Below are 144179 nucleotides of genomic sequence, written 5' to 3'. Positions count from 1 at the left end.
TGATTGCAATTGAGATATAATATTAAAATATATACCAAATGTTTGGGTTAATATTTGGGTTATAAATTGAATTTATAAAATAGTTATACGCCCAGAAGTCAAATTAGAATCCCACTTCGAGTGACGTGTTTTAATGCAATTAATTCTCTTTACAGATTGATTCTAATTAAAATGAATCGATTTATTATAATTGTGAAATCAAAATTTTATCGTTTAATTTAATTAATATTTTAAACTGAATTTGTGTCAATAAGTAAATAAATTGCATTATAACGAAAAGAAAAAAATGCATAGTTAATATGAGGGATGTGTAAAAAATTTATTATGTTGAAAAAAAAACATGTAGGTTAATATTTATTATATAAATTTACGCATTAATCATAAGAAGGAAATACGCAGGAAACACAAATGAAATTATATGGCTCAAATAACAATTAAATAATGCGCACATTTTTATGTTTACTGTAATGTTTTTTTAATAAATATTATTTATAGCAATTGGCGAGCTGCTTCAGGAAATTTAATTTTAACTATTTGCGATTGGTTAATACTACAATCTGGACGTAGCTTTTTATTGAGCAGGTTTGGGCGAGCATTTAAGCCTTTTATTGGCTGGTTGGCAAATGGTTTCCAACTCGTGCATAAATTATACGCACCAAAGTAAAAAAAAAAGGACAAAGCGCAAAAGCAACTGTCAAGGCAAAAGCAAAGGAAAATCAAACAAGAAAGAAGGGCTATCTTTGGCACGCCGAAGACTCAAAACTCTTGTAGACCTTTTCATAATACTCATAATGATTTACCCGTATCTAAGAAGCACAGGGAAAATAGGTAATGCCGAGTATAGGTAAGTCTTGAAAAGTTTTACATACAGGAACCTTTTTTGCGACAGATCGTTCCTATGGAAGCTATAAGATATAGTGGTCCGATGTTGGTAGGATTTTGCATATATATGTGACGCTTTTAATTATTATTTTTTTGCCAAGCGAATAAATAAGGGAAGGACGTATAGTTATAAGTATGTAACTTTTGTGAAAACAAAATTGTTCACACAAGGACCTAATATGTATTGAGTGCAACAGGAAGAGGCACTTTAGGAAAGTTTCCTGACGATAGCTTTAAAACTGAGAGGAATATAGACATCAGACAGACCGACAGATAGACAGACAGACGGGCAGACGGACTTAATGGGGCCGAAGATGTCTCCTTCTACGCGTTACACATTTCGTAATAAAATTATAAAACCCTCGGCAAGGATATAAAAACAACTTTCTGTTAAAATATGAAAATGTTGTACAATTATCTCAATTCGTCCTTACGCACGCATGCCTTTAGGTCCCTGCGTTTTTTTTTTTTGCTGCTGTTGTAGTAGTTGGCATCGTATTGGTGCGCCCCTAAAAAGTGTTTACACGTCTTTCTTTGCCTGTGTAAGTATTTGTACAGTTTTGTGTTCAGCTTCAGTTGTTTATTGCCAACAAGAAAGGAATGAAATAAGCACAAAACAGCCAAAAAATAACAAATATGAAAATGTATGAAAACAAAAATGTGAATGCAAACAAAGCACACACACTCAAAGACACACGCATACCACAACATCAGGTGGTGCTGTGCGTTCCTATTTAACTTTCTAAATTTCAGCAGTTAATTTATTTGTGCCATATGCTTACTTTTGTTTCACTCATAAGTTTTTATTAAAAGTGGAATAAGAGTGGACTTACAATTAAAAGCTTATTGAAATGGGTCTTGCAATGCTTTCAGCTCTAATTAAGCAGCTTGGGCATTTTCCTGTACAGCTGCGGCTTTTGCAAAACAAATGATTTACACTTATAATCATTTTAGAAAATATATTTAATTCTGTCAGAAGTATCGCCTATTTATCGTCCATTGTAAACAGCTGATGTATATATATGTATTTATATATACATGTATATATATATATATATATATGTGTATATGTAAATGTAAATAAGTTATAAGCACTCCAATAAGCACAAAAATATTTGAACTCTCCCAATTCGTAAGTTTAATTGAGTACATTTTTAATAAAAGTACGAATTCTATTCAGCTGCTCGAATTAAATAAATATTACCTGAATTTTGTTTGTGAAATCGCAATAAAATATTAAAGCAAGTTTGAAGGTTGTTCATATGGCTCAAGGATCAACTCAAGCTATTGGTTCTTAATATTATTTCAATGTGATTTATGATGCTTATCAAAATGGAAAATTGTTGCAAGTTGAGCAGATGTCGTTACTTGAAATTTTGAATATACGCCACGGGCATTCGTTCCAGCACTACAAGGCGAGTTATTATTATTATTATAGCTAGGCATTCAATAAAAAAAAAAAGAACGAAAATTTGTATTAAGCTTGTGGGCAACACGGTGCGGGCATGCCATGGTGCAGGACTCGTGCAGCCCCAAGGAATGCTCGACTGTGCAAAGGCAAGGCGTGGAAATTGCGAGCAAATGGAAATTCTGTGCGACTGATGGCTCGCAACAATTCGTATTGAATGGAATTTGGAGCTGAATGAATGGGGAGCTACTGAATGCTTGCAAATGAAATGGGGAAGCAAGGCAAACGGCGGTAGCAAAGTCAACAGGAGCAGCACGAATAGCAGCAATTGTCGGCAGGGAAGGGGCTGCAGAGTAGAGTTGATTATAAATAACGTTAAGTAAGCGTACATGAATGCATTTTGATTGTCTGCTGTAGTTTACGGCACGTTTCCTTTCCTTGGCTGCGCATGGAAATGAAGGACGACAAGTGCGGCACTAGCCGGTCCTGACTTCGGTTGTCGTTTGGCGACTCGCTGGCAGCCGCTCTGCCACTTCCTTTAATGCAGCGCTAATGTCGAAAGAAACGTATATTTTTATTATTTTTATTTATTCGCTTGCTACTTTGTATGAGAATTCCAACAGCAGTCAGGACATCGCAGTCTCAGTCGCAGCCGCAGTCACAGTCAGCGACATCAGCGACAACGACGACGTCGCATTTCCTTGCTGCAATTTTCCAACGCGCGCTCCGCTTTTCTTCATTTTTTTTATGTGTCGGTTGCGCGCCGTTCTTTTTTGAGGCCATGCAAAATAATGTTTTATATGTTGCAATAAATGTACGATTCCCCACATTCCAGCCCACCCACTCACTTCCCCTACAGTCGGATGACATCCCCTTTCCCTTTCCCATTCCCATTCCCCCACCCACCCCTTCCCATTTCCATTCGCATTCGCATTTGCAGTGGCAACGCGCATACGCAATGTTGTACGCAGTTATCCTTGCGCCCATTTTGTCTGGCTCCCAGCGAGCGTATTTGCATCTGTGTGCGTGTGTGTGCGTGTGTGTGCGTGAGTGGCGTGTCTTTGTGTGTGCCAACTGACAACCTACCAAAATTTGTGCTCTGCTCGCATACGAGTATATTCTCCGAAGTAAATACTCTTCAATTCCCACAAACGACTTGTAAATATTGCAATTTATTACATTTTGGGTGAACAACAAAATATTTTCTGGAAATACCCTAACGAGGAGTATTATAATTTGATCAGCAAACATGATTCAGTATCTTGTTTGTGATTCTGTATCTGTATCTCACATCACTCTATTATATAGCTGACTATAGAAACAAATCAGACTTCGTTGCTTTCTATACTATACCTATAAGCATTTGATACTAAGAGGAAAAGTAAGTTTTGGTATACAAATTTTTGTATTTTTAAAAATATTTAAATTTGAATCTGCATTTAATTTCTGGTATTTGAATATTTTTGCTGTAAGGAAACTAAGACAAAACAAATAATAATCTTTTTTTAAAGTTTTATTTCAAAACACACATTAATTTATAGGATCTGCAAGGGTATTTAACCTTAGACATAACAACAGGCTTTCTGGATGTTTACTAGACTAGGTTATAAAATATTTGTGTTAGCATGTGTTATTCGATGCAGCACTCAAAACAAAATGAAAATTGGGACTGTTGAATGTTTTTCTTTAATATTAAAGTAATTTTTTTTATATTAAATTATCTGAGAGTTACATTTCTTAAGCTGACAAAATTGGGCATAATTTGCAAAAAGGTATTTAGATGTGGATGAGTATGAGATGAGTGTAATTCAAGGCATATTAGCTCAACTCGATTTATTTGTACTCTGTTGTTTTGTAGAACCCTAATGCATTACTTTGTGATTCCTTTTGTGCCTTGCTTAACAATGAAATGTATCGTATGGCAATTAAATCAAAGATCAAACATTGGGCCCTTCAGTTGCCGTCAGTGGCATAAATGTTTAACAAACCGTCGGACATTTTCGATTTTGCAGCCGTTTGTTGTTTGTTGGCAACTCGTTGTTGTTGTTGTTGTTAACCCAATCGGCGCTCATTTGGGTCCTTTGGCGTGTCATTAATTGTTGTAGTTGTTGTTGTATTAACAATTCGTGCGTTGCGCCTGTGTCACGTTTCGCATGACGAGAAATTCGCTGCGTGTTCTCCTTGTTTCTGTCGTCCTTATTGACATTGTCAATTTTGCATAATTTCTGATAAGGCAAAATGTTAAAGATTGTTGGCCTTAAAAATGGCACAAGGAATAGAGCAAAAGACAGAGGAAGAGATCGAGAGAAAGACAGAGAGGCAGATAGCGGCCGGATAAGATATCCTCGTAAAAGTTCGTAGAGTGAAATGTTTTCATTTTGTGCCCAAGCAGCAGACCATGAAAATCAACATACGAATTCATGCCTCCCATCACTCGTCCATGGCCTTACTCCCTCTTCCACTTCCCTGCACAACATGCTGCATGCTTTTCGCCTGTTTGTATGCTCTACAAAATGCACACCCACAGACGCCATATGAAGTATGTGCAAATGAAAAAATGGTGAATTCCACAAAACAAATATAAATAAAAAATAAAAAAATGAAGAACAGAAACTATTTCAAATGGCAAGTCTTGCAAATAGACAAGCACAAAAAAATACGAATTTTCTTCCTCTGAATGCCGTAGAAAACTGCAAATCATTTAGACAACATGTTTACAGTTAGAACTGCCATCACAATTGGACTAATGAGCTGAATGAAAATTGCATTTTCCGAAGACAAGTTCCCATTTGCTGTATAAAATAACAATTGTCACAAAGCGAACTGCATGCTCATTTGGAATGATACGTGATTGTTTTTAATTGGAAATATATCGATGGCAAGCATTTTTAAACATAAAATCAATTATGGACATGTATCAAAAAGAATTTTGTTTGATTTATAGTTAAACTCTGGTCGAATGCATCTATAAATCTATGTTGTCTTCTGTTATTCAGTTAAGCAAATATATCAGTGCTAGCATGTTAACATATAAATGTATGTTTATTTTATTTAAAAGCAAGTTGTGTAAAAAGCTCGTGAATGAAAGCAAAAAATTGTATCTCTCTGATGCTTACAATCGGTTTGATGTTTGAATATAAACCCTGAGCTTTATAGAACTTTAAAAATTGTATAAATATAAATGTATAATCATAAATAAATGTTTTCATAATATATTTCTCAAATTTTTGTACATTTAGTTTTCAAGCTGTTCAAACGTCTTTGTAAAGTATATAGTAGTGTATATTATAAATAATATCAAATAAATAAACCAAAACATGTTCTCTAAATTATAGTTTTTAATGGGGATCTATTAAAAAAACAATATTTTTTCATTTCAGAAATCTTTTTCAAGTTTTTTTTTCAGACAACTATTAACTTTTCCGACAATTTTGATACTATTTAGAAGAACAAATTTCTAGAATTTCTCAATTTTATGTTGATCTTATTTGCGAAATATTTATTCAAAAGTTAACTACGTTTATTAGACAACTAAACTTTTCTGTCCCTACTAACACATTATTATACACCCTTATCGGTTCTATTTTGTACAACTAACTATGCCTTGCATGAACAAGGAGTCTTCTCTTCCTCGTATAAAGTCGTCTATTCTTAACTATTTAGCAAGTAGAAAATAGATAGTCGATAGTAGATAGATAGCCTATAGTCCAAGTTTTATTCACTTTTGTACTTCGCAATTCGGGGCGTGTGTTACACGAATGCGCAATTCGGTCGGTTGGGCGGGAGGTGGGATGTGGAATGTGCTGCACATTGGAATGGGCAACGCGCGAATAATACTATTTTAAAAAAAATGATTAAAATTATTGCACTAATTAAATCTTAATATAATAAGCCAGATGATTTATGATGATGGGAGAGCTTTGTTTGGTCAGTACTGTGAATATTTTTGCTAGGTTCTTAAGTTTATATAATAAGACATATGTGATATACGATATAGAGTATCTTTGGGTAATTGAATCAATTAATGAATTAGGCATTATAATATTAAAACCATATAAATATATTTTTAATTGCTTAAAAAATAATTTGCATACAAAGTTATGATAAATAAAATATTGTATAACCAAATGGTATGTTATAAAACTCAGGCCATAAAAATAGCTTTTGAGTTTTACATTGATTAATTATATTAATAATTATGGCTTTATAATATAACTTGAAATTAATCATTCCGATTGGGAAACAAACGTAAAACTATAAAAATATGCATAAAATAGGCTAAATTCTATTTCTATTCTATTTTACTTGATGACGTTGGTATATTAAAAATAAAATAAATAATAAGCATTAGCTGCCTGAAAAGCTGCCCTTAAGTGTAATACTTGTTCTATGTTGGTTCTCGACAGATTCTTCAAAGAAATTCACTCTCAAAATCAGTTTTCGTCAACTTGCCGCACATAAACATTATTATCTACGCAATACTTAAGTTGGCATTTTATTATCTTGCCATCTTGTTTTATATGAAGCAGACTTATGCATTAAAAACTATTAGAGAAGTTTAGTATAGTTGAGTTGAGTTTTGCTGTTGGCCCAAAACTTTAATTTGAGTTTCGTAAAGAAAATTGTGAAAACGAAATGCCGCAAACGAAGAAAAATAAAAAATAAATCTCAGTGTTAGTGAGAGGTGGAGAGTGGGCACTGGGTTAGTGCCTGCCGGTCAATACCCTCGGCATCTGTCGGCAACTGTGGCTTTCTCATATGCTGCTCGCAGCGCCCAACTCAAAGCTGGCTTCAATTTCCTTTCAACATATACTGCTTTGCTACCCGCCCACCTGCAGTTCAGGAAAAACTTTATGTCATCCCACTAGAGTCGTGAAAAAGAGCAGCCCCCTTTTGCCGCACACGCCCAAATATTTGGCAAGAATTTACGCTGTCTCACTCTAGCACTCACGGTTGGTGTCGCTTTGGAAACTTTTGCCCCACTGTGGAAACTATTTAAATTTGGTGTTGGCCTTTTTTATTTTTATTATATATTTTTTTTTTTTTTGATCCGCTCGCAAAAAGTTTGCTATAAATAATTTTTGCATTTTTATTGTGCATTTTTATGCATTTGGTGCGCGGGCTCGATATCGAAGTTGGCTCGGAAATAAATATGAAAAGTTTTATTTATGTTTGCGGCCAGGACTAAGTCGTGGCTAGAGCCGAGAACCAAAGAGTCCGCGGGCGTTATATTTATGGCATTTGTTTGCCAACAAGTTTCAATAGCTCAATCACGCCATCGGCGCAGCTAAACAAATAGTAATCACATGCAATATTCTTGCTGTAAGCGTGCTCCACACCGGATTTCTATTTCTACTTCAACTTTATGTATATTTTTATTTTGTTTTCGCCCACAGTTCGAGTGACAAACATCATCAATGTGAGTGCTGCGTGGCTTTTGCTGTGCTGCTAGCTGCTCCTGGGGGCAATGAAATCAAGGAAGCTGCCCAAGGTTTGTGGCCTCAACTGTTTGACCCTTGTCTATTTACCGCTGATGCTGCCCATCCTAAGATGCACGGCTATTGGCACAGGCAGTGGGAGCAACAGCGGCAGCGGCAGCGGCAGCGGCGACGCGGACTTCGACTATCGCATGCAGCGTGTGCGGAACGTGCTGAAGGAGGTGCCGCTGATCGACGGCCACAACGACTTGCCCTGGAATATTCGCAAGTTCCTCAAGAATCAGCTGAAGGACTTTCACTTTGGCAGCGATTTGCGCGAACTGGCGCCCTGGTCTTCGAGCGCCTGGAGCCATACGGATCTGCGTCGTCTCAAAGAGGGCATGGTCTCTGCACAGTTCTGGTCCGCCTACGCGCCCTGCTCCTCACAACATCTGGATGCAGTGCAGCTAACGCTGGAACAGATCGATTTGATACGGCGCCTGGTACTGCTCTATCCGCATCACATGGCACTGGTCACCAGCGCTGCGGGCATCGAGCAAACCCATCGCACGGGCAAAATAGCCAGCCTGATTGGCGTCGAGGGTGGCCATGCGATCGGCACCAGTCTGAGCGTTCTGCGCATGTTTTATCAACTGGGCGCCCGATATCTTACACTCACTCACACCTGCAACACACCTTGGTAAGTCAAGCGTCTACAGCCATTAGTTTGGCAGATTATTAATTGACCAACGTTTACAGGGCGGACTGCTGCAAAGTTGACGAGCCAGGCAAATATCCACACATAGGTGGCCTCTCCCAGTTTGGCAAGGTAATTATCATATGTATGACCTAATAGATAAGAAAATAGAGAGAGAGAGACAGAGAAAGAGGGAGAGAGAGGGAGAAAGAAAGAGAGAGAGAGAGAGGGAAGCGAGAGGTGGAGTGAAGGAGAGAAAGAAAGATGTATAGTAATGTAAATTAGAGCAAGAGTATGACAACATACATTTTAAAATCTATATTACTTAAATTTATGAGACTCACATAGAGGGGCAATATTTTAAAATACATACATATGCAGCGCATTCGAATATAAGAATCGACAGACATAAATACAAATTAACATTCACACATACATATTTAGAAAGAGCGGGAATAACTCGACGTTGCGCAGGTCAAATTATTCTTAATATTTAATACTCTTAACCTTAAAGGGTGGAATGCTTAATTCGTAATAATGAAATATTCTTATTGATTTTTCAACTATATCGAATTCCTTTGACAGCTTGTGGTGAAGGAAATGAATCGCTTGGGCATGATTGTTGATCTGTCGCACGTGTCGGTGCCAACAATGTTGGATGCATTGGCCACATCCCGAGCGCCGCTCATATTCTCGCACTCCTCGGCGCATGCCATATGTAATAGTTCCCGCAATGTACCGGATCATGTATTGCAGCGCATTGTACGTAATAAACAGGCTGCAAGTGAAAGCCAATTAAATACTGGACCCTAATCTAATGGGGCTCTCTTACTTTACAGGCCATTAACGGCGGCTTGGTTATGGTTGCATTCTATCCGCACTTTGTCAGCTGCTCGGGGCAGGCGACACTGCACGATGTTGTTGGTAGGTTTGCCGACTTAGAAGAAAATTAACTATGGATTTAACCTATTTTGTACTGTCCACTTCGCAGCGCATATAAACCACATACGCGAGGTGGCTGGTATAGACCATGTGGGCATTGGGGCTGGCTACGATGGCGTCAATCTGTAAGTTAACAAAGGAATTTTGTTGGTTGTTGTTATGTTTTGCTATATTCCGCGTATGATTTTGGTATTTCCTTGCTATTTATACGGTATTTTTTGTTTGTATGATATTTTGACAGCGTGCCCAAAGGCTTGGAGGATGTTTCCAAATATCCGCATCTCTTTGCAACCCTGCTCGAGTCGGATAAATGGTCGGAGGGGGATATAGCGAAGCTGGCTGGACGAAATCTCATACGCGTTTTCAAGGAAGTGGAAGCGGTGAGTGGAGAAGCCAAAAAAAAAAAAAATATGCTAGAAAAAAACATGTTTGGCCATTCGCATTCCATTGTTCACTGTGTACTGCATTTTCTGGATGGCTTCGACTAGTTGTGTATTACCTTGCGGATTAAGGCTTAGTCAGAGCTCTAGACAAAAGCACAATTCTCGGCCAACAAAAAACGTGTCCCAAGTTGAGCCACTGTTGAGCAGCTTCACAAAAAAAACAGTAAGAAGCTGAAGTTGTAGCTGTAGCTGCTGCCGTCTGCATTCTCTAGCTTGCTTGTTATTGCACATGGAAAATTCCTTTCAAAGGATAAAGAGAATAATGTGGCTTTGCAATGGAATTTGCACATTCTTGGTGCGTATAGCAAACGGGCCAAGAACGGAGCGGAACTATGATTGGGGCGACTCTGGCGTCGAAAAGACGCAAGTTGTGAAATAATTTTAAAAGGATTTTCAAATGGTTATTCCGATATTTATACATGAGCATGACCAGCAGTCAGCAGACAGCAGTCAGCAGGCAGCAGTCAGCAGCCAGCAGTAAAAGCTGCTGCAGTTTGTTTGCGGATGTGGTCAGCATGTTTGCTGTATGCTTAGCTGGCTAGGATCGGCTTGCTTGCAGCTTCTATTTGTTCCTTTGGCAGCTCTGTTGCTGTTACTTCAATTCAATTTAATTCAATACGCCTTGCTTAAATGTTGGATTGTCAGTCACTGTGTGCGAGTCCTTTGAGCAGGTCACTCCATCGACTACGAATGCCACTCAATGCTTAGCACCATTCAGCCAAGTATTCGAAGAGAGTTTGCTTTGCAGTTGAATGACTGCCTGAGCAAACATTTAGGCTCAAACTGTTTGGTAACTGTGGCAAAGGAATTTTGTTCATCCACAAACGGCTTACACAGTATTTTTATTTTTTTTTTTTTGTTTTTTGAAAGGGGGAACTGCTTGATTTTGCCATCCTTAATTGTTACATATTCATCTGGCAAAAGTTTTTGCTCTGTATTGTTAATTTTTTGAGCAACAGCAGAAGGTTTTTGGATCGTTATTAACAGATAAGTCTGCCAAATTTAAAGCCACATGCGTTGACAAATTTTGTCCATAGTTTTATTAAATCGCAACTAAAATTTAAAATATGAAATCTAAAACGAATATATTTACATGTTGAATTGATTATTTAACGTTCTCATAAAATGAAATTTGAAACTAATATTTTATTTGGGACCTCTCTTCTCAAAGACACTGCATTTTCTAAGCTTGGAAAATTGCTATTGTTTGAAAACTAATTTAAAATGTCCGAGTCGAGTTGGTAGCTGGATGAGTCTGGTCATTTAAAGATTTAATACCAAATAATAATAAATCATACGTCCCGCCCCCACTTTGAACTTTGCTCGTGAGGCGCTCATTTTATTGCTATTGCTCATTATAAAAACCCCCATAAGCTGCGCCTCACGAAAAAGAGATGCCGCAGCATTTTTTTAATTTTGCGCTTATCTCTGCGTCTGCAAACTTTAATCATATTCCTATTCTCTGGTTCTCTGACGCTGACGCTGACGCTGACTCTGACTCAGTCCCCGACTTTGACTCTTACTCTTACTCTGAGTGGCGAGGCTGACGCCTTATCTGCCTGCAACATTGTAATTAGTTTTGGTTCTGCGCTTCTTTTCTATGTGCACTGAGCAAAAAATAAACTACATTACGACAATGGCTCCTCTATGTGATTACAATGAGCACTGCCATGTACATACTTACTTAGTAATGTGTATGCGAAGGGAGCCGCATGGGCACGGCAAAAAGTGTTGCCGACTCTTGCAAAGCTGGTGATTAAAATCGTTGCGCTTTTATTGCATTTTGCACTCAGGAGCAATAAAAAATGAATATAGATATTTATATGTATATGTTCGCATGAAAGGCAGTTTATAGTAAATATAAATATATATTACAGCCTTTAGTGTTTATTATATGGCATAATGCTCATTAAGAATTGTGCTCGCATTGTTATACTTTGCTGTTTGTTGCCATTTTTGTTCACTCTGCCACAAAGTAATTAAAAAATTTTGCCCAGTGCTCTTTTTTATTTGAGTACTATTTTATACTTTTGGTTCCAACGCCGCGTGAAAGCTTGATAAAAAAAATCAGCGCACAACTCTTATGCAAGGCCCATTTATCGCGTTTGGTGACCCGAATTTGCAATAAAATGTATATTATGGCAGTCACCGTCTCCTGTAATGCAATTAAATGAACACAAGAACCTGTTCAAATGTTCAATTATTAGACGCTTAATGCTCTTTCCCTGGAGAGGGCGCAAAACCCAAGCCTTGGCCCAGTAGGTCAACAGGGACCCTTGTCGTGTCTCTCGTCTGTGTCTGTGCTTCTATTTGTGTTTGTATTCGTATATGTTTATGTGTATATGTGTGGGCATGGGTGTTGGTGTTTGGAGTGGGCGTTGGCATCGTTGTGATAATTAAGCAAGTCCTAGAAATTAGGCAAAAGGCCATTTTAATGATTGTCATCTCTTATGCAAACACTCACACGCATACTGATGCCTATTTTATACCCTTTCATGCCAGACACGCACGAGGACTTATTATGCTTGCGACTTGAAGTCCTTGTTATGTGTTCCAATTAAATAAATCAGCTTAAATTCTACGGGTTTCATATATTTTTTGGGGTTTTAATATAAATATATTATTATAATAAATATTATTATTACAATTAATCATTTGATGCTTGTAATTATTACTGTTATATTAGTTATTTTATTAATTTAAAGCAAACTTTGCTTGAAGTACTTTAAATTTTATATAACGCCCACTAGCTACCATTAACCCATAAGTGTGTCGAAGTGATAAAAATAAGCGAAATTAGGGCAATAGAGATTTGAGGCAGTTCGTGGGAATGCTTCAGTTCAGTTCATGCTGTGGCGCCTTTTCAATGCGACCCAACAACAACCACAAATGAATGGCTGGGTATGCGGATGAAGGGGTGTGGCGTGTGGGGTGCATGGGTGAGGTCTGGGTGGCCTTTTGATGGTGCTACAGGCCCAGCAGCCATAGCCATGAACATGATAATTTTCTTGACGCCAGTTTTTATCTAGACAAAAGCAGAGGCAGTCAAGGCAGCTGAGGCTCTGCTGAGGTCGTTGCTTGTGTTTGTGCAAATGTATCTTTTATTTTAGCCTTTTATGAGAGTATCTAATGCGAGCATGGAAAGGCATTTGGCACGACACATAGCCCAAGTGGCGGCATTGGGCAAAAGTCCTCGGCAAATGGCAGCAATTTGTGCGAGACAAATTCATTTAAATATCCTTTAGCCGGCCTGTGTCTGTACTCAGCCTCTATCGATGTATGTGTATGTGTGTGAGTGTGTGTGTGTATGGGTGGGTGTGTGTGTGCGCGAACTGACCTTCTTACAATTGATTTGGTTAGCATTAAAATGGCGCAGCGGCTCTTTAACAGCCATTTTCGCTTTGAACTTTTTACTCAAATGTAACAGTGAAATGTGCTTTTCATTTATGCAACTCAAAGCGGCCGGAAAAGCGTAGCCAAAGGCAAATCCCACAAAGAACTTATGGGGTAATGGGCGGAGTGGGCGTGGCCAAAGTGCAATGACTGCGGCTCACAGTCTGAGCCAAAGCTGACGTTTTATTGTTGTTTGTATATGGCAAGCAGCGCGCACATAAAGCCTCATAAAAAGTCGTAAATTCGATTGTTATACGGCAAACAAAGCACCGGAAATGGGCTGAGCGGGCTGCCTCTGCCTGTCCCTCCCATCCTATCCTTGCTGGCTGCTGCCCTTCTTTAACTGCGTCTGCCTTTTCTTCGCCCTCTGTTCTGTCCCCGCTCTGACGCAGCTGTGCGGCCTCAAAAGGTGTTTGGTGTTGAAAACAAAACATTTTTTGTTATGTTTTATTTTATTTTATTTTTATTTTTGCCTTTTTTCTGTTTTTGTTTTTGCATATATTTTGTTTTATTGTGGCTCCCGTTTCGTCTGTTTTTTGCGCGGCATAAAATGGGCCTCAAACTTTCTGCAAAGCACACACTAAGTTGGCCAAACAATACGCAAAAGGCTAGAACGAGCTTCTCTGTGGGCTTAGAAGTCCTTTAAGGACTCGTTGTAATGCGTTGCCAATACGGCCTGTAAATGGCTTTGTAAGACTAAATAATTTAATGGGAATATGATTACTTTATAAGTGGCTGGAATCTGTATAACGATGAGAATTTTTCTTACTAAACAGATTTCTGTAGGCCGCTTGTCCAAGTAGCCCAGCTTAAGTTACCAAACAAATTAAATTCCTTTATTTTCTTTACGAATTTTTTGACATCATTTGCAAAGTTGTTACTATAGCCTAAAGTAACAGTTATTTTTACGCCATTCGAAAATGTTTAAAAACATTTTTAGGTAAAAAAAAAATTGTTAACTTCTTTAAAGAGTAATCAAAACAATTAAAGCTTATTTAGAGCTATTAAAACTATTAAAAGACAGGCACGGAAAACAGCAAAGTTTGCTGAAATTTTAAAGAAATATATTTCCTGTGATGGAAGGTCGATTTGGCACTTTTAAAATATCTGTTTAAAAAATAAATTAAGAAATACTACTGTAGCTACCTTATGTGATGGAGGCGCACGCTAATACCTTCTCTTCAAAGATCTTTGCTCGAATTAATTTAAGGTCTGTTTAACGGAAATAGCAGTAAAAGAGTTGATGGGTGGAGTTTCGAGTTGAAATTCATTGCCAAAGATCTTTATGAAAAACCATTTGAGGTCGAAGTTTTATGTTTTGTTCGACTGGCTTCAAACTTATTTTTAAGGCACATGCCTCTGAGATTATGAAAATTCCACCCGCAACATTGGTAAGGTTGAGAAAAGTTATTTAATCACGAACCGTTCGGGTTGAAAATCATTTTTAAATATGTTTGTAAAAAATAAACTGAGACGTGTTTCATGCCTTTCGAATAAGCCGCCCTTCATGGGTGGAAAATGCGTTGATCGAAAGCTTATTTGTCGGTTTCAAGATTGACACCAATAGACTAACATGGGCGGGAAAAAATAATTCCATATTTTTAGTTTTTATTAGATGACGCTAACAGATATTTTTAAATAAAAGTTCAAGATATCCCAGGAAAATTTTAATTTTCCACGAACAGGAACTGGCTGAAAAAGTTTATATCTGAAATTTTAAGCAGAAAATAATTTACGGATAACCCTGTCTTATCTGAAATTTTAAGCAGAAAATATTTTGCGGATAACTCGGTCTTATCCGAAATTTTAAGCAGAAAATATTTTACGGATACCTTGTCTTATCCGTAAAATATTTTCTGCTTAAAATTTAAGATATAACTTTCAGTACATTTTCGAATAAGTATGGTATTGCTTTAAAATAAGTATTACAGTTTTATGAACACTGATTACATTCTTTATCAATAATAACTCTCTCATACGAATTAATTGAGCAATACAATTGTATATAAAAGGATTGTGATGACAAGCAACATTACCAAATCAAGCAATTTAAAGTTTGAGCTCAATTCATATATTTTATATATTTTTTTTAGACAATATATTTCAATTAGTTTTAAGTCCATTTTCAGTATGCGGCACATTCAATTCAATATCTATTATGCCAGTAATATACTCAACATTTAAGTAATTAATAACGCAAAATGCTTCTAAGAGTCAACAGAAATTGAACTTCAATTTGAATAGTAAGCAAAAACTTTCGCCATTTGCTTTGCACAGCTGAAAACTTAAGATGTGCCAATTGAATACACAAAAGTTGTTGGCATATGCCATACACTTTTATTAGTTTTTGGGCGCAGCTGTTGGCAAACCTAATCAAACTACATTTATATTGCGCATACGCCGCATGGCACCGAAGTTTTAGTTGAGATGTATTTAAGATTTGTTTTTATTTGGTTTTCATTTTAGGTGCGTGATCAAATGGAATTATTGCGAGTGCAACCGATTGATCAGTCAATTCCAGCTGAGGACATTATGGGCAGATCCTACTGTCGGTATCAAGGACCAAGAACGTGATAATTTCTTTATATGTAAAGTTTTTGCATGCACAAATACACACACACACACAAACACACACACATATACCCACATCAATGCCAGGAGCCAGAGAAGAGAGAGAAGAAATTATGTCAAGCGTACGTGTTGTAAAGTGAAACTTGTTTTAGGTTAATTGACAAAGTTTTTTCGTCGTTACATGCGAGCATTTGTTTTTATAGTGCATGTGTGTTGAAGTATGTGTATCACACATACACACACACACACACACACACACAAACACACAAACACACACACACACATACGCACACTTGTTTACTTACACCCACACACATATACTTTCAATCGCTCAGACTCCAAGCGGCAGCTGCTGCCTGGCAACATTGTGCGCAGCTGGCCGTGCACATAAACAAATACAAAGTGGCATAGCGGCGGCCATACTTCACATACACACACTAACGCACACATATGCCCACCCACTATATCCTTTCCGCCCTTCTCGTCCTGGCAACCACTTCAACACTAAGGTTACCATAGCTTAGCCAACATTGTATAAATATCATTGTCATGTTTATTTTCATCTTTAGCACTTAGTAAGGCAAGGATCCGCAAAGAGTAAGCAACAAAAAAAGTAGATAAGACCCAGACAAAAGCGAGAAAACAAGCGTAAGGCAAACGCACAAAAACACAAAAAAAAAAAAAAAACAATAAAAGGGAAGACAAAAGCTGGCTAAATAAGCAAAGAATAGGAAAAGTGAAAACACTTTAATAAAAATAAAAACAAATAAAAAGATCGTCTTAAAATGTCCTGTTTCAGGCGAAGAGCATAAACTAATTTTCATTGTGTATTTTTTCTATGAAAAAGTTATTATATAAAAATTAAATAACAATTTAAATACGCCTATGGAAGCTGTATACATATACATATGTGGCAAATTACAAAGAACATTGAACTTTTTTGTTATAAAGAAACTGAAAACAATGCATAAACATTTTTTTTTAGTTTTTTTTTTTTATTTCAAATGATTTCATCGTATTACATATTTCGCCGAAATTTCGCTACAGCTTGGTAATGTAATGACTGCAGTTGTTAAGCACAAATGAAAAGCTGCGTCCATCAGTGGCCATTAGTCTATTAAATAACAATTCAAATTAATACAAAGCGTTATTTGATTACATTTTAATTTGGTTATGAACTTAAGCGAAGTGGTAAAAATTGTACTTTTAATGAGTTAATTAAAATTAAAAAATTAATTAGTCAGGTGCATCCCCGCGCACACTAACACACATAACTATGCGAACGAATTCCATACACGCCCGTTTCGCAGCGTTTAATAATTTTGAGTGGTTCAACCATAATATTTAATCGTTATTCAAATAATGGGAACTAAGTATTGTGTAATTATGAAATCCAAATAAAAGTCAACCCGCCAAAAACATTGCAAATAAGTTCATAAATCCATTGAAAAATATACAAAATAAATAGATGATGAATCAAATACCAAGAGATGACATTGAACAAAAGCAGATTAAATAAAAGAATTGCAAAACAATACATGTTTATCAGAACCATAAAAAGAACGAAGCATATTTCACAAATAATAAAATATATACAAAAAAAAAAAATGGTACATATTTTTTTTAAATGATTGATTACAACAAATATAATTTTACAAACAATTTTCAACTGAAATGAGAACAAAGCTGCAGTTGTTTGTTTGGCTAAGGTTGGGGTTGTACCGTGCTGGCCACCCAATAAACCATAAACTAAAACAAACAATAGCATTTCTTTTGTAAAACAAAAATACCAAAACATATTTAAAGTTTAAACGGGGTGAAACAAAGTAAAGTTAGAACAAAACAAAAAACACATGTGATCGAAAATTTAATTATATATATTATAATAACTATGATTATTTAATAGCTAAAAAAAGATTTACAGGATAACACAACACAACTACGGAGAGCAAACATTTACCTACTTATAAACAAATATTTAAACAATTTCTACTGACTAGCAGCAGAGGCTGAAGACAGTTGTAAAATTTGCCACATAAACAAAATACATTTATTGATTAATTTATAAAAATAATGATAATGATAACATTAATTAACCTTACTGTACTCCTATAGTAAATTCCAATAAACCAAATTTATATATATATATATATATATATATATATATATATATGTATGTAGCTGAGCTCAACAGACGCCAAAATGGTTTTGCCTGAGTGAACAGCATATTACCCTTGTAAATATTTGTATGAATAAATTGCAAAAACATTATATGATTATGTGTAAGACATAAAATAAAATTAACATAAAATGTTGTGGATAATAACCAAATTGAAAATTCTTAAGTGTGAACTATGAATAAATGTCATAAGTGGACAGAAGAAAATGGAAACTGAATAAAAAGATATAAATATTAATACATAAATGGAAATTTCTGCGAGTATTAGAGAAATGTAAGTAAACATCATTTACGAACCCAAAAATAGCTTTCAATTTGTCTAATCCAAAATGCCTGTGGGCAATCTTTTGGCTTAAAAATACCTTGAGAGATTCCTGGCAATGCGAATGCTTGTGTTTAGACACCTTCTGATAACTAACAGCTTATCTGCATACCCTGACTGCCGCCAATAACTCTTCTAACATGGATTTCACTTTTGGAAGTGCACTTGCTGTTGTCTGCCGGAGGAAGACTTTTCAACAGCCATCAACGCTGAAACACTTCCTGGAACTTCAAGTCCTTGGCCATAGTGTTGTTTTTTCTCTTGTTATTGCTGATGTATATATATAGTTGTTGCTGTTGTTGTTGTTGTTGTTATTGTGCTGATTGCACTCGAAACACACACTCAACAAACACTTCAGTCACACATCCACATCCTGCAGCTGGCGCTCTTACTTTCCGTCGGTCTGTCGGGCTGTCTCATCCTGTTAGCTGAGATATATGCACGGAGTTTGTCTGTCAATTTGTTAAAAACAATGCAAAAATAACAGCTTGCATGATTGTTTGGCTAACGGATACCCTGTTCGTAACTTAAAAATTATTTCGTATAACAGATTTTTCTTTTTCATTTTACAGCCTGCTCATGCAGCCATTCAGTGCGTATACCCTTCCAGCTTTGAAATGAAGGGTATAAACACATATCGATCCAGCAACAACGTTGTGCTTATCTGCGTGCATTTTGGTAAAAACCCAACATTTTATTTCATTTCATTTTATTCGCCCAGCTAAAGATAAAAGTCCGGTAGAGTTTCGGTTGCAATAAAAAAGCGTCTGCTATCGCCCGCAGCCCCCTGGCCTTGTAATTTATGTGTGTATGCAATGTGGCCAAAAGTTCAAACATTGAAAAATCATGAGATTTATCTCATTTTGGCAAAGGTTAAGTTGTGCTACCATTGCTTCCCAGTTAGCCCCATCGGCATATAATTCAAATGCTTATACAAATTTGCAATATATTATTCATTTTACATTTCTCTATGCTGTCGCGAGCTATATTAAAATAAAAACTCAAAACCAAAATACAAAAAACTGCATCTAACAAAATGCATGTTTTACATAAAATTTCAATTAAATGAAATAAAGTTTCAACAGCGGCAATGTCCTTGGCAACAGCAGTTGGCTACCCGAAACGTGCGTCTTTCCTAAATCATTTTGCTGGCAGTCGAAATTAAACGGGCTTTGGCAACAAATGTTTAACAAAAGTTGTTGCCAGCACTCTGCGCAGGCCATCAGTTAGCCCAAAGAGCAATAAAAAGCACAACAAAATCGAAGCAAAACTAACGCAAAATACGCCATGAAATATGCGCAAAGCTTACCAAAATAAAGGAAACTATAAATGTTGGACATGGGTACCTATTGTCAAACGTGAACAAGCGTTGAAGTTATATATAAATATAAATAAAAATCATATAAGTATTAAATATTAAAAAAATAATTACGCATATACTTTTTCAATAAGTAACAAGTAAGAGGTTCTAGTCGGGAGCTCCCATTTAGGGGATACCTTGAATCCTCTTCTTCTAACATCAAATGCATATATGTATTCTATTTTCGAAGCCATATGTCAAGTTTGGTGACTCTAGCTCCTATTATTTACCACAATGGCCCAAAAAAACAGGATATCGATATCGATTTTTATCCATTGCTTGGAAACGGAGTAAGTTATCGATTATCGGAAACAAACTCGATCTGCGCGGGCACTAGGAGCACCTTCATCTAAAATTTCATGTCTCTAGCTCTTATAGGTTCTGAGATCCTTGCGTTCATACATACGGACGGACGGTCGGACGGTCGGATAGACGGACATACAGACAGACGGACATGGCTAGATCGACTCGGCTATTGATGCTGATCAAGAATATATATACCTTATGTGGTCGGAGATGCTTCCTTCTGCCTGTTACATACATTTGGATTTTGCACAAATACAATATACCCTTATACCCATTTTTAATGGCTTCAGGGTATAAAAAATACATGAGTATTAATAAAAATTTATCATTGTGAATATTTCAATTAAATATATTTAATTTCAATTGCAGCTTGCCTAAATAAATTTTGCAACATTTTGTTTACATTTTTTCTTTCATTTTTTGCTTGATTGACCCTATATTTGAATTATTTTATACTACTATTAACTAAGCATTATTTTCATAAATCAATCCAAAAAAATGTATGTGTTATGTATGAATTTATTGCCCAGTGTATCTAGTTTATTAAAAGCGATATGTTCAAATCTCGATTATTTAATAGAGCTCATATATCATTTTAATATTTTACAAAAGCATTGTGCGTTCTTCAGTTTTAATTCAATATCGTTGCTGAAGTCGCTTTCCAACGCTGACAAACACATAAATAAATAGAGCGTGCGAAAGGCAGTAAAACCTTGGCAATAATAAATAAAAATAAAAAACGCTCCGGATAAAGCAAAAACAAAAAAAAATCACGGAAAATACAAAGAATAAAATAAATAAAAGCACAAATACTAAACATTTTCGTTTAGTTTCCAATGACGATTTGCTGGCTATGCTGCCACGCCCACTTGCCGCAAACAATGTTACCGCCTTATCCGGCATGTCCATTGGTCCGTCTCTCTCACTCTCTTTCTCTCTTTCTCACTGTCCCTCTCTCTTACTCATTTTGCCTCTGTATGCGACTTTTGGTGCACAAGTCCGTCCGTTGCCCCTTGACTGTTCGCAGTCCGCCGTAAAGTGCCACCAAAAAGGATTGCTGTACGCCATAAATTGTTGTATTTTATTGTCCAATTTCTTTTTATTATATTTTTCGGTTATTTTTTGCGTTGCGTTCTGTTGCTTATGCTTCATCTACTGTTTCGCTTTTCTTCTGATTTTTCTGTTTTTTGTTGGGTACTTTGTGGCACATGCTGAGTCCGTGTTCTAGTCGAACTGCCACTGGGAGAGGGAAACGATAGCCTCGCCTCGAACTGCGGCCTGGACCAACTTGGCCGTCATTCGCATTGTCGTTTGTTGGAAAATTGTTTTTTAAAAATAAAATACACACAAACACACATACTACATACAGACAGTCGGCAAACGTTTTCTTACAAAAACAACAGCAACAAACTTGAATTATTAAATGACGACCCACAAGAATGGCAACAGTAGCGAAAACAAAAACAACAATAACTGACCCTGGTCTGTGTCCGTGTGTGTGTGTGTGCGTGCTCGCTTGTTTTAACAATTAAGAAATTCTTGAAATATTCAGTATGTCTCTGGACAATAACAACTCAACTCTTTCTCCATGTCCAAGCCATGCTTAATGGTGTTCTTGGCCCTGGCTGCAAAATGCCAGAGGCGACCTATGCCATTTACACATAGACGTGCATATAACATACAAAGGTGTTCATATATTCATAACAGGCACTACAGCTTTTGAAATGAAATGTCATACTACGACTGTACGTGGGCAAGTAAACAAAGTGGAATGAAATGAAAGCATTTTCTGGATACTTATATGCATGTGTTCCAGTAACCAATTCCAAATCTGTCTAAATATGAGCTGGTAGCTTTAATATATACAATTCTAGCTTTGGCTTGGAATGAGACATAAATAAAATACAGAGCGAGAAAACTCAAAAATTCGGTTAAGATAGCTAGATATTTAAGTTCCCAAATCAATTACTAATTCAAAAGAAATAAGAGGCTCTAGTCGGGAGCTCCCTACTAGGGAATACTCTGAACCCTCTTCAGTAGTAATAAAAATAAATTTAAAAAAAAAAAAGTTTCCTCGGTAGGGTTCGAACTTGCAGCAGACCACATTACCAGCCGTCACCTCTACTAAACAGACACACCAATAACTGAAAATCTACGAAAAAAACAAATTTAAATAGCAGCACAAAAAACAATACAATCTCAATATGGTGGTTGATAGAATTCAAAGAAGACGTGCATGAATGTATATGTGTACATGTATATAGAAATTCTGGCAATTTGCGCTTGCTGCCAGCCAAAGCACGTTTTCTTTTATAACTTCTGTGTGTTAATTGATCTTGATGATATTTTATACAGTAGATCTTGTGCTATAGATTATTTTTACATTCTCAAAAGGTCAATTGCATTTAAATTGTGGCTTATATTAAAGGGCAGTATAAATTGGGTTATTTATTTTATTTATATCTATGAGGTAGTAGAGTGGAGGTGTTGATAGCTATAAAATGAAAGATACTTCATATATATATATATATATATATATATATATATATATAATATAAGAGCTAGAGTTACCAAACTTAATATATATATATATATATATATAGATATATATATATATTCTATTCTAGAAGCTACATATTAAGTTTGGTAACTCTAGCTCTTATTATTTTATCGATTACTTGGAAACGGGGCAAGCTATTGAATGTCGGAAACAAACTCATTCTGCGCGGGCACTAGGAGGACCTACAGCTAAAATTTCTCCAGTTTTTTTAGGTTCTGAGACCCTTGCGTTCATACATTCGGACGAACGGACGGACGCCAGACAGACTGACATGGCTAGATCGACTCGGCTGTTCATGCTGATCAAGAATATATGTACTTTATGGGGTCGAAGATGCTTGCTTCTGCCTTTTACATACATTTGCACAAATACATAATACTTACTTATTACCCATTTTTAATGGGTTCAGGGTATACAAATTATCAACAGCTATTAACGCTATTAAGTAAAAATCACATAGAGGGGTGACAGAATAAATACGCGCTAGAGAGTATGAGAGTTCATTGAGACACAACATTTTTTTGGTATCTATATATATCTACTTAGAATGTTGCATCGGAATTCTCACCAATATTGGGAAACTATATAAGTAAATTTCCTTAAAAAGAAAATATCTTTTAAATAACTTTTAAGCATTTGCTAATTTGCTATGGCCCAAACTTTCGTTACATATTGCATATTAAAAAACCCAACTGAATCCAAAAATACCCGTGGAAACCGATTTAGGTAAGCGACAGTTAAATGGCGTCAAATGCCAGGTTACGCAACGCGTTATAAAAATAGATTAACTCACTCTGCATTTAAACAATGCCCAAAAATGTGTCAAAAAAAAAACAAATAAAATAGTTTAACTGTCAACTAAAATCGTCCCATTATAACTAAATCATAATAATAGTAAATCATGTAACAACAAAATAAAAAAAAAATGTTACAAAAATACCTTGTAATTCAAAATATAACAATGTAGAATTCGCATCTCTTGTGACAGCAAGAACAATGTAATATGACAAGCCAAACATGGGCCGTACAATGGCGCCCACTTGGAGACGATAAAGTCAAATCCCACAGCGGATTTGGGGCAGCAGGGGCGTGCCTCTCAGTGAAGCTGCCCGGCCGTTAAACGGCTTTCGTTTGGCTTTGGCTGACGTGGCCAACTATGCGTATGCGTAACGCGGCAAACATTTTAATGAGCGTTCACATAACAAACGCGGTTTTAGGCAGCATACTTTCCCACTCCTTCAACCTCCCATCTACCGTCCCGTGTAACCGCATGCCGTTCGACTGGCAGCAGCTTTTAACGCGCTGTGTAACTGTAACATGCAATTATATTTAATGATGATGTTTATTGTATAATGTACTCACACACAAATATATAGTTAATACACATATATACACAACACATCTACACAGTCGAAAAGCAAGCTCAGTTTATTATGATAATATGATGATTTTTTATCTGTGGTATATGGGCAGTGAGCGCGCTCATTCGAATTTACAGAAATTGATTTTGTATTAACTAAATTGAATTATTTATGATGCATTCAGACAGCATTATAAAATAAGTCAACCTACTCGCATTTATTATAGCTGATTATCTACAGAGACAGCTTCTGAATGACGCTTCATATTTTACCCAATCAGTTATTTATTTAAGCCTTACAAATCCATACAGCTGCCACAGGCCATTAGCAGCTGAACCGCCTAAAAATCAAGACTGAGATGTGTGATGGAAACCATTGGGTAAGGAGCATGGTTGACCACATAATGCACGACACATAGCACATATTCAGAGCGAAAGAGAGAGGGAGAGTACCATAAATTAGAAAGAATATAAAGAGGCGACCACTTGAGATTAGGACTTAAGTCGATTGTAGTCTGACAAAGTGATAAAGTTTCAGTTTATAGAAAAATATGATGCCTTTACAATTAGATCCAAATATGCCTATATAATAAAAAAAACAATCTTTTTTATACATCGACAAAATGGATTTATCGATCAATTGAGAAAGCAAACGTAATCTGTTCGAATAATCGATTGCTTTCCATTCCTTGCATAAAGATTATTTGTTGATTGATCTTTTTTTTTTTTAAGTCAGCAAAATATAATAAAGATAAAAATACTTTTATATGGCTGATTTTTTTTGATGCAGCCTTAGTCTGCAACTCGCAACTATTTTTAGAGTTAGTTAAATACATAATTAGGAATTTAGACATCAGATTTGAGAAGACATCAAGTTATTTCTTTAGAGTATTCCACTCACGTTCTACCTTTCCGTATCTTTATTTTCTTGGGCAGTTCAGCTGTTGACAACCGCAAGGCAATTAACGCTAAGCACCACAAATCCTTGCGGCAGCTTTTAAAAGATTCTCAAATAGCAAAGTTTTCGAGCTGCTTGCTGCCAGAACCCGAACCAGAACCCTAAACCACGGCAGAAGCTCTACATGTGTTGATGCTGCTTGTAAGCGGCTCTCCGCTGGAATGAATCCAATTATCTGCTTAATCACTGGGAGCGAGAACGATAGAGAGAGAGACAGAGAGAGAGAGAGAGAGAGAGAGCGCAAGGCTCAAAAAGGGTCTCGCTGACAATGCTGCCCACACACATACACACACACGAGCACACCTTCTAGCTGAGAGGCGCTCATCCATTTCATGAATGTCTTTGAGTCACATGTGCGTAACTGCCGTGCTCTCGCCAAGCGTGTGCCATGTGGCATGTGGCAGGGCTTAAGGCACACGGCTGGTCGCTCAGTTGAGCCTTTAAGCATTAAATACTTTAACACACAAGCGCTGTTAAAATTTATTCATGGTCGTTTTTAATGCACGCGGGCGACGGACACGGACAGCGTCTGACGACTTGACATGCAAATGTCTGAGTGTGTGTCGTGTGTTAAAGTGTGTGTCGTGTGTGTGTATGATGGGTGCTCGAGCTTTTTTTTGCCGCCTGCTCTTTGCCGTCGTTGTTGTTGTTGCTGTTTGTTAAGCATGCTTTTGAAAAGCTATTGAATATGTTACCCCGGCCACCCTATAAGAGAGGTACGGGTTTTAATGGCGATTTTTCACACTCATTTGCCAATACTTTGCCCTAACTGAGAAGTATATAACTTGATTATCATACGGTTTGCATGCTGAAATTTGACTTTCGTAAACAAAACTTATCTTCAACTAGTAAAATTCACGTAATCCAATCAATTGACCCTAAATAATATTGATTCACTGAATAAGGTATATACAAAATGGAATTTACGTCTCTTGGAAGTTATATCAGCTGTTGTAAAAATATCTATTATTTAAGAAATAATTTTATTGTATTGCCTACTGTGTACATCTTCAGTTTCTAAAAACAGCCTAAATTTGCATTGAGTTCCAGAATTTAAAAAAAAAAAAAAAAAAAAATATATATATATATATATATATATATATATATATATATAAATATACAGACATAACCCACTTTCACAAACGTTTTGCCTTCTATTTAAAAAAATTTGTAGAGTAAACGCGTTTCGATAGTTACATTTTCCTCTTTCATTTGGATTTTTTCTGCCCTTTCGCTACCCATTGGGTGCTCCATATTGTGCCTTTTGGGGCCAGCAATCGAGGGCCCGCTGTGATCCAATCATCGGTTAAATGGCGAGTAAAGTGGATAAAATGCTACTGCCGCAGCTCTGCTCTGTTCTGCCCTTGGCTTTCATTAGTAGCGGCCACGGTTGGCGTTTGTGCCAATTGATGTTTTCGCTGAAAGCGGCAATTTAACACATCGCCACAGCCGTTGCCGCATTGATAAGGTGCTGAAAGTGAACTCCGACTGCTAGATAGTTATTTAAATATTAAATTTGCAACTTCTGTTGCTATTCAACCAGAAAACATGTAACTGAACGCCAGAGGCTCGATACATGCGGAATGTATTTGTCAGCCGAAATGGGTCAACTTGCAGTTTGTTCCTTACAAGCTCCTTCCCCAAGCTCCTGCATGGGTGGTGGGTAAAATACCTATAAATCTATATTTTTTTATATGCACATAAAATTGTAAGTCCTGACTGAATGAGTGGCTGTCTGATTGCTGACAGAAGTGGACGCTAAAAAGGGTTTTTGGAAATTCCATCCGCAAGTGCGGAAAAATCACGTTAACCGTTTGTGTGTTAATCTTCTTTCGAATTGCAAAGATGTTTGTTCATATTTATTCCATAGGTGCTTCACATTTTTCGCAAGATCCACATCACAGTTAAATTTTTGGATGCGAGCATAATTTGATGGACTTTTCCTTTTTAAATGACTATTATGTAAAATGATATATGGACTGCAAGATAGTAGAAGTAATTTTAAATTATCCGCGGACGGGAGATGTATGGAAACTTGATGGCCAAATGTTGGAACGGGTTGTAAATATATATAAAAATTTCCAACCATATCTTAAAGGTTAAGTGACAGACATGAGAAAAAGAAAGAAAGCAAAGGTCAATGCGCACAGTTTCAAGTGCAGAACGCTGCGTTTACATAATGTCAAGTGAGTTCAGACTGGGTGTTGTAAATTGTTTACCCCAAGGCAGCACGCAAGGTGGTCGGCCTTCCATACGTTGCAAACAATGTCTTTGAACGCGATCTTTGCTTTACAAAGGTCGGAGATCAGATTAATTTCTTTAGCAGCTGCAACGCTTTAGCTGCTGTGGCATCCGAACCCGGAAGCTGGGATCATTACTGACCCCATTACAGAGAGACACCAACTATTTCAAACCCTTGTCCACAACTCCTTCATTGTAAACATCCCATTGTTAATACCCCTTCAATTTAAATAACCTTGACATTTGGTAAATAATAAGGCAGCACATAGTTTACATTTGAAAATATTCCTCTCTCTCTCTCTCTGTCTCTCTCTCTCTCGCTCTCTCCCTCTCTCTCTCTCTCTCTCTCGCTCTCTCTGTCTCTCTCTCTCTCTCCCTCTTACTCTCCCTGTGTTTGTGCTTGACAAACAGAAAATTTCGTGGCGCAAATTTTGATGGCAATTCGTGTAAATTTTCAATTGGCTTTTAGCATTTGTAATTTGCAAATAACATTTTCCATTTGGCAACAGGCAATTAGCTGTGTTTCTTCAATTTTACTTACACTTCTTACTGAATCAATAGCAGCAGCAACCGGAGCGGCAGCCAATTCAAGATTTTCTCGCAGCAGTCGGTATTTCCGCGTTCCGGTTTGCTTTGTTATCCCGCTTCCGGTCGCAGTTGTGTGCGTTTGCAAGTGTGTCTGTCCGTGTGCGCGATTTTAGTTTCATTGCACCCATTTTCTCTATTCCTGCCTTTGTCGTCGGTGCGCGCCAACTGCACTTAAAATGTTTATAAAGTTTCTTTTATTTGTTTTATTTCTTTTTTTTTTGCGCTTTGCTGCGGCATCTTCAACTCTATTTTTGCCAGCATCTTATTGTCATCTTATTATTATTATCATTACTTTTATTATTATTTATTAATGGCCGAACTAACGAAACTTAACTATTTAATACATAAGAATAGAAAAATCGAAAGCTAAAAGCATAATCTAGAGTGTGACAACAAGTAGGGTGTTAGCAGAATAAAATATCCTTAATTTAAAGCTAAAAATAATCTTAATCTCTCTATAAAAAACTGTTTGTGCTGACTGTCTGACTGACTTATTGGTGATCAATGCAGAACATTTCAGGAAATTCCACCCGCACTTGTGGAAAAATCGCGAAAAACGTGTGTATGAAACTTTGCTTACCTTCCGATAGATCTCAATACCTTTTGAGGACTTTTTCACTTTTCGCATGCAAAATGGTATAAATGGTATAAATGGGGTTCAAGGATTTGGTGGGTGACGTTTCGCGCTTAAATTTAGTTCCAAAAATCTAGATAAAAACAAGTATCCTGTTTTTTGGACAATTTTGGTAAATAATAAGAGCTAGAGTCACCAACTTGACATATAGCTTCTAAAATAGAATATATGTATGTATATATGCATTTGTTGTTGGAAGAAGAGGGTTCATGGTATCCCCTAGTCGGGAGCTCCCGACTAGAACCTCTTACTTGTTTTTATTTTTACTTATCTATCCTTCTAACCTTTCCTTTTACTCTTTCTATCCTTGACGAACGGATTCTTGGTAACGATCCTTGGTAACGAACAGATTTGTGGGATGCTGCATTTTCCATTATAGCACTACAACCTTGTTTGCAGCTGCTCTTTGCGATTGCAGCTCTGCTTTAAATTTCGTTCAAATTTGCGTATCCGGCCTGGCGTGAAACCAAGTAGAGCATTTAGTAGAGCATTTTGCTTGCTGATATAGTGTTTGATGTAGACAGACAAATCTGCAGGGAAAATTAAATATGCCAGTTTCCCACCGAAGCGGCAAAGCTGATTTTACGCATGACGCACATTTTGCAAAATAATGGCTAAATTTTGTTGCGCGATAGATAGATAATTGAAATATTTTCAAAAAATGATAAATGTTTTTTTTAATATTCCATGAAACTATACATATGTAATTCATTTTGTTAAATCATGGCTCAATGGCTTATATCTCGAATATTCGAGTAAGTATTTCGCAAGAATTAATCAAGTAATTGATAAATATTACGTAAGTGCAAAATCTCTCAATTATAAATTGTTCGAAATTTTTCTCATATTTTCCAGTAACTTCAATAGATATTGCTTTTATTGTCTACGTTGTCTATAATTTATTTTACAAATAGAACATTTTTCACAAATATTCTTAAAACGTATATACAATTTGTAATCACAGTCGTATAAGCACACGACTCCGCGCACATGTAGAGTTTATGCATATAGCATTTTTGTTTGCTGTAGGGAAATTATTTAATGATATTAAGCATTAAATTGATGGGCATGTCCATTGCTGATTGTCCAATTTGTGCATTATTTGAGCTTAGTTTTTGGGTTTGGTCAACTTATACATGGGACATTAGATCGTGTCCTTTCTGGTGACTGGAAATGAGCAGAAAGCAAAGTTTTAATTAATTCCATAAAAACATGCAAAAGCCGCAGGCAAACAAAGCACAACAAACAGCAAACAGTCGAACTAACGAGTGAGAGCAGAAAAGAGTATATGTGAGGGAGCGGGATAGAGAGTGCAAACAGCAAAATGTGGGCACAAAGAACATAAAAACCAACTGAGTTATTGGCAGTTACGGGAAAGTCCTTTGAACTGCGCAAACCAGCGATTGCCTGACGAATGCAAGGAGTGGGGTCCTGTACGGCGCTCGGGTCCTGGGTCCACAACGTTCTTGTTGTCGTTGTCAAAGTCGTTGTCATGCTAAATACTGCGGCATATTTAAACAGCAAAAACAACAGCGGGCAACAAGCAATGTAAACAGAAAGTTCCAAAACATACTCGTACGCCGGGCAAGGCAAAAGCAAAAGGCAAATGAAACGAGAATACGGCAAATGAATTGGCAAAGAACAAAAGGAGTCCCGGCCTGCCCTCAAGGAGCCACCAGCCTGCGGTGGGCGGCATTAAAATGTAAATGCCAGCAAATGCCAATAACAAGTAGATACTTAGTGCAACATTTTTCGGGCTTCTACGTTTTGAAATTGGCATGGGTTCAGGTTGGGTTGGGTTGGTATTGGGGCTGCGTCTGGGTTCGGTTGAAATTGCTTACAGCAAGATCAAAAATTATGGGTAAATGTAAAGTGCTTAGATGTGTAGCAGCAAATGCTTCCATAAGACCTGCTTAGACCTTCAATATTAATCTTTTAAAAGCAAAATGTAAAGTTTTTGCCAGACATTGGGCAGTTAATTAATTTTTGGTAGATCAAGTCTATGGTTTCCAGCATTAATTACAACTTACACATATAAAGCCCAATTGAATCTAAGTATTAGAATTTGTGGCACACCAGGCAATTTCGGCTACATTCCTATCGTATGCATATCTACTTTTCGATTTACGTACACCTCTTTATAATAAGCAAAGTATAGTTGATAATAAAATAATATTAAACAAGTAAGAGGTTCTAGTCGGGAGCTCCCGACTAGGGGATACCCTGAACCCTCTTCTTCCAACATCAAATACATATATATATTCTATTTTAGAAGCTATATGTCAAGTTTGGTGACTCTAGTTATTACTATTTACCAAAATTGTCCAAAAAAAACAGGATATCGATATCGATTTTTATCGATTGCTTGGAATCGGAGTAAGTTATCGATTATCGGAAACAAACTCGATCTGCGCGGGAACTAGGAGCATCTACATCTACATCTTTCAAGTCTCTAGCTCTTATAGGTTCTGAGATCCTGAGATCCTCATACATACATAGATTTTTATGTTTTTTTTTTTATATAAATAATTACCACCGTTGTCCCCGTTCTTGTGCTTACCTTCGACCCAAAAGAAAGTGCAGTAAACACTTAAACTTCGTAGCTGTTAAGGTTTCGGATGTGCGTGAGATCAAACTATTTTTTAAAAATATATATTGCCTATATCAAGTAAATTTTTGCAAAACACAGCTTGTCATAATGAGCACACTTCCTCTACAATATGCTTTGCTTGTAATTTCCTTTTCCTATCAACGCTTTGACCAATTTGTTGCACACTTATCTATGCAGCCATATATGTTTTACAGCAATTTTCTGCCAGCTTACATCCGCTTAATGACAAATTCCAGACGAACTGTAAAGCTTTGTCGCCACCAAATAAAAACCAAAAAAAAAAAAAAAACTTCAACTTGAACCAAACAACAATATAGGGCGCCCTCAGGCCCGCGTGGCATTTCATGTGTCTGGGCTCGTGTTTGGGCCAACAAGCGATGCCGTCGTTGCCGTCAGTACTCTGATTTTATGCATTTTATTATCTGCCTTAGTCACGTTTCAATTTACGGCCCATTGGCGGTTACAATTTGCAATCACGTTTCACGTTTCGCCCTCGCACAGACCCAAAACAGCCAAACGGGTACCCTCGACCAGTCGTGGCCCACCTCATTGTTGCAAATTTCTCTGGCATGACACCTTTATTAGGAATGAAACTCATCTACCCGACTGCCTTTTTACCCCAATTCCACAATTCCACAATGCCAGCTACGACTGTGTTTATCATATGCCCGTTGCCTGCGCCACTTATACGCTTGACTGGGCCAGAGAACCACTTGGCTGGTGGTGTCTTTTCCTCTGGGTTTGTTTCTGTGTTCGTCTCCTGGTTTGAGCCTTGTTTTAGTTTTGAATTTATTGCCATTTTGTATTTTTTTCCTTTTCTTTTCGGTTTTAGCTTTGCTTTGTTTTCTTTCTTTTGCCACTTGCCTTTGTCTTAGTATTATAACTTATTTTACCGGGCAGGTGCAAATGTTCGTGGCGTCCTGTCTTTTCCTTCACCTCCGACCCAAGCAGCCAACCAACTTGGCGCGCACGTCTGCTCTGGCTTCATTGTTATGTCCTTTATCTATGACGGTTCATTGTACGTTGGCACCCAGCAAGTCGCCGCTTCGTCCTTACCCCTCGACTTGCACCTGTAGCTACTGTGGCTACGCCTTTGTGCGTCTGGGTCACGTGTCTGCCCACCTACAACAGCTGCAGCTGCAGTAGTAGAACCGCCAACAGCAGCGATCGTAAATTGTAACTTTTTATTACATAATTTCTGTCATTACCCCGCTGGTTAGTTGGCCAGAAGGACTGGCTGGTTGGCGCTGCCGTTAACTCTCGTCCTACGGCCATATTCGCAACGACTTCAATACATTTCGACTCTCGCCGCCAGACTGACATCCGTTCGAGGCTGCCGTTGTCACTGTCATTGCTTGCTGCGTGTCCTGAATGCATGCGATTGAACAGAAACTCCCCTTTTATTATATGCCCCACAGCCCAACTTCTTATTGTCTGTCTTTATGTGGTTTTTTACTACCTTTGCCGCTGTCTAACTGCCCTGGCCGGGTAATGTTAATTTTAAATGTAATTAGTTTAAGTAATGAACACAGTTTTGGGACGACATTGCACTTAGCGCACCTTTCCTTTCCTATTTGCAAGTTGCTTCCAGGGTACTCTGTTCCCGAATTCATTATCGCTAGAAATTCACCTAGTTTTGGTCATATTCAGTTTATATTTTAGATTTATTTTAATATATGTACTTGGGTTCTATCTCAGTTTAACAGGTACGTTTACATTTAACGCATGATAAATACGATTCTGACTACATCGAATCTTAAACCTGACGTGAAATCGTTTTTTCTTAAAGCTAGTTATATTGAATTGGAAAAATTGCTATTTTCATAAGAACAGTCGGTTGGAGTATCTTATTATTATTCTCAATAAGTGGATCAATTCAATTACAATTTACTTTTTTGATCAATTTAATTAATTTCACCTACAACAATATTTAATTATTTTAGATTTGGTTGGCCATAAATTCTTATTTTTGTCCCCCTAAGTACGCGATAGTTAGGCTTAATACGTTTTTAAGCACAGTCACTTAATTATATAATCTTTTGACTGCATTTTAAATTAGTTTTTTAGTTTCTTAGTTTGCTATGCATAATTTTCACATTCACGTAAAAGTTTTTCTACTTTCTCTTGCTTGCACCCCCAAGCAGCGCAGCACTTGTCTGCTAATTTTTGTGCTTGCCATCATAAATCAGTCAGCCTTTTGATCATCAGCGTCCACAGCCGGACAAGCTAAGGAGGCAGCACCGATGGCGGGCAGCAGCCTCAATCTGGACAGCACTCTAATTAGCTGCCTGCCTCGGCCATCCTACGGCTTGTTAGCTTTGTCAGCCCGCTTTATATATTTGTGCTTCATTAAACCAATTTCCGTGTCGCTGTCAAAACAACAATTGATTTCCGCGCCAATTGCCGGCGTCGCCTTTTGAGCGTTAGTTTTCACCTCTTCCTCTCATTTTTTTCCTACTTAACTTTCTCTCTCTCTCTCTCTTTCTCTCCCTCTGTCTTCATCCTTCTCTGCTGCGCTTTTCACAGCTCTCTGGCCGTCGGTTTCTTTCAGAGCTATTTACTGGGCTTGCTTTCCTTTTGCGGCTGGCCACTTGTGTTTACACTGGCAGCTACTGACAGTAACGAGTTGCTCAACACACGTCCACATATCCCCGCCCGAACATGTCCCTGTCCATGTTCATGCCCATGTCGATATCTGAGTCGGTGTCCAGAGCGAACATCCTTTGTCAGCACGTTCCCTGTTTGTCTATCACTCTGTACGACAGAATACTCCTCATACATACTTGCAAATATTACAAAAACCCTACAAAAAGAATCAGTCATCGCCAGTGGGTTACGTGCGTGCAACTATGTTGCTGCTTCTCCAAAAATGGTCTAAGTAATCGATGCTGTTATCGATGATGTTTGCAATAACGCTTCAGGCTATAAACTTTTATTTCAATCTCAGCTAGAACAGAGAGGTTCTCACTTCACTTCAATGTATAATATGTTATTTTATTTAGTTTCGTATTTCCTTAGATGAAGATATTTTTAATTAAACTTGCAGTTCCTTATGTACAACTTTTAGGCATTATGTAGCTAAAAATGGTACAGCAGAGCTGCCGAACAGTTCCTATTCTGCTTTTGCCCTGATGTCGGATAAAAAGGATGAAAATTTCTGAGAAACTGGTTTTATAATCTACTTTTATTTTAAAATTGTAAGAATTCCCAAAAATGCACATAAGGAGTAGAGAGGAACTTATGACATTTCTGTTAGAATATATTTTCCAATTTCTAGCTTTGACTTTTTTCAGCTGTTTGAATTCAACTCAAGTTCTGTTCAAACAAAAACATTTTCATTCAATTTTTTATACTGTTACTCATTTATTTTGAGTATAAAGGAATGTATGTATTTATGGTTTTGAAAGTGTACGTATTTATTCCGTAGTGAGTCAAGAGTTTTTCCTATGTTTTCCAACTTGACTTCAAGGAATGCATCAGAAATTATTTGCATTCTACTTGGCAGCCATAGCTATTTTTTCTTTCGATTCATATATTTTATTTTTTTTTTTTCGTGCTGTGAATGGCAAGTGGCAACTGGTTGTTTTGGTGGCACGTTACCCGGGCAATATGATTAAGCGCTCGGGCGTACACGTGCAGCCAGCATGTGTCAGCCATGGCATGTGGAAATTGCAGGGCATTTGCGAAACGGGATGCGAGCACTTTCTCAATACTGGATGCTCGGTGCTATTTAAATAAATACATTTCTGCATTTGTGTATTTGCCCAGATGCAAAGAAAATATCGGCAGCCGCTGAAGGCATCGAGGCAAACAAATATTCAAATGGCAGCGCTGGCAGCAGTAGAAAGAGCAACTGCTGCAGCCAAAAGGCTACGCACAATTTACCAATGGGCACGGCGATGCGAATGAGGAACATGCCATACACATACTCGCACATACATAGAGCATATGTGCAGCTGGAGTTGAACTGCAAAAATTATTCGTGTGCTTTTACGGATTGCAATGAGATAGCAACCCACATTGCGTATACGATACGTTGCCACCACCAATTCAGTGAAGCGCATACGAGTATACAAATGTAACTCGATACAGTTACACATACATAAATACCTAGATATGTGTATATTTTGCAAAATGGATTCCTTTGCTGCACGTTTTTGAGCGTCATATTGTACCGTTATGCATGTGTATGCAATGTTAGCAAGATTTGACACTCATTGAGCTGCCTGATAGCAGTTGGCAGCCAATGCATGTGGAACTGATGCCATTGGGATGCATTCGCATTCGCTGGATACTGCAGCAATGACATGACATTTTCATGTTAAACACAAGCTCTGAACTGAATTGGATTTGTCAAGCGGGTAAAAATGCGCATTGAACTGCTGTAACAATGCGAGAATCAAGCAGTTACATATGTTAAATGTTGCTTTGAATGATTCTTAGTAGGTTTTGACGCTTTCAAATAAAAGAATACAGGAAGTAAACAATACGTTGTTAGTATATTTCTTTTTAAACGCGGAGTTCAATTTCTTTACATGAAATTTCTTATCCTTGAGGACATTGGATAAATATATCTAGATTTCTGACGAGAGCTCGGACGCATTGCCTGTGGGATAGAAGATTAAACAAATTGTTTTTATTTATCTTTAGTATAACATTCCTATATACCCTGATGCTTGCTTAATTAAGCAGAATGCTTGTATCATTATGCTGTGAAATTAAATGCATGGAAATTCAACATTATTGTGTGATAATCGCAATGCTGGGATACGCATTCCATTGAGCTTCGACCAACCAAAACCGAATGGAAAATTCAACATATTGCACTCGCAAAATTTACTAGTTGGCTGCATAATGAGCACAATTATGCACATTAATGATATCAAAATGTTCAAATAACCAAATGAATTATGGCCAGGCACACGGCCCAAAGCTAACTGTGTGTACGTGCGGGTGTGAACTTCATTTTATTAATTCATTAAAATTCAAAGCTCACACACATACTACACACATATGCATCATGGAAACTAATAATAACTTAAGCTATATAATTAGGTGGCAGTCTCTGGACCGCAAAGGCGACCCGTCCTCATGTCAGTGTGCCAGGGTGTGCGGCTCATTTGCCATATATATCTAATTTATTTTACTAATTTAGCACATTCGCACCTCTTCAGGTTGATTGCGCTTGCCATGAGCTATGCAAAGTGGACACGCTTACGACAGCCGACGAGGTCAAGCCATCAACTGGCACTCGCCGCCCAGAGCCATCAGCACCACACACACGCATACCCAGTACACACACATAGATATCACTCAAGGGAGCTGCACATTAATAGACATCCAAATAATCAAAAACTAAATTTTCGTGAGCAGTAACTGGCAAGTCCCTCGGGCTAATATCGGCCACTGACCGCACTTCTACGTGCACAAGATTAAATGAGCCGACGTTTTCGATTTACAAGAGGACGAGTTTTATGTAAGACAAGCTAAAGGGAGCTACTCAGAGATTGCATAGCAAGGGGGTGGGTTATTAGCTGGCTGGTAGGAATCAGCTTCGACATTCATGAACTCATTCATAAATTATTGGTCCCAGTGCAGTCATAAAGGAACCGAGGCAGCCACCAAATATCGCACGATTGCATATGGCCAGTGTCAGCGAGGGGCACACAAGGCTAACCCCACTGTGGGTGGATGGGCGTGGTTGCGGCTATTGCAGGTAGCGATTATTTATAGCTGCTTAAAATAATTGCTTTGATTTCTCACTGTTTCCAGGGCAATATAAATTGTCACAGTTGCTTAAATCAGATAAATTACACTAAACTACGTAGCTCGGAAGAGAAGAGAGACTCTCGAAATTTGAGAGGCAGAAAATATTTTGCATTTTGTGTTTTTATTTTTCAACTGTATTCCAAGGAAAACTAAACTAAACTATTCTTAAGATTATGTCAGATATATGAGTTTATGTCCTTCTACCTTGGCTAGTGTAAATTCCGCAATTCCGACTCTTGTAGCTCCATATCAACCTTACCTTATAAGCATAACAGAAAACCTTCATAGCTCCCCCGACAAGACTTTCGGTAGGGCCCCTGTCTATGACAAATGAATTGGTAAACAAAACCGAGTAATCTCTAGTTGGCTGTTGCAGTCATTGGTAAAAAGAATTTTCTGCAGTTGGCAATAGTGGGCCGTCGGGGAGTAATATGCATCTAAGCAGCGACGGGCAATGTGACCAGTGCAGCAATAACAGGAGCACCAAAAATTGAACGCAGATACGTGTTTTAGTTCATGTGTGCTTGTGTGTGTGGGTGGCTGGTTTTGATTGTGCTTGCTTGTGTGTGTGTGTGTTTCCCCTTGCAGTTTTTGATCCAAATACAAAAGTGTAAGAGCTGCATGGGGCAATGAATGCATTTTGATTGCATGCACAGTGGTATAAAACTTATTTGCCAGCCAAAGTGTCAATTTAAAATATTATGATCAATTGATATGACAAACAAAGAAATATTCGATACATTCCACATTTTTAAAGCCTTTTTGAGTCAGAGATCTGGATCTCCTAGGATTGGTGGAGAAAGCGTATTAATAATAATTTTTCAAAATTGATCTAATTTGGTATAAAATATTTTATTTATGCTTAAAAGTAATTTGAGCTGCGATATTCTTTTAGGTTCCGTGTCGCATTCTAGTATCATTTTAACCTATTAAAAGTATATGCCATTTTAAAATTGGATGGTTTCAATGTGCTTGGTATCGCACATGATTGCGCGCTTGTGTTTTGTTTTGTTTTAACGCAAGAGGCAAACAAGAGTACAAAAAATCCCTGCATAAATTATGAAGCAACAGTAACAAAAACCTCGACATGCAACAAATATGCATAAGTTCAGAAGCAATATTGTCTCTTTCCCTGTCTATCTCTATCACATTTCCCTTCTCATTCTTTCCCTGTTACACATTCTCTGCCTGTGCCTGCGTGCATATAAGGATATGGCCAGGTACACAGTTGCTGCTAAATTGCAATTGCATCATCAAACCGTAGTTGTCGTTGTTGTTGTTTTGTCGTGGAGCCATCGCTCATCTGGCTTCTTGACTGCCAATTAAAGTGACACGTTGTCGGTTTGCCCTGTCGTTGGTTGTCAACAGACCTGCTGAACCAAATCGAAGCGTCGATGTCGATGGCCCATGCCTCATTGCCGCATACCCCGTCACATGGCCTCCTTTCCCCAATGACTTTGACACTTGCTCATTTATTGTCATTTCTAATTTATTTCGCTTGACATTCATTGTCCATTTAGGATTTATATGCAATACATAGTACACATACAAATAGAGAAAATAACATAGCTCATTCCATAACATCCTGTTTGTGTTTCTGTGCATGTGTTATGCCTTGCGGTTAGTTGACCAACACCCAATTTCCCAGTCCACATACCTCATAGACTGCCCCACTGCCCCTTTGTCTATCCGTCTGTCTGTCTGTCTATGTGTTGCCTGTTGTGGTTTATTGGCTAACTGCTGTAAAATTGATAAAGTTGACTTTCAACATAATCAAAAGTAATAAATATTGTAGCTGCTGTGCTTGAGTGCAGTCTGCCAGCATGGCGTCACTTTCTGCTCTACCTCTCTTTGCCTTTCTCTATCTATTTAACTCTGCCTTGCTCGCTCTTTTGCTGTCAGTAAGCGCATTTATTTATTTGATTTGATTCGATTTGATTTGGCTAACTTAAGCACAGCATTGTATTAGCTTTGACTTCGCCTTCAGCTTCTACGTGCTCAACGCATCGCAAATTGGGTCGGCCCAGTCACCACCTCAGTTGACCTCTCTCCAAAAAAACTCTTGACCATTTCATTTCACTTCCTTCTTTGGCTGCGACTGTTTGCCTTTTGATTTCCGTTTCATATCTGCCTGGCCTATATTATATTTTTATTATTATAATAACTTAACTTAAAGGCTACATGGACAGGGCCGGAAATCTTAGATATTTTTTAAGCTTATTAACATTTTAAAATATAAGAATATAGTGTAATTTTTGTTGATATACTAAAATAAATCCATGCCAAGGTCCGAGATGCTTAACATATATTCTAATCTTTAAATATAAAACTGTTTTTTTCCTGACTGACTGACTGACTGATTGTTGATCAAGGCACAGCCCAAACCGTAGGAAATAGAATGCAGAAGTGTTCACTGTAGTTATACGTTTGTATGAAACTTTTTTGCTTATCATCCGATCGACCTCAAACTTATTTTCAATAAAAAACGTTCAAATTCTTTTGAGGGGAGTTTCGCAGTTTATGGAAAAGTCATCCCTCCTTGGTGGAAATAGGAGTCAAAGATTTGGTGGGCAACGTTTCGGCCTTAAATTAATTTCCAAGGATCTACAAAAAAATTTCGTTTGAGACGTGTTTCAATTTTTTCGCAAAATTTAAAAGTGCATTTTAATGATTTTTTTGTGAAATTTAAGCTGTGTCCGATTTGCATCAAACTTATTTTCAAATTTCTACATAAGAATATAACGAATACGTGTTTCAGCGAGTTTGTTTCCGATAATCGATAACTTACTCCGTTTCCAAGCAATCGAAAAAAATCGATATCGATATCCTGTTTTTTGGGCAATTTTGGTAAATAATACGAGCTAGAGTCACCAAACTTGACATATAGCTTCTAAAACAGAATATATATATGCATTTGATGTTAGAAGAAGAGGGTTCAGGGTATCCCCTAGTCGGGAGCTCCCGACTAATGATTTTTATTGAAGACCATGCATACATAATTATGCATTTACAAAGTTTTTATATACACATTTTGAAGAAAGATTGGAGCTAGGGCCCCGATTTTCTACTGAATGCGAAACAAGTCTTCAATTAATTTTAACTATTATCCTTGATACCTTAAATTCAAAGCTGATTGGATGCTAGGGAAATTTGAATTTTATAACCGTTTTCCTGTACTTTTCTATAATTCCGCAAGGAGCTTTTTTAGGGATTGGGATGTCAGTCAGTTCAACTAAAGCAAGCATTGAAAAATACTGGCATAAAATTTCAAATGTTATGAATATAAAAAACCGTTTTTAACTTAAAAATATATTTGTATGTCTCAAGCCCTATTTCAATAATGCGTTTACATTTTTCCGGCACTTGTTTTGACTTTTTTTGCACATTTTCCATTTTTGCATACATTTTGTGTTAGACAAAAGACAATTGGTAAATGTGTACCAAGTGCCCTTCAGGCCACTGACATTGTCTTTACTTGCTATCGTCTGGCTCATGCCCGCTGCCCGCCCCGCACCCCGTTATCATGTTTCCTAAGTTGATTGTTTCAGTGTCCATCCTGCCTCTTACTCGTCTTGGCTCAGCTCATGTTTGCTTGATTTGCAGTGCTCGTATCACGGAAAATATCAAATTTCAATAAATCAAATTCAATTTGGCTACACACACATACGCAAATACACACGCACACACATTGGTAGCTTGTGATAGTAATATGTCTTTGTTTCTGTCGCTGGCAAAATATTTGCACAGTCTTGTTCCGGCTCTCCGGCTCACTATTTGCTATGCTTATTTGTATGACTTGCTGGGCGTGAGAGCTTGTGTATGTCCACATTTGTAATTGTGTTTGTGTATTTGATTGTCGTCTGTTTGATACACACACAACACTCGCTCACACACAATGAAAGACACTATGCGTTGTGCTGGCCAAAGCAGAACCGCTTCTCAAGGGCAGCATTTGTGTCATCTGTGTGCCTGAATTTTATTGCTTATTTTGTTTGATATGATGAGGGGACAAATATGTTGCCATACGTATGCGTATGTGTTATGTATTCAAAGTATGCACACATCTTGCTAAATATTCAATATAAGCCATATGAGACAGGCCTCGTATATTATGATAATTATTATAATTATGATTCGAATGTCTTCCACTTAAGATGGGCTTCATTTTAATGCTTTACTGATTATGGTCTCACTCTAAGCCTGGGTCTTTTTTTCTTTCCGTTTTCCGGAACCTTGCAAAATGCGCCAAATTGAAAGCTTGCATAACCAATTAAGGAAAATACGTATACCTTACTTATATGCCTAATATGAAAAGCTTCTTGTCTTGAAGTTGCATTTCTTAATTCAATATGCACGTGTGCCACAATCTGTGGTCGTCTCATTGCCTTGAGAACATCGGAAATTATGTGAAGAACTTATGCTCATTCACTTTTATTTTGCTCACAGCATTTGGCATGCGTTGATGCCAACATCAACGTTTGATAAATTCAATTTATTTTTTTGGGGTATTTATTCTACTTACGTACGTATGTATGTGGCAATTTGTTTGGTTGGATGTGTGCAGGAAACGCCGGTTGCCGTCGCGTATTTTCTTTCCATTTATATGAAAAAATTAGCTAACTGTTTGTGTGGCCTTAGCGCACGGTTGCGCGCTCGTACATGCACATAAAAGACTGTATTCAAATTAAATGTAGCATACATTTATGGGCCAGCGATGAAGGAATCCCAGATTTGCTTCAGCTTAACATTAGTTTTGTGGAATTTCGCAAAATTGGTTAAGAAAGTGGATTCTGTTGGTATTAAATACTTACGTAAACGTAGTAAAAAAAATATGGTGAAATCATGTAATTGCATGCCGCATGCTCAATATCCGAAGATGGGGCTTGCAATAATACATATTTAAATTTAAAACTATCCTCATACTGCGTTATAGGGTTCGGGTTTAAATAAAATTTCCTTTCCATGTTGCTAAAGTACTAAATTATGATTGTACAGATTCTACACTTAATAATAATAAAAAAAAAGTAAGAGGTTCTAGTCGGGAGCTCCCGACTAGGGGATACCCTGAACCCTCTTCTTCCAAGATCAAATGCATATACATATTCTATTTTAGAAGCTATATGTCAAGTTTGGTGACTCTAGCTCTTATTATTTACCAAAATTGCACAAAAACAGGATATCGATATAGATTTTTATCGATTGCTTGGAAACGGAGTAAGTTATCGATTATAGCAAACAAAATCGATCTGCGCGGGAGCTAGGAGCATCTACATCTACAATTTCAAGTCTCTATCTCTTATAGGTTCTGAGATCCTTATGTTAATACATACGGACGGACGGACAGACAGACGGACGGACGGACGGACGGACAGACAGACAGACGGACATGGCTAGATCGACTCGGCTATTGATGCTGATCAAGAATATATATACTTTATGAGATCGGAGAAGCTTCCTTCTACCTGTTACATACATTTGGATTTTGCACAAATACAATATTAAAAAAAAAACACAAAAAGAAAATAAATAAATAAACTATCCATACAATAGTATTTTATATATTCCCGATTTTAATCTTATAAAAGGACCTGAATATCAAAGAAATAAAAAAATATTTTATACGTTCTAATTTGAAGATTATTATATAATTATAGCGCATGCTAAAAATAGGGCTTTCAAATATTTCTACTTGAAACTTTTATTTACAATTAAACAAAGTTTTAAGGATCCTTGATTAAAGCTATTGAGACATGCTTTCCACTCTTTTCAAAATCTACCGTCTTGGTGTAAATTAGTCGAAGGTTGAGGAATGCAAGTCTCGTTCGGTCAGCTTCAAACTTTTCTGTAGCTATACATAAAAACTAATTGATTCGAATATATATGTGTACTATATGTATATACAGACATATTGTTGTATTTATGCCCTGCTTTGCGATTCTTAGATCTCTGCTTCTGATGTTCTTTTATTAATCTGCTTTCTCTAATAGATGGCAACAAAATAATATCTGCAGGGAAAGAGATAAATAAAACTAAACCAAGGTATAAATAAATATGGTAATGCAATTCAGACTAGCTGATTTACATCTGTAAGTCTACAGGTTAACTTATCATTCTCATCATTATGTTTTCAACTTTTCGTTTTGTTAACTCTTTTTACATCTTAGCATTATTTGTCTTCTAGATATGTTTGCTTAGCAAAAAAAAAAATGAATCGAAATCAATTTCTTGCTTAATACATAGATATATTAAAAAAAAAACGAAGCTATTTCAATGGAATATCTTATGAGTAAATATAATACAAAATGGGGCTCTCCAGCCAGGCACACCAGCCAAACGAACATCACAGATGATTCATTACGCACTTCCGTACACACACTGTGCACTTTAATATTTTCATGTGTGAGCTGTGTGTGTGATAAAATCTATTACCATGCGTTCCGTATACCACATTTATTTATATTCGTTCTATTTTTGAATTTATCGGAAAATTAGAATATTTATGTGCCTGGAGGCTGGACTATTTCTTTAGTAAACCAAAAGCCTTCATTTATGTAGCATTCTATGTCAGACGGCAAGTCAAATGCACTTGGGCGTAGCTATTTCCGTTTGTGCCTCAAAACTAAATACATTTCCGTTGCGACACATTTACGATGCTCAGTCGCATTGTTGGGTTTTGGTAGGGAGTTCGGTGGGGCTGACTGTAGTTGCATGGGAGCATATACGGCATATTTCCCTTTCTTTTAATGGTGTTGAAGGTAGCTAAATAAAATGGCTTCGTTGCGCGCGCTGTCTTCGTCCTTGTCACTTGATGCGTCATTTTTCAAGCTCTTTACTTGTCGCCGTGTAGTTGTTGCACATTTATAAAAGCAACCCGGCAAGGTACAGGCTAAAATGATTGCATTTAGAAGCTGCGAAACAACAACAACAACAGCTACAGAAAGCACCAGGACAACAGTGTAGCATAGCGCAAGGAGGGCCATGTGACTATTTTAGTTAAATTAATGACACTCTATTTGCCGTAAGAGTGCCAGCCCAAGGCTCTGATAAGTGCAGCCAGCGTGAGTAATAAACGGGTCTGAGCAAAGGTGCCACATGTGCAGCCATATGCCATATACAGAGCTATTTGTAAATAAATAGGTTTCCAGATAATAATATTACACGAGTTTCTCCTCATGTGTATGTTCGGGCTGGCTACTTTAAGAGGTTTCATCATAATTTTAAAAGAAATCTTAAAGCTTCTATCAAATAAATTAATTGAAATACTGCTTTTTGAAATTCGATTGTTTGCTGACTTGTTTTCTTTTTCATTTTGTTTTTATCTGCTTATTCTTTGCATCTTGACACTATGCAGCTTTCTTTTATTCGCATTTTTTTCCTTTTCGTATGTTTTTCGTTTCGTTACTCGTTTTTCTCGTTACTCTTTTTTCTTTAATTGCAAGAGCTTTACGGAAATATTTAATATTTATTTATTTCTTTATACTTAGCCAAGTACATATACTATATTCCAACTGATTGTCGTAGTTTAGAATTGACAGTTGGCTTTAAGCTGACCACAGCAGTAAAAACTTTGCTCATGGTCAAAAACTTTAAATATTTAAACAATAAAGTTTAGAATTGTTTGCGTCTCTGGAGGCTGTAGTACAAACATAGTTTGAAAAAACAAATTGAAAATAAAATCTCACAACAGATTTTCTGCAATCCGTAAAATATATATTAGTTGGACAGGTAAGAATATTTTAAGTCAAAAGTTAAAGTACTTGCATATGAAATTCGACATTGAAATGTTTTATAATAACTGTCCTATGCGTCGGCAAATAAATATGGGCATGCCAGATTTTAGCTGCTGACAGAAACTGCTGCTCAACTCAGCATAAAATTGCAGAACAAATTGTATTATTGAAATTGAAAATCGACAAATGCTCTGCAGCAGAAGCAGGGGCCTTGAAGCCTTGATGCAACTCCAAGTGGATCCAACTGAAATGGCTGGAAAATGTTGCATAAGTAGCTTTTGAGGGTAATTTAATAAAAAATATAAGCCAAGCTAGTGCATAATTAATGAATACCTTATATGTGCCGTCTTCTTTAATAATATAGAAGATTATCTAAAGAAAATCTTTAATAAAACTCCAATCAACTAATAATTGTATGCGCCGCCTGACAACACTTATATTTGCGAATATTACATTTTTATATCTTTAAAATGGATGATAAAATGGGTTGTATTTAAAACTGATATGAAATAGAGTTTGAATAACAGTTACGATTAATTTAACAATTATAGTTACGTCTTCATTTTATTATTTTATGCTGTGAATTTGAATTAAGCAATCGACTGACCAACATACATGTAATTTTTTAAAAAATGTTGGTGGATCAAAATGTATCAACAGCAGTAGCCCACCTCTTAGAGTCTCAGTTTGCCATGGCTCTAGCTGGACCCAAATATGATAGAGAATAAAGGCATTTTAATCGAGTGGGCCGCCGCAAGATGAACAGCACTTACACAATTTGCCTGTGGTTGGACAGCCTTTACATGCAGAGAAAATTTAAATTATTTTATTAGCCACATGGCAAAGGGCTTCTCCTTGCACAAAAGGGATGAAGCTCAGGTAAAAGTGTGTCAGACATTGTTTACGGGACTGTTTTATAACCGGCAGCGATTACTATAAAATATGCAGCAAAGTTACCTGGCTAAGAGGGAGGCTGGAGGAGCTAAGGCTGCCCTGTACGTGGGCATAAATCTTTCATGTATGTATATGAAAGCATATTTGCTAATAACCCAATATCCTTTTCGGGCTACCAAGGACCTTACAGCATAGAACTAGCATAGCGCTTCAAAAAAGGATATATTAAGATGGGTTGCTTTAAGCATAGGTTCCATAGATGCCGGTGTGTACCCTGCACATAAGCAAATAATTAGAGGGTATATTATCTCTTATGTTTTTGACAAAAGTTAAATGTATAGCTTAATGTATATATTGACTATATGCAGTTTCAACAGATGTGAATTCAAAAATACTGTTGGCGCTCGATATTGGGATTACATAACAATGTATGAGTTTATTATATATGCCTGGGCGTAGGGTGTCTCCCAGTCGACAACCTCAGGCTAAGATCATCCTAAGTTGTTTCGTTGAGTGCTTTGGGGCAAGTTTTAGCTAAAAAGGATAGTAGAACAATGAGAATTTGCCCTTGCCTACACATATTTTTAATTAAAGCACAAAAGCACAAAAACAAAGCGCGCTCTCTGGTAATGGAGGACACGAGCTGGCACTGGATATGGGCCTAAAAATAAATGAAATATTTATTAACAAACCGTCGACATTCTTGGCAGCTTTGTGCGCGTAAGTGAAATGCCGCCGTCAAAAAAAAAAAAGAAACTACAAACAAAACCATAAATGAATTCAATTACATTAAGTTTTTTCTGCTGTTCTGTCTGACTCGCTCGCATTCTCTGCCTCACTCTAAGGTCACAGAACGCGAATAAGAGGTGGACATGTTATGCTTTATACTATACTGCCCAGCACATAAGGCAATAAAAAGTGAAAAGGCAAAAAAAGACGCCGTACGAGCGAAACAAGCAGCCAAAATAAAGCGCAAAATAAATAAGAGAAGAAAATTCAACGTACGCAAACCGCAGCAATTTAAACAATGTCCAATGCAGTCCAAGTGGTTTTTACGCGCCACAGTTAACTGGCTACCAAAAAGCAATGGGTGGTGCTGCCGCCACCAAGGGATGTGGTGGCTGCATAGTAAAAGAAACGCCTTACGCCCAAAGGGCCATCATGAAATACTGATGGATGTTGCGGCAATGTTCATTGTTAAAATTGAGCTGCTTTAAGGTAAGCGAACAATAACTGTGGCTTAAATCAAAAGTGTTGATCCTTTCGCTCTTCAAACTTTTAATATTCATAATCTTTTAGCTGCCTTATGACTAGTCGTCTAATTTCAGCAGGAAAAAGTAAGTAAGCTCCTTGATCAAACAATTCACAAAATCAGACAATTTTTAGCAAGTGGGCACCTAAAGTGCGTTACTTAGTTTACTTTAAGGTCAATGTGCGGGAATTATTGCTGTAAAGCGTACGGTTTAGAGTTGAGTGTTTTCTACGCTGTCACCGCTTATATTGATAAGTTGGTAGATGCACTTCTGAAGCTCTCAACAGCGATCGATTTTATCGTTTGTGCCAGCTGCTTGCAGTTTTCCAACACTGGTGTGCCCTGTGCCCATTTGCAATTTATTTCCTTTGAGTGTATGTCATGTAAAGGTAAATATGTTATGGTGGCCTTCCTTAAAGCCATTAAACTGTATTTATTTATAGACACTTAAATATAAATTTGCCACACTTCTCTGTCAAGGATATGCAGATGCTGGCAGTGGTGTTCTGTGGCCCTAAGGTGTGGAACCGCTTTACCACGGCTCTGTGTCAATATCCTTAAACGCCTGTATAGTTGTGTGCGTTGTCTTGCGACGGCTGCTGGTGCGCGGGTGCTTTGACCGAAAATCGATGGCTGTGCAAATGGAACGGATGATGTATGCGGTCATTCAAGTCTGCCAAGTGGAAAAGTTGTGTACTGTATCGCATTTGACTTGGTCAGAGGAAGTGGCATGCAGGAGAGTTGCAGCTGTAGATGTAATTGGCAGTTGTGGTCTGGGCGCCTTTGCAGATAGTGGTCAACCATTGTTTACACTGTCTCGCTATCGTCCACAATGATTAACTGCACTACGCTGACCAGTGGCACCTGCACACGGGATGCACATAGCGACAGGTAACCGGGTCGTCGTCCACTTAACTGGCTCCGGCCGTAATGCGAGTCGTCAATCAGCTACGCTTGCGTCACAGGCGTAAGTGTTGGCACCACTCAAACCGGCAGATGCGTGTGGATGCGTGCGGGGGTCCATGCTAATGGGCGCCCGTTAAACACTCACTGACAAAGTGCCCATAAGACTGACTGCAGACTAGTAGACTCTCCAAGCTGTTGACGCTCAGGTAAATGCAGCAATTGAGTGTGGCATGCCGCAGCTGCTTAGCGCTTGAACAAGCCCTGTAACCAAATGGTTTAATGTTAACTAGTGAACCACTGAAAGCGATTCCGAGTCAGAGAAAAAAGTTACCTAAACTGTTAGAACAATATTCAGCTAGATACCAGGAACTAAATTTGAATTTGAAGAACTTTGTTTCTTAAGAGAAACCAACCAATAAGTGGCTTTATTATTACTTCTTTATTGTCTTTTATCATGCACCCTAAAAGTTTTTATACCCTAAGCCCATTAAAAATGGGTAAAAAGGGTGGATTGTATTTGTGCAAAGTCAAAATGTATGTAACAAGCAGAAGTAAACTTCTCCGACCCCATAAAGTATGTATATTCTTGATCAGCATCAGTAGCCGAGTCGCTCTAGCCATGTCCGTCTGTCTGTCCGTCCGTCCGTCCGTATGTATGAACGCAAGGATCTCAGAACCTATAAGAGCTGCAGATGTTTTAGATGAAGGTGCTCCTAGTGCCTGCGCAGATCGAGTTTGTTTCTTACTTACTTAACTTACTCCGTTTCCAAGCAATCGATAAAAATTGATATCGACATTCTGTTTATTTTTTTTTTAGCAATTTTGGTAAATATTAAGAGAATCTAGAATATTATATATATATATCAAGTATCTTTCATTTTATACCTATCGCCATCTCTCCCGCCAACACCCGTGAGCAATAAATGAAGTTAATAGCCCAACTTATATTGCCAACCAATCTAAGCCACAATTTTTTGCAATTGACTTTTTGAGAAAATATTCTAAGGTACAATAAGTTATACTGTAGAAAATTTCATTAATATCGGTTAAGAAAAAACCAAAGTTATATGTAACTGTGCAATTGGATGCCACAGCTAGCGAAAACATCAAGAATTTGTGTATACATGTATACACATACATTCATGCACGTCTGCTAAGTATTCTAACAGTATGGTAATTGCGACTTTTTTCTGTAATGCTATTTTAGTTTGTTTTTTTCTCATAAGTGCTTAATTATTGGTGTGGCTGCTTAGTAGATCATAGCAGGTGGTGCGGTCCGTCGCGAGTTCGGGCCCTACCGGGGAAAGTATTTTTTTTTATTTTGCTGGTGTGGCTGTTGAGTAGTGTCGACAGCAAGTAATGTGGTCTTTTGCCAGTTCGAACCCTGCCAAGGGAACTTCTTTTTTTAAATTTATATTTATTACTTCAAACGAGCGCGTTGCGCGAACTGCATTTGGTGTTGGAATAAGAGGGTTCAGGGTATTCCCTAGTCGGGAGCTCCCGACTAGAACCTCTTACTTGTTTTTAACTGTAGTATTTGGTATATTGTATTGCAGAAACATTTTCTTCAATAGCATTCTTGTGGTTTGTGGGTCCTATTAGTCCCAATTTTGCAGTTCTTGGCTCGCCGCACATTTTCCATTTTCCACCACGGAAAAGCACTGAAAGCTATTTGGAACTATAATAACTTTTACGAACTGGAACTCGGATTTTACGCTTGTTTTACGATCTGGTTGCATTGCGTAACAAGCAGGTGTCAAATGAGCTGTCAGCTGTTTGCGTTGCGTCTTAATATTTAAAAACCTCAAAAAGACAAAACCATCTAATTGGAAGTTGTTTAGCCAAGTGAACTAGTTTCCGTAATGATAACGAAGTATGAGTCCTCAGCTAAGTGAGCCCATTCTGTTAATAATAGCACAACCATTTTATAAACTTATGGGTTGAGGCTTAAGCTGAGTGAACTAAGTAGTTCCGCTATAAATTTAGCTACAACTTTCGAACACATTGTTATAAACACACTCAAGCTCTTGCTGGAGTCGATTGAAAATTTATCCTAGCGCTTGGCATTTTCAAATAACACTTTACGACTCACACACTCTCAAGGACTCGCACAACTTGGACTATAAACTCTCTGGGATTGGCAGACCTCAACAAATTCGCTGTAGCTGTCAAGTGCAACAAATTTCAATGACATTTTATTAGCCGCATGTGCATTGTGTCATAAAATGATTTACAATCGCAGCTGAAAGCGCTTGATGTGAACGACTTTGCGTATTCGAGTGACAGCAAAGATGATGAGCCGTGACTTCAATATCTATGGTTTGTTAGATATTTAAAATAATATAAATTTTAATATAAATTAAAAGATTTAAAGCTATGTATTCAAATAATATTGGCGTGCCAGTTATTTAATTTAAAGCCATTAACTAGTTAATATTCGATAGTGATTATCACTTGCAGATTAGGTCGTTTTCTCTCCCACTCTCCCGAGCTGACGCTCGCATACGTCATTCTTTTCTTATCGCCCTGTCTCGCTTTCCTAAACGTTCTACAGGCTGCTCATCTTATGTGTTTGTCGTACGCGAGTATTAAAACAATTTGAACATAATTTGGACAATACTGTTTTCGACAGGACGCTGGAAACACAAAGTTTAATTTATATTTATTTTGTATTAATTAATTTTTTTATGTTTGCATATTAAGTAACTAAATTTAAAGGCTGTTCGGTAATAATTACTGCTAGTTTATTATAGTTAGCTCACACCTTCCGCCTACGTGGGATTCTTAGATCTTTCAAGCATGTGCTTCATCTTTAGACCTCATTTAACTTTGGCTGGCCTTTTATTTGGCCGACGTCCCATGTTGGCGCCCTCACTTACCACTAATTTCGTTTGGCCGGGCTGCAAAGCAAACAGTATCATCGACATAGAATAAACATGCATAATGGAGCATCTTAAATGCAACTTATTTTGCATAGTTAAGCATTTGAGTGGCAATAGCAACGTCGTCGCTGCTACTTCACTAACTTTGATACTTCCACTCGACTCGACTCGACTGGGGCCGACTCGGGCTCGAAGGTACACAGGAAACTCAATGGAAATATCTAAAGTTGGCAGCACGCAGCAGCAGGAGCCACGGTGCCTATAACCAGTATGCTCCTATGAGCCGCTGTCTGGACGGGGTCTGAGCGGCGCTCTGGCATAGGACCCAACCGCCATTTTCGCCAGCCACTTGCCATATTTACACCAATTCCCTTGTCTGTGTGCCAGCCATTTCTGCCTTTGCTTTTGCCTGCTCCTCATCTTCCTGATGGCCTTTTTTGTTGTGACTAGGCACACGCCCACAACAGCAACAAGCCACCTCTATGCCGCTGCTGTTGGTGCTGCTGTTTACCTACAAAATTTAATGCTGTTGCTGCCTGCGCTGCGTCGTCTTTGTTCTCCATCCTGACCAACATCATCATGAGCAGCCAGGCAGACGGCTAAAAGCTTGGCAAAGCTCGTCAGATTTTTTTCTCTATAGCTTGGAAGTGGGCATTTATAGCCAGTGAGTGACTTGGCAATGCTAATCTATAGAATCATCAAGAAAGTTTGAATTAATGTAGGTAATAAATGATGGAACTATTTACAACAACTGTAGTTGGTGCTAAATTAATCTGACTGAATAGTTTTTAACCAAAGTTTAGTTTATACTTATTATATATATAAGTTATAAAGTTAGCTGGTAGCTATAATATGAATGTTTTTTATTTTTGCTCATACTCTTTTCAGGGCCTAATCGTTCAGTGTTCTAAAATAAAAGATGCGCAAATCTGTTGATGCATTTGCGCTGCATTTCTTGAAATTAAAAGGATAATAGTTCGACAACATAAAGGAAAAGTAGTTGGTGATTTACAAACTTTTCATTGTGATATGCCAGTCAATTTTTAGAGTCCACGCGGATCACGCTGTATATGCTTAATGTGTCTTTTTAGCGTGCAACTAATTAGAATGGTGCCGAATTTAACACATCGCTCATCAACACATGTTAGTAGCTAAAAAACGACACCTGCTTGGCTAATTATTTTGTTCACTGAATACGCGCGGAAGCCAACTTTGATCTAATGCCAGGAAAAACACCTGTTTTCCCTTTTTTCTCATGTTGCCTCCGTAATGAATGCCGGGTGCGAGTGCTTTTGCTTCAGTTCCGTTTCCACGATTGCCAGCTTAGGCGGTCCTTCCCGTCATAAACATTAAAGGGCTCTACAGCGTATATGATATACAAAGTCAACTTCCGAAATGACAGTTTTCCTCGAAGAGTCGCTCCCGGGTTTCAAGGAACCCATTGAAGCATAGAGTCAGCTTAATAATCGATAGGAATGCGGCTTAGTGTTGACCAGGAGCACGTTGATGGAGCGTGATTGCTTAGCCCTGCTAAGCATTTGATGTAAACTTAATCAAGCTCAACACGATTTTTAAGCTGGCCAATAAGAAGCGCTGCCGGATATGCTGTTACCAGCATTACAAATGGCTGACAGCCTGAAGAGCTTAAGAAACAGTCTTATAAGATTTATCCGCTTATAAGTGAAGTGTTGAAAAAGTAAAGATAGCTGAATTGTATGCTAAATAGAAAATATATTTATAAATAATTTAACTACGTCAAAAAGTATAAAATTTTTTGAATTTGAAGTCCGATTATTGCTGCGGTATTATAATCGATACAACTACTTATATACATAAATGGGTGATAGCCCAAGCCGCTAGAGTTAGATTTTGGACTATAATTCCATGTGTTGGAAGTGGACAGGGTCGTAGGATATTGCACGCGTAAAATTGTTATATGACACATTTTGCTTATCAGTCGATCACCTCAAATTAAACGCCTACGATCCTTGTGAAATTTGATTACTTTAAGCAAGTTTTTCGTCTTCTTATATTATAAGACGTCACGTTTTATAACTAAATTGGCTTAATATACTTTTTTTAAAAGCTTTGAAGTGCTGATTTAAAATGAAAAGATTTTTTTTTAGTAAGATACTTCGTACAGGCTTATTGTTCTGAGAGGGTAGCTAGCAGCGCCAAAGATAATCTAAAAAAAAAACGACACCTGCGCCCTTATGCAGAGTGTAGGCTCAGCTTGGATGCAGACGAAGCAACTGAGCACTATCTCGGTGAATATTCTATTAGCCATTACTTGGGTTAGGAGGAAGCATCCGAGAAAAAGTTAGTCTCCACACCTCTTAGCAGGACTGCCTCCGCCAGAGTACTGCTCTGTTCCATTGGATAAGTCGAGCAACTCTTATTCACTTAAGAGCCCCAGGCTCAATAGGCTGTTTCGGTCGCACGACCACACCACACCCTCTTGTTTGCTTAATTATGTATACATATGCACAGCTCAATGTGAAATTTTCATTTTGCATTATATTGAAAAATATCGATTTTAAGATATGGCTTTATCAAGCGCTGCTATAGAGGATGGTTCGACTGATTCTAATGGCAGCTCGGCGTCCGGTTCAGGGAATCATCTAGTCTGCACGCTCGAATTGCTTGTTTATCCTATAACCTATCATAATTAGCGAGCAGTTATAAAACTATTATTTTCCATAGATATAAAAAGAGTCCCCCTCATAATACGTGCGTAGGTACGCATAGTTAATTAACTTTTTATTTATTTCTCGATTAGCTTTCCCAATAAATTCATTCGTTTGCTAAAAAGTAAAAAATTTTTATTAAGAAATCATCGTTTTGCTTTACAACCTTTTTTAATAGCACCTATGCAAATAAAGTCAGAAATAAGCTAAATAATTGAAAAATACAGCATCTGCTTTGCTTTAACTATGCAGATATTAATTGTTGGGGCATTCAATATTTATGCAGAATTCTTTACCTGGCGGCCCGTATCCGGTAGAGCTTTCCCTTTCACTTTTAGTGGGCTTATTAAGAACGCTGTTTGCCGTAATTTTATCTGTTTAATTACAGACCACAATGAGATAGCATCCTAAAAAGCACACACACACACACACATTGTCAAATTCGCTTGTGGTGTGGCTTAAGGTGCCAAGTGAGGTTCTGCTTGGGGCTCTGGGTCATTTGTGTGCCGTTTTGAGGCCAAACCCAAAATGCCGCTTTGTGCTATTTTTGGAATGTGTTGCTCTTACCTCAAATGGCTGTTGTTGTTGCTTTTTGTATTAGTTGCTGGCTGTCTCTTACTGCCGGGGCCCCCAGCTTATGCTAGTTAAAGTTTATATAGACCCAGAAAAAGGAAGAAAATAGTAACCATTTTTTGGTTATGCTATGCCATTTCTTGTCGCCTTTCTCAGTTGTTTTTGGTGCTCTTCTTGTTATTGCTGTTGTTGTTTTTGTTGCGATGCCATTTTAGTGGTTTTGGCCGCACATGCAAAAAAAAATACTCAAACTGTGCTGAAGAGCAAGGGTAAATTGTTTATACCCTGCACTATCTTATAGAGTATACCGAGTGATTTATCTCTATATAAAACTGATTGTCCTGACTAACTGACTAATTGGTGATCAACCCACATAACGTAAGAGCTAAGTAGCTGTTTTTCCGAAATTCCACATTCAAGTGTGGAAAATCGAATTCGAGTTATCGATAAATCCATTTCTCCTTGGGCGCAAATATATTTCCACAAATGAAGCTTCTTCGGTGAAACAAATTGTTAGTTCAAAAAGTTTTTTTTGACGAAGTGTTAAGCTTTGTTTAACTGGCTGCAAACTTATTTTTAAAGCCCCACATAAAAAGTTAATGAATACGTATATTAATGATGATTTTGGAAATTCCACCCGCGACTCTGGTAAATTGGTGGTAACAACTTTGTTGCCTACCGATCCGATGGTAGGTAGCTTTCAGCAAATTTTTAAAGACATTTGTAAAAATGTACTAAAAACATTTTACACAAAATTCACTGCTCTTCGGCTTCATGAAGATCTATTAATTCGATGGATTTTGCAGCAAAAACTTACCACGACAAGCCCGGGAAATACCCGCTGGTAGATATACATTTGGGAACAGCTGTAAAATCATTGAAATTTATTATCACGTCTTTGTTAATTTATAGGCAAGAATCCTATCGAACTTCTTTTTAATTAAATCTTCAATTGCGTCAGGATAACCATTTGTCAAATTAACAGACTTCAGATCAAAAAGACATACTATTTATTGACAATTAGATAAAAATTCTACAGGAACCACCATCAGTTGTCTATTATAACCTTTGAATTCTGTTTATTTTTACAGGGTATTATATTAAAAATTGGCTCAAAGACTGGCAAAGGATGCTGGCTGCACCCATTCTGTGTGCCAATGCGAGTATTTCTCTTACCATTTTATTTAAGCGGATTATTTTGGCACATTTGCGCTTAGTTTTTTTTTCTATGTATGCACAACAGACTGTGAAAATGTGTGTGTGTGTTTTTTTGGTGCTGTGCTGGCATTGGAATGCCTAATGAAAGCCTTTGCTGTTTGGGGGAAGGACTGGGGTACATAAATTTGACCAAATGATGTGCAGACAAACACACACACACACTCACATGGTTGAGGCTGCTTGGCATTGTGACAAAAGTTATTTAATTATGATTATGCTGATGCTATTTGCTGCTAACTGCGAATATTACTACTCATCTGTGTGCTATGAGCGAGGTACTTGCTGCTCATTTATGCTGAAATTAACTTTGTTTTGCACTAAAGCGCCACAGGCTTAGGCAAATGTAGACATAAAATTTGAACACACATCACACAAATACTGCCTAAAGCACAAGCCCGGGCTGGGGGGTAGCCTGGTATGCAGGCACTTGTCAGCCCACATGCAGCGACGACTGCATGAACTTGGCTTTGGGTTTCAGATTTGAACTGGTCGCCAGGGCAAGTTGCATGTAAGTTTGCTCTGGCGCTAAAGTCAAAGCAGGGCAGGACATGTCGCACGAACAGCTTGACGCTGTTGCTGTTGCTGCTCCTCTATAGCGATGTGACTGGCAGCTGTATTTGGACATAATAATTTACAAAATTAAGCAACAAGCCTTCAACCATTAAGCAATGGTCTGACTTTATATAGTGTATGAGTCTGGAAATAACCAACTAAAACTATTGTAATTATGTTCTTTAATTTATCATTATTTATTTATTTTAAATAATGCGCTTTTTAGCATTATTAATTACCTTTATTTGTATATAAAAATTGGTTTAGATATAGTACGTTAATTTTATATACAGCGGTCTCTCCTGCTGTGGCAAATATTTGATTAACGTAATAACGTAATTGCTTATATCTGTTTTATATATATGTCCATGAAACATCAGTCAGATAATTGAAATCTCAATAGCTTACGAGTTTGTGAATAGACGTTATAGAAATGATTGTATTTATATATATATATATATATATATATGTGTGTGTGTGTGTGTGTGTGTGTGTATGTGTATGTGTGTAAGTGGGATGTGGGTGCGTGTGTGTGCTTATCGACTCCTCTTGCTTCAGTGTTAATGAAACTTAATGTTTGATTTTCTCGCTTCTGCAGTGCCATTGACATGAGCTCTGTCTGGTTGTCATAATGTGCAGTTCGTTCAAATGACAATAACGTGCATTTTGTGCAAATAGAATGGGAGATGCATGTGCATATCCATATATAGACATATTCAGTTAATTAAATGGCTACGTTGCTCGAATTTATGACAGCTCAATGCAAGTCAAATATAATTGAATGCATTTGCAAATACTTTGTAGAGTGTGCTAAGTGGGTGTTAAACTCTGCAATGCACTTAATTAATATATATATTACCTTAAGCAGCTTTTCAAGGGTTTTGAATGGAACGTTAATAATGTGGCTCTTCAAAATGTGTTAAATTAAATGGATTCTAGCTTAGTCTAGTCGATCATGCTCGCAAGGAAAAACACGTTTTAACATCTGTTGGAACACCGAGAACGCAATTTGCAATGTAGAGAAAGAATGAGTTCGAATGGATTAAAGGCAATCCTCTTGTGGTATATTTTAATCACTTAATATATGCATTAAAAAAAATATATATATATGAAATAGTGTCTTATTGGTTCGTAAAAGGCAAAAAGACGTACAGACGGACTTAATCCATATTGTGTACACTTCAAAATAAAAGAAATTCTCTAAATGTTTGTTAAGCCCATTTTCAAAGGATTATTATACTTTGTTTTTCTTTTACCCATTTCCAATGGCGTTTAGGTACAACAAAAACAGCAAAGAGAATTTTTTCTTTAGCAGCTGCACAGTTAAAGCTAAGATTCAAAAACAAACTGTCAGATGGAAATGCTGATAAATTTTAAATGCTATATCATAGCGAATGCTTGCCATTCAATTCTGACTACTTAGCTTACCAGCTGCAAAGCAAAATGGAGAATCTAAAAGGCAAAAGGCAAATGGCGGATGGCAAACGGCAAACGAGTAAACAAATTAAACTCAGCCAATGCAAAGGCAGGCACATAGCTCAACAAATTGCACTTTGACTTCATGGCAACTTTAGTGGCTCGACCTCGGCTTTTGGATACAGAAGTTCCCCACTATTGTGTTCGGCGGTTATCCCTGGTGACCAGAGCAACAGAGAAAAGGGAACGGAAGCATCGGACTAAGAATACAGAGAAGCAAGAGGATGCGCCAAGCCGGGCTGTGATGGATGAGTGGCAGCCGCATTGGTGGTGGCCACTAAAGCTCTCTCTCTCTCTCTCTCTCTCTCTCTCTCTCTCTCTCTCTCTCTCACACTCTCACTCTTTCTCCTTGTATGTGTATGTGTGCGTTAGCAACAGCAGGCAGTTAAGAAAATGCATGCGAGGGCAGTGTGGGGGGCTACGCAAAACAAAACAGTTGAAATGAATTTCAAGTAAACGAAATGAAATGAAACAAGGGAAATTACAAAGTTTTAATTCAAACATTCGCATTCGTTGGCAAATACTTAAGGTGCAGCTTTACTAGCAGTGGGTGGAGGTGTAGAAGCTTAACAGTGTCAGGTAGCAAGAGTTGTGTTGGAGGGGGGAATATTGCACAGAGACTAAACGAAATGTTTTTATTTTAGCTGCCTGCCTGCAACAGTTGCTGCAGCATTTCCATTGCTTCTGAGCAGCTTCCATACACCTGACATGCCCTTACCAAGGCATACAAATACACACACATATCACACACTTGCAGCCAAGTCCTACTGCATTGCCCTATACTTGCTGCACTCTTGCATAGAGCCTGGAGCGCTGTACTTGCGCCCCGTTTCGCATTTTGATGCAAAGCTGCTGCTTGTGGGTTGCATTTAATTGCAAATTAAAATTCTGCGCTCAAGACTTTGTATGCAAAGAGCTGACAGACAGAGCGTCAGACGTTGCGACTGAGAGACAGACTTACAGATAGAACCAAGCGGCAGGCAGGTCCCCAGGCCCTATGGGGTGGCTCCAGAAAAATAAATAAATGTTGCCGCTTTTAAGTCGCAGGACTCTCTGCCAGAGCCGCTGTTCCTGCTGCTATGACTGTGTGTGTATGTACGTGTATTTGTGTAAGTGTGCACTTTGTGCTTCTGTTTTTCTTTTGCAGCGCGTTCACGGAAACTTAACACAACTTTACTCTTAACTCGTTTGCCCGAATTAAATGTTGGCCAAAAATTTGCCGAAAAAAAACATGTCAGCTGCGCCAACAGCACCGGAGCCTTGCCACAGGATATGGAATGCGCAAGGTCCCCGGTCCCTGGTCCCTGGGAAGCGGCGCAGTTGCACATGAGCAAATTAAATGGTTTCCGACTTCCGGCAGACAACAAAAACGGCTGTTTCCACATTACATACACACTATATGCAAGTTTTATGCTCTTATGGCTCGCCATTTCCCTTACTCTGCCTCTGATTTTTTTTGCGGAAATTTCAGTGAATATGGATTTATAGCTGAGCGTTCGCATGTAGGGCCCCAGCCCAAAAAATAAGCTGTCGGCAAGTTATAAATTAGCATAGGCTGTAGTGGGGATCACTGGGGCTTGAGTAAGACAAACTGCAACAAATTTTTGACAAGTAAATGTAGGTCGAAAACAAATTAATTCCAATACAACAAAATTAAATAAAAGAGAAAACTTTCTTCAAGTTGTATATAAGTTAAAGATTTAAATGCTTCGATTTTTGCAATTGCTCTGAATGTGATAATCCAGTTATATGTAGTTGTTATCGTGTACAACATAACACACTTATAATTTTGTCGTGAAATGTATAAAGTATATATATTCTTGATTAGCATCGACAGCCGAGTCGATGTGGCCATGTCCGTCCGTCTGATTTTTGGCTAAAGCATTTTCTGGGAGTAAAATTGGTTTCAAGCAATTGAATTTTTCTCAGTCAAAGCTCAGGGAGCGATCTCAGTCCTTTCCTACGGTGAAGATATGTTTATGAGCAGTTTGTTTTAATTTTTTATATCGCTATCATTAATACATACATACCTGAACGTTTTGAAAATTCGATGCATACCTCTCATTGAATCTAGATTATATCATATTGTAATAATAAGTCGATCAAAGTTTATATAATCCTAAAAACTATGCATATAAAAGTAAACTGAACAGACATTTTACAGGGTCACACATGTTGATAGACAAAATTGAATTAAATATTTTTGTGGTATTGTATATTTTTCATTAAAATATAGCTGCAAATTGTTGATGTTCGCATAAAAAAAGGCATGGACAAAAAATCCGGTAAAAACTGCTAAAATTGCAGAAAAAATGAAAGAACCTTCGGTCAGTACACAGTGGTTGTTGCCTGGCTTTGCATATTATAAAACAAAACAAAAAATGTGCGCTGAGTGAATTTAGCTTAGAACTGCATTTATGTGATGGCAAAGTGACCAAAACTGCAACTGCAACTGCAACAACAACAGCGTGATGGAAAAATTGCTGTCACAACATAAAATGGATGCACCACATGCTGGCAAAATCACCTGAGCACGTGGCGTGCAGAGGTGGATTGGGTTGGTGTGTCGAGTGGTCGCTTCAACCACAATACATAAAACCGCTTAAGCTTTCATTCAACGAACTGTAAAACTGCATTTGAAAAGTGTTGCAACAAAAAAAAAAAAAAAAAAAATTGCCAAAAAGCCGCTAGAAACCGCTGTATGAATGTGTGTGCATGTGTCAGGCTGCTGTCAATGTTTATAGTAAAAGTGCCCGACTTGTCACACATTTGGGAAGCAAAAGCTATGCTCAGTTTTTTGCTCGTTTAGATTTTTAGATTATGTTTTGATGGAAAAAAAAATGAGGCGGCTGTTGTGGCTGATGATGATTTTGCTGCCTGCCAGCAGCTGCTGATATATATACAAATTAAAAAAAAACGGCAAAAAATAAAAAAAGGGAAAACACTCAGGAACGACGGGAAAATCGTCAACCTGAAACTAGCAGGCAAAATTGCTTGATGCAGAAAACGAAAGTAACGCTCGGGCATAAAAACCGCAAAGCCAAAAATAAAAATGCTGCCATGGAAATGATGGAAGCGTGGCAAAAGCCAGATTCAGTGTTTCCGCAAACCGTCCTCTGAACGGAATAGGCAGTCGAATTTGATGACCAGGAGAAAAGGCAGCAGCAAGACAGAATAACAAAAGAAAATAATACAAAAAATTGAGAAAAAAGCTGCCCCACTTTTGACGAGAACAACTAAACTCCTGAAATCCTGACTGGTAACTGGCGCTGAAGTTGGTTAGTCGCCGAAATGTAAATCAAAATTCCTACCAGTCAGTTGCCTCAGTCTATGTCTGATTTTGGGCACAGCTCCGTGCCCAGATCCGGGTCTGGGTCTGGGTCTGGGTCTGGGTCTGGCTACTGGCTCCGGTTCGTTGTTGGCAGTCCGTTAACGTGACCATGGGTAAACCGCGCGCGCGTATAAATAAATATTTACAACTCGTTTGCCGCAGCCAAAAGCAAACTAAGCTGCCAAGGCTGTTGCTGCTGAAACAACTGGCAACTGTGGGCAGCCATTGTGGGCCAGTTGGCGTTAAAGCGTTCAAGGACCTGCCCGCTAGTTACCTGGCTGCGAGCTGTGAGCCAGCGACGATGCTTCAACACCTTGGCGGTTGCCGCGTTAACAATGCAAACTCTTTGTCACTCTTTCGAGGCAGCTGTTGGTCTGCACTAACAATCATGGAAGGGGTGCGGATTTGGTTGGGGCAAAGTTGAGGTGCTGTTTACAAACTTAATTTCAAAGGAAATTGGCTGCTTGATTATAAATAAAGAAGCAGTTAATCGAGTGCAGCTAAGGCTATACGTATTATTAACAAACTTGACTGAAATTAAATTTTATAAAACGAATAAACTATAATTTGTTTTTGTTTTTTAACAAAACTGTTTGCAAATTATTTGAAATAAGGCTGAACTACTTTAAAAATTCTTCTTTAATATTTTCGGATAATTTTGGAATTAATAAATGCTGTGTCCTGCATTCGATATTGGCTTGCGTTGCAAATCTATCTTTAGATCGTCTTAGAAATCTGGTTCCTTTGCAGCGTTCGGACCCAAAAAAAAAACGGCATTAAAAAAAAATGTTGTGACTTAATGTTTTTCTTTTCCTGTTTTTCCGCTTAGCCGCTTTTAAATCATTTGCAGTTCGCTGTGAATGCCAAAAAGTGCAGGCAGCCCAAAATTGCACATCATGAATTAAAGATGAATGCGCAACACAGGGGCTACCCAGCGAAGGCAGTGGGAGTGGGACTTACAACTATAAAGCGTGGAGAAAGTGAAAACCCCGCACGATTGCGAGTGCGAGGACCCTGAGCAAGAGCCACTTCAAAGCAAAAAGAGTCAAGTGGAAGGCTGTTGTACAGCTGACGCAGGGGCGTGGCTTGCCAGCTAGGCAACCAAGCGTGGCCCAAGGTTCAGACGCTGTTTAATGTAAGGAAAAACGTAATCAAAATGCGACACTTTCTCAAACACTTGGGGCACAAAAACAATGAAAATTTCATTCCTTCATTTCGGCCCTTTGCTGCCGGCTCTTTTACAATGCCAGCTCCCGAAAATTCCTGCAGTGCCCTCTCTGCGTGAGTACGCTTGGGCAGCTATTCATCAGCAAGGCATAATCCCTAAATAAACTATTTATTGTGCTGCCACCATGTATCCTGGCAGAAATAAGCATCAAAATGAAAACGCAAAAGAAAATGAATATAGGAAGAAACAGAAAAACAGAACTCTAGCTCAAGGCAATTAAATTTGTGCGAATCATATAAATAAAATTAAAGTGAAAAAAAAAAACGAGAAAGAAAGGCTATCTTCGGCACGCCGAAGATCTAATACCCTTGCAGACCCAACCTTTACATAATGCTTATAGTGCTTTGCCCGTATCTAAGAAGCACAGGGAAAATAGTTAATGCCGAGTTTGGGCAAGATATCTTGATAAACAAAATGTTTTTTCATACAAAAACTTAATTTTCGACCGATCGATCCTATGGCAGCTATATGATATAGTAGTCCGATCCAGCTGGTTTTCACATATGAGCTGCGAGCAACAGAAAGAGGGACTTCTGCAAAATTTCATTAAGATAGCTTTAAAACTGAGAGACTAGTTCGCATAGAAACAGACAGACGGTCAGACGGTCAGACGGACAGACGGACATGGCTATATCGACTCGGCTGTTGATGCTGATCAAGAATATATATACTTTATGGGGTCGGAGATATTACACATTTCACGAAAAAATTATAATACCCTCTGCAAGGGTATAAAAACGCAAAGCTGATTACAAATTTAAGCTAGATTTGCCAGATAAACATATTCTCTGAACAATGGAAACGTTATTAAAAATTAAGAGTTACAGCTTTGCTTTTCAGACCATAGGAAAGTAGCACTAAGAGTCCAATAAATTTGGCTGTTTGGAAAGCCGCATAAATACTTAATATCCAGCATTTGCATAGTGAAATTAGCTGAATTGCATAAATTTCATTTTTCATAGCATACTTTGCAGCGCTCCGACTATACAAAACAGGAACAAAACATAAGTCGCAGCACATATGTAAATGTGACAGCCTGCATGCAGGCAATAAATATGTGTGAATGGGTGTATGTGTGTGTGTTAGTCAGAGTGCGAAATCGGTGCGTGCTGGGGGCGGCTTTGAATTGAGAACGACACTGAGTTAGAGCTCAAAGTAGGCGTGCAATTATAGGGGCATATAAATAAAATAGAGCCCTGGGGTTACTACTTGCCGTTATGATACCAGTAAATTGCAAGTACAACAAATCAGTTCCACAAAATGAAAACTCATACGAAATAAAACAAGACGGAATGACTGCACATGGAAAGTCAAATACCCTTGTTGACATTTAGCTCAGGATTTTGCATATATGATAGTGAAATAGTGTGTCATTGAACAATTTTTTTCCGACCGATTCTTCTTAAAGACCTATATAAGAGAGTAGCCCGATGTTGATAAAAAATTGCTTATATATAAGAAGCATATAATTAATAAATGCCGAATATTGTCAAGATATCAAGAATTTAATTTTTGACTGAATCTTCCTATAGCAGATATATGTATGACAGATATGTCTGATCCGGCTGGACATAGTTAAAAAAAAAGTAAGCTGAAATGAATATCCAAGATTTATTAAAATAAATTAATTAAAAGGGCCCACAAAAAACAGAAGTGAATATTTATATTCATATTTTTAAAATAATAATCATTATTTATTTTTCGTGAACCAAAAACCCAATAACAAGAGAAATACTATGAGACGCATTTTATTTTGGATTTTGATATTCGGCTTTTCTGGTGGGTTTCTGTTTCTTGGAATTGCGTTTAATTTATTAAAACGTGAGAAAATGAAAGTCAAAGGTGAAATGCATATATAACTCAGAGACTGCACTAATCAAATACATAAATTCACATAAAAATATGTAGGCAACGTTGACGGTAACGCTCACGTTAACGCTGACGTTGGCGTCAACATAGACATACACACCTGCATATGTCCTTGCTGTTCTGTAGCTAAAGTTGAAGGTTTATGAGCTTCACACAAAAATGGAAATTGTCCCAGCTGACGTTGATATTGTGTAGGTTGTTGTGCCGTATATAGCTTTGCGTGAGTGTGTATGTGGGTGCAGACATCTTGGCACTTAGGTAGACTGTTCAAAATGGGCCTAACGACGGCAGTGGCAGTTGACAGCCGCCGTCTGCCCCGTTACTCGTTTGTATGTATGTATGCACATATAATAAGCATAACAACACTAAATGGCTGCTTATGCATGCAAAGACAACACCCACAATAACACCCACACCGACACATGCTCTCATACTCACACCCTCACACTCACTGCAATTGAGTGCATACTTGGGTTAAAGTGCAGTTGACTGAGCCAATTTCCAGCAGAGAGACAGCAAACGGCTCAGCTCCACTTTATGGCTCATTTCCTAAATGGTAAACAGCTGACGTCAGTGGATACGGACGTAGACGTAAAGCAGCAGCCCGAGGCCTACCACACCCCATAAAAACTAACGTGCATTGCACAAACAGCAGCAAAAAACAGATAGAAAGAAAAACCAATTTTACACTGGTGGTAATACTATGAGAATTTTCCTTATAGCATTTCCCGACGCGACTCCGGGCTTTCACGCCGCATCCACAAGGGATAATTTCCAAATTTTTTTCGGAATCATTTCATTTTAACGAATGTTTACGCTTTACATTCATTTTTTTTTTGGCAAAGTGAAAGTCCAGCAAAAGAATGTACAATAGTTGCCAGATTTTCATATGGCTTTGTGACATAGCTATAGCATCCATATAACAGAAGGATGGCTCTTTTGACCATGTCCAGTGCTCTGATGACTTTAGAGGAAACGCGAAAGCGCAGTTCGTGCAGCACGCTTATTGCGTGTTATTCCAACCCATTCGATGCGGCTGGACCTCTGATTGAGGTGTGTGCGTATGTGACTGCTGAGTGTGTGTGCTTTCCACAGTGTGGTGCGTATCATTGGAAATTATTGCGCACTTGACAGTTGGACATTTGAGCGGTTAATAGAACGGCAAGCATGCCAATTGCAACTGCAACATGTTATCCACATGCCACCACTCTAAAAGCGCCTTACCCGCTGGGAGCACGACAATTGCTTTACGCTCTAAACTGAATTGGGATTCAAATTTTCAATTTGATTTGCACTGAAGCTGAATGGTTGTTGACAAAACAGATCAACTGCTGTTCAATGCCTTTGTCACATGTGGTAGAGCTGTCTTTTAATATATTTTGGTTATATTTCAGCTTGATTTTATCAGTGAAGATAGCTGATAATTATCATAATGACGATACAAAATAAGTGATTGCTGAAAAGAAGAGTTATCATCCTTGCAAACATGAGTATATCTCTTCTTAACAGTGTCAGTAGGATTATCTAATTTGACTTATTTGAAAAGCAGGATAACAGGTCAGTAATTTCAACTCGGTCAGAATGTTCGAACTAATATTTGGGTTGCAAATTTGAATTTAAAAACCAGAATTAAAAAAAATTGCAGGTCAACAAATATGTAACTACTTTTATGTGCCTCTGGCTTAAAGCCTTGTAATTAAAAACATGATTTTTTGTTTTTTTTTTTGTTAATTATGTGAACCAATGAGGACGCAGGTGACATATATATTCCCTCTTAGTTAAAGCGCCATGTTTAAGTATTGACGAACATCACTTTCATTCGTTATATTGAACAGGTTTAAAAAAAAATATTTTCATAATAAATTAGTGATATTTTTTGCTGAGAACCTTGCGTACTGATGTTTCTGTTAATAGCTATTGTTAATATATCCTGCAACGTTTATTTATTTCATTAACTTTCATTAAAGTGCAGACATTGTAATCAGCATTATACCACACATTTTATAAGTAATTTGTTTAGTTTGTTATATTCAACTAAATTTCTTTGTTGGGTTTCGTTTCAGCGGTTTGAAACGTGGAAACCTCAACAATGGGCTATCAAAGGACCAACAGCAACTGCATTAGCCTTGCAAAAGCAGGCAAGCTAACGACTTAATAAATGATAATCATATTTTCCATTATGCGACCATACACACATACACAGATATATACTGAAACTAAGAGCCACAAGAATAGGCTGCCTTAACCGGGACTTATATGCGTTGAGCACGCAAATCGGTTATTAATATGCATTCCATATATATAAATACAAATACATAAATCGGATACTATTGTACAGAGTGCATTAGTCGGCCGTCTGCTGGGCCTCTGATAAAGTCGGTTTCAGTCCGTAACCACGGACTGTCTGTGCCATAGATAAGAGAAAACCATTTGTACTAAATAACATGACAGCAATCAACAACAACAACAACAACAACAGCAACAACATAAATGCCCCACAAAATAACAAACAAAACATCTATTAGTTATTGTTGTTTGATTTGTAAAGTGTTTGTCATTTGTTAAATAAATTGATGGCCATTGCGGTTATTGGCAAATAAAATGGGCCAAAAATTTCATTGTAAATGGCGTTTAAAACATTCGAAGGCTGAATGAAAAACTTACCGGATATTAAATACACTACCAGATAAACAGCAATTATATTTTATTTAATAAATTTCAATACATCAAATTGATCTCATTCAGATTCCGTCGAAAAGAATGGAAGTCTAGTTAATTCCGTTATCCGTCTTCGTCTTTAATAGTGAAAATATTCTGAAATTTTGATTAAATATTTGTGTAACTTTAAGACGAATTTAGATATTATTACATCATGTTGGAAATCTTAAGGAACTTTTTATGTTCTGTCTGTAGGATACAGAAGTATCTTTATCAATACTCAAAAACAAGGTTTCGAAACCGAACTTATGGATAATGTTATATGAAGCTATAAAGTTTTAATACCTGCTGCTAGAGCATTAACCTTTATAAAAGCCAAGGTTTTTTGTTTATTTGTACAATTTGTTTGCGAATATCAAGTTCTGCATTATAATTTTTTTTTTGTAAGTTTCCTTTTAAGAGCCTTTAATGTTTAACGTACATATATTTCAAATGTGAACTTAAGTTAAATTCATAAATATGCCAGTAGTTTGTCAATGGGGGAAGCGGGGTGTCAAAAACTGTCAGCGAATTCTAGAGAACTTCGAGAGTGCGAGCTGGTAGAACTAGCAGGGCAAACAACAATCAGCAGCTGTCAGAGCTTCGAGTTGAGACCTCAGCGACAAGAACGAGACCCAAAAAAGAAAACCGAAAAGAAATGACATTGACATTTTGAATAATGACGCAGCAGCCCCTGAAATTTCATACCAATAGCCGAAAAATAGCAAATCCAGGGACAGATCTCCAGCGGCGCAGAGCCAGAACAGCGGGACACAGCCGAAAAAACCCATGCCAAAGCCCCAACGCTTATCAAGCTTGATGACAGAGATTAGGCTGCTGTTTTCAAGTGGGTGCAGAGGAGTTCGAGGAGTGGTAGGAGGGGGGTGTGGGGCAATAGTTTAGGGCAAGTGCGTGTCGCTTGGCACCAATTCAAAACCTAATGAATAATGTCAAGGTGTTGTCAAGTGCATTTCAGACAAACATCATTAGAGCAATGCAAAAACCAAGCCAATGGTCCCAAAGCATTTCCAGAACGTAGCTGCACATTAAATGGCTAAAAGGACAACAACGACAAGGATAACTTTGCCAAGTGGCCATAATCACAGAGGTGCAATTTGAACAAAGAGCGGAACCCGAACACAACGGAGAGACAGTGAAATAGAAAGAGCAAGAAAAAAAGTGGGTGAGTTAAAGGAGGATTGCTGCAACTTGAATAAGATAAAGGGGTTGCAACAAGAGGGGCGGGCTGCCAGGGGAGCTGCTACTGCAGGGGCATCAACAATAATAAATCTGCGCAATAAGTGCCAAGTGCAAAATGAAGACAAAAACAACAATGCGATGCGGCTGAGAAAATAGTTGGGAAAACTAAAATTAAACTTGCTCCCAGACTGCGTTGCTGCGTTTTTTTTTATTTTTTAATATAATTTTGCCACGCCCACTGTGCGCTTTGAGCTCAAGGTAGTGGTACACTGGCTCAGTGGGGGCCTTCTGCCAGCTTTGAGTGTTGAAAAAACAACTTGAGATTGTAATTAGTTTTTGTTGCTGGGGGGTTTAACTGCAATGCGCGGGCCAAAAAAGGAAACTTTTTAAATTGAACCGGCAGCCACTCGGCCCTCTGCCCCCTGCGACCAGGCACCCGTCCCTGTGACTGCCTAAGCAATACAAAATATTTTGCGGTTTCAACTTTTACGAGCCGCCTTCCGCCGAATTGCAAATATGTCTGCGAGAAATCTCATTAAGTTTACGAAACGTGGTACAGCGGCGACAAAACCAAAAAAGCAGGCGATATTAATGAGAGAACGCGAGAAGCTACGCCAAAAGGAAAGTAAATAAAAATTATGAATGTCATTTTAAACCAAAGAGAAAAAAAATTACATTTGCACCAGCTAGCCCCTAGAACTATGTGTCACGCCCCAACGCAGCTGCTTGACTGCTTTTAGCATTCGCAACAGGTAAAACCCAGACCTCAAGTAGACCTCATTCCATCAGCAGTAGGTCAAGTTTGAGTGGAGTTCTGACCAGTGTTGGCAGTTGCCACAGTTTCTATTTATTTTTTTATGAGATGAAGCCTGGCCAGCGGTGTAAAGTTCTTCGAGGTCAGCCAGTGTGGGTCAAGTGTGGGCCTTAGCCTGGGTCTGGGCTAACGAGCAGTTTGGGGCATGGCCAGACCATTTGCCTGCCTGATGCCACGAAAATGAGGCTTATAATGTGCGTAATTTGCCCGCGATGCGGCTTAGTCTCGCAACAAGAGTAAACACAACTTTAATAGTACATTTGCTATTGTTCTTATTAACACTGATGGCTCCCTAGATGAGCTCTAGTAAAATGTAATCACTAACTATACAGCCGAAATTGAAAGGCTCCTACGTAATGCGTTGAAATCTGCATTTTTGTACATATTTTGAGTGTTGCAAAACTCGATTATGATTCAATTTCATGCTCAGTGAAAAATTGTATGGAAGCTGCAATTTTGAATACCTTTTTATACCCTGAACTCATTAAAAATTGGTATAAGGGTATATTGTATTTGTGCAAAATCCAAGTGTATGTAACAGGCAGAAGGAAGCGTCTCCGACCCCATAATTTATATATATTCTTGATCAGCATCAATAACCGAGTCGATCTAGCCATGTCCGTCTGTCTGTTCGTCCGTCCGTCCGTCCGTCCGTCCGTATGTATGAGCGCAAGAATCTCAGAACCTATAAGAGCTAGAGACTTGAAATTTTAGATGTAGATGCTCCTAGTTCCCGTTTATTCCGTTTCTAAGCGATCGATAAAAATCGATGTCGATATCCTGTTTTTTGGGCAATTTTGGTAAATAATAAGAGCTAGATTCACCAAACTTGACATATAGCTTCTAAAATAGAATATATATATATATATATATATATATATATATATATATATATATATATATATATATTTGATGTTGGATGAAGAGGGTTCAGGGTATCCCCTAGTCGGGAGCTCCCGACTAGAACCTCTTACTTGTTTTTAGTTATCAATAGTGAAAAGTTCAACGTTCGCATTGAATAAGAAACAAAACAACTTGGAACACATATTCGAGCTGGCTTTGAACTTTGTAGGTTTAGCGTTCTCCGGAATGTGTGTATGACCTTGAAATAGTAATTAATATTTGCCGCTTGATTCCAGTTAAAAACATAAGCGTTTTGCACTCTTAAGTTGCCCAAGCTTAAAGTGACTCCTGTTAATCTGTTTAATCGGCTCTCCCTTTTTTGAAGTCGAAAGCTTAATCACATATTTTTTGTTCAAGCATCTCTTTCAACTCCTCTTACATTCTCAATGTGGCACTTGCAACGCTTTGTCTTTTTGTCGTTTGCCTCAACTATTGTAATGAATGGCGCCACTCCCCTCTCAAAACGCCCATCTCAACGCACACAGATACATTTGTTGAGTGACCCGCGTAACTGAGAAATGGAATCTGGCGTATCTACGCCACAAAACCATGCCATATCTAAGACATATCTGCGCTGCCAGACCACCGCAGTAACACACACTCACGCCCACACTCGCACACATACAAGAAACTCATATCTTAGCGTGTACACTTTCAATTGTCTATCTGTCTATCTGTCTGTCGGTCTGTGGGACTGTGGGTCTGTCTGCCAGCCTGACTGTTTGCCCGCTTGTACAGCTTCTTTCGCATCGCGTAACCTCAATGTGTTGCAAGCAAATCAGCATCAGCAGCCGCATCAGATTCAGGACTCTCGCAACAGCTGCCAGAGTAGCGTGTCCTTGGCATCACGCGCTCCGTGGCTTGGAGCTGCCAGGCGTCAGCTGCCATCTCCTTTCATTCCATTTCTGCCCATTCATAGTCAGAAGCTTTAGTCGCATTACAGTTGCGCTTAAAAGGTTAAAACGTTTTGACTTTGAGATCCAGCAACTGTGACAGCTACACGTAAATCGTCCAATGATAGCAAGCTTCTCAAATGAAGAGATTCCCTACATCTCATTTTTTTTTACTTTGTTGGCATGTCATTTGCTTGTGGCAGCCACACATAGTTTTGTTTTTCAATTAACCAATTATTAAAATGTACAAATTAGGAACTCAAACAATTTTAATAATTGCAGCCAACTCCTCACAGCCATCGATGCGTAACTCGAATATAAGTAGTAACCTTGAGAAAATATTATTAAATACAAAATGGAATAGAGTTTATTGCTAGGGAGAGCTGGTAATTGGATTTAAGAGAAGAAAAAGAGCTAGGTTGCGAAAAAATGAGTAAAATTTTAAAAATTCTTTACATTTTTGTAAAAAAGTAACCTAACATTTTGCTGCGCAATATGTAGGTGCAATTGGGGGTTTTTACCTCTCGCAATTTCTATTTCAGGTGCTTCAGAAAATTAATAATACCTATATGTTATATTTTTCGTTGTTATCGATATATGTTATCGTAATTAAGATATAATAATTAGAACACTTTCCAACTTTTCAACTATTCAAGACAAATTTAAATTCTGTCTATATTTTTTTTATCTTGAACAAACTCATACGATTCTCTTAACATTTGCCCCTATGGGGTCCATCGGTAGTTTCATGTCTGACGCGAATAACTACTGAAAGTGCCAAGCAACATATCGCAGATGCGCCGTCGTTGCTCGCACGAAGTTATGTTGTTTATTGGCCTTAGCCGAGTATCAGCCGAGCCTTTCTGGGGCTGATTAGACCGCCCTTTTCAGGCTTGGCCTCGTGCTGGCCTCTTCTATTGCGGGCTTGTCTGTCAAGTTGAGCATGGCGCATACGTGATACTATGATAATCATGCTTATTTACAATAAATCTTAACTGAGGACTTCAAGTGTTGTGAAGTGCTGCTGAGCACATCTCGCCAAGCGGCTCGGATGATTTATCTAATGCGTAATCTCTGCCAACGCCTATCCGACAACAGACAACAATGAAGACAATATCATTATAATAATCATTATGCTGGCAGCACCTCAGACTATTATTATTATTTCGCAGTCAAGTGCTTTATTTTGGCACAACAAAAATAATCAATTAATTGCGGCTCTTAGCAACGAGCTGCAAACTTTTTCAAGTCCTTCCACTTTTTGAGTCACGTAATTAACTTAGCCGGGACATCAATCAACAGCGAAAGCTGCTCCAATGCCCTGGCTACAGACACAGCTCCGCTACAGCTGAAGCGTGAGCACTTGAGCGGATAAACATAAATCTGTAAAGTTCGTACAATGGCCACGGGATAGTACCTCGAACTCGGTGTGTGCAGGGTATTAGGTGGGGCAGGGGCTTGCCAGTGCTGTGAGTATTATTGCGCTTGTCATTATCATTAGAACGCTGTCACAGCGCCGAGGCAACCATAACAAGAACAAAGCCCAGCTGTGGCAAGACACATGCACATAAACATACTAAAAACATAAGTATATGTAACTATGGATACACACACGCACACCCACAGACAGCTAGCTGCTAAATGCTTGAGGACATAAATATTGATTGATTGTTGTCAGACAAAGTTGTTGTCGTTGTCGTTGTTGTGTACTTTGGGGGGCTTGAGCAGGTAGATTTCTGAGGTGTCAACTTTGTGGCTGCTGCGCAACCAATAAGAACGACAACAGAGCCAGCTGCACGAAGCCTCAATGCTCTACCACAGATAAGATAAGATTAGGGGAAATTGCTTATTCGATTAATGTTTCATTGTTGCTGTAGTCATCTTTATTTACGTGAGCCATTAGATACCTTATATTATTCTAAGCTCATTTCTCAAAATGCGAATGTGATTTCATATACCCTACAAAATTATCAGACGACAAGTGTTGTTTTCCTTGCTACTTAGTTATTATGCATATACGAATTACGTTTGTGGTACTTGGTTGATATTGCCACATAATAGGGCAACGCTATCATAAATCTTGTCATAAATTGTCTGTATAAATCGACTCGAAATAGATGCGAGTACGAGGCAGTCGCTCATAAAGCAGGCATAATAAATTCTTTATCGACATTGAAACGCTGGCTGCTTTCTTGCTCGCCACGCAGCTTATGCCAGGACACGGCTTAAATGCAATCGAATTGAAAATCAAACCGATGAAGACATTTCGGCCACAATTGCAGCCAAACCGCTGCGAGCTGCGGTGAGCCCAGGCACATGCACAGCCACAACCACAGCCACGCCCTTTGTTGCAGCATTAGCAGCAAAAAAGAAAAGTGGAAAAATAAAATTAGAGCGAACAAAAAAATAAAATAAAAAAAAAGCGAACCAACTCAATGGGATTTACATTTTCCAGCTATTGAACATAGCGCTCGGCTTTAAAGCGAGAAATAGAAAAAGAAGCGAATCAGTTAAGCCAGCACATCCTTCCTAGACCCTTCACCCCCCCTTCCGCACATGCTCTGGTTTTGGTTCTGGACGAAGACCAAAGACCCTTGCAAAAAATGTAAAAACTATTAAGCGGCATTAGCCGCGCATTGCGCTTGGTATTTGTGTGTCGTGGTCCTGCTGTTAAAATCACTTCTCATCCTGTTTCCTTCTGCAGCTTTGCTCTGCTGCTGTGCGCTTCAAATCATTGCAAATATCGGGCATTGACGACACGCCGATCCGAGCTATAAATAAAGATTGTCTTGGGTACTTTTATATAGCATATGTTGCAGGTAGTTTGGCTCAAAAATGATGAAAATTGCCGAGTACAAAAATCATACAATAACAACGTCTCAAGGACATAGTTTAAGCAGCACAATAGTTTTGGTACTTTCCAATTGCACGTGTATGCATATATTAATCAAGCTTTATTATATAGTGTTCTAAGATCTTACGATTTTCTTAAACTACATGGTTCTTCATGCTCTTACGTGCAATTACTTCGTCACTCATCTATTTGCTACTTCCGTTCCCTATCTGTTTTATTGCCTATATTTTCTCTTCCCCTCTTTCACTCTCCCTCTCTACATCTCTCTCTCTCTCTCCCCTATCCACCTGTTCTCTCACTCTGACTCTAACTCTCTCTCCATTCGCACTATCTCACTCTCTATACCCGTATCTTTCTGACGCATCTCTTCGGAGCTTTGACTTTTAAATGTTTTTTCCTGCTCCTGAATTTAATTTTTGTACCGACATTAGTATTATTTATTATCAATTGACAATTACCATTATCAATTAATGTTTTATTATTAATTTTTATTTATAAAAACAGTGAGTACTTGTAAATGAGTTTTGCATACCTATGTATACTACCTATCGCAGTATTAATTTCATTCCCCATTCTAACAACATACTTAAATGTCTTACTGGCTGCGTTAAAGCTGTCAAAGGTTTTGCATATTATGCCTAAAGCGTATATGACTGCCGCACTGGCTTGGTCAGTTGGCTTAACCTGCTTTGAGTTGCCGTTTCCGTCGAACTTTTGATCGAATGTCAAGCCATTTGAGTCAACGCTGGTCGGTTGGCTGACTCACTGGCATGAACATTTGACTGCAGCACCGGCAACCACTTACAATCAATTCGCCCACTCTCTCTCCGGCTGTTTTCTTTTCTGTTCATCCTGCAACAAGGTATATGTAGCGCATCCTTTAGAGCGCGCTCGTTGTCCTGCTGCTGCACTTGCAAATCTAATTTCATATTTTATGAAGTGGCGCAGTGTCTGGGCCGCGACACCTTTGCCAGCCATTGGAGGTCTCTTCATTTTTCTGGCCATTATTTTTACCGTTTGCACCTTGCGGTTCGTTGGGGTTCGGTTCGGCGCTGCATTTGCTGGCCAACACGTCTCTGCAGCAGTCGAAATTGAACAGGAAAATCAATTGTTGAGCACATAAATTTGTTAGTACGAAAATTGCACCGTTGGGTAAAATTTATTTCTGAAAATTGCACTCAAAAGCGAAGCGCAACTAAAGTGGACACGAGATAAATGCAAGAAAATATCTGTAACTGTGGCTCTTAAAGAAAGCAGTCGTAGAGGGAAACTCGAAAGCAATACCCAATTGTCATGGCTGGCATTAGGTTTGAGGTCTGTTGTCATATCATTTGCTCAAGGCACTCTGCCTGCATGCCCTGCACTTCATTAGCAGCAGCAGCTAGGGAAACTTGGCTGGCTAAGAATGCCAGCTATGGCAGGCGTTAGGGGGCCAGGGAGGGAGCAATGTTGCTGCCTTATCTGGGTTAAAAGGATGCACAAATATTTTGTAGACACTTAAGCATCTCAAACTGCATGTCTGTGTGTGTGCGTGTGTGTTTGAAATGTATCTGCAACATTGCCATTTCAGAGACATGCAACAAAAGGAATGAATAGCTGCAAGCTCAATGTTTTCCATGGCGTCTCGAGAGGCGCATCCAAAGGACGTCAAACGGAAGCGGAAACTGAAATGGCGACATTGTTGAAGACATGCACGTGTAACTTGTTAGTCAAGCAACACCAAGGTGCTAGCTGCAACACGAGGCATGCAGCAAGCAGCCAAAAGAAGCAGTTGCAAGAAATCTTTTCAAAAGCGGCAATTCATTTAAGCATTTCTCGAATCCAAAGCGAAAGACGTGCACATGTCAGGTGATTGTGACTCGACAGTGTGACCAAGCGAGGCCAGCAAGTGGGCATGCGGCATGGGGCAAGCGGCATGCAGCAAGCGGCATGGGCAAAGTGGGTGCCAAGATATCGCACCCAGCCATTACAGCATACCTGAAAACCTGAAAAGGCTGCCAACTCTTGACAATGACAAAGGCGACATTCAGCGTGGGAGCTTGGGGGAGTGGCACTAAGAGGTTGCCTGACTTTGACATGGCAATGCCTCGCCAAGTACCCAAACAAAGCTGACCAAAGCAGCCTTATAAATGGCATAGTGTGCTACAGCAACAATAGGTAAATACAGCAAATACCCTGGTTACCTAATGTCTCAAGTGTACAGTAAAAATAATGGAAAATGCATAAAATGTGCCAGCCACGAAGTCATCTTTGTTTGGGAACAACTGCTTTGTTTGGCATATAAAGGCGATACACATTAAGCACAACAAGAAGGTATGATTAAATGTTCCTAAACATTTTAAGCAGCTATTTGTTAAAACAAGCTAAGCAACTGATTACCGTACATTATTTTACAACGTTATACAATATTTTACACAAAACAACACGATTTCGAAGCAAACTTTTGTCAGAGTTATGTCAATATATTTGTAAAAATTAATAAATAATTGACATTTGGGAGGTGAGGTAGACAGATGGTAGATAAATTATCTGCTAACACGAAAGAACGTCTATCTTTGGTACGCCAAGAATAAAAATTCTTCTAAGCCATATTTTATGAAAGCTTTATTGTTCCCGATTGTTCCCATAGATGTCGTATGATAAAGTAATCTTTGAAACGAATTGCATTCAAGTAAGCAGGTAAGAGGGTAGTAAAGATTCTATATGCTGAATTTGGTCAGGATATCTTCAAAGATGGAAACGTGCCTATGCTACTTACTTAAAAATAATAATAATAATAATAATAATAATAATAATAATAATAATGATAATAATAATAATAATAATAATAATAATAATATAATACATAATAATATGAAAGTTTTTTTAAGAAGCAAATAAATTATATATAAAGCGATTTATTACCTCAACATATTTCCAGCATAGTTGCTTAGTGTAGACAACAACCACGCTCTGTGCTGAGCTTTAGCAAAAAGCTTGCTTTAATGATCAAAGCCATAGAGTAATACACAGATCTATTTATTACTCAATGGATCAAAGCTTAGCAAGCATTACTCTCGCTCACTCTTTACATCTCTTTCTCACAGCGAAAAGCTCGATCAGCTGCTTTAGTCGTGACGCGCACCCGTAGAATAAAACTCTTCCCAAAAGCTAAGCAACTGTTTAACCGCCGCATAAGGTAGACCACTTACAGATTGATCTTTTGGACGGGCCGTTTAGACAACTTTAAGACAACGACGCCGAAGCCGACGATGACGGCGACGGCGACGTCGACTGCGCTGCTGCTCTAGCCTAACTGGCGATCTGTCAGCGCAAATAAGCATTCGGTTTGATATTCAGTTTACATTCGTCGCTGGCTCTGGTAACAACACGCGGAAACGTTTCGAGCAACGGACTAAAGAGAATTCGCTGAGCAGGCGGCTAACAAAAATAAATTCAAATCGAATTTAATAAAATCGACCGTCAACGATAAATGGCAGGTGCAAACGATCAAAATTGAAAGTTACTAGAACGCGTCGATTGGCCATTGATCGAAGCAAGTTAAGTAACTGTTGTGTCTTTACGAGTTGTTCATTGTGGCTCAATCTGTGGCTTTAGACGTTGGCTAATTGTGCGAGTAAAAGACACAAAAATCAGCGAACAGCAGCAGCAACAACAACAACAACTGTTCAGGCAACGCTCACATTTCGCATGCGCAAAGTTTGTCTAGTTTGTGTACGTGTATTAGTGTATCTATGGGCGTGTGTGCGTGAAATTGTGTGTGTGTGTGTGTGTCTGCCTCAATCTTTGCTCAATCGCAATCTTTGGGCATTGCCAAAACAGGTTAACTAAAAGCAAACGTGTTCTTTACGTTTGTTGATTTTGCAAACACAAAACGCGCCAAACTTATTCAGCGACGACGACAACAACAACAACAACACAGTACACTTATACAAGTATTTTGTTTACATTTTGTGTGCAAAACTTTAACTACAGCAACAGCTACAACAAGCAAAACTTGCATCAGCAACAAACGCAACACCAACATCCGCAACTTTAAGAACAGGTAAGAAACCGCAAAAACCTAAACCTCATTATAATTGTAAAAGGGCGCAGGCCTTGCGAAATTGCAGCGCAATCTCAAGGATGATATCAACCGCAAAAATGTTAATGCAGAGCAGCAGCAGCAGCAGCAACAACAACAACAACAACAACGCCGGCAGCAGTAGCTTCGGCAACGACCTGCTCCAATTCGATTTATGCAGCCCAAGGTCAACAGCAACCGCTTCAAAATGCAAACTCAGCTGAAGCTTCACCTGAAGTCGACGACATCCAACAACAGCGCAGAGGTTTCTGCTTCTTAAACCATTTTGTTGTTGTTGTTATTGCTGCGCTTGCTGCTGACGCTTCTGCTACCCTGTACAAAAATGGGATTAAGTGATTATTTTTCGATTTATTGAAAGTATTTATAACAAAAATAAATTCAATTTTTCTCCTGTTATCACAAAATACGCAAATTAATGAAAATCGTTTCTATTGCTCTCACCTGCTCTTCAATTATTTCAATTGAATGAATGCAGTATAAAGGTGAACTTTACTTTAAATGTGGTACAGAATGTTCTGGAATAGAGATTCATTCAAATTAGAACATTTAAAATCAAATACGACACCCTGGATCTACGCTTGTATATACTGTGCACAGGGTATTTCTGAGTACAGCTCATCTGCTTCGAACACAACAACTTATTCATTTTTAATGCTACAGCTTCTTGTTGTTGCCGGGTTTTTTGTTGTGAATAAGCCAGCTATTGTTATGGGTCTGCGTGTAGCTCGATTTGTATCTCTGCGAAGGGTATTGTGACCCAGTCAAGGTATCTAAATAATGAAACTTATCCATTTTAAATAGTTGAATCTAGTTGGTAAAATTAAACAACGAACATACCGAACGGAAATAGTGCAATTTGATAAAGTCATTATATGATTTTTAACAGATATCTCCGAATGTAATTACTTTTTAGGCTGATCACCTCTTGAGAGGTCGTTGTCAGACCTTGAACTCTCTACAAATGCTTTGGCCTGGTCAAGCGTTTATACCTGTGATGTTGTTTGTCCCGTGGTGATTTATAATGATTTAATTCGTTGATTTAAATACGCCACTTAACCTTTTGGTTTACACAAAAACCGCAACAATAAGAGCAACTACTGTAACAACAACAACAACAATAACAAAAACAAAAACTACAAAAACAGCAGTTGCGGTAACCGCATTACTTGGCTCTATTAAAACCGCAAAACACAACTTGGCCCATTGCTGGCTGCTCACTTCACTTATTTGCCCTTTGTTTATGGCATTTCGAAAATGAATTAAAAAAACCAGAAACATTTTTCATGCACACAAAAAGCCCCCCAAAAAAGGTCAAAATTAAGGAACGCAAATTTAAGTACTGTTATAGTCGCAATATTCCAGACTAATTTAATTAATTAATTTCGTCGTGTTGGCGGGGTGATGGGGGTAGTAAGGGACATAATATTATTGCCACCTAATGTATTACACATTGAAGAGCACGTTTCAGAATATATCAACAATACCATGTTATATTGATAGGCAAAATTATAATAACAATATAATAAACCTTGCTGTAATCTTGTTCTAACGCTGAACTTTTTAGATTTAATTCTCTAGCTGGGAGAAGCAGCATAGCTCGATGTTGATCTCAATAATCACAATGCTTTGAAAGCTGCAAGCATTATGGATTACAAATATTATAATAATATTTACGAAAACCAGCCCCCACTTCTTTGTAAGTTGCATAACACAATAACAAATCGAAACAGAATACCAAACAATTTAATAATAAGAACCGGAAAGAATATTCAATCGTCGATCTTCCCTGTTCGCTCTTGACCACTAGCTGTTGCTGGGTTTCCGGCTCCTTTTGGCATTGTACTTGGTCATTTAATTATTTGCCATGAATTGCAGAAAAATGCTTAAAGCTTTGACTGAGTCACTTAATAAAATGTTAAGCATTATGGCTCGATAAGAACGGAGAAAAAATAACAAAATAAAAGCAACCGCAAAATACTTTTGTTTGCTTTTTGTTTGTTATGAATTTTGATTTTAATTTATTGCACCGATATTTTGTCATCGCGGGACTTAAATGTAACAAAACAAATTTGCATTTTACAAGTCACTCTGATGTGAAATTTATGTTGATTAAGCGATGCATCGATACTTTTTAATTGCGTTATTTACATAGTAATTTGAACGACCGTTAAAAAAATCATCGTTGTGGCAATGCATTTAAATTTTTACTGCCATCTGGTTGGCTGGGCTGGGCTGGCATTCTGAGAGAAATTAAAAATCCTATATTAAGTATAGTTGATTGTGCCACCATAAAGTATTAAATAAAACAAGTAAGAGGTTCTAATCGGGAGCTCCCGACTAGGGGATACCCTGAACCCTATTATTCCAACACCAAATAAATTAATAAAAAAAAGTTCCCTTGGCAGGGCTCGAACTCGCGACAGGCCGCACCACTTGCTATGCCTCTACTCAGCAGCCACACCAACAATTAAGTACTTGCGATAAAAAAGGAACTAAAATAACATTACAAAAAAAAGATACAATAACCATGCATGAAGCAGACGTGCATGAATGTGTGTGTGTACATGTATACAGAAATTCTTAAAGCTGCTACCCCATTCAATTGCGCAGTTGCATATAACTTTGGTTTTTCTAAACCGATCTTTATGAAATTTTCTACAGTATATCTTCTTGTACCATAGAATATTTGTGTATTCTGAAAAAGTCAATTGCATTTAAATTATAGTTCAAATTGGTTGGAAATAAAAGTTAGGTTATTAACTTGATTTACAGCTCTGTGGTGGTAGCGGGGAGGTGGCGATAGGTATGAAATGAAAGATACTTGAAATATCTATAATATTCTAGAGGCAACATATCATGTTTGGTGGCTCTAGCTCTTATTATTTACCCAATTTGCTAAAAAAACAGGATGTCGAAATCGATTTCTATCGATTGCTTGGAAACGGAGTAAGTTATCGATTATCGGAAACAAACTCGAATTTCAAGTCTCTAGCTCTTATAGGTTCTGAGATCCTTGCGTTCATACATACGGACGGACGGACAGACAGACTTTATGGGGTCGGAGATGCTTCCTTCTGCCTATTACATACAGTTGGATTTTGCACATATACAATATACCCTTGTACCCATTTTTAATGGGTTCAGGGTATAAAAAAGAACATTTAAGAACAAACTTTGCACAAACTACAGAAAAAGTTTTGTGACAAAAAAACAGATATTTTAAATGTTACCTTTAATTCTTTTATTTAGCTTCGTAGAGGTAAATTGAAATTATTTTTGGTAATTGTCAGCAGCTAATTGCAGCACCAAAATTTTTAATTAGTATGTGACTATTCGCATGTGCATTCATTTGCCGTCTGCGTGTCTGCCTGTATTCATAGTGATTCGCCAATTGCAATAAAATTCATTTAACATTTGGCATTTTTGCGGGCTCTTGAATTGCAATTAATGGAATACAGCTAAAATTTTGTTATATTTTTTATTTTTACACTACAAATTGAACTTTTATTTTTGCGCACTGACAACAATTTGAACGGGCTGTCAACATATTTGCCGGTAAACGATTTTCATTCAGTTTTTAAAGGTTATTGAACGTTTTGGTCATTTGTTTTATTTGCTGCCAAACGGGTGGCATTGTAATGGGAATTGATTTACAAGCTATACAAACAGAGTTAACCCGTTAAAAAGAGACCAAAAAATATAAAACAGACAACAATTTTAACGTACACATGTGTATGTAATTATTCAATTATAAAGACCACACACAAAATTTATAAAAATGACAACGACCAAAGGTGACCGCTAATAAAAACGGTGAAGCAGCTATAAAATAAAACAAAACACCAGGTACAAATAAATATATATAATAATAATACAAATAAATGCATTTTTTTCAGACGGACGCCGAAACCAAATTGCGTTTTATGTTGTCCGTCCAATTATAAATTTAATTTATTTATTCGGTTCTATTTAAAATTGCTTTAATATCAAGAGAGGGGAATCAGAGCAGAACAAAGTAACATCAGGAAAATTAATACTGATCATATGACTAAGATATTGTTAAGAGAATATACTTACGACCATTAACTAATATTTATTTTATACTATAAAAGACTGTCAAATATTACATTTTTGTCGACTGTGTTTCCGCTTTAACATTATTTTGTTCAATATATAATTTGTGTGATTTTCACGTTTATAAACACTTAAATTAAATTTCATGCATTAGTCCCAAGTTTCTTATTAAAATTTTGCAAAACAATTTCTACAACTATTTTTTCTTTGATGTTGCCCCTAATAAATATTAATAAAAATCATTTTCTTTTTAGTGAGGCTGTATAATTCCGAATAACATTCAATGCTCGGAATTGCTCCACCTCAAATTATGCAAATGTATATTATAGACTAAGGACTGTGTGCGAATGTGTGAAATGGCAAAATAAAGGACGCCCCAGTCCCAATTCAATGTGGAATCAATAGCCTGAGCGATAAACAATCAGTGAATGCGAAAATAGATTTTCCAAGTCATATTCTTTTATGCCTAAATATACGAAAATCGTTTCGCAAAATGTTCATGAAAATATGCAAAGTTTTTGCATTTATGCGACAACGACAACCACTAAGAGTAATAAGCCACTTGTAAGGCAGCGATGAGGCTCCCCGATACGCATTCAAAATGCCACGCCCACGTGTGTGTGTGTGAGTGTGAGTTTTACGTTTGACGCATTTGCATAATCTGAAGCAAATCTTTGGTAACAAGTAATCGAAAATAAATTTGCATGACAAATAGCAGCCGAGGCAAAAGTGAGCAAAATGTGAGGCAGGAAATAGGACAAAGCCTAGACAGGATTTTACACACACTCGGCAGAAGTCTGCGCATAATGCGCGATATCAATAAATATATATCTACAAGCATGCATAGTGTGTAAGAGAGGGCAGCGACTTTGCCATTGGGGCGTGCAAAATTTAATCACAATTTAAATTGAAAATTCCTAAAAAATGTGAATTGGACTCTTTTTTCACTCTCTTCGCAGTGAATTTGTATCTGCAAATAGGCAAACAACTGACGCAGCCGCAGGGCGGCAACCAGAGCACAACAACAACAAGAACACCCACAACAAAGTCGAGTAATTGCCAAATGTTTGCATACATATGTAAAAGTAATATTTGCATATAGACAGGCATATGTAGTCGATTTTCATTTGGCTCTGCAGGGTATTTTTTCGCAGGGTGTTCCGCCTTATTTGCATACTATTTTAAAAGGTTGTCTGCGATTTTTTATTGCTACCTAGAGGTCCATATTATATGCGTACAAATAAAGTGAGCCTCCAAGCTCTGTGATTTTATTTAAATAATCAAATGACTTTTGGGATTGAAAACATAGCTTACTCACCGACAGGTATACAAGTAACTAAATCAGGCGAAAAACTGATCAAACTTAATATTTCCAGTTGATGACATCTTCAAGTGCTGAATGCTTTAAGTTGTTCCACTCAAGCAATCAAAAGCGACTAATGGCTAAAGACAGCCCTAAACAAACAAACAATAAACTAGAGAATACCCTGTAGCCAGTTGGGATTATAATTTGGTATCTTTAAGCTTAAGAACATATAATAACTTTATGAAGTCTAAGACACAATTGAATCTCATAACTTGGGTCACTTTCTTTTGAATCTTGAATTTGGGACAGCAATTCAAAGTATGAACATATTTTTTATAGGAATATTAACATGAATTTATCTTTAATAGTTTTGTAGATTGTTCGAAAGGTGGACAAACAAATGGTTGTTTTAATCGATTCCGTCTGCCTTTTGAAAAATAAATAATTTGTGCATACATATATAAAATAATTAGTGTCTTATATCATTTTCTTCCAATTATACCCTTGTTTGACAATGTCAATGGCACAGGGTATACAAAAAAAGAGACTACATCAGTTTGCGATTACTCACCTGAGTCACAAGAGTGCTAGCAAGCCCTGACTAAGCGCTGAGAAAACGTAGCTAGAGTAGACCTAAGCATAAACTTGGCCATTAAATAACAAGAAGAAGAAGCGATCGTAACTAAAGCGCCGCTCTTGGTCGCAATCGCAGCGGTGGGTTTCATTGCAATCCGGTCAACTGTAAAACTGTGTTAACTGCAATCCCAGCGCTTTTCATTTTGGTTTTTTATTTACCTGTTAATTGTTATTCTACACCAAATTTCGTTAGACGTTAGGTGTGTGTGCAAAATTTAAAAACCTTGGAAACAATTCAATTGTGCATAAAAGTTGGGAAAATCTCTGCGTGTTTTTCTGAGTATGTGTGTGTGAAGGTGGGCAATTAAAAACCAACTCTGAATAGCTGTTATGTTGTTTGTCATACTGCTGAGCTGCATGGGTTAATTACTAGATTTTATTGTTTATAAACAAATAAAACTTTAAATAAATAAAATGCAAGTCGAGTCTCTGCAAGCCAAGTAAATGAATTATGCGATGGCATAAAATATATTTAAATGACCTTTTTTATTGGATTGGCTAGCTGTAACGCCAGCTGCTTGTGTGTGTGTGTGTGTGTGTGCGTGTGCTGTGTGTGTGGTGTGTGAGTGAATGCCACTTAAATCACTGACTGTGCGATTGCAGGCGACATTCAAATTGCCGCAGACAAACGAGCAACAAAATATATGCGTTATATATATTTGTTCATTGCACAAATATTGTTTGTTCTTGTCCAGTCAATTCCATTTTTGTGAAGTAAAACCAACTGCACAAACGGCAAATAAATTTCATATTTTATTTTATCGGCCTTTGAGTTGTATATTGGACTCTCGTTCGCTTCTTATATTGAGATGCGTTATGCAATTGTAATATGTATATGTATAAATTATTTTATTTCAGTTTTTATTGAAAATTATAATTAATTGATTTTTACACTAAACATCAAAATTCCTAAACAAAAATGTTGCTATCTTATATTTATGAAGAATGCAAATTGATATTGACAGTTTAAATTTATTTTAATATTGCATATAAATATTTCATTTTCATTGTATTTTGTTCTTAAATATTTAAAACCTATGATACTTTCCACTGTGCCTGCTTCTTACTACGTAAAGAAAGCAATAAGGGGCCTTTAAATATTTACACACTCACACAAAAGCGCAAACAAACAAACACCCACACTTCCGCATCTTCCTTCCGCACAGACGCATCCTTCATGCTCATATGCAAATAAATGCTAAACACTCTGGAGTGTGGGCACACTTAGAGACGAGCTGAAGGGAAGGAGGTGATGCTCTGTCTCGACTTTTGCTTGAGTGCTTTGGTTTTGGCTTGATTTTCGATCGAATGCGTGGTTTTTCAGCAACAAACCACCACGGCGTATACTTGATAGATTTCTTTCAAAAATTCAATGTATGCATTTCGTACGCTTTGTTTGTTATTGTGTTGTGCGGAGCTGCTGTCTGTTGACTTCTGTCTGTCGACTGACAGTGGCAGAGAAATTTGGATATGTTGCTATTCCCGGGCCTAGACATGACCGAGCCGCCTTCAAGCACACTCTCCCCCCTGCGTGTGTCTTTCGCTTGTCACCCACCTAACAAATAACAACACTTTCGCTGCCCTGTTTCTATGTGTGTCTGTGAATGGGTTGCCATGTGCATGTCAGTCCTTGTCTAACTCTGCCACCGAACTCCAAACCCCAAAAGCCCCGAGCCTCAAGCCCCAAGCCCCAACCCCAATTCCTATTTCAAACTCAATCCCAAAGCGTAACCTGAAACATGCCCAGCCCAGACGCTTTGCACTTTATGTTTTAATGCTGCTGCTGATGGCGGCGCCAGCGTCTCGAGGCTGTTGCTCCTTCTCGTCCATTTCTCTGCTCTTTCCACTCCCCCAACTGCTGATGCTGCTGCTGTAACGGCTGTTGCAGTGATTGTCAACGTCATCATCGTCAATGTCTGCCTCTGCTGCCGCTAATCCTTGCCCTGACAGGGTCCTGCTGCAGTGACTCTTGTACTTGTTGTTGTTATTGTCAAGTGCAAATGTCTCTGTAAAATATGCACCGACATAAATATTTCAATGTGCCTGTTTACGTGTTAGTGTGAGAAAAACTGCAGCTAGTTGGGAATTGGAGATGCGCAAAAATAGCAGAATAAGGATAATTGCGATCGCTTTGAGGTCAGGGTCATGCAAAAACTGAATGTCTCTTTCAAATGAGTGTTTTTTAAATGGGAACTAAGCTTATAGTTGACATAAAATTCATATTCACAAAGTTGTAGAACTCTTAAGTTTCGCTGAGTACACGAATTTTCCGTTGCTAAAGCAGCTGGCAGACACGATAATCCAGGAATCCTTGCGGGTTCTTATTGTGTAAACAGCCTGAATGGGTGTAACTATTTCGCTTAATCGGAACAGAACGAAAACAACTGGTCTGGTTAAGTATAAAAACAGTAGATGATCCTGAATGAGCTAGTTTTTTGCAAACGGCAGAGATACCTAGTTTGAAGGTATATTTGAAGGTATTAATTGAAGGGAAATATTTATTGAGTATAGTAGGATGTTAAACAAAAATTCCCTTACCCAATGATAATAAATTAGATTTGTGAGTTCGCATAACCTGAGTAATAATAATTAAAAATGTAATAACAATTTAATTTATTCACAATACTTCATGCTTAAAGTTCACTTTTCTAGAAGCAATCAATTTTAAATCATCTTGTTGTTCAATCTTAATTAACAGTCAAGACTAAGACCTTTAAATTGAAACAGCAATGGGCGTTTAATGAAACAAGTAAGTCGGTCTTAACTACTTGTAATTGTCTAGTAATATATCAAATATAATAACGCTAATCCGAACCATAAAACAAATGAGCGACAGCACTATATATTTGAAGTTAATATTGATTCCAGCGATGACATAGATACTCTAAGACTTGACCTTAGCAACTATCGATACCTATGTAATAAAGTCACAGTTTTGTGCATTTCTGCTGTAGTTTGCTTGCGCCCGATCTCTTGCTAATTATTATATTATTATATTGTATGCGTATGTGTGTGAGGGCGTGTGTGGGCGTGGTAGTGTAAGCGTGACAAAAGAGATACTACAACCGCTTGCCAAACTGACCCTAGCCAATTGCTCATGCATTGCGTACTCGAGATTGTACTCCTAGTATTTTCAAGTTTATGAAGCATATAGATAAACTCATATTATTCCATTGCATGTTTCGGACAAGAGGGGGTAGCAATTCAGTTTTGTTTTTTAATATGCGTATAAATTACATGCCATTTTGTAATAGACAAGTTGCAATCATTTGCATACTAGTTGCGGCATTTCAACAATATTGCTGTTGATGTCGTTGCCATTGTTTCGCCGTTCAGTAATTTGCTCGCTGAACAACGAGAAATATATTCACTGTCAAGTTTAGGCGGTATTCATCGAATCATATATTTATATATATGATACTCGAATAGTTGTATACTATACAGTATATTGTTATTCCACAGAAACTGAGCTATCTATATTCGACCTTTGCGGCCGCTCGTTTTATGACAGTTCGGTTATAGGCACGTTAATTAGCAGCTTAATTTACGAAACCGGTTCCCCCAGCCCCGCACACACACACACATATACTTAACAGTGACTAAGTCGAATGAAGTCGCCAGTTTTTCCCCCAATATGCATATATGTTGTTTGCCTGGGGTCCACACTGTTGAGGATGCACATTCCTTGACTTGCCCCTGAGCTCATCAAGCTCTCTTGACTTTCGAGTGCAGTGTTCAAAGTCGATACCCTGCATGTTGCATCAACAACTTAACTCCTCAACTGAATAAAGCCAGTAATTGGCATGCAGCTAATAATTTTAGCAGCTCAAAGTGCACATATCACTCAATTGAACGGACCGAGCAACGAGCTCAGAAAAGTTGCAATTTGTCGATTAAAACTAACGATTTGTAAAGTTACATAGCAACAAGGCTACAACTGCCAGCGTGTGTGTATCTGTATAGCTGTGTGGGGCTAGATTCTTAGCCACAGTATTATTTTACTTATTTAGTTTGATTGTATTTAGTTGTGCCGCTGTTGCTTTAAGACATTGAATTGTTGTTTATAAATAATTTCATAGTCTAGACTGACCGCTAAATATTCAATGTAAAAATAATTGCGAACTGCGCGTCAAATTCAACACAAGGAAATTTTCTCAATAAAATAGTAAGTATGATAATTAGTAAGTAGTAAAACTGACGCTTTATTTTCATTTCAGTTACTACTGAAAAACAATGTTTTTGGAATTTATTAAAAAAAGTTTAAGATAAATAACATAGTTCAAAATGTTGCTGACGACAGCACAAAAAAATAATTATAGTTACAATAGATATTTTTTGCATTATATTTTCCTTCGAAATTCTCTTTATTCTCTGCTTAGCTTGTTTGTCGAAACTGTCTCTGAATGTAAGTATTCCGCCCAACTGGCTCATAGAGCACAACCGCATTCGCGTTTCGCCATGCTGGGCAAATTTCATTGTCTGTCAAATCGATTGCATCGATGCCCATTTTACATTTGACCAATTGGACTTGCAGTGGGCAAGGCTTATGCAGCTGGAAACTAGAATTTTGAATTCACAATTTTCAATTAACAGCGCCAACGATTGCGCTGAGTCAGGCCAAACAGGAAGATGACAGTCCAAAATGCGAAACAGATTACAAATACTACATGGTAAAAAAAATTGAAGACCATATATTTTATTGACAGCACTCTGGCATTAACATTTGCATACAAGTGTTATGAAATAAATGCGAAAACTGTGCAAATAAATAGTTAATACTTCGCATATTACTTTAGCTCAAATGTCCGTGTTATTTTGCTCAGTGTTGTTTAGTTTTGTGCATAATCAGAATGCAACACGGAGTTAACAACGTTGTGGCAAAGCCCAAACCCATAAAAGTGTGCTACATATAATGAAAACGATATGTTCGCCTGTGAAAGTGCGAGAGTGTGGGGGCGTGGAGGCAATCAGGGTGGTCAAGGATAAGCTCAAAACATGCCAGCTAAACGCAAACTGTTTTGTAGCTCTGTTTTGAAATGGCATAATCAATATAACTGCGTAAAATGCTGCCAACAATGGAAAATAAAACTAGCATGCTCGCGTTAAAAGAACTTCACTAGCAGGTGCCCTGTAATCAGCTTGCTGATATGCCCACACAGAGACCAGCATAAGTTACTGATGTTGATCAAGAATATATACATTGAGTTGTCGCCTTCTGCATGCACAAGTTCATGATACTCCTGTCATGCGTAAAGGGTATTATGATTTGCTTCAAACGGAATGCGGTATGTGGTTGTCATCTTACATTCCGTTGTTGCATGTGTGTTTTACGCAAAGAGCTCATCGAATCCGAAACTGTTCGCCAATTATGCTCAAAGTATTGGTCCTGCTTAGCGCTTTACTTTGCATGCCTATCAAGTATTAGGCAACCACAAAACTTTGTTCTTAAACAATTGAAAAGCGCCTTAAAGTTAAATTAAAGAATGTACTTGTTGTATGTGCAACGAAACCAGATGCAATTTTATTATTTATGGATAGACAAACACTGATTTTCAAGTCTGTCATCCGCTTGAATAAACCTAAGTTATGTGCTTAGTGGAAATATATTCTAATTTTATTTAAGCATAGCTAAAATTTTGAAATCAAACTTAATAACTGGTTAAAAAAGTATTCACATTATATATGTCTATATTATTTTCTAACTTATCTTAAAGAATGTTGCAGCTATTTACCTTAATATCAATTGCATAAATTATTTACTCAATCAAACCTCGTAACAAAGCTTCGATGATTATTTATTTTAAAAAAATGGTTCGTAATAATTGCGGCTTATGTTGGTAACACCCCAAAATAAAGGCAAAGACCAAAACAAAATAGGCTTCATTGAATACAAATGTGCTTGGCAAACGAGCAATCCACAAAAACCCCAAAGCCCGGAACAAGGCCTAACAAATGATCTATATATACACTAGTGCATATATGTGTGTGTGTGTCCGTGTATTTGTTTGCGCGTCTGATGAGCCCAGTTCGTAGAGACCTATGGGCTTGGTCTAAAATTATGTGAGCGATGAAAATTGTGTGTTGAATTTTTGAATGGAATTTTGCAGTTGAATTTTTGTGTTTACCTTTTTATGACTATTTCATGAGTTTATGTTGTTTTGGTTTTGTGTTCATTGTTGCCATCTGCGATCTCTTGCTTGCCTTCTATTTTTGCCCAAAAGCCAAAATTATGTGAAATGCTTAGTTGAAAAATATGGAAATCTCTCACCAAAGAGAAAAATATTTTAATACACATTTGCCTCAAGCATGGACAAACTATTTGCGTAGAGCTGTGGCCAATAATTTGCTAACTTTTATGGAAATTCTGGATATTTATTAAATATATATATATATATTTATATATATTTATATGTATAATATATATATGTGTATTATTGTGCGCGTGTGCTTTTGAAGCTCGCCCATTACTAACACATGAGCGCTTTTTTTGGCATTGCCCGGCAAAATTTTGTTGTTAAATTTATTGAGCGTAAAATTTTGTGCAAATTTTTTTTTGACCAACACCAACTGCCCATAGAGACAAATAGAGTGTGCAAGAGAGATATAGAGAAAGAAAGAGTGAGAGAGAAAGCAAGTTACAATATATTTGTGTATGTGCAAAAATAAATATAAATATTTATTACTCTGCGAAAAGTGACTTTTGTATGGCAGACTTTGTGTGCCTGGCTCTAGCTCTCGGCACATCAAATGCTTTTTATATGTAAATGAAGGGGATCTGCAAGTGTGCGCTTGGAAGACCCTTTGACCCATTTTATATACGCCTTAAACTGTGCGTAGTTACGGTCAAAATTGCTGAGCATTTAGGGACTCGGCCAAGCAATCAAATCACGCATTCAACCAGCTAATGACGTCGCCTTTTGAAAAGATAATTGCAGGAAAACCCAACGGTTAGGTTGCAAGCCGAGTGCACAACTTATAGTGAATTATAGTTTATATTTCATTAACAGCATAACGCGTTATTAGTTAAACAAGCTTCCAAATTGAATATAGTATAGAGAATATGTACAATTTTGAATAAGAAATGCGTACATATATGCTTAAAATATATTTCTAATAAATAATCAAGAGCAAGATATATTATTATTAAGATATTTACTAAAATTGTGGTTCAAACTTTACATACGTGTATTTTTTTTTTGTTTTTGCAAAATTACTTATAATAATATAAATTATTTTAATTTGTTTTGTATGTACAAAACATTTTTACAAATATTTTTTGGATTACTTCACAAGTCATTCATTCTTTCAATATAAATACATAACTCGTTTAATAATTTAATAGCCGTCACCCAGTTAAGCTTTGATATACATCTCAATGTGCACTAAAGTTTATGCAGACGATAAACATTTACTGTTGATCCATAATCATAATACCAGATCAGTGCGTATATAACATAATATTTTCTATAAATATATGGCACATCATATAAATGCAGTAAACGAAATGCTGTACAAATATGTGACTCGCATTGCAATAAACCATGCCGCAGACGAATTTCGGCCTTTATAGACTTATTTACCTGCAGAGCAAAATAATACAAATCAGAGATAAAACTGACGCAACTTTTGTCATAGGCATCCCTGAAACATTAAACATACCTCAGGTGTGTGCGTGGAAGTGTGTGTCTGTGTTTGTGTGTGTGCGTAGGCGCATTTACTCATGTATTGGTCTGGCTAGACGAACGCCAGGCACCAGATAATCATTTCATTTTACAACTTTTTTTGCTTGTCCCCCAAAAACTTGTGAGTTCTCTTTGTCGAGCCAGCTCTTGACGTTGTTATTGTTGTTATTGTTGCCGTATTTCGTTTTATTGCGGAGTTTATATTTGCTGCCAGGAAATACCTTTGTGTGCTCACATTCGCTAGATACAATCGCAGCACGCAACAATTTGCACTTCTTTATGTTGTTCGAACTTCAAACTTTGTGTACACGTGTGTGAGTGCAAGTCTGCCTCTTTGAGTGTATGCGTATTCGTATATTATTTATAAACATATTTTACTTTTCATGCTTGGGCACTGCTGCCACGCCCCTACTCTCCCAATCCCCCACTTACGTTACTGGCCAAGCTCTTGAGCCTTGTGTGTGATTTTATTTATTTCCGTTGTGCCTGCCAAGTTGGCACCTGTTCCGGCAGCCATAGGAGCGACATTCCCGCTCCAACAGCCATAAAGATTATAAAGAACAGATACAAATCTGTGTAGCCGATACAGATACCGCTGCGCCAAGGCACGTGAAAACTTTTAAAGATTTACCCTAACCAAAAAAGTGCCTGCCTGCGCACCTACCCCTAGGCCTGTCGATCTGACTGCCTTCGGCTTGCTCACGTGCCGTAAGGTGCTTTATTACAATAAAATATACTTTTGCCAGTTCGGATACACTTTTAGTTTGCCAACACCTTCTCGTTCCATTTGTTTTTTGTTTTTGGTTTTTTGAAACATTTTTCCACAACTACATATTGTTGTTCTTGCAATTTGCAACCACTCAAAGATTTTGTACGTGTTTGTTTGTTTGTTTTGCATTTGAATTCGTATTTGTATTTGTATGTGCCTAGGTAGTTGTTATCTTTGCCTATGGATGGACATAGTTTTACAGTTGTTTGATTAAATTTGTGGTTGTTGTGGTGCCAAGTGTGCACTCGACTCTCAACTAGAGCCAATCAGCCTGCGAGTTCTTCGAGCAGGCCAACAAAAGATAAATAAAGTTTTAATTGGAGGCATTTGCAAGCGACAAAGCCACCAGGCTTAGCAAAGGTCAGTGGTTATTATGGGAGCTGCATGCGAATTCAATTAACTACAGTCTGGCTAACCACAATGTGGTACGATTTAACAAAACAAATTAGTTCATAATATCTATAAGATCTGATTATCTGCTGCTTTGTTTTCAGTCGCAATGCAATGGCGGAAACGGATGTTGTTCAACTTTTATGAACTAATTGTATTTTTTTGTTAACTGATTTTCCATTTTGAATGAAGTGTAGCGGAAATCGTGTCTGTAAAATTTGTTTGAATGTGAATTGTTTTAATATGAAATTAGGCTAATTATTATTAAACACAAATCGATTTTGTTGACTGAAAATTCGTAACAATTTTTAAAACTAGTTCGCAAAATAAGTGAAATAATTTTGAATAACAAATTTTCAAATTTAATTTATGCAATTTATGCAAATAATCGACAATTTTTTTCAGAATTGAAATAATTGATTGAATATTCTGAATTTTGCTTATTGTAAGGGTCCCGCTTATTTTTAACTCTTAGTACCTCTCCGCATTAGTTTACAAAAGAAATTTAAGCCAACTCAATTTGAAGTCCTTCCTCCTACTAGCTTTTCATCTTTGAACATATATCATAGAAACCAGAGGAGTATTTATTTAGCAGAAGATTTCTCTTTAGCTTAAAGTCTGATAACTCATTGCAGTAAATAATGTAATTATGTTGAAAAGGAGATATAACAAATAGAATACTCTGCAGTGCTTATCATGTGTGAGCAACAATAAGTTAGCCCAACAACTACTTACATGTTTAAGCAATATTTCTTAATTGAAATGCTGCGGGGCAGCTTTTGACTTGTATTACCAAACACAGACAGAGCAGGCAGACAGGCAGGCAGGAAGGTTCCTAGTTGAACATTTGCAGTGACAGCATTTGACCAGGCCATTGCTCATGAGCTTACTCGCACAGCACCACAAAACCAGGCAAACCATACCAAGCCGCACAACCCACCCACTCGACCCCGTCAAACACTTGTGCTTACAATTTTGCTAGCACTGCAAGCGAGCTGAGCAGAAATTAATTACATTGAAGTCATTTATCAAGAAAGTTTATTCCGGCCCAGGGTCCAAGTAGGGGTCCGGGGTCCCGAAAAAAGCCAAGCAAGCCGAAAGCAAAACAGAGGCAAGCCCCGAACCACAAGGCGTCAGTTGTTGTTTACTTTTGGTTAGTTATTTGCTGTTGTTATGCTTATTTTTATTTATTTTTTGGCCTGTCCATTGTTAGTGCGGAGTAAATCAATAAATGAAACAGAGCTTAGAATACTTTTTGTGCTTTAGTCTGTTTTTTTATTTTTTTCGTTTGTATTTGCCTGAGGTTTGGCAAAAATAATTGCGAAACTTTAGCGGCAATTCGCAAATTGTTTGCTGCATTTTCGATTAGCAAAATGTCAACTTCAAATGAAAATGGAAATGGAAATAAAAATAAAAATAAAAAGGCAAATACTGGGGCGTTTTCGCCAAATAGCTGTTAACCCGCCAGGAGGTCAGTCAACGGGTTGAAGCCATTTTGAAAATTTCATTTCACTGGCTGCTAGAAAATTGGCAATACCCAAAACAACTTTGAGCTGCCACTACATGGCAGCAATATCCATCACTAGCTAACTGCACGGCACTGGTCAAGCTTGGCCATATACAAAAATTGGTTTAATCAACTGTGAAACAACTGGAACAGCAGCAGTGGCAGTGGCAGTGGCAGGAGCAGCACTTGCAAAAATAGCCCCTAAAAAACAAGAACAACAACAACAATCACAAGAACGGCTATAGCTGGAGCTTGGACGAGTTAGAAGCGTACTGACAGAAACTGGGACGTGGGAGTTGGCTTCATTTACGCGAGCTGCTGCGTGGGCCATGTCAGGTCATAGCTATAGCTGTATATATATAAATATGCTTATACATATAGAACTTATCGATTCACTTTCCTTGTCAATGCACAATGCTGCGCTGCGCGAAACGTTTGCCAATTCAAATTTTTTTTATTTCAATTTTCCACTATACGTAAATATTCACATCGATTTGTATTTGTATCGTCATTTACAGCCAACAACAACAACAGCTTAAAATATGGACGCAGAAGCCGATGGAGTGCCACCAACGGCGCCAGTTGCAGCTGCGACCACGGCGAACAGTGATCTGGACTTGGCCGCCCGGCGTCGCCTCTTCATCTCACAGCCCTCGACGCTGGCGACGCGTCGACAGCAGGCCGTCTGCGTTAGGCGCGCCCATAAGATGTATGGCAGTGGCAAGAGTCCAAATATCGTGTTGGATGGCCTAAATATGACAGTGCCCAAGGGGTCCATGTGAGTACAGTTCACTATTTAAGGAAGTTTCAGCTCATCCTCTTTGTTAAACCAATCTTATAAAGTTTATAAAGTATTTCCCTCATATTATAAATACACCAAAATATTTGCAATTATCAAATCAAAAAATGTTCGATTTGAAGTAATAGGTTAAATATCATAAAATGAAACATTTAAAATATCATATTTTTGACTGTCGGCTTATCAAATTGCATTCAAAAATGCAGTGTTGTAAACGGCAATTTGAGCCCATCTTTCGTTTTGTGCGGATTAACTTGCCAATCTTGTTTATTACAAAAACGTCTAATTACAATTTAGATGAACCCTGGTCTGATCCAGTGCTCTAATTTATCGATTTTAAATCCTATAAATTGAGTATTTGTCACACTTTAAAGGAGCATTTTTAAAATATTTATCGTGTAGAACTTGTGGATAAAAAAGAAAAGTTTAGATTATCAATTTAAACTGAAAAACACAATTAAATAAAGTTCGCTTAAGTTATCTTATAAAAATTTCACATTAGTTTTAGATTTAATAAAAGAGTCTGAAGTGTTTTTGATGTTGAAAGTACACATATCGAAACGCGTTCAAGTTAAAGACACTTCGGATGAAAATAAACAGTTTTGACCAATGAGATTGAGTCAATAGCTAAAACAAAAAAATGATTCGAGCTCGATGTATCAAATGTACACATATGATGTACATATCTGTATGTACACATGTATATTAATTAAGGATCATTTCGTTTGCTCGATCAGAGGTGTGGAAGTGTGCCAAAATGAAGTCGGAGATACTGGTGATTTGTGGCGCTTGTATTTGCAACAAAATTCTGCCAACTAACAAGAGCAACAGCTAAATGCAAATGCTCTTCGACAGTTCAGTGGGAGATGTTTCTGTGTAGATAGTCTGCGTGTGGTAAAATGTTTTTGACCGCATTTAATACTTGAATTGCTGTTGATTTGGCGTTGCCAAGCAGCAAATGAGGCGAAGATGAAGCCGACGACGCTTTGTCGACACGGTAAGTGGGTCAATGTCAGCAGTTGAAAAACTGCCAAATTAACACACAAAGAGTCATTGAATGTGCATGTGAGTTTGAGTTTGAGTTTAAGTGTGTGTGTATGACTTAACCAGACGTTGGCCCAGAGACAACGTGACAGCCCGTGAAGTAGCAGCAGCAACAGCATCTCGAAACCGAAACCAGTTTTGTAGACAAGACACAAACCAGAGCCAGAGCGCTCAGAGAGCGTGCTGCGGCGTTGCCAGACTTTGAAAATGGCCAGCAAAAACATGAATGAAGCAGCCCACACAAAAGTTTGACCATGAAATCATCGAAGCGACTGCCTTGAGGCGGGTGTTTGTTTTGACCATTTGGCGAGATATTTCACACCACTTATACCACTGACAGATTGACTGACTCAGTGACTGACTGTCACGCAAATCTGTGGAAAAAAACACGCACACACAGAGTATAAAAGCCGACGCGTTGTCGCGAGTGTTACCCCAGAAACTTCGGCTTCAAATAGACTGACAAACAAAGGCGAGTGAAAAAAAAAACTAGAAGAAAATATAAAATAAAACGAAAAACTGTCAGCGGCGCGTTAGTGTGAACAAGAAGATTTAGCACAAAATATGTCGCCCCGGCTCACCCGACTCGAGTTCTCCCCCAGCTGTCAGTCGTGCCCTAGGCAAAGATTTGTGTTGTTGTGCTGTATAACAAAAAAAAAAAAAAAAAAAAATGACGAAGAGGAAGACAAAGGGAGAAAGACTGTGCAATCCCTAAGCCCAAAAGTTTTAGGGGCTTTTTTAGGCGCGGCTCAGCTCCCATCTGTCTGGCTGTCTGTGTCTGTGTCTGCGTCTGGTGACTGACATTTGTTTTGTTGAACAAGTATTTGCTCGGTTATCGGTGAGGGATTCGCCTGTGGCCAGAGCCGGATACATCAGCAACGCCATCTCTGACGGCTGCCACAGTGATAAATAATTGCATGTTGCTTGCTTTATTTGCAATGAATTATATTGTTTTTATATTTTGTTGCTGGCCACAAGTACACACACACCAGAAATCAGGGTATACGCACACACTCATATATACACACACATATATATATATAGGCAAATAAGACAAGCATAGACAATAAACACTTAGGAGTGTGACAGAGCCCACTTCTGAAGTGTTGTTCTGCGGTCTGCCAAAACTCGCACATAAATCACGCCATCCACGCATAAATAAAGTACGCAGAAATTACGCGGTTTTTCCAACAGCCATGAACAGGGGCAAATTTATGGGCTTTCCGCTCAGTGTACTTGATTTGTTCGATTGAAAAGCCTGGCGGCGGTTTTAATTCAATATCGACAATCAGTTAGCGATGACCCAATAAAAAATCCAGCCGGCCTGCAAACAAAGGACATCAATTCTGTTGGCTAATAAGTGGCAGGCGTTCAAAATAATAAAAATATGGAGTGCTATGGTCGAGAATACTTGACGGAGATCTGTTCTGTAAAGTGGTTTTAAGAGCTCTGAATTAAATTTTCAATGCACTCAATTAACCCGAGACAGTGTAAGAGTGAAATGTGTGTTATTTTTTGTGATGAATCCAATAGACTGTGAATGGTTTTTAAAAATAAATAAAGGATAGAAAGTCGAATATATTTTGAAGACAGACTGGATTGTCCAAAGTGCATATTCACATATTTTCTTTAGGTAATATCTAATTTTTATACGCAAACACCAAATACAAATTATATTGAAAATGGGAATTTCCGAAAAAATAAAACCTCTTTAAATACCGTTTATAATTTTATTAGAATTTGTATGTTGCTGACAGCGCCAACTGTAAAATATTAAAATGTTGAATATTTCTGCATTGCTAAACTAATTAAAACTTTAAATATATACATCACGTTTGTTCTATAGTTGTCACGAACAATACTAAAATTCCCAAAAGAAATGTTGGTTTAATCTAGGAAAAAGCACACATGATTGTGTATATTTGGCAAATTTATTGACTAAATTCAATTTCGGCAAAACACAAAGATGTGTTTCTATGAATCGAAATCATAGTCCACATTCAAATTGAATTTAATTTGAGTTGGTTTAATCATTGGACTGTGTAATTCACTTATGATTACATAAGCCGAATGCCGCGAAACAAAAGCAATTACTTACCCGTATTTAACGATCCAGTTCGCATTACAAGAGAGAAGTTATTGCGGCTTACTAAATTAGACATGGAAAACAACTAGAGAAATAACTGATATTCAACATAGAGCGAACAGCACTTAATGCACACGCACAGACTACAAATTGCAATAACAATAATAAAAAATAGCCTTATAATTTACTAGATTATTCGCATTGTAATTTAATCATCTGAAATTTATTATTTTACTCTTTGCATGCACACGAATTGGCTACAATGACAATACATAGTGAATAGCTCGACTAAAACTGACCATGATTGAATGGCAGATATCCTTATGTGTGTTACTGTATGGGATACACTTATCCACTTACTTTATAGTATTACCGCACTAGGTTAAAAGGGTTTATTACATCGCAATGTCTGCAGATGATTACTATATTATTTTCTTCATAATCGCTAAAGGGTATGCAATCATCGGCATTGTTTAAACAACTCGTCTATATGTTTGCCTTTTGGCATCGGAATTGCAGGTGCTGTGTTCTTTTTACTTGTTGCTCCTTGGCTTGGACGGGCTACCGACCACAAACTGTAGGCAGGCCCCATTGATTGCCATGTCATTTCTGTGGTAATGACCTTTCTGAAATGATTTATACATGCCGTTGAGGCAAATTGATATTGGGTACAGGAAATGTGATGAAATTGCGACCTGCAAGTCAAAGAAACGGGCTGTTCAGTTTCAGACACTGAATTGCAATTTTACTGGGATTTTATTGGAAACATGAAGAACCCGATAACTGCGAAAAGCGGCTTTGAATGCGATAAAAAGAAGAATGGTAAGTTTATGCAGAAATTAAATGCTAGGGAAATTGTTAGCATCTAGTCAGTAAAACGTTTATGAATGGGACAGAAAAAGAAAATGAAAAGCTAAGTGGCTCTGTGGAAATTAAATGCAAGTGAGAGACAAGAAACAAATGAGCAGTGTGTATGCTGACTTTTCAGCAATGGAAACTAAAATTTCCAGCTTTGATGTTTTAGAGCTTGAAGAAAAGTAACTGCACAAATACTGCGGTGAACATTGCATCATCCATTAACTTGATAAACAACTAAAATTAGTGCATATCAGAAGCACAGCTAAAACTTTGCTATAATTTGGCAGTGCAATTGCCGCTGAGTCAACTGAACCACTGCTGCAAAATATGGCACAAAAACATGCTGGCCAGGTAATACCACCGCATGGCCATGACCAACAACAACAATAGCTCAGCAACAACAAGGGCCTCACGGAGCCGCCATTATTTTGACATACGACAGAGCTGAGAGGCGGCCGGAACAATGGAAAACACGAGCGCTGAACCATTTTACACGCTGGCGAAAAGGACACAGAAACCGGGGACTAGAACTCAGGCCTGTTGATGTTGGGGTGGTCCAGGGTCCTGGGCATTACAATGCGGCAACATGGGGCAGCAACATGAAGAAACATAATGGCTGCTTACAATTTGTGAACGAGCATAATGCGAACATTACATCTGCGCCATTGTTTCTTGCCCCCACAAAACCCCATGCTCCTTAGTGAGGGGGCCTCCCGAGGGGTGGCGTTGGGCCAGGCAAACGGTTCGCAGGGTGTCTAAATTAAATTAAAGCTGTTTAGGTGTAATTGGTCGTTGAGAGGGGTCACAGCCATGGGGAGGGCCAAGGGCTTCGAGTGGGTATTCTGGCCAAAAGGGCGAAGTGACCCTTTCTCGACGGCTCGAGCTGGGTTCTGTATATTGCAGAAACCATGAAAATGGCCAATTAATGGTGCATGAGTCAGGCCAAATTGAGCGCACACACACAATAAACAGCCCATGCAAGAGATTATAAAGCGTGCAAGTTGGAGACCTGTGATTTTCAACACTCACAACACACACATAAATATGATTCACCTTTTAATTGACATTAAATTGTTATTTAATTACAAAAGCTTGGCCGATGCTGAGGCCGCTTTTAATAATTGCGTTAGTCGATACCCTTGATATCGACATGAGTATTACGTGCTGGCATTAATTGTTAAGCCCTCGACTTTATTTTATTTATTTTTTATTTTATTTTTTCCATATTAATAACAGACGTTGTCCAGCCATCTAATTGTGCGAGAGCATGTGTTCGTGTATTTATAAGTATGCTATGATCTCTGACATTCAATTTGTGTTATTAAGTGCCGGCATTAGAGATTCGTATGCATAGTGTAGCTTACAATCAACTAAAAGGGAACGATACCAAGGTTTTCCTTAACAAATTGTGGGTTATTAAGTACACACACAGGGACTTTCAGAACGGGAGGGGTTGAAGTTGTTTGTTCTCCATTATTAGGAGGATTAACAGTGGGTCAATACATCGCTATCAGTAACACGTTTACGAATACAGCGAATAGAAAACTTGAGAAATTTTTTACAGAGCGTCATGCATAGAGAATAAGAGTGAAATATGTTTGAAGACAGCGCACTTGAGGGTGTATACTATATGTAATACGTTTATGAATTCACGCGAAAGAAGAATTGATAAAAATTCGAAAAGCAAATGAAAAAGGGACATATATGCAAATGACACAAAGAAGAAGGTTTAAAAAGCAAGAGACGCAAGTGTGAACTCTGTGTGCTCTATGTATTAATACATAGGTATGCACGCAGTCAGCAAAACGATAACGAATATGGATCAAAATAAAAACGGAGACAAATAAATTGCTTCATAGGTTTTGCAGAAATGCCCACTGTCAGGCTACATCTAACTGGCGCTCATTAGCCAGTGTCTGTGGCTGTCTAGCTGAGTGTTTCTTAGTATGCTTATTAGTACGCAGTCACTTGAGTCCGCAGTACCAACAATTAGATGCACAACCTACTTGCATTTTGCCCATTTACACGAGTGCCAACGCACTCCACTGGTTCAGCTAACGGAAAGTGATATACTCTAATGCGATTGAGTGCGCTGCATATCATATTCTTAGTACAAATTGGGCCTGGGCCTCAAGGCGCACTCTTTGTTTGTGTAGCTCACATTAATTTGAGGTCAACAGCGCAGGCATTTGCCACTAATTACAGCCACAAACTATGCATATATACTGTATGCCTGATAATGTTACTGCTCGACCTGCGGCAATTATTTGCCCCGGGACTGGGGCGTGGCAGTTGGCGACTCGGAATACTTGAATTGTGTGTAAATCAATAAAGACACATTATTGTTGCCTGCAGTAAAAACACCTTTCAAATCAGTCTCATTTGCGTAAGTAAACTTGGCGCTGACTGCCATATAATCATCAGACTTACAGCGAGTTGTACATATTTAACTGAATGTGTGTATCTCCGCTACTCAAATTGTAGCATTTTAATTTCGATATGGCGCAGCAATTAGTTGTGATTGCTCTGCTCGCACACTCCTTCCCTCCCTCTCTCTATCTGTCTCTATCTCTCTCTATCTCTCTCTCTCTCTCTCTCTTTCTCTCTCTCTCTCTCTCACTCTCTCTCTCTCCCTTGACAACAGTATTTTCTAAATTATTGAGTGATTTTGAATGCCGGCTTTGTTAGCCTATCAATCGATGCTCGACTGACTGTCTGACTGTCTGACTGCCTGACTGCCTGACTGTCTGACACACTGTCTGACGGGCAGTATGATTAGCCAGCCCTATTTGGCTTATACAACTGACTGGCTTTTGTTACTACGATTTACAATACACTCGAAATTGACACAATGACAGACACTCAAACTGACCAACTGAGAAATACACAAGTCTGCTGGCGTTCATAACTCTTGGGTATGGAATTATTAGCGCCTTGTGATTGCTTAATTCGCACGTCATGTAGTTTCTTGGACTAATTAAGTTGCCAGGGCTGTAGCATCGATTTTTCGGCTGCTTAAAGCCCTATGCCTGTAAAGTTCTCAGCTTAAACTTTGCGCGCCTGCAAGCAAAACAATTAGAGATTGGTTTAATTTTCGTATAATATTCAAAAGGCAAACAAAAGTTAAACAGGCGGCTCACGCTCTTAACCAGAAGGCTTGCCTATTAAAAAACGGAAATTAAAATCTTTATGCCTAATGATTAACCAATAGGAGCAACATGAAACGGAACCCGCGCAGACAAGCCCAAACATCGTGGAAGTCTTAGGCAAAGAAAGCAAATGGATGCAGAACCTGGCAAAAGGGCAAAGTCAATGGCCTAGGGCGGGGGTAGGGACAGCAGTACTTGAAGCCTGCGGCTGGCAGACGCTTCAACGCCCAACTGTTGTATTGTAGCATATAATTACCAAAGTGCCTCTTTAGCTTAGCCAGCTAGGCAATCGGCAATGGGCAGTCGGCAAACGGAAGTTCAACAGCCGCTGCAATGGCCAGCTTATTAGTTAAATTAGGCAGCAGCCGGCTTGCTGGACGTGGCCAATTGGCGCGGCAAATGAGTGACGAATGGTACTTGGTCGCAGCGAGTCTGTAATGAAAATCGATTAAAAGTGGCGCCGACCCAGCGCACAGAGCCTCGGCACATAATGGCAAATTAATTGTAAAGTGTGCGGCCATTTTGCTTTGCTCGTTGCCTTCGCACAGCGGCCCAGTCCGCGGCGTGGCATTTGAAGGATTGAGAGCAGCATAAAACAATAATTAATTGATTGAATGTTGTTTGGAAATGGCCGTCAAGCGCCGGCAGCACACCCGCATCCAGCAACCAGCGACTGAATTAAGCCCAGTCACACGCCCCCATTCAACTAAGTGGCATAGAAAATTAGTTTGGCCAACAAATGAATTTCACATGCTCTTCTCTCGAGGCTGTGTGGATTTTCTAATGCAGTTGAAACTGTTAGCTCCACAGTATTTCCTTTATTAATTCTAATTCTGTTATAATTTGTTTAGTTAAAGGTTTTCCAATTAATAAATAAGTAGCACATATTATTATTTTGTATTTTAAATACTATATGCCATTAAAAACTATATAAAAAAGGGTTCCTATTTCTATCCCGATATTACTGTAATATTACCTTCTACGCTGCTTTACTTATATTATCTTCAATTTTAAATTTTAGACAAGCCTTATTTACTTTAGTTTTAATTATAAGGCATCAGGAGACCAGTTCGATTTTGCACAAAAAAAAATTAATTCGATTTGACTGCTAAGCACTGTGAAAATTCCAGTGTAGTTTAAGCACTGAACACAGCCACGTCCTCGGGGTCGGGTTAGGTCGTCGCAACTCTGCAATTACAAATCGGAATGCGAATTGAAATTCAAGCAGCAATTACCCAGATCGAAATGTAAGAAACGAAACGGAGAGGCTGAACTGCCGCTGCTGTCCTGCTGTCAAGGACATTACGTGCCTGGGACGTTGACAGGCGGCTTTTGAGTGCTGGCCGCAATTAGGCGTCTAGGAATTCAATTTATTTTAGCATAGCTCGCGCTGCCACTGAGGTTGCTTCGCTTGTATTTGTTGTTCTGCTCAATGTTTAAATGATTGCATAATAGTCTGTTAGCTCAACTCTTGGCAGCTGCCTCAATCTCAGGCTGGCTCAAATGGTTGAGATGTTTTGCTTGCTGCTCCATCAATTTTACTCTCTCGTGCTGCTGCTTCTGCTCCTTCTTTTCCGCTTCCTGCTGTCATTGCTCTGATTTTGCGCTTAATTTGCTTAATCTGCACTTCATTTTTAGTCCAAGCCGCAGTCCGCTTCTTCTCGTACCCCACTATGCACTCACATCTGTCAATGTTTATCCATGTTGGCAGTTTTTCATTCTGCGGCCGCGCACTTAAAATGTTGTTAATTTGCAACGCAGCACATCAAACTGACAGCGCGCCATGTGGCATGTGGCATGTGGCAAGTAGCAAGTGGCAAGACACTGCGCTGCATTCGCGGTGAAGTCTGTGCGTCAATCAGGCAGTTTGGACGTTCATCATTCAAAGTGCGCCAGCACTGTTGAAATTAACAATTATATGCCGCAAAATGCAGCAGCAACAACAATAACTGCAGCAACAATTACGGGTGGGTCCTGCACCTTGCAGCTCACTGTCAGGGCAAAGCGGCGGGGGGCTTATAAAAATAACTGCGGTTCAGGGCATTACTGCGGAAACGGAAGTGCGCATTAACTGTGCACGCTTGCATGTCTGTCAAAGTGTGTGTGTGTGTTGGTAAATGTGGCCGCAATTAGCAGCACACATATGTGCTTATATATTTAAGTATTTTTTACAGCTGTGTGAGTAATTAAAACTGAGTGTGCGCGCTTAATAAGTTAAGCGCCAAGCCACACATACACATCAAATACACACATTCACCTGTGGGAAAAGGTGAGCCATCCGCGCTTACACACACCTACACACACACAATTGCAAAGCTTCCGCCGCTGCTGCGACATTGTTTCGTTGTTTTTCCTGTACAACTTTTTACTTTTTATTCAGACCCATATGCAATATTTAATGCGCTACCATAGCAGCGAATTTAAAATGAATAAGGGTATAAGTATACATTTGTGTAAATATGAAAAGTGAAAAATGTATTTACTGTAAGCTTAATTATTCTTTGCAATTGATTGTGAAATTATTGTCCAATATTAAGGCGAACACTTGCACCTGTAATAAACCATTTTAAATTGATATGTAATATAAATTTAGTACAGTGTATAACTACATTATAAATTTACGAAATGCTAAAACACTTAAAAAAAAAATAAATAAATTGTAAATTAAACTTAAGTTAAAGACAATTTTTTTCACATACGTCAAAAATCCCGTAGATTGGCTCGCCTAGAATTTAGATCTAAGTAGCCCAACCATCAAGTCATTCGAGCCACTTCTGCACTTTCTGCGCATTCTTCAATTAACGAAACCACATGACGCGAGCATCTTATGCCCACGCACCACTTACACGTAAATGCCTCCAGACCCTACAAAATGCACATTGCAGCCAATTGGCCCATTCATTTGTGCGCAGCATAATGTGGCCACAGAAACACATGCACACACACAGAAACACACACACACACATACTAGTGCTCTTGCTTAGTTTCGTCGACTAGCATCAAGTGCCTGGCGGCATTTGGGTTGACCTTACTTTCAACATGGCGTATGCGCAACATCCGCTAAAAAAAGGATGCAGCATTCAGTTGAATATGTAAGTTAGGTAGGCGCCTACCTTTGCCACAATAGCGAGTTAAATTAGCCATTAAAACGTAGTTGGTAGCATATTTATTTATTGCTGCATGGCCTGAAGCACTGGGTATGTTGCTAGTTGTTTAAGTACGCGAGCTTAATGCAATTTCTAATTAAAATGAAATTATGCGCATAAAATAAATTCACATTAAATTGGAATTTGTATTGGTTATTTATACAACCTCGCGAATTGTCAGTTGGGTCAATAACAAAATGGCTGCCGTTGCGCTTAATTGTTAATTGCATTGCTGCTCACGCTCGCACACATATTCATTACAAAGAGTTTGTACGTATTTGTAAAACAGCGGGAACAACATCAAAATTGTGACCCTCTGTTTGGCTTAGTAATCAGGCATGGGCTCGCGTGCAATAGACAACAGTTTAGCATGTCAATAGAGCAGGAATAGCATCTAAAACAACAACAATTTAGACATCAAAAAACAGTAATTGACATATGGTTGCAGCAGCTGTAGCGGCAGCAGCAGCAGCAGCACTCTCATATATCTGTATCTGTGTCTGCATCTATGCGTGTGGCATGCAATTTGCATTTGAGCTGATTGTCATGATTTCATTTAACCTGTAAACAAGGAAAAACAAAAGCCTATACGCTGTGATTTTATTTTGCACTGTTTATATAACATTTTGCACTGCACTTATTTACATTGAATGACAAAATATTTGCATTGAATCGCGCTTCTATATCCACAATGAAAAGTTGTAATTAAGTGGGTTGTGCTTATGAATAAGCATTAGTAAATATTTAGATATATGGCAGCTATGAACAGGCAGGCAAATTGTAATAAAGTTAAAAATTATGGGATTGCGACACTTATTATCGTGTGTATTATATTACATATATGCAAATCAACCAGATTCGTGCCTAATAAAACAAATTTTATCTGAAATAAAAGCCAAAAATAAAAAATGCGCACATCATTATTTAAAAACAACTTCTTCTGTAATTCACTTTTTTCTGGATTCAATTGGAACTTATATATATATATATATATATTTTATGTATATGTATATATATATATTTTATGTATATATGGCGATAAATTGCGTTAAGCGGAAAACTAGCCGTTTCAGCATTTCGGATTTGTTTGCACATTTTTATTGCTGACTTTTCAGCATGTACTCAATGAACCTCACGACCTGACCGTAACTAAATATATTATATAAATATACATGTATATATATATATACACATATATTTACAATTGGCTTGTCCAAACTTTCAAGTGAGGCGAGCGTGTTTGTACGTAGTTGTGCGCGAAAATAATGCTGTCCTTGAATTTCTCATAAACTGCCAATTCAACGAAAAGTTTGTGACAACAACAAGAGCAAACACACACCAGCACACAGAGTCAGGCACACCGCCCAAACAGACAAACAAACAACATACAGAAAGTTGTGCCAAAGTTCATTTGCCGGCAACTTCTTTTAAAAGGCATCTTAATCAGCAGTAAATTCACAACTAATCAGTGACCCCATTGTCTAACTCTGTCTTTGTTGCCACCTTCGCCCTCCCCCCAGTTGCTTCACCCACCCATTGATCAATTGAAGTGCCTGCTCACACATTTGTAACACGCGCATTAACGCTTTGCTTGCCCAGTGACCAGGCAGCCAACTTATTGCAACATAATTACACGTTGGAAACGCTGCAGCGCATAATAAATTCGTACAGCGGGGCGTATGAGCGATGCTCGCATCAGTGATGCGCCCTCGATTTAATGGAGACATGTCTGGAAAAAAGGACAAAATGTAATAATTATATTAATTATATTAATCTTAAATGTAATTAAAGTAGATTATTTGAAAGATATAATTCCTAATACTATTAGGCCTTATAGAATCTATCATAGAATGATAGAGTATACAGTATATATAACAAATGCACAAGAAGAAAAACCTCGGTTTTGACTAAAAATATTTATCACTTACAACCGAGTCTTAATACAGAGATAATTAATAAAAAGGAAATGATTAATGGTTTTCATATAAACATTTAAATAGATTCGACTGTATACAAAGATATTCAATTTGGTCTTAGAGCTTGCACGCGTAGTTTCAAAACGTTCATGAATGACGCACAAGGAAAATGAATAACTTAAAAACATGCAATAGAGTGAACACAAAACGAGCTTGAAGTCGGTCATTAGCTTTGATTCTAGCGGGTGGAGTATGGGAATATAAAAAGCCTAGTCACTTTTGCGATACTTCTAATTAAAATTAAATTTGTTACCCATTTAACAACATTTTTTATAAATGTTACTGATGTCCAAAAGCACACTATATCTGAATACCATAAAGGCTAGTTTTCTCAATTTGAAACGTGTTCATATCTAAATGCATGTCTGGTTGTTTTTCTTGTTCTCCATCTCTAGCTTGTACGCAGTCAGCATTGGCGCATTGAACTTTGTTTTAATTATGGTGGAAGACAGCCGCCGCTGAGCAGATTGGACATGAACATTGTTTGTGCTCTGCTCCGCTTGGCTTGGCCCTTGCCTTAATAAATTGCAATTGTTTGCGAGCTAACTTTGCAACCACGCCCACTTCTCGACTCACTCTTGTTTGTTCCCAACGCTGCGGCTATAAGTTTTGTAATTGGTTTTGGCGTTGCCTATTGCATTTGACAAAAATAATAAAAAAAATCTCAAAACAAACAAAAATCCAACAAGTAAGAGTGCTCTTGTCGGGATTGAACGCCTAGAGGATGCCCTGTTCCCTTTCCTACCAAGGTTCTGGAATGGACCATTGATGCTGAACAAAAATGTGTGTACTTTGTGGGGTGGGAGATGCTTCCTTCTGCCTGTTACATGCATTAACAGAAAACCATTATACCCTTTTTTAATTTTTAATGGGCTCAGGGTATAAAAATTGCAAGAAAGTTTAGCATAATGCGCAGCGAGGAGGGAAAAACAAAGTTTTGCAAGCATTCAGTCACAGAATAGAATTTTGTATGTGCGGTTAACGAAGCAAATAGACAAAAATTTATCCCGAGAAAATAGCAATTTTTTACCCGAGCTCGAATATTGAGCGAAAGTTTCATAAACGTAATTGTTGTGGACACGCCCAGATAGTCAGAGGGCACACTTAAAGCGCTCACAAACTCAATTCGAGCTTTCAATTTCAACTGGCCAACTGGCAGCACGCAAACTTAATTAAAAGCCAAAAAGCAAGGCAACCATTTGAATATTACAGGCCACTGTCAAAACAGTGCTCAACCGGACGCGGGACGCCATGCGGAAGACAGTAACCAACACAAAAGCCAGACTGAACCGAAAACAAAATTGTTAAAGTTATAACATATAACGATACACATGCACTTTGCATATGCCACTGATATGCAACAGACAGACAGACAGTAAACAAATACACGCAGTCAAGGGACGTTGGCGACGGGGGCGGCGGGGGCAGATGATGCAAGAGCAACATCATCTTCATTTGAGTGGCAATAATAGCTGGCCTTAATATCCTGTACACATACAAGGGGAGAAAAGAAACTGACAAACAGACAGTGTATCGTTCTTCGGAATACAAGGGAAGGACATTTCTCATCCATATCACTAACAGACCTCATCAAATACCATCAACTAAATGCACTTTAAAAAATGGACAGAATAGGAGAACAGCGAATTTTCTTAAATTTGACAGTTTTCTTGTCAATATTAAAATATATAAAAAATTTAACTTAAAAAGATTTAACTTGATAGAGGCATTTGATCGTTTTGATAGTCGATAGTATTTCGATATTTTACAACATATTTATGAGTATGAAAAATCATCAACGGTACAAACCGAAGTGCGCATTATGCATAACATTTTAGGTATATATATAAAATGTCGTTACGACAGATACATACGTGTTCCGACGAGGTACCTACTAGCTGTTCACCCTCGCCTAGAGCTATCTTTTCTTGTATGTGCTTTACTATACCCTTGCAGAGGGTATTATAATTTCGTCATGAAATTCCACAAGGAATACTTATTGTTGATCAGGATCAACAGCTGAATTAACGTACCAATCTCTATCTGGCTGTTTCAGTGCGTACAAGGCTTTCAGTTTTTAAGCCGACGTCATGAATCTTTGCATAGGTCCGCTTTCTGTTTAAAGCCAGTCAGAACCGCCCGCATCGGACCATCATATTATATGGTGGCACAGTTTACACATGTTCCTTTCATAAAAGCCAACTGTTGTTAAGCGCTCTTTTGGTAAAATTCACTGAAAACTGAGTTTTACTGAAATATATTTTTTTGTTTTATTCAAGATATTTTCATCAAACTAGCTTTGCTATCCTCCTCATATCAGCAAATTCAAAAGCCTTAATTCTACAAGGGTATTTAATCTACGGTGTCCCGAAGATAGACGATTTATTTTGTTTTTTGTTGTGTCCAACTGACCGCAAGTGGAAAAACGCTGAGTTTGCCGGCGCTGCTCAAACAAAAGCAAGTAATAAATATGGGAAATAATATGGAAGCGTTTTTTATATGCTTGGCACATGGAATTGTTTAAATAATTTATAAACGCTGCAAAATGAAATCAGACATCTGCTGGTGCTGCTGCTGTGGTTGCCCTGGCAGGCAAATAATCCTTTCTAAACACAAAATTCAAGTCATTGTTTTGGCCGAAGTCCGGGGTCAAGTGTTGTGTATATAATGTTCAGCACGTACTACAACTGAATGAGTAAGTGTAACTGTAACTGCAAGTATAACTCTAAATGGGCTGCCAGTCATACTTCCACAACCTGCTCTTCTCCCGCACCGCGCCTTCGGCTGCTTGCCTTTGTGCCAGCACATTTTAATTATTAGCATACGTTCAGGCGCAATGGCAGCAACGCCGTCTGAATTTTATGAACTCTGCAAATTTGGGTCCACATTGCGTATGCGTAACGCGTGCGTTTTTGTCTCTAATTGAAAAAATGTTTTGACGAGCTCTTGGTCAACTGCAGGACTTATATATTTTGGTAGCAGCTGTTACAAATAAAGTAGCTGGGAGTCACTTTTAAGCTCTTCACAAAGCTGTAAATATTTAAAGGTTTTTAATCATCGAGAGCTTAGCCAACTTCTTGTTTATTAATCTAACTATATGTCGAACTGATTTAACTCCGCCTCAAGTGGTAGCCATAGAAAACTAAGAGACAGGCACTTAGACTTTTGCATGCTTGAGTAAGGCGAGGGAGGCGCATGCAGGCGATTTGCTATTAAAAAAGTTTACCGTTTAATTAGACAGCTGACAGCAGTCGCCCAAGTAAGTCATTCAGACTTGCCAACAATGCTCTTAATGTTCCATGGAAAACTACAAAGTAAGCTTGTTAATTAAATACGCATTACCGCGCCTCTAATTGCCAGCGATATGCTGCTTAGCAACAACAAGAATAGCAAAATGCAGGGGCAATATACAACAGCAACATACAACAACACCTAATTGTTAAAGTCGACTAAAAAGTTTTTTGCTGGTGTGCACGTTGTAGTCAATAAAATATGGCAGAAAATACTCAAACATTAAATTTAATTATCAGCTGACACTTTGACCTCTGACTAAGTGACTAACTGACAGGCAAACTGACAGTAAGTTAAGCCAGAGACAGATACAAGATAATTTCGAATGCAATGGATCCATGGTTAATGACAAATGTCTCCGAGTTAAATTACATTTAATTAGTGAACATTTCAGTGGCACTGAAGAAAGCATGTGCGGCAGTGCAGCGTGGCATGCCACAAGCTAATTCAGCGGCACAAATCATCAATCACTGCGGCAGCAATGTTCAACTTGGCCAACTGCTTGGCGAATGCATCAGGCTGCGCACAAAAAAGTTTAATGGCTTCAAAAATCAACTTGGTCGTCGGTTGGCGCCATTTGAAGTTGCATTGTTTGTTGTTGTTGCCGATGCTTTTGATGTTGTTGTTGCAGCTTGCCGTTTTTGCTTTGTTTGTTAGCTGAATAACGGCGACAGCGTCTGGCTAAAATATGCGCACGCCGCAGGTAAATGTTGGTAATTTGTGACTTCCAATGGCTTCGTTTTTTCCACTGCGAAATTTAAGCATGACGGCGCCCATTTAACGCACGGTGACATTTTCCCAGCTCTGTGGGGCGAAATTTATGTTAAAATCGTGTGGCAATATGCCGTCGCATGTCTAATGCCACAAACAGCTGCACAGGAACACGGAAAAACAAATAAATTTTGCGTTGTGATTAAAACTGGACATTAGTTATCAAACTGTTAATGGTTGAAAGTGTGCCCAGGAGCTTAATAGATATGCCTAGAAGGCTATTCAAAATAGAAACTCAATTCAAATTTTGTAAATGTAAGCAGAACACACAATTAAAAAAATATATAACTTTTTTAACCTCCCATATCATAGATTTCTAACTCCCAATTAAGTTGACTTGGGAACATTTAAAGTCAACAAAGAAGTTTATATACTTTATTTACACTCTTCGCAGCTCTTAAACTTTCACACTTAAATCATATTTGCGCTTATTGTTTTACCTATGCTATTATTTTTGTTGCTGTTGTTGTTACCTTTGTTGCACGTTGGTTGGCTCCCAGTTTGGCTTGAAGCTGGCCGGCGCAGAGTTGCGCTCTTATTTACCCCTTTGGCGCTTGGTTTGGCTTATTCAAGTGTGGCTTTTTCCTGCACGTTATTCATGGCTAAGCACACACAGGCACACACGGCAGCTAGCCCTGCCCCAGCGCACCACAGTGAACAAAATACCAACAGCCAAGCTGGTAATTCTGTAAACTATCGCGCGCTGCAGACATAGTAAAACGAAGGCGTTGGCCTGGACATGCACATGGGCAAGGGATTTCTACGCTCTAAGCTGTGCTAAACATTCCCTAAATATATTTTGCAACAGCTCCTCCACTCCACATACGAGATAAGCGGCACACATGCCATGGGCAGGACGGCAAGGACACCCAGCGATGCGAAGGGCACTGCTCACTGCTATGAAACTTTTTGCACCTGAATATTTTTTTAAAACTATTCACAGTTGATTTTTCACCTGATGCTTTTCATGGACCACAGTGTGTTCTGTGTGTGTGTACGTGTCTGCTGGTGTGCCTATGCCTCCTACGCGCATGTGAGTGTGTGTGGGTAAGTGCTTAAAATATTTGTCTGCCTGGCTGCTTGTGAAGCTGTGGCATGCCTGGCAGCCTGTCCAACTTACTGGGCTCCCAACGAACGGCTCGCTTTATAGGACTCAAGTCGATTGCAATGCCGCCGCCTCGACCGGGTCATGTGGATTGGCTCGGTGCCCCATTAGGTGCAGCAATTGTATTGGACGCCAATCGCTTCACGGGTCTATGACACTTTTTATTTTTTTGAGTGTTTTGTAACCAACTTCGAAAATAGTTTCAAGGTGAGAGTACATTATAATTGCGTAGTAATTTTTGAGCATTATTTCATTATTTCTATAAGAAACCTATTGTTTATAAATTAAGAAAATTCAAAGTGAATCGCTACTACCTTACTCCGTTTCAGAGAATTTAATGCAGTTTTATCATAATCAGTATTTCGCTACCGTATTCATAGTTCTTTCATAGAAGCGGAATAGTTTTGGGCCCATTTACAGCCTGAACAGCTCCTGTCTTACCCTCATGTGTGCATATAAGCATACATACCAGCGTGTGTGCAGCCTTATCTATATGCATTTTATTATATAAGCTTTAGTATTAAATAGCCCAACTTCCCTGTTCATTCCACCCCACACTTCACCTTCACTCTTGCAGCTATGGTCTCCTGGGAGCCTCTGGCTGTGGCAAGACAACACTGCTCAGTTGCATCGTTGGACGACGGCGTCTCAATTCGGGCGAAATTTGGGTGCTGGGCGGACGGCCGGGTTCACCCGGATCTGGTGTACCCGGTCCGCGAATTGGCTACATGCCACAGGTGAGTCGAACTCCATGTGCCGTGCAGCTGCCTAAATATTTCATGCGCTTTTTATTGCCCTGCCGCAGTTGGCTTCATGGCTCGTAACTAAATTAAATAAATGCAATAAAACGTTAAAAGCCAGAGTAAGAGTAAAAATGCAGCAAATAAAAGAAACTTTTAACTGCTGCACAGCACAGAACTTTTAATTTCGACAAAGCGCAGTAATATTTTTAGTCCCCGGGGCTCATAAAGCTGCAGCGCCGTGAAGTAGGCAATGGTATTTGCATTCGTTCGCTCTCGCTATATAATTCGCTCTTAATTCCCATTTCGCAGGAGACAGCTCTTTACGGGGAGTTCACAATGCGTGAGACCTTAATCTACTTTGGACTTATTGCCGCCATGCCCCGCAGCGACATAGAGGATCGTACCGAATTTCTGCTCAAATTGCTCAATTTGCCAAATGGCTCGAAATTTGTCAAGAATTTGAGCGGTGGACAGCAGCGTCGCATGAGCCTGGCTGTCTCTCTGCTCCATGAACCGGAGCTGCTCATTCTGGATGAGCCGACAGTGGGCGTGGATCCGGTGCTTCGACAGAGGTGCGTATACAATATACATTACATAGTGCCTCGAGGGTGGCTAAAATCGTGGGGATATAAAGAAGCCCGCAGAATTACCCTAAGGAAAACAATTTTTGAATGTCTCAAATAAAATGATTAAAACAACAAACTTTTATAAGTTAATCCAATTATTTGTAATTCCATTTTGTTCGATATTATTAAAAATGAACGCATATATTTCTATTTAATCCGAATTATGCTCTCGACGTGAAGTCATGATATGAGTAACAATTAGAGCGAAAATTGGAAAAGCGATATATTGAAAAATATTTACACATATTCAGTTTATTGTGAGAATCGTGAAACTGACAGTAAAAGCAAGTCAAAAGGAAGAAAATGAAATGTAATTATAAATTTCGAGCTGAAAGGCAAAACGGATATCTCAGAGCTTCACAAGCGAAAATTGGAGCTTTTGTTTTACCACGAGCGCTTAATGAGTTTGTCGAAAGCATTCTGTAAAGGGAATTCCGCATTAAATCAGAAAATTCGGTAGAAGCAAATCTTTAAGCTCAGAAGCGGGCACAAAATGTAAAATACCATAAGTGGCGGAAAATTTGCACGTGCATAATAATTTCTAATAAGGAAAAATTAAACGATATTGGAATGGCTTGCAGCCCTATTAGTTTTCTCCACCAGGTAGCCAAAATTAAAAAGTTGAAACCTTACTTTTAAAATTGCTTTTATATTTAAATAGAAACATTTTTTTACCGAATCTAAGTACGAGTTAGCTAGTTAGGATCAAACCGATTCCTGCAACTGTTACATGCTTTTAAGATTCAGCTCTTGGTGGTATCAAGTAGATAATATGTAATTTAACATATTAAATAGATGGTTACTGATTAACTCTTCTTCACATTTTTAGCATTTGGGATCATTTGGTGGACATCACGAAAAATGGCAACACAACTGTGATAATAACCACGCATTACATCGACGAGTGTGCCCAGGCGCATGTGGTAAGTTCACATTCGACACATATTAAGGGGGGAGTGCGGCGGATGTAGAGCTGTGGCTGCCAGCAAGTGTCAACGGCTTTTTGGCGCCCACGCATTGTTTGCTATCTTGATTAATAGTCGGTGCTTGCACGTCTATTTGTAATATGCGGCGTATGGGCGATATTATGCGCTTCAGATGGTTTGGGCTGGCAAAGGTGAAAGTTCAGCTGTCGAGGGAGTCCCTGCACAGCGGCGGCGCTTATCAGCTCAAGCTCGAGTGTGCACTGTCAACGCGCGGCGCTAAGTGCTTCCTTCTGTTAGGGAATGAATGTGCCGGTGGCGCGGGACATGTGGGACTGGTCGCTGGCAAATTTGTATCCTGCGCAGGCTGCAACAAATCTGTGTCCTCTCTCTCTTTCGAAAAAGTATAATTTTACTGGCTGTCCCGCTGTTGACCCATGGCCATGGCACGATTTACGAGGCATTTCCGAGCGAGACACATTGCAAAATTTACTTCAGATTTATTTATGTTGGCAATGCGAAGCACCATAATCAGCCAATGCGGGAATACACTCTGTATGTGTGTGCGTGAGGGAGCGTGTGTGTATTTGTGTTAGTCATTTGCTGCCCCCTGCCAATGTGTGTGGCAGACAATGAACTGTGCGAGCGACTGACTGTAACAGAAAAAATATGAAAAACAAAAAAAAAAAAGAAAAAATGCTTGGAAAATACAGAAATAAAGCGTGACAAAACGCACAAAGCAAACGCCCGTCACAATGGACACTTAGATAGACAGATATATAGATAGACCAACAGATACCCATGCGACACGCACAGGATATGCACACACATAGAGACACAAGCACACGCACGCATATATAAAACAAACAAGTCCTTGCACACAGAAACGCACTTACGCTGGTCAGGTCCGAGCGGAAGCTAAGCTAAAGCCAAGTCTGTAGATATATCAGTAGCAAGACCCAAAGATTGATGTTAAAGAAACGACCTTAAAGAGTTGACGATAGTTGGGGTGGAGAAAACAGACAAACAAAACGACACGTGTATGCACTATGCTGGGCATATGAAATCGAATGATTGATGGCCAATCGATTTTTAACATTGCAAAACACGGATTTATTTGGGTCCTTATCAACACTTAATTGCGGCTAACATTTCTACAGACGTGGGCATTGATTTGATTTCCGTTTACATTTTATGGGGCTTGCGTGGCTTTTTGATTCGATTTTGGGGATGCTGCATTGCAAAAATTGTAAATTACTTTAAATTGTACATTTCCACAAAATGGAAAAATTAATGCTTATATGAATTCGTTTTATGTTTATCCAGCTAAATTATCTATGTAGTCTTCCCTTTCATATTTTATTATCTTATCGAAAGAAAAAATAGCTGATTAAATAAATCGAATTACTTAACAAGTTGCACAGATGTGCTTACTATTACAGGTAACGTTAAATGCATTCAACAGTTAAGCTTTTCATGCTTCGTGAGCTTACTTACTTACTTTAAGTAAATGACCTTAAAAATCAATGCCAGGTTTTGAATTTAATATATCTTCTACAAAGTTTTACATAATAAGATATATATTGAGGAATTGAACTTAAATACATTTCCACAAAAAAAAAAAATTAAGTTATGTAAAGCGGCTTATTTGATACATATTTGAGTATTTGTTTCAGAGAGTGCTCTTGAGCTTGTTAGCCAACTGCTGTACGGAACCTGCCACTCACGCGACAATTGAACCCTCTCGCTTGCCTGCTGGTAACAGCTGTTAGACGCTTGTCGAAACGACAACAACACCCTCGCTGTGTGTCATTGCGGTAAAGAGTTATGGCCAATAAACAAAATCATTGTGCGACTTTGTTTGCCACAAAACGTGCTGGCAACCTGAAGCCCAGTCCATAAAATTGGGCCCAAGGTTTACTGTTTAGTTAATCTAACCGCAACGCGTCGCCCTTTGAAATGTGTCTTTAATGGCAATTTTTGTTGGAGTCTTTAAAAGAGAAAGAAAAAGAAATACAAACTGCCTATGGTGGCAAACGGCAAGCAACTTTGGTCCGACTTTTGTCTGTCTACTAACTTTGGTTACAGTGTTTAATTGCTCATATTGAACACGTGTTGTCTCTTCTTTTCACAACAACAACAACAAAGGCGGCAATACCATAGCACGAAGTCCGCCTAGATTGTGCACGCTTGAGTTGACTACTCGTATTATTGCCGGCAGCAAATTGCTTTTTCAGCTTTGTCACTTTTTCGTGCCACGTTTTTGCTTTGCCGCAGGTTGCGCAATGCTCAACGTTGGAGCCCAGCTCGAAGGAGTCATCCTGCAGTATCACATATTTTTCGCCAATTCTGCACGTCACTTGGACTTCAGCTGTCGTGCGACTTACTTGTCTAACTGCCCAGCGGAATTTGGTCAGTTTGTGTTTTTTCTTCGCTTTTTTTTTTTTGTTCTTTTATTGTTGACTCAGCAGAATTGCGTGAGGGCAGCATAAGAGCGTATGCATGCACACTAAAATACTTGTGTGAGTATTTGGACAGTCCGCACACTCCCATTCTTGCTTACCCACACACATATACACACGCACACACATAGATATAGGACTAGACTGAGCTCCTGTTCGTGCTGATTGAGTGAGACATATTTATTGACACTTACCTAGGCACGAGGTTTGCTCCGCCCCATTCTTTTTCGTGTGCATTGCATTCGCCAATTTGGCATTTAAAATTTATTATTATTGTTTGTCGTGCATTTTATTGGCTGTAAATGCATTACCCCAACAAATTTATATGCAATCGCCGCTCGCTGAATTTATGAAAAATAATTTGAACTTCGATTTGCTGTAAAACTTTAAGCGAAATCATTACAATTTTTGTTGTAACAAATTTAAAGCTTAGCTATTAGCTGTTGAATAAAAGTTATAATATTTTTGTCTATAAAATATTTATGAGGCTTACGAATTGACAGCCAGGTCGCTTTTTTATGGTGCTTACTGAATACCCTTTGAATGGGAATGAAAGTAAAATACTCTTGAAATGTTGAGTGTAATAATTAATGAAACTTGCACATAGAGAAATTTATATGGCAACATAACAATAAATACTGTAGCATAAACATTTCTTCTTGGATTTAATCCAAATATAGAGTTATTAAAATTCGTATACGGACTTGTTTATTATACACCATTATACTGTTCCTTTATGTGCACTCTGTTATATCACAGTAAACACCTTTAGCCAAGTCGAAAGGGTAATATTGGCAAAAATATAATTGGCTTACGCTGCGTAAAAATATTTTTATATGTACTTTTGTATATAGAAAATTTCCGTTTGACTGTTTCACTTGCAACAATAATAATACGGCGACTGCCATGTTGCTTTTAATTGTCAATCAATACGATTGCAATAATTACTCGCCTTCTCACATGAACAAACGCGTAGACAACCAAACCATTTGGCAGGCTTAATTTTTTTTGTAATTTCTCAACATCAGCAATTATTCAACTGTCCATTTGCATTTTTGTCCTGGCTTCAAAAACAATTCCATATTTTTCTTTTTAAATATATATATTTTTTTTGCTTTTTAAAAGCAACATGCGGAAAATTACGCCACGAAAGGAAAATGCAACACAGAAGAGACAACATAAACTATTAAAGATACTAGGCAAAAAAAATATAACAAGCAAAAATTCAGAAACAGAAACTGAAGCGCCAACTGAATCAGCTCTGACTGTCGCTGCAGGGGTGCTGAAAAGGGATGCGACGGGGGGTCGTGAAGTAGTCGCAACAATATATCCATCAAATAATGTTACGCTCCCTGATTTCATTTATTAGAGCAGAAAGGGCCATCGCCGCCCCGGCTACATATCAACTGCGCGGAATATGGGGCGTATACGCGATTTTCTAGTACTCTCGCTCTTTGTGTTGGTCAAAAAATTCCCATGAGACAAGCCAACGTTGACATTAAATTTAGGGAGCAATGTCTGTAAAAGAGGAAACGGAAAAAACAGAATCCACAAGGAAGAGGGGCAAAAAAAACGCATCACTTTGGCAGACAGCGGAACGCAACCAGTGTTGCCACACAGCTACAATTTCAGTTGCAAGCCATTTAGGCTTGGGTTGGGTGTTAATTTGGGTCTGGTTAATAATGCCGCAAATTGAAGGCGTTGATGTTCTTCCATAATATGTTGCCAGCCTTTGATGTGGGTCTTTCGTCATTTATTTATACGGAGGTGTGTTCACATCCGGCGGCGCTGGGAGCAGGAAGTGCTTAAATGCGTACACACTAATGGAGGCATGAAATATATGGGCATGCGTGAGTAGGAAATACAGATGTTCGAACTATTTGTAACCATTCAACGGCAAAGGGAAAGGAAATGATGAAGCCCGCAAAACTGATTGTTTGTATTGATAAATTTTGAAGACAGAAAGTCAAATTAAAAAGAAAAATAGATAGCTAAGTGCATTCCCCATACAAACAATACAAAATCAATCATTAAATTGGTATTACTTTTTTATTACATACATTTATAAAAAAAAAAATTTATTTGGTAAAAAAAAAGAAAGAGAACAGATTTAAATGTTGTTCGAAAAAATCTACAATGAATTTAAAAGGTAACAACTTAAAGTTAATTTTCTTTCCATATGCATGTAAATAACACCAAGCCTTTCCTGCAATTTCAAACAATGTCCTTGGCGTGTGGGCAGTAACGCCTTCTCGTATATCATTTTTCAATTTCCGGCTTCATACACGCAAAAAATTCAAGAAAAATGGTTATATTCATGGAACAGAAGATTAAATACGCTTGCAGGTATATTTGACCATATTCAGAATAATATATAAGCTAGTTGCCAACGTTATAAATGAAATACATGAATTAAATACATATTTAAGCTTAGTGCAAAAAGTTGTTTAAGGCCCACTTTTTTTAAAACTGATGTGTCCCATAGCATATACAATTTTTTATTTTATTTTAAAATATTTCTATTCAAGTTAAGATCTAATTTGCCAAAAACCGCCCATTATATATGCATTCTTTATTGGTACATCAATACCTACATATGAAAGCGTTTCACATTTCGTATTAAAAACAGCTGCCAGAGCATAAAATATGAACGGAATTATTTATGGCATTTGGAGATTGAGGCAATAATAAATGCTGATCATATCGAGGGCCATGAAAGTGCAATTGGCTAGCCGTACGTCAGGAAGCTTCTGCCTTAGCCCTGCATTGGCATTCAATTAGGAAGTTAATAGGTCGCTCTATCGACGCATTACCAAATACAACAGCCAATGGACAAGCCTGAGGAAACAACCGATTTCCGGTAGACCGAAGACAGAATCAAATCAAGCAGCAAAACTTTTCTAACTAACTAGAGCTTGTGCGTGTTTGTGGATGTGGGTGTAAGTGAATTTGCCTGTGTATGTAGCATTTTTGCAGCGAATTTCCAAGTGAAGGCACATTACAGACAGGGCAGGAACAGGAACTAGCGCTGTATTCACTCATGTGCATGCCTAATGAAGCTATCCAGAGCACTGGAATTGATGAGCGAGTAGTTGGCTATGAAGATGTTGGCCAAGTTTTGCAGAGCCGCTAAAGTTTGCCGGCCAAAGCCAGGCAGTCAGTCAGCAGAACGATGCTTAAGTGGCAGGAACAATGTCCCGAACTTGCCTAATATGTTGCCCGGTATGCCAAGTCATGTGCGGCACAGAAATCAATTAACTCAATTTCCGCAAGTTGTGACAAAGCGGCCGTTGGATTAGCTGCCTGTTGCAGAGGGGCGAGGCCAACGGACAGTCAATAAAACTTTTCAACAGCAACAACAGGATGTGCATAATTCTGTCATTGTGCAAAGACAAAGAAACTTTCGCTCAAACAAGCCAGGAATTGACAACCTTAACCTGAATCGTGCATGGGAAGGTATGGGGGAACAAGAAGGGTGCTGGGGTTTGTGGGTACACAAGTACACGAACGAGTCGTTGTCAAAGTCAAAAGTTTAATTGACTTGGCGACACTTTTGTCTCTAACTCAAAACAATTTTCTATAAAAAAATGTGTTGTCTTTACAGATTGGATTGCTGCGCGGCGGTAAAATGCTGGCTGAGGAGTCACCAGACTTTTTGCGCCAACAATATAATGCCGAGTCGCTGGAAGAGGTGTTCCTTAAGCTCTCAGTGATGCAGAACATGGGCAAGCGTCGGCGGTCCTCTATTGCACAGGAAATTGTGGAGCAGGTGACAGTGCCAGCAATATCAAATCCAGCGCTGGACATGTCCGATGAGCAGCATGCCGCCGAGATCTCTGGCGAGTTCGGTGATAATATATCTATGTCGTCGGCGGTGCGTGATCCTATTAGCAGCACAGCGCCGGCTGCACCACCGCTGCCACCCGCGCAGGAGATGCCCACATCCTTCTGGTACAACCTGCATGTGATGCAATCGCATCACTTGCATGCGCTCATCTGGAAAAACTTTCTCTGGATGATGCGCAATGTGGGGTGAGTAACTGGCTAGCAAATCAACATAGCCAACTGTCTAAATAACTGTGGCTCATCTAGGATAATGCTGTTCATAGTGGGTCTGCCGGTGGTGCAGATATTACTTTTCTGCTACGCGATTGGCCATGATCCGACTGGCCTCAAATTGGCCGTGGCAAATCACGAGATGTCCGAGGAAATGATTGTGCAACAATTCTGTCCAGTGCACACCGGATGCAATCAGACCATGCTCAGCTGCCGTTATCTCGATATGTTGGTCAAGAACAAGAGCATGGTTGTGGTGAGTACATGCAATGCAAATTACCTTGGGGCATAAAGGGGGCTTACACTGTCATTGGCTTTTGCTCAAATTCTGCGATAGAAGCCGGGCTACAAGTACAATAACCACTCATGTAACTATTGTTGTTGTTGCCGTTGCCGTTGCTGTTGCTGTTGCTTATTGAAGGACGTTGAGACGATGGTTCGACCCTGCCGGCCATTCGTGTAATTTATTTCAATTTGTGTGGACAGCGAAGCTGGTCAGCCACTGTGTGCATGCTCCTCAATCTACTGCACACAACGTTTGGCCCTCTCGTCTTGCTCCCCTGCTCCATTCTGCCGCACTCCTAAATCAAGTGCCTGGATCCCAGACCCAGAGCGATTCCCCCTTGGAGTTGGCACCGTCTTGGCTGCTGCTGTTGTTGCTGTTGCCTTTGGTGTTGGCGCACACAAATTACAGCTGCTTATCTTTGGCAACAGCACCAACAGTGTGGCAGTAAGGCAGTCGGGCAGCTGGGCAGTTGCAGGCCGGTCGAGATCATCAATAAATTTACTGGCTGTGGGGCAAAAATAGTAGTTGAAATCCAGCCCCAGTGCAGAAGACCTGCCCTCACAGCAATTTATTGCAAATTACGCTTCAAAAACAATGCCTTCTTTTTGGCTAATTTGTTCACAACTGTAAGCTGGTCCTCTAAGCCAAGTCTAAGCTACAAAAAACGCACTCCCAAACAAACAATCTGTTAATCATGGCTTATTAATGAAGTGTATTGAAAGAAAGCGAGAGAGAGGGAGTTAGAAAAAGGAGTCTTGTTATTTGTGTGCATATGTTTTAAATAGAACTATAATTCGTTGACTATCAACGCCTTTCTGGAAGATTCTCACAAGCTTCAATTCTACTGTGAATACTTCAAGTTATATTTCATTCAAGTATCCCTAAAGCATTTGTACCTCTTAAAATGGTTTTTCATTAATGGCCAAATATCTGACAGCTGACCAAATCAATCAAGATTAAAAAATGCTTTTCTGTGACATCAAAGCTAAACTTTGCTGTAAAACAAAAACAACGAAAGAGCGCTCCGCGCATGACCTTTTTCAGCAGTAGCCACAAATTGTGGCTCTTTTAAAAACAATATAATAACAATAACAGTAACAATAAAGCTGCAAAACGGAAACAACAACAATCCGAACGCTTCAACTGCCAATTTGCAAAGTCTGACCCGAGGCAAAAACTTTTATTTAGCCTCGAATATTGAAAAGCAGCTCGGTCAACCACCGTCGCTCCCTTATCACTCTTAATTTGCGCAAATTTCAACTTAGATAAAAAAGAAAAATAATAAACAAAAAATAAAATACAAGGCAACCGTATCTTTAAGCCGCATCTGCCGCTGGTCCCTAAAATGTGCTGCGCCTTTTAATTTTGTTGTTGTCTGTATTTTGATCGTTGTGTCTCCCGCACCTTGTTGAGAAACCCAAAAGTTAATTTAGCTCAATGAACAGCATATCCAGTAGCCATCAGCACGTAGCCAGCAGGAACAATCGCAACAACAACAAGGAGCGGAACAATAGCAACGTAATGTTCTGTGCTCGCCACCCGGGTACCCTAAGGGGGGTCTTTGGCATTCGAAATTTGAATTTTTTGCTGCCTCAACTGCTGCCCTTCAAGCGCTGCGCTTATTGACAGCATTTCAATAGTTGCCTCCTCTTTTTGTAAGCTGCCACAAACAACGACAGCAGCAGCTCCTACATGCTCCAACTAAAAAAAAAATATATATATGTAATAATAATTTCATTTTGTATCCTTTCAAAGTAGACTTTTGCTTTGTGGTTTTGTCTACATCAAACGCATTCTAGCTTGACCCCCTTATCTAAGTGCTATAAAAATAGGTTTTTAATTTTTTTTGGCGACCCTTTTAGACGCAGCCCGGAGGGCTAGCCAAGTAAAAGGCAGCTCCTTTGCTCCCGTTGGCACTTTTGCTTTTAAATTATGTCGAAAATTTCACAATGTATTGTGGGCGGGGCCCCAATTGTTGTTGCTGCCGTGGCTTTTAATTAAAAGTTCATTAGGCGTGACAACGCTGCTCATTAGGCGCCTTTTGCTGCTAGCTGTAGCTAAGAGGCGGGGCTAAGTGCAGTCAGTTTATTGTGTTGCACTTGATTAGCGACAAGCTTTAACTTAAAGAATATCTCCTCAGTGGTTTCATTTTATGGGCAAAAAACTTGCGGCTAGAAGTGAAAACAAAAATTGTGCAGCTACGCGCCAAAGTTTTACCTGTTTTCTGTCTCCAGCTCATTTGCGTAGAGCTACAACGTGCTCTAGATTGTTACACTCTATAACACGTTGCTAGCTCTCCCATAACCCCTCTTGTTTACCGTCCAAGTTGACTTCATTTGCGCATAGTTTGTGGCTCAAGTTTGTCATAAACAGTGTTGAACTTAGCTAAAGCACAAAAGTTATAAAGGCAGCTGTATTGATTGCCGTTTGTTGCCGCAACTCTGAGCAATGTGATTGAATTGGTTGTGCATAAATTAATTAGCATTAGATATTTTTATGTATGTTTTTTATAAATATTTAATCAATCAGCTCTTGTGCAGCAAGCCTTTTGACAATAACGGAAGCAACAAACTAGTTATCAATGGGACAACAATTGCTTCATTACAAACATAGTGTTAAAATTATATATATTGATATCTGTAGTAATTGCAACTTTTTTCCTAAGCTTCCAAAATATTTTAACTTTCGCTGATCGTAACCATCGAATGTTCAACACTAGAGCTCTAAATGTTATAAATAAGTACTATTGAAAGCGATATTCTTACGCCGTATATCCAAACACATTTTCTCGGCATGTGCGTATATGTGTATGTTCGTGTGAATGTCTTCATTCGTCCAAGCATTAATGAGGCAATTGCGTAAATTTCACGCCTGTTGTTCTGGATTTTCTTCGGTTTAAATATCCGCACAAGGAAGCCACAAAAGTGCTGAAGCTTAGCCCAGATACAAATGGCAATACATGTGCCACAAGTCAGGGTGGATGTTGTTGCTGTTGTCTGTGGGTTATTGTATGTACATAAGTGGCTGCCAAAACTTTAGGCAAAGTTCTGGCCCAAAAGTTGTTTGAACAAACTTAATCAATGTATGAGCACTTACAAGCAGTGGCTTACGCCCAAAGGATATGCGGGGCACAAATTTCGGAATCGGTATTACTCTAAGCCTACACTTCATTATTTATATTTTTGCCTATAACGCAAAAGCTGAAAAGCAGAACTGACTCAATAAAAAAAAAAAAAAAAAAAAAAAATCGGAGCAATGAAATTGTGAAAGATAACATAAACATATTGTTGGCAACGGCAACAATAACGTTGGCGTGCAAAAACCAAAAGGCGCAACGCACAAAAGTAGGCAACGCATATTGTTTTGCGGCGCTGCCTTAAGGATACTCCCTTTTTTTGTTGTTTTTGTTGTTATTGTTGTTGCTGTTTACAGAATTTATCGCTTGACGCAAAGTACGCACATTAATTACGCGGAGTTACTTTTATTGTGCTGCTACAACGCCGCCCAGCATGCAACAAACAATGCGACAGGAAATGATGCGAGATACTGTTACACTAGAAGTTACGTTAACAACAGTTACACTGTCTACCATAACAAAGGAACAGACACGAAGCTTTAGACACATTAAGGAAGCCCCAATAGTCCTGCGCGCGCCCTGACACTCTGACGTTTTTAATTGCACAACAACAACAACAACGAAAGGCGCCTAGTCATGCCGCTGCTCTACACTCACCCACATGTATCAAGACGCAGATATGTTTTTATATGCGCCCTTTTGACTAGACAGTTGTATTGAGTTTTTAGGCTAATGAACATTTGATTGACAGTTGGTATTTGAATGCACTGACTTAATTTCCCATTCCTTTATTCTTTGCACAGAAATTCGTGAATGATGATGAAGCCGCCTACGAGCAGGTGCGTCGCGGATATGCCTGGGCCGCTCTTGTCATACAGCCCAACTATACGAATGCCCTTGTCGAACGAGTCGAGGATGGCCGCTATGCAGAGGATAGCACCGTAGAGGCATCCGATTTAGGCGTACGCATGGATTGGTCGAGTAAGTATATTAATTGCATTTTCAAAAATTCAATAAATTGGGTATATATTTTTGAATATAATGAATGGATTTTTTTTATATTCCTGGTAAATGCAATAACACATTTTAGTAGTTTTTTTTAAGTAACGAAAAAATATGGGAGTCAATGTGCACAAAGCTGCCCAATGAGATGGGCTGTATGAACAAAATAATATTAACATTTTATATATATGTATATTGTATAGCTGCAATAGGCAAGACCGGTGGAAAATCGAGTGATCATATGAAAAGCTTGTTTCTTTTTCAAGATTCTGCATCAAATTCGGCTCTCATCTTTTCATTATTAGACTAATGTGTCGTTTCATATATATGATATATGTATATCTGTCTACTTTCAATAACATTCTTGGTTTTAATCTTTTCATCAACAGATCAGCAGATTTCTACACTGCTTTATCGCGACCTGCAGTACACTTTCTTTAGCTTTGTGGAGAACTTGCTGAGCGATTGCAATGTGAATCCCAAGCTGGGACGCGTGCCCGTGGACTTCGCGCAGCCCATCTACGGCTATCGGAATCCGAATTTCACAGACTTTGCGGCACCCGGCGTCATACTGACCATTATCTTTTTTCTATCGGTGGCCATTACGTCGGGCGCGATGCTGATTGAACGCAATGAGGGCATGCTTGAGCGTTGCCTGGTGGCAGGCATAACAGGACCAGAGATATTGCTCTCGCAGGTCGTCACACAGTTCACGGTGATGCTCAGTCAGACGGTGTTCGTGCTCATTGTTAGCTTCTACTTCTTTGAGCTGACACTGGTGGGTGACATCTGGCTGGTGGTCGCGCTGTGCATTCTCAACGGACTCTGTGGCATGACCTTTGGCTTTGTCATCTCTTGCGCTGTGGATACGGAGCGGACGGCGACATATGTAGCCATGGGCTCGTTCCTGCCCATTGTGATGCTGTGCGGTATTATTTGGCCCATCGAGGGCATGTTTCCGCTGCTGCAGTTTATTACCGCCTTCCTGCCACTGACCAAGCCCACAGAATCAATGCGGTCTATACTGCAACGTGGCTGGGGCATGGACAATCCCACTGTCTACAATGGTTTTATTTCCATCTCATCGTGGGTGCTCGTCTTTCTGGTGCTCACTATTCTGCTACTTAAGTTCAAAAAGGGCTAGGACTAGAACAGCGCCAACAGTTGTGCCTATGATTTTATTAGGTTGTAAGGGTAGTCCTTAGTCTTCTATAAGTCTAGCGAGTGTATGTCTCTTTTACAATGTGTTAGTTAACCCAATTATTTGATAAAACTCTTTATATTTAAGGTTCCGGATGTCACATGTTCATGGAATAATTGTGCCTTTTATTTATAAGGTTTCATATCAGCGATCACCTATCACCTACTTTTCCTCATGCTCATTCACGTTACACATTGTTGGATATAAATACAAAAATCAATGTTTAATTCAATAATACAGCGCGTATAGCATTTTATGCTTATTTTAAAGAAACAGAAAACCCCCCAAAAAAAATGAATAAAATGTGAATGCAATTTAAGACGATTTTATGTTTTAATTATTAGGGATGACCTATAATGGGTATGCTGAAAACAAGTTAAAGAAATTTTTAACATATATTTAACAATATTGGTGCGAACAGAAGGAGCTCTTAAAATTCCGAAATAAAGTTGAACTCGGTTTTAGCATAGAACTTCATTGAACCCTTTATGAATGCTGTCACAGTAACTATTCCAAGAGACATTTGCTTAACTTTATTTTGAGGACATGTAAGCAGTTTCCACGTAGTTTTAAATTTGAAAAAAAATAAAGGTAAAGCTTTATGCTTATATGAGCAATAATTACATTTGCTTTGCAAAAATTGATGCACTTAACTTTAATAATATTTCAGCCCCAAAGTGAACTTTCAAATGCAGAAGCAAATGCTCTTCATTAAAGGCAAAATTGAGGTACTTTCGACCCTTTCAATCAGACTTTGATTTAGCCAATATTTATTTACCGAGAGTAGCTGCAATCAAAGGTTGGCCCCAAACACCTATCTATCAGTTTGAGTGCTGTTCGAAATTTTTAACCCCTTTGCAGCTGCTTCTTAAACATGCGCATTATTTGTTGGTGCAACGCCCCCGATCGAGGTGGGGCAGCTGAGCTTGTCCGGCAGCTCGTTTTCGACACATTTCAAATTTTGCGGCAAAATCAATTAAACCGGAAATGCATGTATCAAGTGCCGGGGTGAGTAACGTGGCCGTGCCACACGTGCAGTATCCGTTTGGCACAAGAAATCAACTTAACAAGCGGACAAAGTGACAGGACAGCCAAAGGATTGGTATTTCAGCTTTTGTTTCTGCTCCTGCTGGTGACCGAGCGCGGGGGACAAGAATTACAAAAAGCAACGAGCAGACGCATACATACACACACACACACACGCACACACACACACATTAGGATGTTTTGTATGCATATGTAGGTCAGTACCACAAGAGGGCGTGTAACTGTGGACTTGGCAGACCATATCTGAAATTTGCAACGTGCTCCACATGTCGTCCGTTTCCGTGACTAGGACTAGCTGAGGACTAGGACCAACCTCGGACTGGGCGTAGCACTGCGATTGCCACTGCATTGATGTTCATGTCTTCTATCCATCTCCATTGCCCCTACGCCTGCAGCTTCCATCTTCCATCAGCTCAATGAGTTGCTGTCGCAAATCAGTCAGGCTATGCGCAGGCGACGCCTTGTCCTGCCTGACCCCTACAACTCCTCTTGAGCCCTGAGCGTGTGTATTTAGAATTAGATATCCGTCAGCGAACGATAACGTTGAACGGAAGAATTTGCTATTATTTTTCACATTCAATTGGAAATGATTTCGGGTTGCTGTTGTGGTTTGGGTGCCATCATTGATTACTTGAGTGTAGCTGACGGCTGCACTCGAGCACATAAATTGGAAAGTTGAGAGCTGCTGGAACAACTCATTTTCATTTTCATTCTCATTCTCATGTTCATGTTGCCAGCACAGGCAGCTTGCGCTGCTTTCCACATAATTGAAAGTTCAAACTTTTCGACTTGCTGCTGAATTAATTTCTCAACTTCATAATTTCACGTGCTCCGTGAAGCCTTAATAATATCCATACAGACGGACCGACCAACGGACATCCAACAGTTATTCAGCCAGTCAGCCAGATGTCTACAATAGCTCTTTGTTTGTGGCTGCTCCTTTTTCTGCACTCGCAATCGCGCTGGGCTGCTCCTTTAGATCCTTTGGCCCTTCTACATCGTGAAGTGTTGCTGCTCCGCCAACTCGATGGCGTCTTAATTAATTGCTCAATTAATTTAATGTTCAGCCAGCATCTGCCACCTCACCCCAGCCCACTCCCCAGGCACTTGTTCAGCATGCCAGCCATTTGCTTCGCTGCTCAAAATGTCAATTGTCTGTTCATTTCAATGGGCTTCACTTTCACAAATGTCAGCGCGTAAATGTTGTGTGTTCCTTGGCATAAATTGGTCTGTAGGCATCGCCTTTTTATTTGGGCTTGGGTCAGGACCAGCCTTTAAATAGCTCACCATTTGCCGTATTTGCGGTGGCATTTTAATCAAATGCAATCATTTTAGGAATTCGACTTTAAGTGTCCTTTTTGGCAGCTTGCAAAGTTTCAGGTGCTTGTTAAGGGGTTTCGTAAAATATAACTTTTTTACAAAGTCTTAAAGTGCTTAAAGGTTAAAGGAGGTGGGATCAAACACTCAACTCTTACAGAAAACTTTGAACTTTATGAAAATAGACAGTCATTAAAAATCGATAGATAAAAATAAAAACAATTGAAATAATATTTTGAATGGATTTAACTAATGGGTCAAGCTTAGATCTGTATAAATGAAGGAAAAATGAAGAAACTAAAAATAAACGTAGTGTTGCGAAAATTCAATTCGATATCTTTAAAATCGGCAACACATATTGGACACATAACAGATAAATTGCAAACTAATTGACGGACGGGTAGACCGCAAGGAAAAAGTTGTAGTTGCTCAGTATAATTTATAAACAGACGTTAATAATAAAATAACTAATGAATCGAAGAAACAGGAAACAAGAAGAGGTTAATACTGACATTTGGATTATATGTAGTACACGGATTTAAATTTAGATAAAAAATATTTTTATGCGAATTCGGAGACATTTAGAAAGTTGAGCAGTAAATTTTGTTTTGGTTAGTTAAAGTAATATTTGATTTATATTTACCTTTATTATAATTTTTTTGTTTTATTCAATTTTATTACATTCGGGTTATACTGCTGGAACATACGTATATATTTATATATGTATCTCAAGTTTATGAAATTTGTTTGAACATTTTTGTCTGTTTTAACCAAAAATATATTTTTAAGCAGCTTTTAGTTGAAGCAAAATGTCAATTAGCGATTTGTGGGTAATAGCATTCACTCTTGAAGACAGGTGCTTGAGCTCCTGCATAGATGAAATATATGAATTGAGTTTTCAAAAATTGAAATCAAAATGTCTCTAGGTCGCAAAACAAACACAGTAAGCCGCAAAGAATATATGGAACAGATAAACGTAATTTATCCAGCAGCTTTAACAGTAGACAAACAACACAAGACACAATTATGGAACAAATGAAGACAAGGTGTTATATAAATTATGGATTATAAGAGATGTCAAATATATATATACTGGAACTTATTATCATAATGTGTATATAACAAAATCAAAAAGTTCAGAATTCCTGATGAAAGCGCCAGTGGACTCCGCAACGCGTAAGTGAAAAACTGCACTAATATATTATGTATTACATTGAGTTTAACAGCCAGCATAACCCGCAAAGGTAAAGAATACATGTTGTTCAAGCCAAGGCCAAAAAATGAACATTTAAATTTGGGTGTCACTTGCAAACTCCTGGCTCCGTTACGTTGACTGAGTAAACAATTTCTGATTGCCTCATTGATATTGCATTGTTATTGCGTTATTTATGTGAAATAATTGCCACTTAATCAGCAGAGCTGTTTATAAATCGGTTTTTTTTTTTTCAATATTTTTGCCTATAACTTTTTGTGTTTATTAGCCATCATCAATTAACGCATTTACTAGTGACAACTGCCAAATTCGAAGAAAGCTTTAATTATTTAAGCAATAACCAGAGAGGCAACAACAAACACTCTCATATGCAGGCACTTTATTATTTTAATGGCTGGCATTAATTATTTGTGGTACATTATGAGCAATTTGTTTAATTTACGAACACCACAACAGCAACCACAGCAACAACATCATCAGCAACAACATGGGCAGCAGCGGCAATCAGTTCAGCATTTGCTGTTTCCTGTCTGCTGTTTGCTTGCGTTTTGCTTTTGCTTTCGCCTGGCAAATTGTATAATGAAAATGTCAATCAATTTTTCCACGATTTGCCACCAAAGTATATGCTATGCTGATGTCCTGCCGCCCAGCAGCCACACTCACACACAAGCACAAACACATACAGCTGCCTGTCACACTCAATGCCAATTGCAAATTGAGTTCATCTGCTGGCGGCAAATATTGACATGACAGACACATTTTTATTTTATTTTATTTGCATTTTTATTTCACTCTTTGCTTATGCTGTACTTTTTCCATCTCTCATATATTTACCCCTCTTTTTTTTCAATTTTTAGACGGCTCCATCTTTGCTTTAGCTTGCCGTTCAAGCTCAGCCCCTTAGCATGTTGTTGCCTTTTTTATTTCCTCATCTCGTTTTGCCACTGCCTGCTCCTGACGTCTCTTTCACTGACTCTTTACCCATGCTTGCGCCAGTCTCAGCATCCGCTTCTGTGCCTGGGTAGGTGACTCAAATGACATATTAATTTCCATAGGGGAAACGAAATAATATATAAATGAAGCTATCGCCCTGAGCTAAAGCTGGTAACGGGCAACCCACTTAGGCAGACAATCACATGCAAATAGCTGGCGAAATCTAAATAAATATGATCTGGTAAATCAACGCCTTCGTATTGGCCCGGGGGCGTATCTGCGTTTTAAGGGCTTATACATGCCATTACCCATACGCCGCGTATGCCAGCTATTTGCGCAGCCATGCAATTTATTTGGCTAAGAAATTAATAAACCTGGACCCATATATTTTTGGGAATTTTGCGTATTTGATGAAGTTGCCGCCAGGCACAGATCTGGCGGAAGATAATGCTGTCAGCGCTTCACAAGACAAGGCAACCCAAGTGCCAGTCCCCATGCGCCTTCATCAATCATCCTTCGATAAGCGCTCCTCCACGTGGTCTCGCCAAGAAGCTAAAAAGCTGGCGAATGGTGGACTAAAGGGCTGGCGGAATCGCCTTCAGTCAGTGGTATCTACGTTATGTACAGACCTCAATTGAAAAGCATTTTCAAAAGCATAATAACGATAAATATTTTATTGTAATGTGCTTTGCAATGTTTACAAGCCGGCTGGGTTTTCAGCACGTACGAGGGCAGCTTGGAAAGTTTCAACTTAAAATTGTCTTTACACAAACCTGAGTTTTATTGTTTACCATTTTTGGTTCCATTTCCTCTCAAGTGTCCCTTGTTGCTCCTGTAACTACTTAAACAGCATGTATTGCCATTATATTCCAAAGCGGTGGCGGACCCTCCTGCTGCTTTTGCTACGGCATCTGGCTTACAATGCAGGGCGCTCAATTTTCAGTCGCAGTCAACTGCGACTGCGGCAGCAACTGCGACAGCAGCAGCAGCGGCGGCGTCGCTTTCACGCTGTTGCGCGCGCTTACGGGCAACACTTAATCGGCTTCCGGGGATATTTGGGATTTGGGGCGGAAACACATTTTGTGTCAAGACTCAGCGAGAGATGCTACTTTTCCTTCGTTTTCTTCTCATGCTTTTCTTTTTTACCAACGGTTTTCTTGGCCGCTTTTCATTTCAGGCATATTTCTTTGGCAGCCCCTTGTCCTTTGTTTTGCGACAATTTGCAGCTTGTTTTTTTTCTTATCCGTACTTAAAATTTACAACAAAAGCAGGCATCCTAAAATGAACTACTTAGTTCTAGCTGTTGTTTTTCATTTTCTGTTTCGATTTTTTTTCTGCCTACAGCTGCTTGAGGCAACCATTGCTACAATGAAGCTAATTCGTAGAGCTCACAGCCTAGCGGGCAAGCCAGCCGCACACATAAATATGTATATATTTTCCTTTCATTCCTTTAGCTGGCAGGAAGTACGTGCTAATGGCTCAAAAGCAAATGACACAAAACACGAGCATGAAATACGCCAAAAGTCAGCCATGAGAGAGCTCACCAGCATTCTCATAAACACATATAAATATTTTTGTGTGTGAGTTTGTAAGTGCCACGCCCTATACTAATAAACGCCGCAGGCTGTTGCTTACTTACACACAAACATACACATACATGTGCGGCCCATTGAAAAATGTCGAGTATCTGGCACAGTTCACAAAAGGAGCAGCAGGCTCCATACTTGTGTCCCTTTATCTGGTAATTCGCTGCTAATGGCTCTTTTGTGTGCACTCCCACAATTGCCGTTAGCTTAGTAAGAATACCAACGACAGTCGACCAGCCCTTAACCCCCCGGTCAGTCCCATATTTCCAGTCATCTTTTTCTAATATTTACGATTTTTGAAATGCCAAAGCGCACTTGGCACTCGGCATATTTATTACCCTCAATAAGTATTTGGATACTTTGGAAATGTTTACAAAGTTTGCAGAAATGTTTACAAAGACTACTGAACATTTTGCTAAAATCTTGAATAAAGGAAATTTATTGTTCCATGATAAAATGGATCAGTATTATATCTTTTAAATATTGATAAGTTTTAGTGCTACATCCAACTATTGTAACTCTTTTTTTATTATTTTGCTTAACATAAAGTTATTCTAATTAAGATTTGCATTATAATTTTTTCACCGACTGCAGCTCCTACGCATACACCATATAGAGTATTTCTTCTCTGTGTATTTCTATTATTGTTATTGGCATATTTTTAGTAAGATCTCAAAATGTTGGTTGAACAAAAAATGCTCCATTACCAAGGAATATATATATATATATATTTTTTTTTTCAAGCTCCTTTTACTTCAATTGTTCCCTGCATGCGCAATCGCCACCCAATCAAAAAATGCCTTGCAATGTCCTGATAGCATCACAGATACACCACGTGGAACTTGACGCTGCATTGCATCAGTCTGGCAAGAGTTTAATAACCCACGTAACAATTAATAATCTCATAAATTAAACGAAAGCGTCCTCTTAAAAGGGCGCATTCACCATATTGGTATTATCGTATGTGCGTGGGACATTAATTAATCAGCGCATCGAAATGAAATAATTTATGGCATAACGCAGATAAATAGCTGCCAGAATTCTGATTGTTCACTTTGTGAAACGAATTGAAAAAGAAAGGCTTCAGAATAGACTATAAAGATAATTTAATATTTAAACATATTAAAACATTCAAATGCTCTTCAATACAAATTTTAATGTACAAAGCTGGAATTTGTTACGCTAATAAATTTCAATCTAATAGCAAAATAGCCATTTAATTTTCTTTTGAGAGCGTAAGTCTCTAGTTATGTTATTAAAAATTAAGTACGAAACTTTTGTAGATACGATAACCAAAGGTTCACCGGTTGAGCTGCAACGAATTGCATGTACTCCAGCCATGCTCTACGCAATGTTAAGCCTACAAAATGCTGAAACTCGACGTACGTTTTTATTTTGTATGCAATTTACAAATGTAATTTAAATGGCACCATGGAGCAAGGGGGTAACAAGGTGGTGGATAGGAACGCAAGCCGTTGAAATGATGGCGCTTATCGATGCACATGAAGCGAATGCAAAGTACTTTTAAATAATCAACAGGAAAGGGCAACACAAATGTTCGCAATCAGGGCCATGAGTGTGTGCGTGCATTGGAGGACGTGCCGATGGGGAAAACTTTTGAAATAATAAATTTGATTATTAAAGGGTAATCAAAAATTAACTTAATTAACGACACAAGAATGGCGTTGAAAATTTGATTGAAAATTGTTTTGTTTTGCTGGCGCCAAAAAGGAGGCAAAATGGTAATAAAAATCAAAAATAACGTATACGTAATATGTGTGCGCCACAGACACGGCAATCAAGGCCATTCAACGAGCAGTGCACGCACCACATGTGTGTGCGTGTGTTTGTTATCTGTTTGCGTCCCATGCATAAAAATTACATATTACAAGATATTAGTGTGAAAATTGATATAAAAATCAATGTAGCAACGGGAACGACAACGACAACGATGGCGACAACTTTAAAGGGTCACACACGCAGTGTTGTAAAACGACCTGGCGTGTGTATTGTCAGTGTTGACATAAACATTAAATTTGATGGCCGGCCGTATGCTGCTGTTGTTGTATTGTTGCTGGTATTTCGCTGTAGGTCGTGCCGCATACTTTCCACTTTAGTTTTCATGTCGTGAATTAACGAGCAGGTTGCTACGCCCACGCCTACACGCTCAATATAAATTAGTTGCGATTCGCCACCTACACACAGAACGACAGCAGAGTGAGTGCGTGGACATGTCTTGAGGCAGATCCTCTGGGGAAATAAAACGTATTTTTATGATGCTGCCATACAAGTGGCGCACTTTGCATGCAGCAAAGCCAAGGATGGCGACCCATAAAGGGAGTCAGCTCTACGACAAATAGCGCTAGTAAATGGGCACGGATTATAATGACACACAAAAAACACATTCACACACAAACACACACACAGAGACGTCGACAGGCCGTTAAAAGTAAGCAAAACTAGCCGTGAAGTAGGCAGAGCCAAAGGCAACCAAAGTCAACGTCAACCGCACCAATAAATGTTTGTTTTTATGATTCTGGCGTCGGCGTCAAGGAGAAGTTGTACAGATATAAGCGAGAGGACCTTCAGCTGTGTGGTACGTCTGTCTGACTTTCTGGCTAGTTGGTTGACTTTCGCTCGGTCCAGCTGGGGCATTGAAATAGTTTTTGGTCTGGCACACATCAATGTCAATTGATTACAACCCTTTTAACCCGCCATCTGCCCACCAAAGGCACAACAGCACCGTCAGTATTGCAGGCTAAGTGTTTTGTGTTTGACCAGCATCGTCGCTGTTGCTCCCATTTCATTTGAAAACAAGTCGAGCGTGTAGCACAGGCTCCGATTTTTTTATACTCTCAGCGAGGGTATCGTAGCTATGATATGTATTTGTACTATTAAGTTATAGAACTTTTAGCTTGCTCAGCACATTGTGTATTATAAATTACCTACACAACTAAACATATTATAATGTCTTGAAATGCCAAGAACTAAAATATGATTTTGCAAATTTAAATAAATGAGGACAATTGACATTCTTAAAACTTTGTACGGTCTGTAATTTAAGCCACACCACGGATTGCTTGTTAAGCAATTTCCAGAAGCTTAGAAAATAAATGCAGACACTTACAATGTTTGCAAATATGCAAACACAAATGTATACAAATAAGTGATAATACTTATAGCTATTACAAATAACATAGGTACCGACGCTTAACATTGTTATTTGCTGAAACTCTTTTTCGATTTTGTCAAAATTACTTATTACTATACAACTCGAGCAATGTCTATCGAAATATCAAAAATTTCGGTTCCGATTTATGAGGCATCTAAACAAATATTCAACTATGAAATTCCAAAAGCCATTGAATGAATTAGGAATACAATATTGTAAACGTACCAATTATTTGTAAGGGTAATCCTGCTTCGACATTCTGACGAAACGTGTTTGTTCTCGTTTTTTTTTTTTGTTGCATTGCGACACGGGATGCCTAAATAATTGAGCAGTTAATCGCACCAAATTGCTTGAATAAAATTCTCTAGCTTTGGTCCGTTCTGGCTTATTTTTATTTTATTTAATTTTGTTTTGGTCGTCTAGCCCACGAGCGGACCTACAGCGCGGGTTATTGATTTGTGTGCTTATTGAATTATGTAATTTTTTTTAGAAACTTCCAATGCAGAATTGTCCTGCATATGCCACAAAAAGGAGCAAGTGAGTATCTCATCCAAGGCCTCAAGTGTGTCCAAATTATCTAAAGTGAAAGTTAATTGATTGGCTTACATTCAGCAGTTTCCTTTCACATAGTTCAATCAATTTTAGGGGCTTCTTTATCTTCTAAAGCCGATTAGTCAACATATTTAACTATGACAGTTACTAGCCTGATATTCGATGGGATTTCACTTGTCAAACATGGATTCTAGGATTTGCCAAGAACATTCAAGTATGTGCTTGATTTTATTTTATTGAACTGCCTGTGCATTTGCTTAGCAATTGAGTGGAAGTCACCGCCAAGAGTTGCTTGGCTTTAAAAATGATTCAATTTACTTGGTAAATACTCGATGTAGCTACAAATTTCATGGTATAAAGGTACTGGGGCAAGAAGCATGTAATCTGAAGTCGACTATCGGAAACCCTATAACACTGATGTCAAGTGTAAAAGTATTACCTCAGATTATACATTTATTCGGTTAAATGCGAAAGAGGGAATTTTTTAAATAACTTCAGAAGAATCCGGTTCGACACTGATGTTAAAGATTTGACGGATTAGGGACAGCTCTGAAAATTGAATCTTAATTTGGATCTAAATTTGGAAACTATCATTTTAAGATTCATACATAAGCGGGCATTTCCCGGCCCTGGTCTTGGCAAATTTTGGGCTTTATATTGGATGTATAACTTTCTCACCCTGTTTCCGCATGTGGAAAATTTAATTCTGCCCGTACTATCTTGAAGTGACCGACTATTTAAAAATATGTTTGAAGTCCATCGAATAAAGTTTCAAAAGTTGGAATCAACGGCTTCCACCAATGTTAGTCCTGTGGTAAGCATCTTGAAGCCGACTCTTGAAGCTACGATATATTTGGCCCCCATTTATTCCAAGGAGAAATGGATAATTGAAAAGCGTGAAACAACCCTCAATTGAATTTGAAGACCTTAGTAAATGAGTTTGAGGTCGATCTTATAGTAAACAAAAAAGTTTCTAGCAACCGTTTTTTGTGATTTATCCTCCCTGCCTTAGCGTGCATCCTCCATCCATAAGATATCTACGGTAGAAAATCATCAGTCAGTAAGTCAGGACAAACAATTTTATGTATAGAGATATAAAGTTTACTTTAGCAGAAATCAGAACAGTCATACAAACGGGTAGACATCTGAGGAGCACATCCTCTTTCAATGCTCACTAGTCTGAAAAATTTAATGAATGCAAGGTATAATATATGTATCCCTCAATATGTTTACCGCATCACAGAATCGGGTTTCGATACGATAAACTTTCTCGCTGCATTACACGCACATTTGAAGTGTGTGGGTGCAAGTTCAACCCGATCCAGTGGCTCATCACCTGCTCAGTTTACGCACTCAGCAAAGCCAATCACGTTCTATGTGCCAAATCCCAAACATCGCCTGATGCTCTTCTGTGCAGCAGCTACGGCAATTCAATTGAAGTTGAAAATCCAGCGCGTATTTGTTTTTCAATGATGGCTGATTATTGAAAATCTAAATTCCGATGGCTGCTAGCTATAATGATGATGACGTTCATGCTGACGAGTTTGCAGGCGGGCGCTGCAGCTGTGGGCATGTTGATCCTGTGGGGTGCCGCTTTTCGGTCATAAAGTTAAGCTTAGCTCAAATGCGTGGCGGGGATTTTATTGGAGGAGTCACTGAAGTTGCTTGATTGGAAAATACCTGCAGGTGATTGCTTCGCATTCTCATTTATGAACTATACTTATGCATTGCCATCTATTGAGAGCATTTCAATGAGCAAATGACACAAGCATGCACATGCACGCGATGCACTTCCTTATGCCATTTTAATTAAAAACTCTGCACGCTGCCAAGTACGCAACATTTTTTGCTTCGGCTTTTTCTTTCGCTGATCTGCTGAATGCTGTGACAGGCTGATTAGATTTCCGTTTAAAATGCCTTCAGAATCAACTGAGCGATTCGACTAGAAATGAACAACTATATGGCTTTGTTATTATTTCCTCAGCGTTGAGCGTGAAGAAAACTTGAGCTCTGGCACATAATTTGAAATTCGTGTCATTTATGAGGCAGGCAACGAGCGTGCGTTGAGCTCTCACCGCCCAAGTTGAGTTGTAAAGCGCTCGAGATGTTGCATTTTAACATTTACACACATGCAGCCCAATAAGATTACGGCAACAGCAACATTACACTGGAAACAACAAATGTGTACAATTATTGGGATACAACAAAAAATAACATTTTACAAATAATAAAATGATTGAAATGATAAATGCTATACATTTTTTTCTACAAATCTTTTAACACGATTTTGAAATAGTTCAAAAATATTGTACAGGTAGCATATCAGAGTTCAGTTTACTTTTTAATTTATTTGCATTACCAAGTTTTTTTCTGAAATTAGAATGCTTTGGAAGCATACCATACACACAAAATAGGTAAATTGAATTTAATATGGCATTTAAAGGATAATTAAACTTTATAACAAATAAACTTACTACTTCCCATAGTTCCAATTTATTTTTAATATCGCTTATTGCATTTGGTAAATTTCATGCAATTATCAACGAAAATTGATCAGTGTATGAATGTTGTCAGCGCTAGCTTCGGTCGCTCTCTTCCGCTGCTCATATGTGGCCATGATGAACTGCACGAGACAATGTTGGAATTTTTATTAACCATCAAAAATCCGCGTGCTGTCTCTCCCTTTCCATATTTCCCTTTCTTTCGGTCCTGCTCTCTGTGATTATACCGCACCTACGCCCTTACCAATAGTCGCATGACGCAAGTTAAGTTAAGTTCCGGCCACGATGGTTGGTTGGCGTGCAGCACGCACATTGCAAGAGATTATCTCATGCAACGCGCATTCCAAACACACACACAGACATACACACCCACACACTGACAAAGAAGCAGCTTCAGCTGCAGCACAGAGGCGCCGCAGCAATCAACGTGCCTTGGCAGTCATCATAATGGCAACAAAGCGGCGGCCAGGACATTATAAGGCGAAGGGAGATGGGAGCTGGTTAGGAGGTGGACGGATGCAGGCACTTGTGGTCTTAATATAAAAATCACTTTGTGTGTTGTGTTTGCCGCGCTGCTGCGTCGTGCGCTGCTTTGCATTTCTAAGCAGACCCGCCTGTCAGGCAGGGGAATCAGGCAGACAGGCAGGCAAGCAGGCCGCCCGCCAGGCAGTGAACAACATTGTTGACGTTGTGGCAAATGTGTAAGGGATGCGGATACAAGAGACGGGGCAAAAAGTGCATTGCAATTGCTTTTGTTTTGTGCCGCAACGGAAGCGGAAGTGGCATACAGCTACAACTAGCTGCAACAGCTACAACAACAAAAACAACAACATACTGCGATAGAAACATGTTCATCAGTCTCCTGCCTGCATACGTTCGAGTTTGGGCCGCTTGCACATTATACAAAGGCCTCACTAAATTGAGAGAGGTGCACCGCTCACTCTCTGACAATACCAAAGGTCAACGAGGCGAGTGCGTAATGTCATAAACAGCTGCCGCAATCAGAATCACAGCAGCAGTCCGAAAGTCGACCGAGACATCTTAAGGCCCTGTGCAGTCAAGCAAAAATGTCGCCAAGCCACAGACAATACAAAAACTCGCACTCACCCCTCTTACTTGCTTTTTCTCTTTATCTATCACGCTGTCTATGTACTGGCAGCCTTTTCTTTTACTTTGCCATTTGTTCGTAGCCGCCTTCCAGTCTTTCAGCCTGCTTGCCTGCCTGCGCTGATGGCTTAAATGGATAAAAGTTAAGTAGCTTTGAAGTTGGCCAGATTAGCGCGAATATCGCGTTGACTTACATCCACAAAAAGAGCTTAAGAAACATAGAAAAACCGAAATTATGTCTAGAGAAATAAGAAATACCCTAGAATTATGATTGTATATAAATATTCCATAGAGATTTATCATCATGCATCGATTTCTAAGATATTTTATGGGATAAAAAACACAACTATATAAATATATTTAAATGATATACAATAAATAACATGTATATATGTAAATCTCTAAGTTCGTTTAAAACAAATATTCCTGATATAAAAACATGAAAATTTGGACAGATAACATTCAATTTGTAATGTAATCTTTATCAACACAATTTCAATTTCAAAATATAAAATTCGAATTTCTAAGAATATTTCGTAAAAAGTAATTAAAATATATCTACTAGAAAAAACATTTAAATATAACAATTTTAAAATATTGCCAGCATTATCACCCAACTGTGATGCTCTAGTGCTGTATAACATTGTTCAGCTAACAAGCAGACAAAACTTATGTGCTTATATTTTCTACCAATACACAGACATAAATATGAAAAATCTTTTTCCAGAAGCCAACAATAAAACGTTGCTGTACTTTAAAACAACTCAGTCAAACAGGCGACATTCAACTTCAGGCACTCAGCTACTCAGTTAGTCACTTGGTTGATATGCTTCTTTTGCCATGTGGATTTTTTTGATTCCATGTTTTTTCATGTTTTCGTCAGCTTCTAAAAGTTGCTGGTCAAACAATAACGAATGCCATTTCGCATTGTGCGAGGCAGTAAGACCTAACTGAGTTTTTAATTATTCGTTACTTCCACACAATGAAATGACAATGAAACCCATAAAAGGTTTTCAGATGAAAGAAAACAAGCAAGTGGAACGGCTGCTGTTGGAAAGGAAATGAATATAAAAGTTTTCTGCCGTCCAATGTGGCGTATACGTTACAGGTAATGTTCAGCCATTTTCATCGATAACAATTATAATTTAATACAAATATGTGTCAACCATGTTTGCTTATTTTATAAGCCATTCTTTTGTACATTTTATTGCATCTTTTTTTAGCCATTACTTGACAATATCCGCTTATATAAAATTATAAGCTGATTCATTTTATAAACGCTGCCCAAGCAAAATACAAAAAAACACGATGGGAAAAAGGCCCTTTATTTGTCGAAATCCTTTTGAATTTTTTAACACCTTTTACAACACATTGCCGGGCTTTGCGCCTGAAACCCTTCACACATATCAGTTCATTCGGTTTCCCTCTGGTGTATGGCAGCCATAGCCATTAATGTCATGCTAAGCCGCAACCCATATTCATTTTCTCCAACCATCTCTGTCTTTCCCATTCTCTCACTCTCTCCCTCTCTCTCTCTCTCTCTTTCTCCCTCTCACTCTCTCTATCTCTCTCTCTCTCTCTCTCTCTCTCTCTCTCTCTCTCTCTGTCACACTCTCTCTTAAGCTCCTGCTGTGCACGAGGCTTTGTTTGTTGCCGCTGCTTGCTGCTGGCTGCAATGATTTGGCACAAATTAGTAACAATTTATTTATGTGTGCAATTAGGCGACCATTGAAAGTGCAAAATGTGCGTTGACAAGGCGACAAAACAATGACAAAATACGCAGATTTATATGCCAAAGCATCTATTGTTTAGTGTACAAGCTAAGTAGCATTAGGTATTGTTAGTGTTTCAGATAAACACATATATTACATTTTAAAATGGAATTCAAAGGGTTTCAAAAATGTTTAACCTTAGGCATTTCACCGTACCAGGACTTCGAGCTTCAGTGAAATGAACTGTAAGTTACCCCAGGTCATATATAACTATCTAATCTTTAACCGAGCAGCTACCATATGTACATTTACATAAGAATATATTTGCGTAAATAAAGTCCTACTTTAATGGGAACAGAAAAAAGATGCATTGCGGAATTAATAGGTTTTTTTTATACCCTGAACCCATTAAAAATGGGTATAAGGGTATATTGTATTTGTGCAAAATCCAAATGTATGTAACAGGCAGAAGGAAGCATCTCCGACCCCATAAAGTATATATATTCTTGATCAGCATCAATAGCCGAGTCGATCTAGTCATGTCCGTCTGTCTGTCCGTCCGTCCGTCCGTCCGTCCGTCCGTCCGTATGTATGAACGCAAGGATCTCAGAACCTATAAGAGATAGAGACTTGAAATTTTAGTTGTAGATGCTCCTAGTCCCGCGCAGATCGAGTTTGTTTCCGAAAATCGATAACTTACTCCGTTTCCAAGCAATCGATAAAAATCGATATCGATATCCTGTTTTTTGGGCAATTTTGGTAAATAATAAGAGCTAGAGTCACCAAACTCGACATATAGCTTCTAAAAAAGAATATATATGTATATGCATTTGATGTTGGAAGAAGAGGGTTCAGGGTATCCCCTAGTCGGGAGCTCCCAACTAAAACCTCTTGTTTAATTTATTAAATGTGTGTCATTTGCGCACGCTCCAATACAAATCAAGTAACATTACTTATCATTTGTACACTTTTGTGAAAATGTGTGATACATTGAATGATTAGCGCTTTTGGCGCAGAAAATTAAGTTAATTGTTTTTGTAATTGCTAAAAGTTAACAATATGGCAATGAACAATTGCTTACAATTTGTATTGTTTGATATCTTACTAAGCTATACCATTCGATCCAAAAACATCTGTCCGCTATCGCTTGGCCTAGCTGCTAGAAGAAGATTAAAAAATTATGTTTTCAATTTGTTTAAATGTTTCGCCACCTGTTAATTGCTTTAATTCATTAGGCCCCACACCTTTGACCTGACACACACACACACACACAAGCTACAGTTGCGCTCTTAATGAAGTTGGCCTACAAAGCAGCTCGAATTAGCCAACATTTTGTGGATTTGGTTGACGTTTTTATGCCACATAGCTGTTGGTCGTCTTTTGCTTTTTGGCAGCTTTATAATTGCACTCAAAACTGGAGCACCTGCTGTGTGTTCCGTGCGTGTGTGTGTGTGCCATTAAAAATGTGAATATCACACGAGAGCGGAAGTAAATATTTTATATTTGCATATTCGACACTAGTTTTTCATCGCGGTAACAAATTTGCATATTTTCTACTTGTTTTTTCTGACGGACTTGCTTCATTCCGCTTTTATTTTGCGCGCTTAATGAAGTCGACAAAGCAAAAAATAGAAAGTGTAAATAAAAGCAGAAAAAAAAGAAAAATAGAGAAACAAACAATAAAAAATATATATATATATGTACGTAAATTGTACAACGGAAATGTTTAAGCCAAGCCGCAGTCGGAATGAGTTCGGGGCTGGTGCCTGCTGTTATTTTGTCCCAGTTATATGACAGGCAGCTAAATATTTGTTATAAATGATGTTCTTAATTAAGAGACTTTGTAAGCACAAGCACACGTGAGCTGCTCCAAGCTAAGCACCTCGGGCAGCAGCACCGCCAGCCATTTTATTTGTGGCAGCAGGAGACGCGAGATGGCAGAGGTGCGACGGAGCAGCAGGACAGTCATCGCACGTGAAGGTACGCTAACGCATGACAATCGCACAAAGCGTCGTGAAACGGAAATAAAAACTGCGACCTGACAGTTGTTCCAGTTGTTATGGTTGTTTACCACAAAAGTAGCACTTTTCGTGATATGTGACCAAAACTGACTTTATACTGCCTTCGGTTGCTGAATTGGGTGACAGTGACTGCACAAGATCAGAAAAAAATTAAACGATCCATGAGAAAGTGACCTTAAATAAAACAGGTTCATGTATCTTCTGGTGTATGGTGGTTAGCTTATAACCTTTAATCGCACTATACCTTATCTTGTCAGTTATACAATAGACAATACTCCATTGCAGCGTATACTAAACGCACACCTAAGAATCTAGGCGTTCTTTTTGATTCTAACTTCTGCTTGAATCTTTATATAGCTACCATCGATAATGAGGCCAAAGATGTCTTGGATTCATTAAAAGTTGTTCTAAGGAGTATAACGATCCTGTCTCTCTTGCTCATACACTTATAGTATGTAAACATGTGTGCTCATGTGTCTCACTCTACCTTAATTTTTAGCTTGAACGCATGTTTTCCTTTCACTAACAGATGGCAATCAAATATTCATGAGTAAGTATTTGCAGATTTATTTATAAATATAAAATCTCTATATATTCTACTATTATTAAGTTTTTCAGCATGTCTCTACACTTTCACTTAAGCTTTAATTTTGAGCATTAGCGCATCTGCTCTATGAAGGCCTTGCCATTTCACAACGTGCTTTAATTACTGTAGTTGTCGTTGAGTTCTTTGGGTTCACTGTGCAGGTAACCTCCAATTAAGCTCATCAGTTTAATGTGCTATCCATCGCTGTGGCTCCGTAAGTCGTCACCCCTCGTTGGTTGGGCATTAATGTGAGTCACCCTTGGCCGGGAGCAGGAACTGTGCCAAGCAGCCAGCCAGGTAACAAGCATGTCGACGCGACCGAATACGTGCTTGTAAAATTTGGCAGGGTACAGGAGACACAAACAGACGCACACACATAGCATATATGTTTGTGGCATAGCGTGGTGGAGTGGCTTAAATTTCAGTGCTGGACTCGGACTTGCAGTTGGGCTACTATTGACACATTTCGTTGTAAACTTGGCAGCGTTCAAAAGCCAACACATGGAACAAGCATAATCCTAGCACATCTTTGCGCACACATTTGCTTATGACTCACATGCACGTGAACACACACACTCACACACATACACATACACACACACACACACACACACTGAATGGACCAGCTGAGGCCATCGACAGCTTAACTGCTGTGCGGCTTACGTAGCGTATGTGTAATGCCAGCTATGTCCGTCGCCTGGACGCTCATTTCAAGCTTCTGCTTCTGCTGAAGCTGAAGCTGGTGCTCTTGCTTCTGCTCGCCTGGCTGTTTATTTGCTGTCAT

At 38.5% G+C, this 144179-nt stretch overlaps 2 protein-coding genes and 1 long non-coding RNA gene across 3 annotated transcripts in view; 2 read left to right on the top strand and 1 right to left on the bottom strand.

Moving 5' to 3' along the window:
- Nucleotides 1–16029, top strand: part of LOC115770758 (dipeptidase 1) — a 17259-nt gene extending 1230 nt beyond the window's left edge. Inside the window, exons 2-8 of the mRNA XM_030716171.1 lie at nt 7687–8407; nt 8467–8536; nt 8990–9166; nt 9244–9328; nt 9396–9471; nt 9588–9726; nt 15649–16029. Of these exons, the coding sequence (XP_030572031.1) occupies nt 7758–8407; nt 8467–8536; nt 8990–9166; nt 9244–9328; nt 9396–9471; nt 9588–9726; nt 15649–15756 (1305 nt within the window). The 5' untranslated portion in view covers nt 7687–7757 and the 3' untranslated portion in view covers nt 15757–16029. The remainder of the gene's footprint in view (nt 1–7686; nt 8408–8466; nt 8537–8989; nt 9167–9243; nt 9329–9395; nt 9472–9587; nt 9727–15648) is intronic.
- A 709-nt stretch (nt 16030–16738) lies between these two features.
- Nucleotides 16739–26238, bottom strand: LOC115770917. Its single transcript, XR_004018907.1, has 2 exons — nt 25996–26238; nt 16739–16867 (listed from the first exon to the last, which is right to left on the bottom strand). It is a non-coding gene; the product is annotated as an uncharacterized LOC115770917 (long non-coding RNA).
- Nucleotides 26239–75962: 49724 nt separating this feature from the next.
- Nucleotides 75963–125954, top strand: LOC115770664 (ABC transporter G family member 20-like). The gene is made up of 9 exons (XM_030716031.1): nt 75963–76645; nt 93567–93826; nt 111851–112010; nt 112326–112588; nt 113472–113565; nt 119632–120059; nt 120120–120339; nt 124249–124426; nt 124837–125954. Exons 2-9 carry the CDS (start codon nt 93591–93593, stop codon nt 125589–125591), a joined length of 2334 nt encoding a protein of 777 aa, XP_030571891.1. The 5' UTR covers nt 75963–76645; nt 93567–93590; the 3' UTR covers nt 125592–125954.
- Nucleotides 125955–144179: the final 18225 nt, after the last annotated feature.

This window comes from Drosophila novamexicana, unplaced genomic scaffold (genome assembly GCF_003285875.2).
Source record: "Drosophila novamexicana strain 15010-1031.04,08,12 unplaced genomic scaffold, DnovRS2.1 tig00004560-arrow-pilon, whole genome shotgun sequence".
Taxonomy (NCBI): domain Eukaryota; kingdom Metazoa; phylum Arthropoda; class Insecta; order Diptera; family Drosophilidae; genus Drosophila; species Drosophila novamexicana.
Note: the sequence above shows the minus strand (reverse complement) of the source record. Positions and strands in the feature narration are given on the sequence as shown.

Excerpts from the sequence above, each read along its gene's own strand:
- LOC115770664 (XM_030716031.1), top strand. The coding sequence starts at position 93,591 with ATGGACGCAGAAGCCGATGGAGTGCCACCAACGGCGCCAGTTGCAGCT. Across the intron at positions 93,827-111,850 it reads ACAGTGCCCAAGGGGTCCAT|CTATGGTCTCCTGGGAGCCT; the intron begins GTGAGTACAGTT and ends TCACTCTTGCAG. Across the intron at positions 124,427-124,836 it reads CGTACGCATGGATTGGTCGA|ATCAGCAGATTTCTACACTG; the intron begins GTAAGTATATTA and ends TTTCATCAACAG.